The sequence below is a fragment of the Orycteropus afer genome, unplaced genomic scaffold, assembly GCF_000298275.1.
Source record: "Orycteropus afer afer isolate SDZICR_OR568_19922 unplaced genomic scaffold, OryAfe1.0 scaffold00085, whole genome shotgun sequence".
NCBI classification, from domain to species: domain Eukaryota; kingdom Metazoa; phylum Chordata; class Mammalia; order Tubulidentata; family Orycteropodidae; genus Orycteropus; species Orycteropus afer.
The window spans coordinates 4380268-4492723 of record NW_006921672.1 but is presented as its reverse complement, the minus strand read 5'-3'; the positions used below and the strand labels follow the sequence as shown (position 1 = coordinate 4492723).

Here is a 112456-nt window from a genome sequence, read left to right as displayed (position 1 = left end):
CTGAGCCACTATGCTACCAGAGCTCCCAAACATTACATAAGAATAACAGTCAGGTATATTGTTTACAACAAGGGTAGGCACACCTTTTCAGTAAGGTGTCAAAGAGACAGTATTTTAGGTTTTGTGAACCATACCGTTTCCATCACAGCTACTCTGCCATTGTAGCAGGAAAGCAGCCAATACTAACACCTAAATGAAGGCATATGGCTGTTTCAATAAACTTTATTTACAAAAATAGGCAGAGACCAGATTTGGCCTGCAGGCTTAATTACCAATCCCTAGTTTAAGAAATAACGAGTGGACAGAAGAGGAATGAAGGCAGCATATGGCTGTCCAATGACACTGGTCCACTGGAGAAATAATTTGCAAAACAGGATTAAATCTTACCTACATTCTAGGGAAAGGAGCCCTGGTTGTGAAACAGTTACATGCTTGGTTGCTAATCAAAAGCTTGATGGTTCAAATCTACCCAGTGGCTCTGTGGGAGAAAGATGTGGCAATGTGTTCCCATAAAGATCACAGCCTAGGCTCATGTACATCCAAAAACCTCACAGGATTTGGTTTCTTGGTTTGTAGGTATACAGTCATGTTTCATGGGACATCCCAGATAATGGGCCTAATAGCATGTTTAGTCCTTGTGTTCTGCCTCCTGGTTCATTGTGTAGTGCCTAGAGTCTTAAAAGCTTGCAAGTGGTCATCCAAGACACAACATTTGGTCTCTATTCCCTTAGAGTGACAGAGGAAGGAGACTCAGGAATAGAAGAATAAACCAAACCAAACACACTGCCTTAGAGCAGGACCCGACTCATAGTAACCCCTTCTTGGGTTTCCTAGGTAGTATCACTAAGGAAGTAAATTGCCTAACTTTTCATGTGTGGCTAATGGCCTCCATGAACAACTGTCTCCTTTGCCATGAAAGACCAGAAAAACTAGATGATACCTGGCTATACCATTACTGAACATTTTGATCAGAGTCTGTAGAATACAATCAAAAGGGGGAATATGCTGAACAGAATTTCAAATTCTCATGGACTCAACTTCCTAGAGCCATGAAGGTTCAAGGAACCCTTAAACTATTGTTCTGAGATAATCTTTAAACTTTAAACAAAAAATATCCCGAGGTCATCTTAGAACCAAAGAATAATTTAGCTTAAGTAGAAAAAAATGTCACCTTGAGCATTGTGCTTTTCTAAGAACTATCTCTATGGAATCAAATTGATAAGAGCAACTTGAAAGATTAGACAGGAACCTTTGTTGTTGTTGTTGTTGTTGTTATTATATGCCCTCGAGGACCCGACTCATAGTAACCCCCTCCTTGGGTTTCCGAGGCAGTATCATTACGGAAGTAGATCGCCCCCATCTTCCTTCCGAGGAGTGGCTGGTGGATTTGAACCGCCAACCTTCTGGTTAGCCGTCAAGTGCCTTTAGGCACTACACTACCAGGAACCTTAGGGAGCAATTAGTGTGTGTGTGGGGGGGGGTCCTCTGAAAATGAGGGTGAGAATGGCTGCACAACTCCAAGAATGTAATTAATTTCACTAAATGGTACATGTGGAAACTGTTGAATTGGTATAGCTTTCCTAGGTATATTCTCAACGAAAATAAATAAAATAAAGATTAAAGCCTAGAATACCCTCTGGGGCAGTTCTACTCTGTCACAAGGGTTGCTAAGAATTGGAATCTACTCAATGGCACACCACCACATCGTGGGACTATGGAGATAGAGACGCTAAACAAGATAGGCAAGAACTGAACCCAGAATAATTCGTTCACCTCCTAGTTCACCATTTTGTCTGTCATAAATAGTCCTGGAAGAACATAAAACATAGCAGCCTCCAATTGACATAAAACATGGGAGAGAATTTAAGGGGGAAATACAGCACAACATTTATGCTGGATTTCTATTACCCACTAGTGGCTCTTTGCTGTCTTAGAGTTGACCTTCATTTCTCTCCACATTTTCCTCATCCCTAGGCCAGGCTCATAAAAATGAAGCCATTCCTCACTTTATGAAGATAGCCCTTATGGATGATTGGCTGCAAAAAGTAAATCCCACTCTTTACACCATAACCATTTTTACAAGGTCTAATATATCTGTCTTGTCAAGAATACAACAGGGTGTGTGGTGGGGAGATAACTGCCCAGCCCTGAGCGTTACATCACTTTGAGAGATGGGAAACAGAAACAGTGACGACACTCAATTGTTTCTGAAACCCAGTCCCAGTTCACATGCCTTTTTAAACAGTTGGGTTTCAGAGGCCTGTTTAGAAAGCTCATTTTAAAAGATGAGGGAATAAAAGTGTAAGAGGAGGCCCTGAAATTCTGAAACCTGCAGTACTGGTTTCAGACCAATCTGGGTTTGCTCTTTGAAGCCTGAAAAGGCAATGGGCTCTGGCCAACAGTGCTCTCATCTTGGCTAAGGGGAAGGAATAATAACAACAATATAAGCAGCAGCAAATACTTTTATAGCACCTTTGATATGCCAGACACTGTTCTAAGCAATTGAAATCTACTAACTCATTTGATTCTTATGATATAGGCATTATTATTCACAGTTTACAGATGAGGAAACTGAGGCACAGAAGTAACTTCTTCATGGCGAATAGCAAGGAAAAGGCAGAACCCTGGATTTGAAACCCAGGCATTCTGGCTTCCAATGCCAGCTATTTTAGGTTTTATGACTACAAGGGTTTTCCCTCTATCACATAAAAACAAAAACATACTCCCTGCCAATGAGTCGATTCTGACTCATAGCGATCATTGGGTTTTCAAGGCTGTAAATCTTTATGGAAGCAGATTGCCCCATCTTTCTTCCACAGAGAGGTTGGTGGATTCGAACCACCAAGCTCTGAGTTAGCAGCCAAACACCTTAACCACTACAACACCAGAGCTCCTTTTACATACATCTCACTGGCCTACAATTCACTCCTCTTGAGGCCAAGGAATGGAAATAGTCTGAACACAGATGAAGGTTCAAGTTAACATGTTAGAAAGCCTGATGTGCTCCTAAACCAAAGGCCAGGGACACCTCCCTACTGTCTAGCCACCAAAAAGTACATGTTGTTGTTGTTGTTGTTATGTGCCGTCGAGTCAAACCCGACTCATAGCGACCCCTCCTTGGGTTTCCGAGGCAGTATCACTACGGAAGTAGGATTGCCCAACCTTCCTTCCGAGGAGTGGCTGGTGGGTTTGAACCACCAGCCGTCTGGTTAGCAGGCAAGTGTCTTAGCCACTATGCTACCAGAGCTCCCTCCTAAAAAGTACATAGGCTCAAGCTATTCTTTCCTTCTTTTACATTTCCTCCCTAGAAATCTACAGACAATCCCACTATCCACCAGCTGAGTGCCATATTCATGCCTCTGGGATACTAAGCAGTACAAAAATGATCAATCAGCCCAATTCATAAGCAAGAGTCCACCTAATTTGCCCCAAATCTCCTGTCAAGTTAAGCAGCAATCTACCTTCCCATGTTTTTACCAGTATCTCAGGGCACCTAGCCCTGTAAAAGGAGCGGGTCACGTACAGAACCCAGGCACCCACGCTTACACTCTTCCCCCTTCCACAGTACCCACCCATCAGTGTTTATTTACCCTTTTACTATTACAGTAGTTCTACAGCAGACACAAAATAATGGCTCTTGAAATAGGATTGCAAATAGATTTATTTCCTACACAGGCAATTCTCTGTGGATTTCTCCCTAAAAGTGACTAAGGTTCTGGTGCTTGCGGTTCTACTAACTTCCCTGGACTCCAAGGAAGCCCAAACAAAACCAACAGGTTTGTAGTTTTACGGTTTGCTTTACAACTTATGATAGGCATGGGTTTGTCCCGGCATTGTCTTGTTCTACACTGCCGGATTCTACACATACTTTTACTACTTGATCACCATCTTGCTACCAGATTTGACCAAGTTTCTGTGTCCAAGATGTGATGCTAACACCATTTGCAGTGAGGTCCAGAGACACTTGGGGACTTTCCACCTCAGAGACCCTCTAAAAACATTCCTACCTAGAAGGCACTGCAGCAGCTCTACTTTCAGGAGGGGGGGGGATGTGCAACTAAGCTCAATAATCACAAAAATCTCAAGAGACTCTGGTTCAGAGAATGCCATTAGCCATTAGATGGTAGGGACCATGACTTTTGTGCATGTGGTACAGACTCTGAGGCTTTGCAAGTGTGCAGTGATCTTTTCACATCTGGTGTGAATCAAACGCAAGCTTCACTTTCAACTTATTGCCAACCTCCTCATGCAAGTAGGTTTCTTTTCCTTTTCCTAACTGCCTGCATTTGTGGGACTGGTCACAGCTTCGAGTGTGAAAGCAAGGTTAAGCTTGCTCCTCCCTAGTTTCCCCATAGCCACCACATCAAGCTGCTATTAAGACATCATTTCAGTGCTGTTCAGAAAGTGGGGTATTTGCCACAGTATAATGATTGTGGCCCTCACCCCACTGCCACGTTGGCTGGCAATGCCCAGAACAGCCTTGAGAGGGGAGGCAGGGAGCGGGAACAAACTAGGGGTGGATAGCTAGCTGCCCCGGTTCTAGACACACACACACACACACACACACGAGTGGTTGGAATGAGACTGCCATATTAAGCAGGTCAACGATCTGCGCACATACAACTTCTGGGCCACACAGAGAGGAATGTGAGGAATCGGGAGCGGAGTGTTTGCAGGCAGTAAAAGCCGTTAAGATAACTTAGTCCAACGGCTCAGATAAAATCAGCTCCAGGAGGTGGCATAAAGGGAAGCGCAGGTGAAGTGGTGGGGAAAGAAACTACACTGCTGTAGGAAGGGATGCTGGGGCCAAACTCAAGTTGGAGAAGTAACACATGGCTCCACGGGGCGCTCCTTCATGCCCCTCCCCCCTCCCCGTGCAGGCGTCCAGAGCCCACCGGCACCTTGATCCCAGGGCCAGCCTTCCCCGCAGGGCGCCCCCTATCACACCTCACTCCCCTCTCCCTCATACCTCGCTCCCAACCCCTGCAGCTTTCACTCGCCCCCACACTACACCTCTGCCCATTTTTCGGTTACGCCCCCAAAGCCAGACTCACATCAACCAGGTCCTTCCTCACATCTCCTGGCCCCGACAGAGTCTCGGCGCTGCACCCCTTGTGCACGGCTCCTCTCGCTTCCTTCACCCTCGCAGACTTTGCACCCACTTTCTTCTCCTTCACCCCCATCCACTTCTCCCTCACATTTTCCCCACATCTCTCCGCCCTCACCACGCGCCCCCCGCCGCCCCAATGGCTCCTCCCCCGGCACCCGTTCCAGGCCCAGCTCACCTGCACGGCCACCCCCGTCCCGGCGCTGGTGCGGCTGCTGCAGCTGGAAGGGGACCGTGGCCCTGAGCGGCTGCAGCCCAGCCCGGGGGGAGCCGACGGCGGCTGGGGGAGAGCAGCCCCGCCGGAGCCCCCCAGCCCCTCCGCGCACCGGCCCCCAGGCACCTCCGCCTCTGCCGCCCCCTGCGGCCCCAGCCATCGCCCGCCCAACAGCCTGCCGGTCTCGGCCCCTCTGCGAGCCACACACAACCCCCCCGGTCCCTAATGCCGCAGCTTATCTGCCCTACGGGGCGGAGACCGGCCCCCTCAGCTCAGAGTTCTCATTGGCCTACGGAGCCTCCAGAATTCCCTTCTGACCAATCCGCGACTTGCTTTACCTTTTCAAAGGATGATTGGTCAATGGGCCTAGCGATCCAGCCTAAGACTCCACCCCCACCCCACCCCCTGCCTTCTTCCCGACGTTCGAAGGGTCACTGATTGGTCCGTCCGGAAGAGGGCCGGTTTACCGGAACTGCCAATGAGAAGACACAGAAAAGGGGAGCGTCACACCCACCCCAGGTAGTATGCAAATATATGTCACGTAACGTTAGGGTGAGTTGGGGGCGGGGTGATGTTTAGGTTGGAATCTGGCACTGTTTAAATGATTATGGGGGTTGGGGGTAGGAGGTGGGTGTTGAACTTTTAGCAGTTGAGTGCTGGCAGCACAGAGAGGGAAAGATAACTTCAGAAAGCATTATATTGTTTTCACCTAAAAACATTATTTTTGAATCCTCATAGGATTTCACTGCTGCTTGTAACCACCTAAGATTCTAGAAATTAATGCAAAGTTTGCATGTTATTTGCATGCTATTTGCATGACATTCGTGCACTTAATGGCTCCCTTGCTCATGTGACACCTACATTTGTCTTTCTCCACATTTCCAAGTTCCTCCTTGGTGTTGATCCAACCTGAAAAAAACAGCTGCTAGCCTGCGAATTAAACTGGGACCCTGAAAAGGAGCAGGGAATTTCCCTTCAGAGTCGAGGATTCCAAGTCTGTAGCTCAGCAGCGCTGAAGGAACAAAGTGACTGAAGAACTTTCCCAAGTTTGTACAGTGACTCCATTAGCAAATCCTGGTCTTCCTAGTTCAATGCTATCTGACCTATAAGTCTAAATGATACTGAATAATCCCCAAGAAGAATGCATGCAGTTGTGAAAATCACATGCTATCACATATATGAAGGCATTTGAGAAAATAAGACTGCATTTAAGGTGTTATTAGAAATTATTACCCTTGGTATTTATCTACTATTTTGTTCTATATATGGAAAAGGCAAAGACAGTCAACCTTGGGTTGTCTGTGTTAAGGGACCATTCAAATAATTGGATAATTCCCTCCAGATTTATATTTAGCTATGAATTCTATTTTTGATCTTGCTACGGATTTATCTTTCTATTTCTGTTTTTGCCCACTTTAACATTAAAATGAAGGTATTCCCTGAAGACATACTAACAAATCAGAGAAAGGAGATAATCTGGGAGCCTGCTGTAAGGCAAGGAGAAAGCAGATAATGCACATAGTGGAAATTCAAGAGTTGGCTGAATATTGCAATCAGCCTACAAGCACAGAACAAACTGAAGCAGTGGAAGCTCCTAAAGAAAGGTGTTCTTTGCGTGTTTAAAGGATTTAATTCAAGATCTGACATTTAAAATCTCTTTTAATTGAGAAAATGCTGGATTCCCTTTCCATGAAGGGGACGTAACCAAAGGCAGATAGGAATGAACAAAACTGATGAACTGATAAAAATTCAGTCTTTATAAACTTAGTTTATTTGCCTTTCCTCAACTCCAAATAGTTCAAAGTCTTCATATGCTTTTTATTATTATTATTGTTTATTTTTTAATCCTCATGACAATCAGGAAGAGAAAAAGCATGCATTCTTGAGCAGGTAGGGAAGCTGAGGCCCAGAAGAGTGAATTTTTTTGATTCCTAGCTCGATCTCTGTTCATTAGTGGACCATGCTGCCTCATACCTTCATCAATAAAATCAGTAATGGTAGCAATGCTAACATTCACTGAGTTTCTTTCTCCATGCCAGGTACATGTTAAGCACTGTGTGTACCTTATCTTACTTAAAGCTCATGGCCACACTGTGAGGTAGAAATTATCTCCTCTTCATTGAGGGTTCAGAGAAAAGGTTACCCAGGCAGCCTGTCTCCAAAGCCCTAGCTCCTAATCTCTATGCTTGTAATATTTTCTTAAGAACACAAAAAGGTATTTAAACTAGTTAACAACTGACTAGTGCTTTAGAGGGAGCTCTAGTGGCCTAGTGCCTAAGGCATTTGACTGCTAACCAGAAGGCTGGAGGTTCAAACCCACCAGCCACTCTTCGGAAGGAAGGTTATGCAATCAACTTCCGTAGTGATACCACCTTGGAAACCCAAGGAGGGGTCGCTATGAGTCAGATCCAACTCCACAGCAGAGAGAGTGCTTTAGAACTTTCACATACATCATCTAATTCTCACAATAGGAACATAAGGTAGAAAATGCAGATCTCATTGCCCTCATTTTACAGAAGGTTACATCACAAAGGCTATGTGACTTATCCAAGATCATCCAGTTGTTGTTGTTATGTGCCGTCGGGTCCAAGATCATCCAGTTAGTAAATGGAAACCCAGGGCACCCTAGGTTTTTTTACTTTAGTTTCAAGTACTTTCCCAACCAACACTTAACCTCCAGGCCACTGGCCTCCGCTGAGGGTAGAAAGGTAGGTCAGTTGGTCTCCTGGTCTGTTCTTGCCTGAAAACATATACCATTTTAGGACCTATATGTAAATTCTCAGGTAGACTTTGAAGATGATGAATGGCTTTTATTGGTTGAGCCACACAGTATGTGTTAGAGGCAGAAGCCCTGAGATAAGGGATCTTTAAATACTTTGGGCAAGTGGCTTCAATTCTCTACGTCAGAATCACCCCCGCCTCATAGAGTTGTTCTAAAGATAAAGTATTACGGTACAGATGCATTCTTCCCTTGGAAAAAAAAGGTAATGTGGGTGGTCTTAAGCACATGGGGTATAAACCTTGTGCTTCAGAGCCAAGGTACCAGGAATTGAGGGACTGTATGGGGGAGGAAGAGCCCATGGAGATGGCACAGCTGAAGAACTGGATCTTCTGGGCCCAGAGAGTCATGGTCTTTCCTGATAAATAAGTTGCTGTCAAAAGACACTAAAGTTGGCCTTAGTTGGGGGAGTAAGAAGGCAGGCACCCAGGGGAGAAACCAGTCCTCTCCATACCAGGTATCATGCCCAAGCAGCTGTCTCTTATTCCCTTCTCTATCACTGATAGCTTCCCTGGCATAGCCATCACAGGAGGATAAGGACTTCAACTGAAGCTCAACCCCTGTCTGTTTCCTCCAATGAAAGAAGCCATAGCTTTGGGAGAGGTTGTGTTCTGCAAAAAGGAGATCCTTGTTTTTCAAGGTACCTTCCTGTGTTGCAAGAAAACCTCTGTCACTGTCCCCACTGTCATCCTTGTCAATAGCACTGTCATTAATTAATTCATTCATTGATGACAAATTTATTGAAATGATCACTATATGCCAGACACGAGCTAGGTACTAGGCAATGACAATAATATTCAGAGTCTCCAGGGCAGAGATCTGTAGTTCACAACCTAGCAGGCCTTGGGCCCATATTAGAAGTGGAACTGGATTGGATGCTATTCTGATTGAGAGATATGGCCTGGTTCCTGTTTTTATGAACTTCAGATGTGAGGCAAGTACTAGAAAACATCAAAAGTGGAAAGTTACATACATAATGTATATCAATAAACTTTTTATAGAAAAATTATTTGCCTTATGGGGACCCAACAGCAAATGTTCAATCCCCTGCTCCCAGCCAGCTCTTTAGGATGTTCTCAGTTGTCACAAATAAATGAGGACTCAGGAAATGGGAGTTGTTTTCCCTACAGGTGGATGCAAAAGTATGGCCGCTCCCCAAAAACTCTACATAATGCTTGGGGTCTTAATAGCTGTAGGAGTCTGTGAGACTACCAAGGACAAAAGGCTGTGAGGAATTTTGGCCGATTAGAGGGTTGGCAGGGGGGCCTTATGCTGCTGGCTATTGAATCAAGAGAAGACTGGAGTAGAAGAATCCTGATCTAAAGTGAGAAATGCAGAACACAATTTCAAATTCTCATGGAATCCAGACTTTCTGGAGCCATGGAGGCTAGAAGAACCCCTGAAACTACTGCCCTTAAACTATGCTATTGCCCTAAGGTAATCTTTAAGCCTTAAACCAAAAATATCCCCTGAAGTCTTCTTAAAAACCAATAATAGTTGAGTTTAACTACTAAAGAATGCCTGCCTTGAGTATTGTGTTCTTTTAAGATCTATCTTTATGGGATCAAATTGACAATAGCAACTCAAAAGATGAGATGGCAATTTAGGAGGCAGTGAGTCATGTTACTAGGGGAGAAACAACTCAGAAAAGGAGAGTGAGAACTTTTTCTACAACTCAAAGAGTATAATCAATATCACTGACTAGGACATGCAGAAATTGTTGAATTGGGGTATGTTCTGCTGTGTATATTCTCAACAACAGAAATAAAATAAATTATTAAAAAGAGAGAGAAAGGTTATAGCCAAGAGAAGCTTCCCAGGGCATCTTGATCCTACCCTAGGCACCTATTTATGCCACAATAACCAACAAAAATGGGAGTTCCAATTCACCATTTTTGCCCTCTGACAACAGTGAGTTTGGTTTTGGTTTTTTAAATATCATAGCCAGTAGCAACTGCTCAGCATAGAAGAGAAAAATCTTGGTATTATTTGGTACCTGGGGGATTAGCTCTCAACTTCCTGGTAAATGTCTAAGTGCTTGCATCTTTGGCCTCCCACATCCAAAATAAAACAGAAAATAAGATGACACAGACACACGGTGTCTCTTTCCGACCTACCTCCTTTACTCAGCCTCTGTCTGAAATGTCAGGGTCGGCTCCTCAGGGAATGAGATCCTGAAGAAATGGGGTCAGAACTGAAGGAGCAGAGCAGCCTGGGAGGGATTGGGAAGGAGTATTGAGGGAATGAATGAGGTTATGGGAACAGAGTAGGGAGGGGGGTCCTATCCCTTAGCACCTCTTCCAGTTTTGTTTGCGTCCCTCTCCCTATACCCCTTCCCTCTTATTCCCAGGGTAACCAGACGACCTGGATTTTGACCTTCAGTTCTTTCTCTGACACATGTCCCTTGCTGCGGCCCACCACTTTCTGCCTTCTCTCTTAGTTCTCTTGCTTGGGTTCATTCTCTTCCATTCAACCCAATAATATTTAATCCTTAACTCTTTTTTTGCTCTCAGTAGGCTTCAAATTTTCCTGCTAACATGTAGCCTATTTAAATTACCATTCTTCATCCTTAACAATATAGGATATGGTGCAAGTTTAAAATGTGGGATCAGAAACTTTTCAAAATTCTGGAATATCGGACCTAGTGGTACTCCATGAAAAACACTGATTTATTTTAAAAATTGGAAAAGAGCTTAATGACTATATTTGATTCAGCCCTCTCATTATACAATAGAGAAATGGATGCCCAGACAAGAGAAGGTCTTGCCAGAGACCACTCAGCAGGGCAAGGGGCCAAGCCTCCTGCACCATCTGGTCCAGTGTTGCTTCAAAACTTAAATAGTTTCTACGAGAATTTAGATGAAATACTATTCAGCAAAAAAGAAAAACTATTGACACATATACTACAATATGAATGAACCCTAAAAAAAATTATGCTAAGTGAAAAAAGCCAGACACAAAGGACTACATATTATATGATTCCATTTACAGGAAATGTCCTAAAAAGGCAAATTTATAGAGACAGAGAGTAGATTAATGTTTGCCTAAGGCTGGGAATAGGATGGAAGATTGCCTGAAAATAAGCACAAGGGGATTTCTCGGAGTGATGGATTGTGGTGATGGTTGCACAATTCTCTAAATTTACTAAAAATCATAGAATTATACCTTTATAATGGATAGATTCTGTGGCATATAATTTATACTCTGATCAAGCTATTTTAAAAAAAGGGATTTAGATAAATTTATGAATGAGCGATCCATGACGTGTGGAGTGTTAGGTGCTATCAAGTTAGTTCTGACCCATAGTAGGTGACGTTTCACTCTGTTGTGCCCAGTCCTGTACCATCCTCACAATTATTGCTATGCTTGAGCCCAGCATTGTAGCCACTGTGTCCATACATCTCACTGAGGGTCTTTCCCTTTTTTGCTGACCCTCTACTTTACCAGGAGCTCTGGTAGCATAGTGCCTAAGGCATTTGACTGCTAACCAGAAGGCTGGCGGTTCAAACCCAGCAGCCACTCCTCCGAAGGAAGGTTGGACAATCTACTTCCATAGTGATACTGCCTCGGAAACCCAAGGAGGGGTTGCTATGAGTCAGGACCGACTTGACGGCATATAACAACAACTACTACTTTACCAAGCATGATATCCTTCTCCAGGGATTGGTCCCTTCTGACAACATGTCCAAAGGATAAGAGATGAAGTCTGGCCATTGCCACTTCTAAGGAGCATTCTGGCTATACTTCCTCCAGGACAGATTTGTGTGTTCCTCCAGCAGTCCATGGTACATTCAATATTCTTTGCCAACATCACACTTTAAATGCATCAATTCTTCTGCAGTCTCCTTATTCATTTTTGAGCTCTCACATACATAGGAGGCTATTGCAAATACCATGGCTTGGGGCAGGTGCACCTTACTTTTCAAAGTGACATTTTTGCCCTTAAACACTTTGCAGAGGTCTTTTGCAACAGATTTGCCCAATGTAATATGTTGTTTCACTTCCTGACTGCTGCTTCCATGGGCAATGATTGTGGATCCAAGTAAAATGAAATCCTTGACAATTTAAATCTTTTCTCCATTTATCATGATGCTGCTTATTGATCCAGTTGTAGGATTTTAGGTTATATATATATATAGAAACATAATCCATACTGAAGACCAAGTCTTTGGTCTTTATCAGTAAGTGCTGTAAGTCTTCTTCACTTTCAGCAACCCAGGTTGTGTCATCTACATATTGCAGGTTGTTAATGAGTCTTCCTCCAATGTTGAAACTGCATTCTTCTTCATGTAGTCCAGTTTAATGGATTATTTACTCAGCACACAGTTGAATAAATATGGTGAAAGGATACAACCCTTGCATGTACCTTTACTGATCATGCAGTGTCCACTTTTTCTTTTTGAATGACTGCCTCTTGGTCTATGTACCCAAACCAAACTCATTGCTATTGAGTCAATTCTGACTCATAGCGTCCCCCAAATGGGTTTCCAAGGTTATAAATCTTTACAAAATTAGATTGCCTCATCTTCTTCCTGCAGAGTGGCTGGTGGGTTTAAACCACCAATTTTCTGGTTAGCAGTCAAATGGCTTATGCACTGCACCACACCAAAACTCCATGCTCTGTGTACAGGTTCCTCATTAGCACAATTAAATGTTCTGGAATTCTCATTCTTGGCAATGTTATCCATAATTTATGATCCACACAGTTGAATGCCCCTGTATAATCAATAAAACACAGATAAACATCTTCCTGGTATTCTTTGCTTTCAGCCAAGATCCACTGATATCAGTAATGATAAACCCCATTCCATGCCCTCTTTTGAATCCAGCTTGAATTTTTGGCAGTTCCTCATCGATGTACCACTACAACCATTTTTAAATTATCTTCAGCAAAATTTCACTTGCATGTGATATTAATGATACTGTCCAATAACTTCTACATGCTGTTGGATCACCTTTCTTTGGAACACACACAAATATTGATCTCTTCCAGTCAGTTGGTCAGATAACTGTTTTCCAAATTCCTTGGCATAAATGAGTGAGCACCATCAGCACTGCATTTATTTGTTGAAACATCAGTGAGTATTCCATCAATTCCTGGAACCTTGTTTTTCAACAATGCCTTCAGTGCAGCTTGGACTTCTTCCTTCAGTACCATTGATTCTTGACCATATGCTACCTCCTAAAATGGTGAATTTTGACCCAATTCTTTTTGGTGCAGTGACTCTGTGTATTCCATCTTCTTTTGATGCTTCCTGCATCATTCAATATCTTGTCCATAGAATCCTTCAATATCGTAACTCAAGGTTTGAATTTTCTCTTCAGTTCTTTCAGTTTGAGAAATGCTGAGGGTGTTTTTCCTTTTGGTTTTCTAACTGTGTCTTTGCACGGTTCATTATAATACTTTGTCTTCTTGAGCCACCCTTGGAAGGCTTTTGTTCAGCTCTTTTACATCATCATTTCTTCCATTTGCTTTAGCTACCATGATAGTTGGAGCTGTGTGTAAACTTGGCTGGACCACAATTCTATGTGGTTTAAGCAATTGTGATGTGGGTTGTTCCAATGACGGGATCAGATGTATACGTTTTGAGCAGCCAATCCATTGAAAGGGAGTTTCCCTAGGGGTGTGGCCTGCTTCCAGTATATTTATGGAGATCCTGGTAAAAAAAAAAAAAAAAAAAACACTCTTTTATGGATCAGGATTCTGCCTACAACCACCTATGAGCAAACAATCCACTATTTGGCCTGGAGATCTTGGATTCATCATTCGTTGGAGTCAACAGCCAGTATACTGCCTGCCAACCTTGAGCTCCTCTGCCCCTGCAGCTGTGTGAGTTGGGAAAGACCTCCAGCTTGACGTTTGATCCAAGAACTTGGGATTGCCAGCTTCTGTAAGTGTGTGAGCCATTTTCCTAAGATAAATTTCTCGTTCTCTCTATATATAAGCTTTACTGGTTTTGTTTCTCTAGAGAACCCAATCTAACACAGCTACTCTCCTTTCAACAGCAAGTTTCAGAATCTCTTCTGACATCCATTTTGGTCTTTTTTTCCTTTCCTGTCTTTTTAAGGACTTTTTGCTTTCTTCATATATGATATTCTTGATGCCATTCCACAACTCATCTGGGTTTTGGTCATTGGTATTCAAAGCACCAAGTCTATTCTTCAGATGGTCTCTAAATTCAAGTGGGATATACTCAAGGTCATGTTTTGGCTCTTGTGGACTTGTTTTAATTTTCTTCAACTTAAACTTGCGTATGAGCAGTTGATAGCCCTGGATTTGTTCTGACTGAAATTCAGCTTTCCCCTCATCTCTTTGCACAGATGTAGTCACTTTGATTCCTGTATGTTCTATCTGGCAAGATCCACATGTATAGTCACCATTTATGTTGTTGAAAAGAGATATTTGCAATGAATAAGTTGTTGGTCATGCAAAATTCTATCATGCAATCTCCAGTGTCATTTCGGTCACCAAGGCCATATTTTCTAACTACTGATACTTTTTCATTATTTCCAAATTTCATATTCCAATCACCAGTAATTATCAATATATCTTGATTGAATGTTTGGTCAATTTCAGACTGCAGAGTTGGTAAAAATCTTTAATTTCTTCATCTTTGGCTTTAGTGGTTGGTGCATAAATTTGAATAATAGTCATATTAACTGGTCTTCCTTGTAGGCGTAGGTGTATTCCTATTTAGGCATATGACAGCGTTGTACTTCAGGATGGACCTTGAAATGTTTTTTACAATAAATGCGACACCATTCCTATTTGTCATTCTGGTATAGTACATCATATGTCTGTCTGATTCAAAATGGCCAATACCAGTCTATTTCAGTTCACTAATGCCTAGAATATCAATCTTTATGTGTTCCACTTCATTTTTTACAAATTCCAATTTTCTTAGATTCATACTCTGTGTATTACACATTCTGATTATTAATGTATGTTTCTTCTCATTTTGAGTTGTGCCACATCAGCAAATGAAGATCCAGAAAGTTATTCATTAAAGTCAACTCTATTTTGAAGAGGCAGCTCTTCCCCAGTGGTATTTTGAGTGACTTCCAATCTGAGGGGCTCATCTTCCAGCACTATATTAGACAATGCTTCTCTGTTTTTTATAAGATTTCCAGTGGCCAACTTCTTTTTTTCAAAAGTGGACTGCCACATCCTTCTTCCTAATCTGTCTTAGTGTTAAAGCTCCACTGAAACTCCACCATGAGTGACCCTGCTAGTATTTGAAATACCAGTGACATAGCTTCCAGCAACACATAAACCATCATAGTATGACATAGTGTGAGTGGTGGTGATGTGTGGGAGACTCTGCTAATCTTTTAAAGGAATGTTCCAGGAAACAAGTATATCTACCCCCATGACATCCCTAGGGATCACTGTGAGACACACAAGTTTTGGCTGTTAGGACTATGGAATACCCAAGATGGCATTTCTCATTTTTTAAAATGTCCCCCCACACTGAAATATAAGCTTTTTAAGGAGAATGGTGGTGAGGAGCAGGGACAATGTGGTTCAGTGGAGAATTCTTGCCCTCCGCATAGGAGACCCAAGTTGATTCGTCTTACACAACCACCACCCTCTGTCATTGGGGGCTTGTGTGTTGCTATGATGCTGAACAGGTTTCAGTGGAGCTTCCAGATTAAGACAGACTAGGTAGAAAGGCCTGGTGACCTATTCTGCAAAATCAGAAAATAAAAACTCTGTGGATCACAGAGCTCCAATCTCATTGCATATAGGGTTGCCATGAGTCAGACTTGATGGCAGCTAAAAACAACAGGGGGAACAGGTATGTCTTGGTCATCTCTACTTTCTGTAACACCTAGCACTGTAACTGGCGTGCAGATTGTGCTTCACAGACAATAAATCCAAACACACTCTATTTCCACTGCCTGGATCCCACGTAATGCATCATGGGATTTTGGGTACCTTGGGGAACCAGCTGGTTTCCAGAGCAGCACCTTGGTGGGAAAAGTTTGCATCCCTCACACTCATCTTTCCCAGGCCCTCCAGAGCTGAAAGTCCACGGACAACAGACATTAGTTAAGTGCATTCCAATGAGACTGTGTATAAACCACAGGCCTCTTTGTTTCATCCCTACTTTGACTTCTCTCTTCCCCACTGTTGTTCCCACTTAAGGTTTTCAAGTCTGCCTGAAAAATACAGTTGCCCCTGGGGCAAATAAGTAATAATACCCTTAACATTCTCCATCTGATTCCACACCCAATTTTTCTCCTTTCCCCTCATACCAGGCACCAAATCAAGCATCAAGTATCATGAAAATCTAATTCAAACTTATTAAAAGTATGAGAGGGGACAAGTGATTTAAAAGTTGGCTTGCAGTCTGATTTCCTTTAGAACCTGGGCATATGGTCCAGAGCTTATTCTCAGAGCCAAATATGGTCAGTAATCAAAATATTGATAATTTTATAAGAGCTAACTGTAAAATAGCACCCCAGATCCTATTCCATTTTATTACATGTGCCTTAATAAATGAGTTTCTTCCTCTCCCTGCGACTCTGTCTTCTTTCTTCTCTATCATCAGTCCAAGTTCTAATTAGACCTCATTTCCTCCAAACATTCCTTGACTGACCTCATCAGACGTTAATGATTCTGTAAGGACTTAGGTGTCCATTTGTAGCCCATTAGTCTGTACTAGCTTATAGCAAGCTTTACAGTTTTCTCCTCTGTCACATGTTTATCCTTTCTTCCCAATTCTGTAAAACGGGACCCATTTACTCTGGTATTTCTTGTCAGCATTAGTTCAAGCCACTGCATTCCACAATGTTGAGCTGATGTTGAGCAGTTAAGTATTCAACTGTTTCTCCGATTAATATTCCTAACCACTCCTGAGAGTTGAGGCTAAAAGCCCAGCAGACTGAAACTAAGGAAGGTTTCAGGGTTTGTGAAGCCTAATGCTGAAATCATTTTGGGGTTAAAAATTATAAACAGAGGGAGTGGAACAATATGGCAAAGTGAGCAGTCGCTCCCGTTTATCCCTCAGCAAATAACCCACTGGACAACAAAGGAAAACAAACACAGACTGAGATCTCAGAACTCCAGATGGCAGCTGAGGCGTTGGAGAGTCGAGGAGGAGGAGGAGGAGGAGGGCTTTTCCTCTCACACCAGAAGTGTTGGTCGCTTAATTTAATTTTGTGGAGTATGCAGACCTATGCTGCCTGCCTGGAGACTGCATGCCCGTTCCCTTTGTGCCAATGGAAAGAGACCTGGACCAGAAGCTCTGCACAGTTGAATGCCAGAACAGAGCTGTTGTGATCCAGCTACCATAAACGTACTTAAGGGTGAGAACTTTAAAAAACAAGGGCATTCACAGAGCCCACTTGAGCCATAGTGAAACCCTAGGCAAAAAGTCAGTAACACCAACTCTGTCTTCTTTCAAAAAATGTTGATGTTTTGTTCATCATAGATGTTTGCATTAACTTTGTTTTTTAAAAAATATTATATTAGACTATCATCTATCTTGGAAAATATATATAAACACAGGGTATTTAGAAGGAGCCTGTTCAAGTGAGGGACTCTGACTCTCAAGTTTCATTAGCTTCATTGAAAATCTGCTTGTGACTGAAGGAACGAAGCCTGGTTACATCCTATCCAATTCTTCAATCCTTACTGAGTTCGGTGTCTATTCCTGGTTTTTCCTGTGGATTTCCTGTATCCAGCAATCTACTCTACAAGATGGCTCCACCTTAACAAAATGGCCTCAGCAGCCAAATCTAATGAAAAAGGCCTGAGGGCTAGAATGACACTCCTCTCACTTAGTAAAGTGGTGGCACTCAGAATAGTGCTCCTTTCACTTCAGTAGTTTCTCCTACTGTGCATGGTGGAGGGTAAGTACCCACTTCTACAAGCCCCTGATGGCTCAATGCCTCAAGGATTTGTGTTGTACAGCGGAAGGGCCTGGAATGTTCCAGCACATTCCACCAGTGGCCTCTATGACCTCTGCTTCCATACAACTTGGGCAAAAGCCTAGTAGTCTACAAAATAGCTTGTATTCTACTGGGATGGGAAGTAGCTTGGCCTTGCTTCTTCCATGCTACTCTGATAATATCACACATGTTGGCACCTTCCCTGGAAGTCCCACCCAGAAGCTCCATCTAATTCTCTGGCCTCCTGGGTGTTTGCCCAGAATGTCAAGTCAGGGTTTAGATACCAACCCTGTAATTTCTTGGCTCTATACACCCAATTCTGAATTCTTCGCAAAACAAAGCCCTGAACCAGTAGTGGGTCTGTGTTCTTCAGAATGCCCAAGAAGCCTCACTACCTGTGGACACAGTGACATCAGAGTCCCAGGAAGGAAATAATATAACCAGGATGGTACGGGCCACGTGTGTCCATTACAAAGCATAAAATAACACTTCCATTTATTGAGTGTTCACTACAGGCTAAGCAATTTGCACATACATGTAATTTAATCCCTATGATTACCCTATACAATGTTTTTATTGTTGTTATGTGCCCTCGAGTGGGACCCGACTCATAGCAACCCCTCCTTGGGTTTCCGAGGCAGTGTCACTACGGAAGTAGATTGCCCAACCTTCCTTCCGAGGAGTGGCTGGTGGGTTTGAACTGCCAGCCTTCTGGTTAGCAGTCAAATGCCTTAGGCACTATGCTACCAGAGCTCCCACCCTATACAATAATTATCCCCATTTCACAGGCAAGGAAACAGAGGCTCAGAGAGGTTAGGAAACATGTTGAAAGATACATAGCTGGAAGTGACAGGTCCATCTTCTTCTAAAGCCTGTACTCATAACCTAGGGGTTTGGGGTAATAGGTCAGAGGGATCCAGATTTAGAGGCCCACTCCTGACCCAGAGGTTATAGATCAGTTAGGAATACAGGCAAGGCCAGCCATACCCCATGCTCCACTTCCCTGTCACTTTTACTAGCTCTCTAGAACTCTAGAGTAGAGTCTCTACTACAGGGAAGCAGTGCTCAGAAATCATGGAGGTGAGTCTGGCTTCTCCTGGTGTGGGAGTTGAACATTTATTGCAACTTCTCAGCAAAAGCACAACTATTAGGTCTCTGCCTCCAGTGGACTAGCTTAGGCCCAAATCCACACCCTCTCTATAAGCTTCCTACCTTGGGGGAGGAGAGTGATAGGGAAGGTGGGAGATTTCCATGAGGGAGAAACAAGAGGAAAGTTATAGGAGGTAGAAGGGTGGTGCTGCCCTTTAAGAAAGCCTGTAAGAGCTCAGGAGCCAGGACTCTTTTAAGAAACTTCTACAGTGTGCCAGGTAAGTGTGAAGCTCTTTGAGGGGTCAAAAGAGAAGCTGTAAGAGGAGGCCCCAGGGCAGAGTAGGCAGAAGAGAGTGGGAGAGGCGTAAGAATCTATCCAAGACAAAAAGTGGGATTTCATTCTGAAATGACCAAAATCTAAACAGAAAGAGACTTACCCCTTGATTCTGTCTCTCCACCTCTGGGGGTGGGGCAGTCAAACCAGAGGAACTCTTGTTGGACCATGCTCGCCATTGCCAGAAAACCCTGATGGCCTCTCCTGCCCAGCCTGCCACAGCCCTGTGCAAAGAGTGACTGGCCGCTGTGTTGGGTTGATAAATGATGGGCACCCCTGCCTGTTGCCCATTCTCTCTTTCTCCCTGCTTAGTTTGCAGCCTTCGGCCTTGCAGGGAGCCCCAGAGCAGAGGTGAGAGAGCAGAGTCCTCCAGACAGTACTTAATACTCAGTGATTTATAGGTTGCTGGAAGGGAAGGGGTGGGAAGCCAACCAGGGAAAGCCCCTGGGACTAGTTTCCCTGAAGCATTAACACACTAGTGACAAGAGTCCAGGAATCTTTTTTTTTTTTTTTTTTTTTTAATGTTGATCTTGTATTCTGCCACTTTGCTAAAACTTTCGATTAGTTCCAGTAGTTTTCTTGTGTTGAACCCTCCTTGCATACTTGGTATGACTCCCACTTGGTCATGGTGAATTTTTTTTTTTTTTTTTTTTTGAGGGTTTGTGCCTTCAGGCCTGGGGACAAGATGGAAGCCCTTTCCCCTCTCCAGGGCCAGAGATTCTGGTACCTTCTATTGTGAGACCAGTGGAGCTGCTGAGATGAGGTTAATGGAGTTATGTCCAAATTCTCAACCTTTTCTTTAAGCTCCACTCTGCTAATGGATGGAGGAAGTGAAGTTGAACAGCTCAATAGCTGTTTGGGGAGGAATTTTTTTTTTTTTTTTTTAAATGTGCAAGGATTCTTTTGAACCCTCCATGGCTCCAAGAAAAACTATTTTAAATGTCCCTGCTTATGGGTCCAGGGGGTTAAGTGCCAGGGATGCAAGACTAAATGCCAGGGATGTTGGTAGTAGGGATTCTTGGAACCTGGACTAATGGCCTCCCTGCTGCGGGCTCAAGAATACCAAGGCCAGGCACTGGTTGCCCTTAGAGATGCAGCCATTTTTACTTCTGATTGAAGGGCACCACCTTCTGGGATTTTCCCTTCTCTGGTGGGAAACAGAGTGGAATATACACAGGGGACCAACAGGGCATGTGTCTAAGGGTCTGAAGGCTACTGAAAGGGATAACAATGTGAGGTAGGGTTAGATCAATGCTTTATACAGTTGGGAATTCGATTCCTACTTGTAGAAAGAAGATGCACTTTGTGAGAGTGCATGGTAATTGCCCTTCATAAGGATGATCTCAAAAGGTCAAGGAATGGGCCCTGAATAGCCCTAATGTCCCTGAAACAGTTCATTGTGTAGCTATTGTCTGTACATGTAAAGGAACCTTTCTTGACCCTATTCATAGTCATCCTCTTCTTCTTCTTTTGCCTCTGGGGTTTCCCAAGTGAATAACAGCTTACTACCTACCCCAGACCCAAGTCTACCGCCTTTAAGCTTCAACAACAAAATAGTTCAACACACATTTCTTAAGCTTCATTGTGTACCTGGCATCATGCTAGATGCTGCAGATATAGAAACAAATAACAGATGGTTCCTTCTCTGGCGAGTTTATAGTCCAATTTTGTAAAGATTTTCCTTAGAACATTTTGGATTTGTTAAACATAACTGCATCTATTTCTATCTGCTTCATACATCATAGGCATAGGTCATATCCTCAGCCTCCATCTTTCCATAATCTTTTTAATTCTGTCTTCCACTTTTCCCCTGACCAATTTAGAGGATGTTCTCTGGATATTGATATGTCTTCTTTGGAGGCAGAGTTACCAGAATTAGACATTATATTTCATATGTGGAAGCTCTATGAATGTGTGCAAGAGGAACACCATGTTTTCTAACTTCATTTATTACTCACTATTCATTCATTCATACATCTAATAGTCCCTAAGTACAGACATGTACTCTGCTAGGTGCTGAGGATGCAGTGATAAAAAGGATGTTACTCTCATAGAACCTATATTCTGGGATATGTGTTTGGGAAATAAAAGAATCCAAGCAGTCACACAAATAAGCATATAATTACAAACTGATACAAGTTCTCTGCAGAAAAGTATAGGGGACTCTAACTCTAAGTGGGGACCCTGAGCTTAATCCAGGAGGCTCAGGGAAGGCTTCTCTAAGGAAATGACATTTGGCCTGAGATCTGAAGGGTCAGTGGAAGGAGGTAAAGAAGAGAAGGAAGAAAGAACATTCCAGGTAGAGTAGATAGCAAGTGCAAAGGTCCTGTGGTACATGAAACCAGTGCACTTCTGAAAAATTGCAGGAAGGCCAATGAGACTACAACACAAAGAATGAGGCAGACAATTATGTCTGCGGGGGGGAGGGGTGCGGCGGCTAGAAAGTTAGCCAGAGGATAGATCATGCGGGACACTATGGACCAGGTAAGGATTTCAGTCTTTATGGAATGAATGTCTTTACAGAAGAGCTGACAATGGCTCTTTATCCTAGATCACTAATGCTGCTTATACTCATCTTAAAGGAATACAGCAACAATGGGCTGAACTGCCAGGAACTTCCCCAGTGACCTGGCATGGTATGGCTATGTCTGGTTGGTACTGGGGAGGCCCAAAGCTAGTGGACCAGTCACAGCTTCCTGAAAACTCTCAAGTGAAGGATGGCCCCTGCCAGTGTGGACAGTGGGACGGGGTGGAGGGTGGGTGGAGTGCTTTGCCAGAGGTATCAGCTCCACAGTGGCATTTGGAATGGCCCCAAGACTGTGGCTCTTGTTCCTAGATAACTCTATCATGTATACCCCCCATTTAAAAGGTCTGCTTATACTGCCGCCCTTCCTACAGCAGCTGTGCTCTCCACCCAATCTGGAGAAGGTCTGATGGATAAGAACTTTGCCTTTGTCCACAACCTTGGGTCTTGACCTGCTGAGTTCAGGCCTCAGTGCTATTTAGAACTATATATATACATATGTGTGTGTGTGTGTGTATAGTATACACACACGTATATGTATATATATATGTATGTACATATACATGTGTATATGTTTTATATATATGTGTATATATATATATATATATATATACACTCCTCGGAAGGAAGGTTGGGCAATCCTACTTCCATAGTGATACTGCCTCAGAAACCCAAGGAGGGGTCGCTATGAGTCAGGGCTGACTCGATGGCACATAACAACAATATACATATTTATACACACACACGTGTGTGTGTGTGTGTATCCTTGATTGTTTTCCAGAGGTATTAATGGAAGTCATGAGAGAAGAGGGTCAGACTTGGCCTTTCTGAATCCTTCCCTTTTCTTCCAGTCAGTTATATCTTTGCAGAATGTGGTTTGGTGTAGTGACATCTGCTGGCAAGGCTAGGCAGGTAAGGAAGTGACCAGATGCCAGCTCATCCTCATGTAATTTCCAGCCTAGCAAGAAAATTATCCTTAACCACTGTGACTTGGTTGGCATCAGTAACTTCAGTCAGTTAGAGCATGGTGCTAAGAAGTCTAAAGTTGTGGGTTTGGACCATGTATGTGTTGTTGTTGTTGTGTACCGTCGAGTCGGCCCTGACTCATAGCAACCCCTCCTTGGATTGCCGAGGCAGTATCACTACGGAAGCAGATTGCCCAACCTTCCTTCCGAGGAGTGGCTGGTGGGTTTGAACTGCCAGCCTTCTGGTTACCAGTCAAGTGCCTTAGGCACTTTAAACAGAAAAATGTTTCTCTTGGGTGCATCCTTCACCTTGGTCAGGTGATTCACATTGGATACAGTTAGTCACAAGGGAGACTGGGTAAGTATGTGCAAATGACTCAGCGGGACCCATTCCTAGCCCCTGTTCCTGGGAAAGCATCTCACTACAAAGAAAATGACCTACATTTCACAGGCGACAGAATATAGGATCAGTGTTCATCAGAAAGGTTGGTTTGTTTAGGAAACTTGTTTTCTGGGACTCAGTTTCTCCTAGGTCACTAGGAAAATAGTATCTACCTATAGAATTTTCATCTTTCTTCATTTTTTGCCTTAGTGGTTGGTGTGTAAAGTTGAGTAATAGTTGTATTAATTGGTCTTCCTTGTAGGCATGCGGATATTACCCTATCACTGACAGCACTGTACTCCAGGACAGATCTTGAAATGTTCTTTTTGACATGAATGCAATGTCAATTACTCTTCAATTTGTCATTCCCAGCATGGTAGACCATACGATTGCCTGATTCAAAATGGCCGATACTAGTCCATTTCAACTCATCAATGACTAGGACGTGGATCTTAATGTGTTCCATTTCATATCTGATAACTTCCAATTTTCCTAGATTAACACTTCATATATTCCACATTCTGATTGTTAATGAATGTTTGCAGCTGTTTCTTCTCATTTTGAATCATGCCACATCAGCAGATGAAGGTCCCAAATGTCATTAATGTCAATTTTACTCTGAGAAGACAGCTCTTCTCCAGTCATATTTTGTATATCTTCCAACCTGAGGGGCTCATCTTCCAACACCACACATTAGACAAAGTTCCACTGCTCTTATGAAAAATATGCACCAACCATTAGGCTAAAAATGAAGAAATTGAAGATTTTTACCCACTTCTGTGATATGAAATTGATCAAACATTGATAATGCATTGATAATTACTGGTGATTGGAATGCAGAAGTTAGAAACAAAGAAAGACGATCAGGAGTTAGAAAATAGAGCCTTGGTGACAGAAACAACCTCAGAGATCATATGATAGAATTTTGCAAGACCAAGGACCTATTCACTGGAAATACCTTTTTTCCAACAACATAAACGGTGACTACTCACTGGATGAAATACACAGGAATCAAACTGACTACATCTGTGGGAAGAGATGATGGAGAACTTCAATATCATCAGTCAAAACATGGCCAGGGGTGGGCTGTAGAAAAGACTATCAATTGCTCATAATCAAGTTCAAATTGAAACTGAAGAAAGTGAAAACAAGTCCATGAGAGCCAAAGTATGATCTTGAGTATATCCCACCTGAATTTAGAGGCCATCACAAAAATATATTTGACATACTGAACACTAATGATCAAAGACCAGGCAAGTTGTGGGATGACATCAAGGACATCACACATGAAGAAAAAAAAGATCATTAAAAAGACAGGAAAGAGAAGACCAAAATGGGTATCAGAAGGGTTTCTGAAACTTGCTATTGAACATAGGGTAGCTAAATCAAAAGGAAGAAATGATGAAGTAAAAGAGCTGAACAGATTTCAAATGGCAGTTCAAGAAGACAAAGCATTCTAATGAAATGAGTGAAGACCTGGAGTTATAAAACCAAAAGGAAAAACACACTCAGAATTTCTCAAGCTGAAAGAATCAAAGAAAATATTCAAGGCTCAAGTTGCAATATTAAAGGATTCTATAGGCAAAATAATGAACGTTGCAGGAAGAATCAAAAGAAGATGGAAGGAATACATAGAGTCACTGTACCAAAATAATTGGTCAATATTCAATCAATTTAAGAGGTAGCATATGATCAAGAATCAATGGTATTGAAGGAAAAAGTCCAAGGTATGCTTAAAGTGCTGGAGAAAAACAAGTCTCCAAGAGTAGACAGAATACCAATTGAGATGTTTCAACAAAGAGATGCAATGCAGGAAGTACTGATTCATCCTTGCCAGAAATTTGGAAGACAGTTACCTGACCAACAGTTGGAAAAGATCTATATTTATACCCATTCCAAAGGTGATCCAAAAGAATGCAGAAAGTATTGAACAGTATCATTTATGTCACATGCAACTAAAATTTTGCTGAAGGTAATTTTAAAAATGGGTACAGCAGTACACTGACAGGGAACTGTCAGAAGTTCAACCTGGATTCAGAAGAGGACATGGAATGAGGGATACCATTGCTGATGTCAAATGGATTTTGGCTAAAATCAAAGAATACCAGAAAGATGTTTACCCATGTTTCATTGACTACGCATAGGGCATTTGGCCATGTGGACATAACAAATTGTGAATAACATTGTGAAGAAAGGAAATTCCAAAACATTCAATTGTGCTCATATGGAACCTATACACAGACCAAGAGGTAGTCATCCAAATAGAATAAGGAGATACTACATGGTTTAAAATCAGAAAGGTATGTGTCAGGGTTGTATCCTTTTACCATACTTATTCAATGTATGCTGAACAAATAATCCGAGAAGATGGACTATATGAAGACTGGCATCAGGATTGGAGGAAGACTCATTAACAACCTGCAATACACAGATGACACAACCTTGCTTGCTGAAAGCAAAGAAAACTTGAAGCATTTACTCATGAAGATCAAAGACTACAGCTTTCAGTATGAATTACACCTCAACACAAAGAAAACCAAAATCCTCGCAACTGGACCAATAAGCAGTATCATGATAAATGGGGGGAAAAATTGTTGTTGTCAAAGATTTCATGTTACTTGGATCTACAATCAACACTCATGGAAGCAGCACTCAAGAAATGAAATAGCATATTGTATTGGGCAAGTCTGCTGCCAAAGAAAGACCTCTTCAAAGTGTTCAAAAACAAAGATGTCACTTTGAGGACTAGGGTGAGCCTGACCCAAGCCATAGTATTTTCAATTGCCTCATATGCATTTAAAAACTGGATAAAGAATAAGGAAGACTGAAGAATTGATGTATTTGAATTATGGTGTTAGCAAAGAATAATGAATATACTATGGACTGCCAGAATAATGAACAAGTCTGTCTTGGATGAAGTACACCCAGAATGTTCTTTAGAAGTAAGGATGGCAAGACTTCATCTCATGTACTTTGGGCATATTATTGGGAGGGATCAGTCCCTGGATAAAGACATCATGCTTGGTAAAGCAGAGGGTCGGCAAAAAAACAAGACCCTCCCAAGATGCACTGACATAGTGGCTACAACAATGGGCTCAAACATAGGAAATAATGTGAGGACAGCACAGGACTGGGCAGTGTTTTGTCCTGTTGTACATAGGGGCACTATGGTTGGAACTGGCTCATTGGCAAAGATTTATATAAAACATAATCATCTTCATGGTTCCTGTGGTAGGCCATAGTGACTAGGGTTTTTGAAGTGGCCTCTCCACATTTGCTGAGGTAAGAGGCACAAGCTGTGTCCTCACTGTGTTCATCCATGACATCGACAAATTCTGTTCACCATTTCACTTTCATTCTCAATACCATGTATACTTGACAAAACTCACCAGTAGATTTACTTGGGAGGCAGGAGCAAAAGAGTAAGAAGAAAAATACTAGAAATGAAGTACTTAATAACACTGACTCCGCAAGTGGATGTGGCTCAAAGTATCTATCTATTTAGCTTTTTATCTTTCAAATTAAAAGAAAATCATGAAGACTTCAGTAAATGAGTTGAGAGGATTTCAGTAAGAGCAAACAGAACTAGTAAATAAACACATGGAACACTGAAGTGCATCCTCACTAGGTATACATTTGAAGAACAGTTTTCATTTTTACCAAAAATGCAAGATTTGAAAAAAAAAATGGTAACAGTTCTGGGGAGAATATCTGAAAATTGGCACCCTCACGTGCAGCTGGTGACGTGTATTTGTGCAAAATTTTGAGGAAAGAAGTAAAGGGACAAGTAACAACAGCAGAAATAAAAATTCAATAGGAGAGAGCTTGATGCCTCACCTGACATAAAACACCCTCAATAACCCCACAACAGGGGAATGAGAGCACGTATGTCACAGTATTGCAACACAATGTCACACAGTGATTACAATCACAATTATGATGGTGATTATGAAGACTATAGAGAAATACGGAAAAATGTTAAGAATATGTAAAAATATAAAAATGCATGAAAACAATGACTATTTCTACAAACATGTACACATATAAAATGTATGCATATGGAAAAATATTGGAAGATACAAAAAAGATACAAAAAATAAAAATAGCTTTATGGCAGTAGGATGGCTTTGAGTTTCTCAAAAATTTATTTAGTGTTATTACACTGGGTTAATATTTTTCAAAAGGTGGAGGGGGTGAGAATAGGTGAAATTCACACACTTTCTCCTATTGTTATGTGCCGTTGATTTTCAACTCATAGCGACTCCATGTGACTGAGAAAAACTGCTGCCCCAACTGTCAGCTCCAGGAAGAGAAAGACCACATCTGTTTATTCTCAGTGTCTACTCAGCTCCCAGTCCAATTCCTAGCACGTATCAGATGCTCAGTAAATACTTCTTGAATGAATAAATGAAAACACCTGCAGGCTAAAAAGCCTAAACTCATGGTCACTGGATACATTCCATCTTGGGGAATAAAGAGGAATCTGGTTTTACTGGAATCAAGAAATGAAGGCCCATCCATAATGGCAATTCCCTGGTCTTCCTGGTAAGTGAATTTGGGTATGGAGAACCCAGGGCGAGACAGTCTGTTAAAGCAAACTCAATTACCACAGAGGAACATATGTTGCCCTGAGGCCTCTGCTGCCATAACAACATCATGTAACTATAACTACAGCCCTGGAGGGCTCTGGCCCCGTCAAATATAGAAAAGGATGTCTTCATCTTATGATGGCTTTGTACTCAGATTGACTTCCCTGGGGAGCTTGGATCAGGGAAGGGAGTGGGTTAGTGGGGGAAGGGGGAGATGAGGGCAGGGGTGGGAGAAGAACTGGTATTCAGTCAGGATCAGAGTGATTTTCTGAGCAATTTTCAAAATGCAGTTATTTGACTGTTTAGCTTTGGTGGTTATTTATAACCCCAGCTGCAGAGGCGGGGAGCCGTGCCTGAGCCTGCTGGGATCTGTCCAATAACTTCCCCCAGGGTGGGGCTGGGGGTGGGGGGAAGAGTGATATGAGAACATTAACAAATGGCCATCTCTAGCAAGAGTAAGAAAGGAGGGTTCATCAATGGTGGTGCTGACTGCATTTTTAAGGCAGCTGTAAATGACAAAGATTTTCCTTATGAGATTCCCACAAAGGGGTAGAGATTAGGCCCATATTTTACTCACAGGTTACGGGTGAGATGGGGCTTGCCTTAAAAAGGTCAAGGCATGTTTCCCCCACCTTACAGGCCAGGTGTCCACACACAGAAGAAACTGTGGCCACCTAATCTCTCCTGGGCACATCACTGGTTGAAAGAGGCTTAGACGAGGTAAGACAGCTGGTTCTATATAAGTCTTTCTGAACTGAGCCAACACCTGTTAGTGGGGGTCAGGACCATTTCATTCAATGCCTCTGTACTCACTGAGCCCTTTTAAGTACCAGACAGCAAGGGAGAAGCTGGAGATGGTAGTGGCCAACTCCCAACATCCAGGAGCTCTCAGGCCTTTGGAACAAACAATGAACAACTATACTTTGTATTTGAAATAGTCCCTGGGTGGCAAAAATGATTAAGCACTGGGTTACTAATTGAAAGGTTGGTGGTTTGAACCAACCCAGAGGTGCCTTGGAAGATCTGCTTGTGAAAGGCCACAGCCTAAAAACCCAGTGGAGCAGTCTACTCTGAAATACACCTGGCCATCATTTTTGGGACTGACTTGAGAGCAACTGGTTTACAGCTGCCTTTTTACTGACACAGAGTGTTTTTCTTTTATTTTTTAATTTTTATTGTGATTTGGGTGAGTTTACAGAGCAAATTCACTTTCCACACAGCAGTTCACATACACTGTCTCATGACATTGATGGCAATTTCCTACATTTCAACAGCTCCCCTCCCACATCCTCCCCATAGTTACCTCTTCCCTGCGTCCTTCCCTCCATGCACTCCTGCCCCCCAGCTGTCTCTCTGCGCATACACAGCCCTTCTATTCTCCCATGATTGATCTCTCCAAGGAGTGTATTTACCTAATGTAAATGTTCAGCTCATATGCCTGTTTTTTGTTTGGCTGCAAGCCACAGGTATGGGTTCAATTCCAATTCCAGACCTGAAGGGCAGCTAGGGGCCATAGTCTCAGTGGTTCCATCAGGCTCTATCAGACCAGCAAACCTGGTCCCTGCTCCCCACTTTTTTTTTTTTTTTAAATGATTTTGAGTTTTGTTCCACATTGTTCTCCCATTGACAAAGAGTGTTTTAAAGGAAATAGAAGGATGTTTTAGGTAGTGCAACTGGTTAAGTGCTTAGCTGCTAACCGGAAGGTTGGTGGTTCATGTCCATCCAGAGGTCTCTCAGAAGAAAGGCCTGGTGATCTACTTCTGAAAAGTCAGCCATTGAAAACCCTACGGAGCACAGTTCTACCCTGATACATGGAGTTGCCGTTAGTTGGAATCAACTCTGACAACTTTTTTTCTTTTTTTTTTTGAGAGGGGGCAGTTAGTGAGCTTACAATTGTAACTGAGGAGATAAGATACAGATACATATAAGAAAATACACTAGGACATACATAAAAGATGGGCCTACTCCTCATGTCTGGCACCATTCTAACTGGTCTCCCTGCCATTCTGATTAGTCCCCCTCCCAGCTGCCAGATCTCCAAAATGCAAGTCTGATCATGTGACTCCTCTTTAAAGTCCATCAGAGGTCCCCATCACCTCTAGAACAGTCCAGGCTACTTAGCAGGTGTTCAAGGTTCTTCATGAGCTGGTCCCCAAAACCATTCCCACCTCTTCTTTTGGCAACCACCCCAACTTGACTATGCCGAGTCGGTTACCCTCACACCATGCTGTTCCATATATTTGCACCTTTGTACATACTGGTCCCTTTGCCTGGAAAGCTCCCATTTTCCTTGTCCACTGGCAAACTTATTTGTCCTACAAAATCCCACTTGTTTCACCTTTTCCATGAAACATTCCCTAAACCTTCCAGATGAAACATTCACTTCCTCCTTTTGTACCACAATCTTGCTCAGCCTTCTATTTTCCTATTTAATACTCTATGGTGTTTTAGAACCATGGACTCGCTAGTGGTCTTCCCTTTTGGACTCTAACACCCTATAGGGGAAAGATGGTGTTTTGTCCATCTTGTTATGACTCAATGCTTGGTCTATAATGCCTGCATAATTACTCATGTCCACTGAACTGAAGTGAGGTTGAACAGACAAAAACAACCATTGATATCATGTAAATATATATTCGGCTGGCAGTTCAAACCCACCAGCCACTCCTCGGAAGGAAGATTGGGCAATCCTACTTCCATAGTGACACTGCCTCGGAAACCCAAGGAGGGGTCACTATGAGTCAGGGCTGACTCGATGGCACATAACAACAACAACAACAAATATATATTCACATACATTAGGATGTTATAGCTGTGACTAGGGTGACTGTTCTGGATACCTAGTACCGCTCTGACGAGAAATATACCACAAATGGGATGGCCTTAACAAACAGGAGTTTATTCTTGTAATTTGGAGGCTTTAAGTCCAAGTTCAAAGTGCCAGGCTCTAGGGGCTGGGTGAAAGCCCTTCAACCTTGGGTCCAGCTTTGCCTCCTGCTCCCGGCCCACTGGAGCTAGAGGCATTTCTTCACTCAGACAGCTGTTGGCTGCTGAGGCTGAGAAGCTCCAAGATTGACAAGTAAAAAGGCACAGTCCCAATGTTACCAATCCACATGGCAGGCCATTAATTTAAGTCCATTGTAAGTCCCAAGGTCAGCAGAGCATAGCAGGCTGCTGAGCAACAACATGGCTACATGCAGGGTCCAAGCGTGACAAAGGCTAGAGACCATTCCCAAGGCTTCTCCTTATATACAGGAAGCAGACCACATCCCCAAAGGCAGCTACTCAGCTACTTGTGGTAGATCCCACCATGGAGGTGACTGCCAGTCTCATCATGGGGAATAATTACCACCAGCTGTCCAGCCACTCAACCAGGCCCAGTCAAGTTGACACACAAACTGAACTACCACAGTGACTGAAATTATAAGTATCAAAAACAGTAGCCATTTATTGAGCACTTACTCTATGTCAGGAAATGTACTAAGTGCTTTACGACAATTATCTCCTTTATTTCTTACAACCCTGTGTGGCCACTAGTATCCTCATTGCACAGGTGAGGCATAGATCAATTAAAAAACTTGTCCATGAGCAATACAGATAGAAAGTGGCAGAGCTGAAATTTAAATCCAGATCTGACATCAAAGTCCTACACTAGATACTAATAGAACTGATGAATAAAATAAATGGAAGTTAGGTTCCTATTACCTGTTCAGAAAGGGGAGTGGGGAACAGAAGATCTACAGAATTGCATAAGGAAAAGTATAAATACAGCAGTAAGTACGAAATCACGTATCACTACACCCTACTACCTTTGAAAGAATAAATCAGGAAAAACTTTCTGAAAAAATAAATTTTAAAGAGGGTTGAGAGATGCATCCAGGCAGGAAGAAAGACTTTGTGAAGCTACAAAGGCAGGAAGAAGAGTGGAAAGTGCCTGTGTGAAGTCTGGAGGATGAAGATGGGCAGGGGACAACTGGTCAAAGGCTTTGAAACCAACATCAATACCTGCTTTGAATGCTAATTGCACCATGATAAAAAATGAGTAAAAATCTTTACTCAAAGTAAAGATTGTATTCGGTTGAAAAGAAAGAAAAAAAAAAACCAAAACTTTTCTAATATCCTCCCACCACCCCACCACCACCTTCCCCATTCTTAATATATGTGTCTGGTGGCATAGTGCCTAAGGCATTTGACAGCTAACCAGAAGGTTGGTGGTTCAAACACACCAGCCGGTCTGTGGAAGGAAAATGGAGCAATCTACTTCCGTAAAGATTTTCTGCCTTGGAAACCCAACGGGGGTCGTTATGAGTTGGAATCCACTCGATGGCATTAATTTTTGTTTTTTTTGGTCTACTCTCATCCTTTTTTTCCCCTTAGGAACATATTTCTATCCTACTGGCGTTAGTTTTGCATGTTTCTGCCAGAATGTACATTTTTTCAAGGACAAGAACCATGTTTAAATGAAACTGTAAACTCTTCAGTGTCAGCTGCAGTGTTATAGAATCTAGTGTATGAGCTTAAGTGATGTTTACATTTGAAATGCTGGTATTTGTATTATGAGTGGTTAAGTCGGGAGAAGATCTTATTTTAAAATACAAATTCCGAAGAAGTGGATGCTTCACTATCTTTGAGTGGTACAGTCAGAGACCATAAAATTATAACTAGCAAGCATTTATTGGGGTAGAGCATGGTCTAGGCACTTTTTAGAGGGGCTGGTACAAAAGAATGCAGATGTATTCTTAACACAGGAGGTTCTTACCAGACATTCAAAAGTGACCTAAGGAACACACCAGTAAATGCAAAATAACAGAGTAATAGCGTGAAATTGAATGCTTAAGTGCTGAGGGGATACAAATTTGGAAGAAATGCAAGCTATTTTCAAATAAGTTCTTATGTATAGTTCAACCTAAGCAGGTTTTTCAAAAGTATTTATACTAAACACAAATTTAACATACTAAAAGCTGCCAGTGTCAACACCAGCCCACCATACCCCTAAAGAGAATGCTAGCCTAAGGAGCTCTGATAAGCATAGTGTTTAAGGCATGTGACCTGCTAACCAGAAGACTGGTGGTTCAAACCCACCAGCCACTCCTTGGAAGGAAGTTGGGCAATCCTACTTCCGCAGTGATACTGTCTGGGAAACCGAAGGAGGGGCCAACGAGGAGTCGGGGCCGACTGGACGGCACATAACAACAAGGGGTTGTAACTTTAACTCTTAAGAGCTCTCAGTTTAGCACATGAATCTGATGTTTACCCCCTGGTGCTTTGTTCTTAGCTCTGCTCCCAGGGGGAAATCTCCGCCTTTTCTGGCCTCAGGTTGACACTGAGGTCCAGGATTCTAACTTAATGATTGCGCTTGCCCAGATTCCACCCAGTCACTTGTGGCCAAATCTTGGTCCTCTCAAAGCTTTTCCTCCGGAGAGATTAAAGATTTAACACCTGCTTTCCACTTACCAGCTTTTTCACATAGGTCTTTCTCCAGCCTTATATCTTTGACTAATTTCTTCCAAGGCCCTCTCCAAAGCAGTCCCTATTATTATTTAAATACTCATGCATTTTTGAGCCCCAGCTTCTCAAAAATATTTTTTCCTCTCCTACCCTCCCCCAACTTCTAGCTCAGGCAGCTGAGCTAGGTCGCTTGGGCTAAATAGGGTTCGATGCACGGCACCCTCACATTCATGCCGCACTTTTCACCCCTGGCCACCCAGTGCTCTCCAAGCAATACACAGTGGGTGAAGGAGGTGGTCGCTCATCACGGCGCTAAATTAGAATTTCTTTGGAGCTACAGCTTCTGGAGAACGGTTTTGTCTCTTCCAGCAACATCAACAACTAACTTTCTTCCTGTTCGCCAAGGGCAAGGGCAATGTCTCCTCTAGCAGACAGGAAACTTCCTGATGGTGGAGACTACCCTTTCCTTTCTTTTACAAGCCCCCATTTCCACCCCTTTGACACACAGGAAGACTTTTAGAACGTTTCTTATGCAAAATATTCCTTCCCACCTTTGAGTTTATGTGATAAACGGAAACATCCTTTAGCCAATTAGGCAACAAAGGGGTTAAGTTCCAGCAACCTGATGGATTCTGGGGGTTTCCTTCCCTGACTCCATTAAATTAAAACGACTGAGAAGGAAAACTTTGCCCATGATAAAGATGAAAACCGTTAACTTATACTGTTAGGCTTCTGCCCAAACAAGAATGGCTACTCACGCCCACAAAGGCCGCCATTAACCAAACCAAAAATATCGGCCCCCATTTCTACCAGCGATGCCAATTTCTGCCCAACTCCAAAATGGCGCTCAACGGCTTCACCAAAAGGCGCGAACACCACGCCCACCTCCCAGCACCCTCTCTGGCCCCTAACGTCAGGTGACGTGAGCCCCAGCCGGAAGTGAAGGAAAAAGCGCCTCAGCCCGCGGCGCCTGCGCAGAAGACTCTAGACGCTGTAAGGCAGGAGGCACTTGGGATCGTCCGCAGAACTGGGACTGCTACAGAGGCCGCCACGGAGCCCGCCGGAGCTACCGTTCCTACTGCTGCTGCCGCCGCTGCCCGGATCGGAACCATCGGGCCGCAGCCGCCGGCAATGCCACGAAGGAAGGTAAGAGAAACGGGAGAAGAGGGAGGGCGGGTTTCTAAGGCCAGTTGATTGAGCAACGTGACGCAGTTGGCCACGCCCCGCAGTGGTTAGGTTCCAACTTCCTGCTCCCCCAAACTTAGCTCAGCAGCCCTCTCTTCTGTCCATAACCAACTGAAAAATGTGGGCCCGACTCTGGCCTCGGCCTATGCTTGCAACTATTCCCGCCCTCTACTTGGCTGGATTGGAGGCGTTCTTACCGTTAATTGGCCACTGAAACGTCTAGAAGCATATTGATTGGCTGGTGACACCGCCTGTTTGGGCTCAACGGTCACCTCCCCGCGTGCGGGGGCGGTGCCTGGGTCGGGCCCTACCGCGCTACATCTGGCTGTAGAGGACGATCCCTTCTCTCCTCATTGGCTGGGCTTGGCAATCTGTCCCGTGGGGGCGCGGTTTAGCAGGATTTCTATTGGGTGGCATGAATCTCCTCCCTTCCGGGTGGTGATGCTGATAGGTGTAGAGGTGAAGTTTTTAAGGCCTCCTTTTTTTTTCCAAGTGGGCACAACAAAGCTGAGGACAAGGTTGTAGAGAACCAGGGCCGCTCCCAAAGGATCCCAGTTAGGCTTGTTGCGTTTAAGTAGTAATTTTTCGTTATTGGCGTTGCTCGGTAGTGCTTAGAGAATGTCCTTTGTGAAATAAAAAACTTTGTAGAATTAGAAGGAGCTTAAAAGATCATTTAGGAGCTCCTCCTACTTTTTACAGCTGAGCAGACAAAAGCCCACTTTACAGCGGCAGAACCAGAAGTACACAGCACATCTGACTTAACAAAGGTTTATTGACTGCTTGCTGTGTGATGGTTGCTGGTGATTAAAAAATTAGACATGATCCCTGGTCTGGTAGGGAAGACAAGACATCTAAATAACTAAAAGATCTAGTACACTTTCTACTTAGAGATATGTACAATGTGTCGTGGGAAGGAGGTGAGGAGCATTAAGTTGTCTCTGGACGAAAGTGAGGAGTAGATTGCCAGAGAGAAGGGCATAATTCCAGGATCAAGCCAGGAAGAAGTGGTCAGAGATGATCAGAGACTGAAATATCTGGGTAATTGGGCTTACGATTAAGACTCTACTTTCATCCCACTGATTTTCGGTGACTCTTTCCCATGGCTTCAGTTCATTTTGGGGCCAGTTACCCTTGAAATTGTTAGTTGGGTGATATTCTTGTTCATTTCTGTAGGAAATTTTCTCTTCATTAAAAGAGACTGCCAATGGAGTTGATTCCCACTCATAGCGAGGTTGAACCACCAGCCTTCTGGTTAGCAGTCAAATGCCTTAGGCACTGTGCCACCAGAGATTCTTACAGAGGCTTTCAAATAAATATTTATAATGTCTTCTAAAACGACCTAAGTTGGTAGGTGGTATTTATGTTGAAGCTTGCCAAATGCAGAAATATAGCCATATCAATGCCTTGCACTAGGCCCACTGTTTGCTTTTTTCTGCAATTCCCAATTACAAAGAGCAGGATTTTTAGTGACTTATTTGATGACAAAGTCTGTCCTAAACTGTCTTGAGGCTCTTTATGGTTTTTATCTATTTAGTGTGATTGTTTATATATTTTGCTTTAGAAATATTAACATGTGTTGCTCATGGAGTATTGTAGGATCTGTGCAAAAAGATTTTCCTTTCCAACAATCTAAAAAATTATGAATTCCAAAGATAACTGGCTCTAAGGTTTTTGAATAAAGGATCTGAGACTCATAGTTTGAAACTGTGTATTTTTTTTTAGCAAATATGCTTTCCTCTCTGGTTTAATAAGGAGTATAGTGTTAATACTTACCTCATAAAAATTATCCTTATGGCTGGCTAATCAGTCCTGAGTAGGCTAACAATTGATAAATGATTACTAAGTGAAAAGAAGATAAATCATCTCAGTATGTGAATACCTTCTACATTTGTAAGCTACCTTTTTCAGCATTTTGGATATTCATGTGGAGAAACTTCAGGGATAGAATTAGTATATGGTTTTTAAAAAATGTTATAGCTTAGCTGTTCTTGGAAACTTAGAACAAAAGCTACCCTGATGTCAAATGGGGTCCAGTCCCAACATTTTTCTCACTACCTGGGACTTTCTAGAAGTTCATAGTTCTGCCAGCCAGACCATTTTCACTTGGATATTTTTATTTCTAGTTTGTGGTACTGGTCTCCAAAGGGACTTGCTTCAGAATTAGTGATGGTTACAGTGTTACTTTTTTCATTCACTTAATAATGGTATATATTATTTGTAGGATGTTACACATAAATGTCCTAAATAAAGGGAGATTGGCTCTGGGCTGGGATAGGGCCTATAGAATCCTTTCTTAGATTTGAACTTGGTGTTTTCAGCATCATGGTGCATTTTATTTCCAGTGTTAACACAAGCCCTCAGAGTAAATGCTTTGGTGCTAATGTTTGGATTTATGGTGTTACAGAGGAATGCAGGCAGTAGTTCAGATGGAACCGAAGATTCCGATTTTTCTACAGATCTCGAGCACACAGACAGTTCAGAGAGCGATGGCACTTCCCGACGGTCTGCCAGAGTCACCCGCTCCTCAGCCAGGCTGAGCCAGAGTTCTCAAGGTAAAAGGCTTCATTCTTTCTGACTATTCCTCAGAGCTGACTGACTGGGCAGCACATTGTTGTTCTGTTAACTTGGAAACTGATCTTTTGGTTTGGTGCAGATGACAGGATCTGGTGAAATGCAGAGTGAATAACTGCAGAAGTACCAAGTCATATGCAAAAGATGGGGCATAGTGTTCTTAGAAAGTGTCATCGGCCATGCCCTGGGCATCTGAAATAGCTAGAAAATGCATAAGTTCTGCGTGTCTTGAAGAGCCCTGGTGGCACAGTGGTTAAGCACTGGGCTGCTAACCAAGAGGTTGGTGTTTAGAGCCCACCACCTACCTGCTCCATGAGAGAAAGATGTAGTCGGCTTCTATAAAAATTATAGCCCTAGAGTAGGGTTTACTCTGTCTTATAGGGTTGCTTTGAGTTGGAATTGACTCAGTGGCAACTGGTTTGGTTTTTTGGTTGTCTGGTTGTCTTTCTAGTTACTGTACTTCACGAACATGGAGTTGCACAAGTCCTGGGGGGCGCCATTTACAATGTCACTTATGCAAGGTGGCCCTCTCTGAAGTGGAACTTACACTACATTGTGAATGGACACCCCCTACCCCCATCCCTGGAGGTGTGCAAACTGAAAACCTTACTGTATCTAACATTTTTCACCCAAAAGTTGATTTTCAGTTTTCTTTTTTGGAAAATCTACAAGATACGTGTTACATAAGTATATATGTTGTATATACATACATACATGTTATTACACGATGAACAGTCGAGTATTGGTTTTATGCTGAATTAGAGTATGGGAAGAAAAATGAAAGGACACAGCTAATATCGATAAAACTATTTCTTTGTACCAGTAATCTTGCTAGATGCTTTCCATACATTATTTCACTTATTCCTCACAATAACCTTACGAGGAACGTGTTACTGTGATTTTCCCTATTTTACAGATTGGGAAACAGGCTTAGAGAGGTTAACTTGCCCAAGATGCCACAGATTACTGACATGGTGAAGTGGAATTGAATCAAGTTAAGTCTTGATTCCAGAATGTGAACTATTAATCCTAGACTATATAGCATCTCTATGACTGAGCTAGGCTCTTTTGTGTATATTTTATTTAGTAAAGACATTTTTAAGAGTTTGTTGGATTTTGTGAAATATGGGGAGGAGGAGAACCTACATTCTCATAAATGGAATGAATGGGTAGTGAAAAGAGATTTCATTCTTTTTTCTTTAATTATCTTACTATGTTTTAAAATTGGGATCAGATTCCAGCCCTGTTCGGAATTTGCAGTCTTTTGGCACTGAGGAGCCTGCCTATTCTACCAGGAGAGTGACCCGTAGTCAGCAGCAGCCCACCCCAGTGACTCCAAAAAAATACCCTCTTCGGCAGACTCGTTCGTCTGGCTCAGAAACTGAGCAAGTGGTTGATTTTTCAGATAGAGGTGAGTGGGTATGGTGTGATCGGTACACTTTACAGAGGATCTGGTTGGTACCCTTTGAAGGAGGGTTTGGAGTGACTATAGATAGATACCTAATACTGAGCAAGGTTTGAATTCACCTAGGTAAATGTGGTTTGCCTGATTCTGTTATGTCTTATGAGGAGAATGTTGTTGTTGTTGTTGTTATGTGCCGTCGAGTCGGCCCCGACTCATAGCGACCCCTCCTTGGGTTTCCGAGGCAGTATCACTACGGAAGTAGGATTGCCCAACCTTCCTTCCGAGGAGTGGCTGGTGGGTTTGAACCGCCAGCCTTCTGGTTAGCAGTCAAGTGCTTTAGCCACTATGCTACCAGAGCTCCTGAGGAGAATGTAGGACTAGAGTATTCTTGAGGTCCACAGTGGCTAGGCTATTACATTTGCTCAGACTTGTAGTAGGAGGAAGGGCTTGAGGCCCTCTCAACCACAGATACAGAAGATTGGCCTTGGGTTTTCTTTAGCCATGCTTATCAGTGCGTTTATCTCTGAATTTCTGAGCAGTAGTGACCTTCAGTAATGGGGACTTTTAAGCTATCGAGATCCTAATTCACCAGTCCAAATCAGAGGCCTTAATAGAGATTATGGATGGTTGGTTTGTTAGATTGTTTGCTTTCACAGTTTAATTCCCACCCACCCCCAATTTGTTGTTGGTATTTGAAAATGCAGACATTTCACATAACAACCTGAATTACTCTGGGTGAGTTTTTTTAATTTTGTTTTGTTTTTAAAGAAAGGCTAAGATCTAGGAACATTGGATGATTCTTCTCTACGACAGTCATTAACTAGAGCTCAGTAGTTTTTCTCCCTTAGATGGAGAATGAGCTGGCCCTTTGGCCACATTTTCCACCTGCTCTGCCTAACTCCTGTGTTGTTACTCACCCAGCCCCTGTAAACATTTGGCTTTCCAACCCCTGACTTAGAGTTGGGAATTACAATGTTCAATTATTAGATGAAACAGAGTCCAAATCCTATTCCCACTCTCCCATCAAATTTCTTCAGTCATTCAGGTGACAATCATCTTCGTTTATCTTCTATCCTATACATCTCCTCAAAGAGAGTAGGGTGGTGATTTAAAAAATTTACTTCCGTACTGTTTTGTTTGTGCATGATTAGGGGACTAGAGAGAGCACCGGTAAGTGAAATGGACAGTGAAACCTGTAAGAGCCAAAACTCAGTGGCACTGCCTCGTTTTTCTAGGTCTTGAGAGTTTTCCACTTTTGATAGGATCCAATCTTACCACTTGTCTAGCACTCACTTTAGTGGAAAATATTTGAATTTTCTTTCTGTGACAGGTTTCTGCCTTGTATAGGTTCTGGCTTTTGCAGGTTTTACTATATTAGGTAAACCACAAATTTAGTTTTAATCAGAATTTATAGCAGATAAGTAGCTAAAAGTTACTGGTTAAAACAGAAATAGGGTCTGGGAAGCGCATAAGCTCTTCTGAATAATAAACCTTTAAGTAAATGAATCCTGTTCATTTAACAATTGCTTTTGTTTTAGAAACAAAAAATACAGCTGATCATGATGAATCTCCACCTCGAACGCCAACTGGAAATGCACCTTCTTCCGAATCTGACATAGACATCTCCAGCCCCAACGTGTCTCATGATGAGAGCATTGCCAAGGACATGTCTCTGAAAGACTCAGGCAGTGATCTCTCTCATCGCCCCAAGCGCCGGCGCTTCCATGAAAGCTACAATTTCAATATGAAGTGTCCTACACCGGGCTGTAACTCTCTAGGTTAGTGTGCCTCAGCTCAATGACTCCCTGTGTTCTCTGGTTCTCTCTCTCTTTCAACTTGGGATCATCTAGAAGTATTTTGTGTTTCTTTTTGATTTAGCTTCTTTCTTTTTATTTTTTAAACAAATTCATGATTTTACTTATTTTCAATATGTTTACAATCTTGAAGATACAGCATCACACAGATTCTGCGCCCAACGGCCTTAGCAGGAAGGTTGCTTCGGAATTTGCCATGAACCATGCCACTATTTCCATGAGCACAAGTTACCTTTCCCCAGATTACTCTGATTTTGTTAGATTTGCCTCCAGAAGTCACTGTGTTGTTCTTTGCTTTGTACACGTGAGCACATCTCTTGTCTGAATGGAATTCAGCTTTGTCTCAGACGTAAACATGTTCAGTTTAAGAAAAGCTGTGTGCATCCTCTGGTTCAGGAGACTCCATTTATAGCCAGCAAAATAGGCCTTGGACCACTGCCTTCCAGACATATTTGTCAGTTTAAAAGTCTTGTTCCCAGCAGGCCTCCACAGGCTCCAGGATAGCAGAAAGAACACATCTACCTTCTTAGACTCTTCAGTGGTCACATGCTCAGAGTAACAATGAGTTGCCCACTTAAAAAAAAGCCATTCGCTTCTTGGGATGTTGTCCATAATAATCACTCTTTGCTGAGCGGATTGTAAGGAATTAGCTACGATGAACTATTTGATTTACTGAGAGGTTTTCCTAGTGAAAAATTCTTCCTGTGCCCAGCAAGAACAACAGAAGATCATTTATCTCCAAATACTTCATTTTGTGACAACTAGTGCAAGCCAGTAAAGCATAGCTGAGTCCAGAATTGTGGTTGCATGGCCTTAGCTATTAAGAGAAACGAAAAACCAGATTTCTTACCAAGGGGCTGTGAAACTACAGTGTCACTGAATTTCACATGTAGCAGTTGTTGAAGTGGTGTATGTTCTGTACATATTCTCAACAACAAAAATAAAACAAAAAATAAAAGTTATGAAACTGATAGGGTACAGATGAGACTCTGGCCTTTCCTAACTTAATTAGTTTGACGTCTTGTTGCTTTGTATACTTAGTAAGTATAAACAAATATAATCTCAGATTAGTGAGAATTACTGAATTGTCTAGGAATTTTTGTAATGGTTTGAAACGTTTGTGCTTCTTAGGTGAGCTTAGGTGGCACGTGCTGGACTTACAGCTTGTGTCTAGAGTTGGGAAAGAAAGGGCCTTTCACTGCTGGGTCTACTTTGCAAATTCAGCCTTTGAATATGGCCATCAAGCCCAGAGATGGGTAGAACAGAGTAAGTTGCTGCTTTGCAGATGAATAAATAGTATGTTTTCCTTAGCATATTACTTGCTTAGATCCTCTCCTGGTCTTAGCACCAGTTTCTCAGATGATTTCAATCTATTAAAATATAAATATAGAACAAAAGTTCCCCAGAACTGAGAAAAATGTGAAACAAAATTTAGTCAAAGACTAGGCTTACTGGTCTGATAGAGACTGGTGAAACTTCTGGGACTATGGCCTCTAGTCACCCTTTGGGCCTGGAATTGAACTCACTCCTGTGGCTTCCAGCCAAGCAGTAGATAGGCATATAAGGTGAACATTTACACCAGGTAGGTATGCTGCTTAGAACAGTTAATCATGGGAGATCAGAAGGGCAGTATTTGCTCAGAAGGCAAGAATGCATTGGAAAAAGGACACAGGGAGAAAGTAACCACAGGGAGGAAAGGAGAAGAGAGCTGTTACGTTATGGGGACTGCAATCAATATCATGAAACAAAATGTGTATGAACTGTTGTCTAGAAAATGAATTTGGTCTATAAACTTTAACACAAAATTTAAAATAAAAAAAGTTCCCTAGAACTCCATACCAGTCATCACTCAAAGAAAAAATACGATTTCAGACCTAAATTAGTTTCCTTGGAATAAGTGATGAAAAACTAAGAATAGACAGTATCGTATAGTAGTACAGGAGATAGCTAATATACTTTAAGATGATAAGGTGATAGACTTGCCGTACAGCAGAGGAAGGAACTGCTGGTACAGTCTCTACATGTCGACAGTTGTTACTTTTATATACTGTACTTAGTTAGCTCTTCAGCAGATATTTAATGAATGTTTGCCCTGTGCCAGGTAGTATTTACCTTTTGGAGATGCTGCTATAAACATGTCAAACTCCCTGCCCTCCTGAAGCTTATAGTTCAGCTGAGGAAGGAGAAACATGGATAAATCAATATATATGCATTAACAGATTGCTTAAGCATATCAGAGAAAGCTGTCATGAAAAAATAAGTCCTAAAGTAAGGAAATATTTATATATTGTCATACCATTAGTGGTAGAACATCTGTCTTATGGTGAGTTAGAGTGGAGGAAGAAGAAAGAACAGACACAGCTGATAATGATAGAGCACTTTCTCTGTACTCCTTTAAGCACTGTGCTACACATACACGTCAACCGGAGATACATGCTACGAAGAGGAATAAAATGGAGTGCTGAGAGGGTAGAATATTGCTGCTTTTAAGGGAAGGCCACTGTGATGATGGTGACATTTGAGCAGAGACCCAAGAGACATGAGAGAGTGATTTGAATGTCTAGGGGGGTCAGCATCATGGATAGAAAGACAAGTGCACAAGGTCTAGGGCGGAATGAATAAGAAATTTGGGGAATAATGGGGGACCAGTGTACCTGGGCAATGACCAGAGTGAAAAGGAAGAGGGAGGTCAGAGTGGGTGCCTGTTCGTGTATCATTTATGCCCAGAACTTAGATCCTTGATTGGGGAGACCGTAGGGGAAATAGAAATCTGTTGGAAAGCTTACATTGAGTTTTGGTTTTAATGTATTGGCAGTGTTTGGAAAGTATGAACATGAGCTTCTAAATCTGTTCTTGATCCTGTTCTACTTTTTATCTTAAGCAAAGCAATATCATTAATTTTTAAAAAAAATTAATATAAAAGTAATATGTGCTTATGGAAAATACACTTGAATAATTTACTTGGAAGTTGTGGATACATCGTATCTTGCAAAGTAAAACTTACTATAGCAGTGACACTTTACATTTTGTACATGGTGTTTGATCACTGAAGGTAGTTTTTTGTGTCTGAGATAAATTGTACAGACTGCTAAAATTACATTTTTAATCAGTCTTAAAGAAATGGCAGCCTTCATGTCCATATTAATTTTTTTCTCTTGTACTTTTTAGCTTACTCTATAAATCATGTTGTATAAATTTTTAAATGCCAGTGTCCCCTTTACCCAAAATTAAATGTCTTCTTTCCGTGAAAGAAAGGTGTAGGTTTTGTAGATTTGCAATTCAGCTTAACTATCCTTTTATCTCATGAGCTTTGTCTCACTGTCACTCTCAATGTTAGAAGTTTTATAACCTCTTGGTTGAAGAGAGATGTAAAAAACAAATGTTCACTTCCATGTATGCTTTCAAAAAACTCCATGAAAAGTAGAAAAATGAAGACATACTCCTTTAGATAAAATGAACTATATTGCTATTCTTAGGATTCCCTGGGTGGTGCAAAGATTAAGTGCTCAACTACTAGGCAAAAGGTAGGTGGTTCAAAACCACCTAGGAGATGCCTCAGAAGACAGACATCGTGATGTGCTTCTGAAAGGTCATAGCCTTGCAGAGCTCATGTAGCACAGTTCTGTTCTGATACATGTTACCATGAATTGCAATCAACTCTACAGCAACTAACAACAGCATTATTATTCCTGATTATTTCCCATCTTAAGGTTTGTGCTTATTACCTGTTTAAAAGTTTCATAATACAGGTTTACTGGTCTGATAGAGCTGGTGAGCCCCTTGACACTGTGGCCCCTAGTTAGCCTTCAGGTCAGGAATTGAACTCACTCCTGTGGCTTCCAGCCAAACAATAGACAGGCCTATAGGGTGAACATTTATATCAGGTAGATACGCTCCTTAGAGTGATCCATCATGGGAGAACTGAAAAACCAAACCCACTGCCACTGAGTCAATTCCAATTCATAGCGACCCCCTTTGGGTTTCTGAGGTGGTAAATCTTTATGGAAGTAGATTGCCCAGTCTTCCCTCTGTGGAGTGGCTGGTAGATTTGAACCACCAACCTTCCAGTTAAAAGTCAAATGCCTTAGGCAGTACACCACCTGAGCTCCTTCATGGGAGAACAGAGGGCAATATTTGCACAGGGAGATAGCTCAGGGGGTAGGAATGCATAGGAAAGAAGGGCACGGGGAAGAGGTAACTACAGAGAGGAAGCGGGAAGAGAGCTGTTACATTGGGGGGAAGTGGCAGTCAGTGTCATGAAACAAAATGTATATGAACTGGCTGTATGGAAAATGAATTTGCTTTGTAAACTTTCATCTAAATCACAGTAGAAATTTAAAAAAATAATAATAAAGAAAGGTTAGATAATAAAAGAAGCCTAAATCAAGTTCTCTTTCCAAATAAGAGAATATATTTAATCTGGTTCAAAGTTATAAAAATAATGTTTACTTTCGTGGTAGAAAAAGCCATTTCTTTCAGAAATCTCTTTTGATCCTTGAAAGGCTTTAACTTCAGATTGGATAACATAACATAGTAGGAAGAAAAGTACACCTGTTTTAATATATGACTTGATTAATAATTTAGCACAACAGAATATAATTCCAGTAAAATAAAAAATTCCTGCTTATAATTTTGTACCTTATTTCTAAATGTACAGCTTTATAACATTTTGGAATTTGAGAAGTGAGTCTTTAATACAGAGGGGACATAATCATTACTGTACATACACAAGCCTGCTGCAAGACTGCTAGGTCCATCCTGTGGAAGTAAAGAGTATAGTGTACATGTTCCAACCCTAGTAACAGCACTTAGCTTTAGTGTGTTCAGTCTGTGATCAGATACATATTTGATTAAGCTGAGAGCAAAAAAACCAAATTTGTTGTAGAGAAACATACCACTTTATAAACTATTTCTTCTTCTATTTTGAGATTAATTTTTTTCTTCTTTTAACAGGACACCTTACAGGAAAACATGAAAGACATTTCTCCATCTCAGGATGCCCGCTCTATCATAACCTCTCAGCTGATGAATGCAAGGTAACTGTAGTCCTCTCACTTATTCTACAAGTACTTATTGAGTGCTTACCTGAACTTTGCTGAACACTGGGGATTTAGTGATGAACAAGGACTTTCCTCTTACATTCTAGTGGAAGAAACAAAATAAAACACAATTGTGCTTTAAAAAAAAAAAAAAAATTAAAGAATTATTATATGTAATGGGTACCTTTGAAAGAAATTTTTTTAAATGAGATTATCTGTAGAACATTCAGAACATCACCCTCTAGTCCACTGATACTTTCCATTGAAATTTTACTTCGAAAATTGTCAGGGACCCCTTCCACTAAGGAGTAATTTGAATGTATGTGATTTCAGTATTTATACACTGAGCTCTATTCTTTTTTTTTTTTTTTTGGATTTGGGTGAAGATTTACAGAGCAAATTCACTTTCCATACAGCAGTTCACATATACTTTGTCTCATGTCATTGACCACAGTTTACCACAATGCAACATGCGCTCTATTTTTGTAAATCTAAGAAGTCATTTTGCTATTTACAGATTTTTCTTAATTCTTTTCCTGTTTCTCTGCCCATTTCTGCTAAGTACTTTTATTTTCAACCATACCTACTCTTGGCTGATTCTTCTTTGAAATTTCTGAGGAATATTGCTCTTAAATTGCCTTTGGGTTTTTGGGATACAGTATTTAGGAGTAGAGCCTACGACCATGTAGGTTCCTGTTTGGCTTGCTGCCACTCTCAAAAGACAGAACCAAAGAACAAATGATGAAGATGCAGGAGTTAAAAATTAATTTTAAATAGATGGCTCAGGTAATTTTGGGGCAGGCTATCCAAGCTGGTTATAACAAAGCATTATTGTTTTTATTTTGGTAAAGAGGCCAGAGTCACTGGTTTATAATTGTCATATAGGCCAGTTCCATTCTGAGGAAAACTAGATTCTCTAGCTAACATTAAGGAGCCCTGGTGGTACAGTGTTTAAGTGCTTGGGTGCTGACCAAAAGGTCATCTTTTCAAACCCATGAGCAGCTCCATGGTAGAAAAGACCTGGCAATCTGTTCCCATAAAGATTATAGTTTAGGAAACCCTATGGGGCAGTTCTACTGTGTCATATATTATTGTTGTTATGTGCTGTGGAGTCGGACTCGACTCATAGCGACCCCTCCTTGGGTTTCCGAGGCAGTATCACTACGAAAGTAGATTGCCCAACCTTCCTTCCGAGGAGTGGCTGGTGGGTTTGAACCACCAACCTTCTGGTTAGCAGTCAAGTGCCTTAGGCACTATGCTACCTGAGCTCCCAACTGTAAAGGGTTGCTATAAGTCAAAATCCACACGACGGCACAGAACAGTACAGCTAATGTTAATTCTCCCTGATTCAGGAATTTATCATTTTATTTACAACTAGACCACTGAAGGAAAAGCTTCTTTATTGTGTTTAGTTTTCCAACAGATTAGTATACTATAAGTGCCTATATGAGTTTTAAGATCAAGGACCTTTTCTCTTACTTTCCTTCATTCGATATTCTTTGTATAATCAAGGTAGTATCTTCGGTTCTGTTCTTCCTGTTATATCTACCAGATATAACATTTTGAGACCAGGTCAGAGCAGGAACAGCTGGCAGCCTCTGCATCACAAGCTTGTACTTGCATTACCTGCCTCTTCCTTGGAAAATTACTGATCTTTGCTTTTGGAAGTTGTTCTCTGGCACTTTAAATATAAAGATCTGATACTGTAGATGGCTTTACATAAAAATCTTCCTCGGGTATAACTTCTAAAATCATGTCTTCTAGCTATACGAGCATCTTACCTTGCACAATTTATTAAAAGAAAAACAAATGAAGAATTTCCATTTCAGAAGAAAATTCCAAAAAAAGGAAAGCATTTTGTATCCTGAATTTTTCTTCTCTTTCCCCTCTCTCTTTACAAGGGGGACCAGGCTCAGTATAATCCATCTTTCCGTATACTTGGAGGATAAGGAGAATTGCTGAAAGATGATACGTTTTTATTAAATTGAGAATCCCAAATGGAAAGATTAGACAAATTCTTCATGTTTATAAAAATGTCTATAGAGCTTTAAAAATACCTGCATATATATGATTACTCTGAATTACTCAGTAAATCTTTGAGATTGGTGATACTACTATTTTTATTCAGTCATACATTCTGTGGCTACATGTGTGAAATACTGTTAATAGTGATCTGACGATTCAGTGAATGAGATGAAAAGACTGCCTTCAAGGAGCTTACGTTGGGAGAGGCAAGCTTATAAAAATATAGTACATAAGAATTTCATGTAGTAGTGAATGCTGTGAGGAGCAAAAAGAGTAGATACAGAGTGTGACTTTTTGGAAGGAGTGTAGCACTGCTTCTCCTAGGGTGGCCAAGGAAGACCTTCCTGAGGAGTGGGCATTTGATCTGGGACATACGTGGATGATGGCAAATGGCAGTTGTGTAAGTATCTAGGAGAAGAGAGATCTAATAGAAGGAATAGCAAGTACAAAGGCCCGGAGTGATCCTGAAGGACTTGCAGGTTTGGTTTTTCTTTTTCTTTCTGATGGCAAGGGGAAGCACTTGGAAGGCTCTATCAGAGGCATGATCAAATTTCATAAATACTTTTAAAAAATCACTGCTTGCTAGTGTTTGGAGAATGGATGATCAGGGCAAGAACTGACATGAGGTAGACTAGTTGGAAGGTTGCTCAGAAGTTCAGGCTTAGATGGTGGTTTGGACTAGGAGTCCAGTGGAGCTTTAAGAATTAGTTAGATTCAGTATGTATTTTGTGGGAGGAGCAGGTTACTAGACTGACTGGTTTGATGTGAAGTATGAGGTGGAGAGAAGAATCAGGGTTGACATTCAAGTGTTTGCCTCGATTAATGGAGGTTTGTGGTGAAGAAGATTTGTAGGAGAGCATCAGTTTCTTGACCACACAGAGTTTTGATGGAGACGTTGGATAGGCAAATGGATATATGAGTCTTTACTTCCCAGGTGACCAAATTGAAATTACTGAAGAGCTAATGTGGTTTGTCTAAGGTCTACAGAATTAGGTATCCATGTAGACTTGAACCCAGGTTTTCTAACCTTTTCTTTGCACTTCCCCACTCTGTTCCTGTACTTCCTTACGCTGTTCTTAATCCAATATACAGTGGAAAGAGTCCAGGCTCAGAGTTAACAGACTTAATTAAAATCTTAGCTTTACCACCCTTTGGCTGTAATCATTTCACATCTCTGATTCTCAGGTAATGGTTGAGAAAACAGAGAATGTAAAACTTGCCTTATATTTTTAATTAGAGATTGAGATAATAAATGTGAAAACCCTTTGAAAGTAAAAGTACAACATAAATTCAAGGGACTGTTGTATTCTTATGCTTTAAATAAATGTAGTCTTAGAAGCAGGTGCGTTTATTGACGTTGTTGATGGTTGCAGGTGAGAGCACAGAGCCGGGATAAGCAGATAGAAGAAAGGATGCTGTCCCACAGGCAAGATGACAACAACAGGCATGCAACCAGGCACCAGGTACGGGCCTTGTTAAAGCTCTGGCCGTTCAGTTTGAGATCTGTGTCTTGGATCTCCTTTGCCCCATATCTGTCTTTAGGCATATCCACGCCTGTTGTTTCCTATGACATCTAAATAAGTGATCTTGCAGTCATAAACTCAGAATCCTATTGGCTTTTCAAATAGTAAATTTTCATAAAATGAACAGTTTTCTACTTCGTAAGTGAAGGGATTTTGCTACCAGTAATAATAATTAATCCTGATAGCGTGAAAAGAGTGTACGTGCAGCTCCATTTCCTCATTTTGCATCCATCTTTTAACCCAGACCCTCTGCTGTGTTGGCGTGTTTCCAAGCTACCAATGACTTCTTAGCATTTGTCACTTGTTGACTATGCATTTCTTTACTCCTTTAAATCTTTCCTTGGTTTCCAGAATGTTGCATCGTCTTCCTCTTCCCTATGTTCCTCTGAACATTCATTGCCGCTTTGGGTACACTTAATTCCTTATTTCTCCCTAAATGCATTTCGTCTTTACTCTTGCTGTTTTTCTACTTATCAGAATTCTTTATACCAAAAAGAAGAGATTTTATTTATCCTTATCAAGGCATTGTTCAGCTACCACTGAAGAATTTCTTCCTCTTGTATTCCCATTGTTACTTGTTCAAAAGGTTGGTTTAGCCCTTGTCACATATTATACAGAGCTCATCATATGTGTGTTTTTGTGGTTAGATTATGGGTGGGTAGTAGAGGAAAAAAGGTCATAAAGGTAGAAGTGTGGGCTTTGAAGCCAAACAGATTAGGATTTGAATATAATGATTTGGTTTCACCAGCTGTGTGGTTTGGGGCAGGTCAGCTAACGTCTGTAAAATTTATTTCCTTGTTAATAAAATGGGGTTAATAAGATCTACCTGACAGAGTAGTTAAGGGAGTCAGCTGAATTATGTATATAAACTACTTATCCCCAGTGCTTGGCAAGTAATAAGCATTCCATAAGTAGCAAGTTACTTATTTATTTTGTTTGGCGGGGGGTGGGATGGGGTGGTGGGGTGGTGGTTGTTCTAATACGTTTTTTCTATTTTCATTTTTGTCTCACTGCTAATCAAATGAGTACTTGGAAAACAGCATTCAATGAGTGATTGATTATTGAATTGAAATGATCTTTATTTTATTCTTGTTGATTTGGTGGTCTGGGTAATGAGGGAACCCAATTTAGAATTTCTCAATTTCCACAGTATTCGCAAGGTGGCTCTAACACATCTGATGTTGACTGTAGTTTTTCTCCTTGTTGGAGGCTACTCAGCTTGAGTTGTATTTTCATTTTTCTTCAACTTCTCCCCCTCCTCATTTTGTGTGTATACATGCTTTAATTTTGAAGTTTGACCTCATATTCAGTTTTCTAGCTTTTTCTTTTTAGGCACCAACTGAGAGGCAGCTACGATACAAGGAAAAGGTGGCTGAACTCAGGAAGAAAAGAAATTCTGGGCTGAGCAAAGAACAGAAAGAGAAATACATGGTGAGTAAAAGTAAAATATTCAATTAACGTGAACTCACACTCTGGTAAGTACAAGGACTCTTCTGTGGCAACTAGAGCTTAAATGACAGCGAACAGTAATCTTCCAAAACTTAGATGTTGAGAGTGGAAACAGGAAATCTTTGAAAAATAAAATAAAATATGATTAATTTGGATTAGGAAACATAATTAGACACCTTGGTTGTTTGTAAACTTCACTATAATTTTAAAGGGCTAAATGTACCCAATAGAACAAATAACCATGACAGTGGACATCCCTGCATAAAGTAACATACTCAAGCCAAACAGTAGTTTGTTTAATGGAAAAACAGAATTCACACATGATATTGTTAAGTGCCGTTGAGTCAGCTCCGACTTACAGCAAACCTGTGTACAACAGAGCAAAACACTGCCTTGTCCTGCACCACCGTCAAATCCTTGCTGCGCCCATCCTGGCAGCCACTGTGTCATTCCACCTTGTTGAAGTCTTCCCCTTTTTTGTTGACCTTCCACTTTACCAGGCTTGATACCCTCCTCCAGGGAATGGCCCTTCTGACAATTTGACCAAAGTAGATAAGATGAAGTTTGGCCATTTGGCCTCCAGGGAGCATTCCAGCCGCACTTCTTCCAGGACAGATTTGTTTGTTCTTCTGGCAGTCCATGGTATTTTCAGTATTCTTCACCAACACCACAATTCAAAAGCATCAACTCTTCTTCAGTCTTCATTATTCATTGTCCAGCTTGCCTGCATATGAGGCAGTTGAAAATATCATGGCTTGGGTTAGGTGCATCTTAGTCTTCAAAGTGATATTTTTGCTCATCAGCACTTGAAAGAGGTCTTTTGCAGCAGATTTTCCCAGTGCAATACAACATCTGATTTCTTGCCTGGTGTCCATGAATGTGGATCTAAGTAAAATGAAATCTTTCAAACTTCAGTCTTCTCCATTTATCATAATGTTGCTTATTGATTCAGTCGTGACAATTTTCGTTATTGTTATGTTGAGGTGTAATCCGTACTGCAGACTGTATTCTTTAATCTTCATCAGTAAGTGCTTCAAGTCATCTTCACTTTCAGCAAGCAAGGTTGTGTCATCTGTGTATCTCAGGTTGTTAATGAGTCTTCCTCCAATCCTGATGCTGCGTTCTTCCTATAATCCAGCTTTCTCAGATTGTTTGTTTAGCATACAGATTGAATAAGTATGGTGAGAGGATACAACCCTGACATAAACCCTTCCTGATTTTAAACCATGCAGTACCTCCTTGTTCTGTTTAAATGACAGCCTCCCGGTCTATGTACGGGTTCCTCATGAGCACAAATTAAGTGTTCTGGAATTCCTATTCTTTGCACTGTTACCCATAATTTGTTATGATCCACACAGTCGAATGCCTTTGCATAGTCAGTAAAACACAGGTAAACATCTTTCTGGTATTTGCTTTTAGCTAAAATCCATCTGCCATCAGCAATGATATCCCTCATTCCACATCCTCTTCTAAATCCAGCTTGCATTTTTGGAAGTTCCCTGCAACCATTTTTCACTTCTCTTCAAAAATTTACTTGCATGTGATATTGATGGTGTTGTTAGTTGTTGTTGTTAGGTGCCATCGAGTCATTTCCGACTCATAGTGACCCCATGCACAGCAGAATGAAACACTGCCTGATCCTGTGCCAGCTCTACAATCCCTGCTATACTTGAGCCCATCATCGCAGCCACCATGTCAATCCATCTCGTTGAAGGCCTCCCTCTCTTTTGTTGACCCTCCACCCTACCAAGCATGACATCCTTCTCCAAGGAATGGTCCCTTCTGACCATTAGGGAGGCAAACTTGTCTGTCACTTTGTCCTACCATGGTGACGTGTTGATGTGAGTTTTAAGACTGAGCCACTGGTGTTTCAAACCCAGCGGGATATACATGGTGCACAGGTATCAGCCCAGCTTACACTGAGACAGACTAGGAAGAAGGAGGAGGCCGTCCACTTCTCAAATAATTGGCCAGGGAAAACCTTATGAATAGCAAAGAAACACTGTTTGATACATTACCACGTAACTTTATGAATAGTCCAGTTAGGTTAGAATTTAGGCTCTCAAAATAGGACTGGGAAAGAGCTGCATCATCAGAGTAAACCCAGCCTTAGTCCTATGGATAAGAAAAGCTTTCAAGACCTCCATTTGCTGATGTGGCACCACTCAAATCGAAGGGAAACAGCTGCAGACATCCATTAATCATCGGAACATGGAATGTACGAAGTATGAATCTCGGAAAATTGGAAGTTGTCAACAATGAAATGAAACGCATAAAGATTGATATCCTCGGCATTAGTGAGCGGAAATGGACTGGTTTTGGCCATTTTGAATGGGAATGACAGTTTGAAGAGGAATGGCATAACATTCATCATCAAAAAGGATGTTTCAGGATCTGTCCTGAAGTACAGTGCTGTCAGTGATAGGATAATATCCATACGCCTACAAGGAAGACCCGTTAATACGACTATTACTCAGATTTATGTATCGACCACCAAAGCCAAAGATGAGGAAATTGAAGAATTTTATCAGCTTCTGCAGTCTGAAATTGACTGAACGTGCAATTAGGATGTGTTAATTATCACTGGTGACTGGAATGCAAAAGTTTGAAACGAAGAATCACCGGTAGTTGGAAAATTTGGCCTTGGTGACAGAAATAATGCTGACACTCGCATGGTACAATTTTGCAAGACCAACGACTTGTTCATTGCAAACACCTTTTATCAACAACACAAATGGCAGCTGTACACATGGACTTCACCAGATGGAACACACAGGAATCAGATTGACTACATCTGTGGCAAGAGGTGGTGGAAAAGCTCAATATCTTCAGCCAAAACCAGGCCAGGAGCTGATTGTGAAACAGACCATCAACTGCTCATATGCAAGTTCAACTTGAAGTTGAAGTCAATTAAAATAAGTCCAAGAGAGCCAAAATAAGATCTTGAATATATCCCTCCTGAAATTAGAGACCATCTAAAGAATAGATTTGATGCATTGAACACCAATGACCGAAAACCAGAAGAATTGTGAGAGAATATCAAGAACATTATCCATGAAGAATGCAAAAAAATACATATATATTGATGGTATTGTTCAATAATTTCCATATTCTGTTGAATCACCTTTCTTTGGAATGGGCACAAATAGAGATCACTTCTAGTCAGTTTACCAGGTACCTGTCTTCCAGATTTCTTGGCATAGACTGTTGCCTCTAGCACTGCATTTGGTTTTGAAACATATCAATGGTTATTCTATCAATTCCTGGGGCCTTGTTTTTTGCCAGTTCCTTCAGTGCAATTTGGACTTCTTCCTTCAATACCATTGGTTCTTGATCATATGCCACCTGTTGAAATAATTGAACATTTACTAGTTCTTTTTTGTACAGTGACTCTGTATATTCCTTTTATCTTTTTTGATGCTTCATGTATCATTCAGTATTTTGCCCATAGGATCCTTCAGTATTGCAACTCGAGGCTTGCCTTTTTCTTCAGTTCTTTCAGCATGAGAAATGCCAAGCATATTCTTTTCTTTTGGTTTTCTAACTCCAGGTCTTTGCACATTTCAATATAAAATTTTGCTATGGCTTTTTGAGCTGTCCTTTGAAATCTTCTGTTCAGTTTTTTGATTGTAGCATTTTTTCCATTTGCTTTAACTCTGCATTCTAAAGTAAGTTTCAGGGTCTCTTCTGACATCCATTTTTGGCCTTTTCTTCCTTTCCTGTCTTTTTAATGACCTTTTGCTTTCTTCATGTATGATCTTGATCATCCCACAACTCATATGGTCTTTGGTCACTGGTGTTCACTGTGTCAAATCTGTTCTTCAGGTGGTCTCTAAATTCAGGTGGGATATGCTCAAGGTCATATTTTGGTTCTTGTGGACTTCTTTTAATTTTCTTCAGCTTCAACTTGGACTTGCACATGAGCAATTGATGGTCTGTTCCACAGTCAGCTCCTGACCTTGTTTTGGCTAAAGATACTGAGCTTCTCCATTGCCTCTTCCACAGATGTAGTTGAAATGATTCCTGTGTATGCCATCTGGCGAGGTCCATGTGTTTATATTGTTGAAAAAAGGTATTCACAATGAATAAGTCATTGGTCTCGCAAAATTCTATCATGCGATCTCTGGCATGATTTCTACCAGCAAGGCCATGTTTTCCAACTACTGATGATTCTTTGTTTTCAACTTTTGCATTCCAGTCTCCAGTAGTAATCAATACATCCTAATTGCATTTTTGATCGATTTCAGACTGCAGAAGTTGGTAAGAATCTTCAATTTCTTCATCTTTCGCTTTAATGGTTGGTGTGTAAATTTGAATGATATTTAAACTGGTCTTCTTGTAGGTGTATGGATATTATCCTATCACTGACAGCATTGCACTTCAGGATAGATCTTGGGACATTCTTTGTGACAATGAATGTGATGCCATTTCTCTTTAATTTGTCATTCCTGGCAGAGTAGACCATATGATTGTCTGACTCAAAGTGGCCAAAACCACTCCATTTCAGCTCACGAATGCCTAAGATACTGATCTTTATGCATTCCATTTCATTTTTGACAACTTCCAATTTTTCTAGATTCATACTTTGTACCGTCTATGTCCTGATTATTAATGGATGTTTGCAGCTGTTTTTTCCCAATTTGCGTTGTGCCCCATCAGCAAATGGAGGTCCCAGAAGCTTTACTCTGTCCACATCACTAAGGTCAACTCTACTTGGAGGAGGCAGGTCTTCCCCAGTTAATATTTTGATTGCCTTGGAACCTGAGGAGCTCATCTTCTGGCACTATATCAGACAATGTTTCAGGGCTATTCATAAAGTTTTCCAATAATAGATGGTGTTTCAATGTTATTCATAAGGTTTTCACTGACCAAATGTTTCAGAAGTGGATGGCCCTATCCTTCTTCCCAGTCTGTCTTAGTATGGAAGCTTTGCTGAAACCTGTCCATCATGGGTGACCTTACAGGCAATTGAAATACCAATAGCATATCCTCCAGTCTCATAACAACATGCAAGCCACCACCATATGACAAACTGACAGGTGACTGGTTATCATACATGATACAAGCTATTAATTAGGTGATATTCTAGAATAGATTCTTTCTGTAGTATTTTAATATTTTCTGGTTATAAAGGCAAGGTATGTTTGTAATTGGGAAATATAGAACAATTTTTAAAAGTACACAAAAGAAAACATTCATCCTACTACCTAAAGATAACCACAGGTAGCATTTTGGCATATATTCTTCTAGCTTTTTATATGTACATAAATACCTTATTTACATGATCTTAATACAACTGTGGATTCTGTCTTTGCCTAAATCCTTAAAAAAAAAAAAACTTGCATAAAATTCAATTTTTTAGCTAGAGATAAAATTTATTATAAACATATTAATACATGGTTATTATTGAAAATAGTAAAATCACCCTCCAGATATAAATCAGAGTTAAACATTTTGAGATATAGTCTCCCAGTCTTTTCTGATGTGTTTCCTCCACATGTCCCATAGAATTAGAATACTCGTTTATTAAGTCATTAGAATGAATTAGTAAATGTGGTTTGTGAATAGACAGAGCGTGGCTTCCCTAAGATGAAAATGTGTCAATCTATGTATTTTTTGACAGTCATTAATGTCTTGCAAATCATAACCTTATGGATAAATAGAGATAAGCCAGTGTGAGGTGGATGTTGGGATTGTGGGATGAATTTGTAGTTAAAGCACCTACACCAGGTGGTGTTGGGTTTGATTGTTATGGCATTGTAAATGGACTGCAGGCAGTAGTAGTGGGCTGTAGTGTACCAGATTGTGTGGTTTTTCCTGTTCTGTCTGATGTTTTTGTCCACAAGTTGGGTAGAATGTCATAATACAATATTCATATCATTGATTGAATTCTTGTGTGATAGGCACTGACTGGTTTTGTGCGAAGTATGCTGTTTCCCTTTGTAACAACTCTGCATGATGGGTGCCGTTTCACCTTTTTGTAGATGAGAAAACTGAGCATTAGCTAACTTGCCAAAAATCTTAGTTAAAAAGACTGTCTGAAGTAAAAGCCTTTAAAATTTTTATGTTACAAATATCTCCATTTCCCGTGATAGGGGTAGGTTATTTGGATCCACCCTTCCTGGTTTAAACAATGGAAAATACTGCATCAGATTTTTTAAAAAGCTTTTTCTTTTTTGACCTTTATGAAGCTGTTGTTGTTGTCATGTGCCTTCGAGTCGAACCTGACTCACAGCAACCCCTCCTTGGGTTTCCGAGGCAGCATCACTACGGAAGTAGATCGCCCCATCTTCCCACCAAGGAGTGGCTGGTGGGTTTGAACCGACAGCCTTCTGGTTAGCAGTCAAGTGCCTTAGGCACTACGCTACCAGATCTCCCTTACGAAGCTAGAAGGAATAACATACTTAGAACCTAAATTTTAGATGTCAGAGTCCAAATTTTAAAAGATACGCATTAATGAGTTCTGGTGGCACAGTGCCTGAGGTGTTTGACTGCTAACCAGAAGTTTGGCGGTTCAAACCCACCAGCTGCTTCAAGGAGGGAAGATGAGGCAATCTGCTTCCTTAAAGATTTACCACCCTGAAAACCCATTAGGGGTCACTTGAGTGGAGTTGACCTGATAACAATGAGTTTTTAAGTATACATCAGTTGGGACCCAGATTAAGTAGAAGACATTTTAACTGGAGTAAAAGTACTGGTGAATAGTTTCTTCATATGCTAATACGTGTGTGAAATCTACGTTGTTCTTTCTGGAATGAGCCATCCACTTCATTTAACAACCATTATCTTCCATTCTGTAGATGGGAGGCGGAGTCTAAAACAGAGTGGGAAGGGCTAGAATCACAGGTTTAAAAGGGACGTTTTCCCTGTGGAAGTTCTTTCCTGAGAAAAAGGGTACTTGGAATAGCTGTTATGGTAAGGTTTGAAATGTATTTAAAACTAGGTTATTTTTATGCTTCCAGTTTTATATGACCCTTTCCTCGTCTTGTTTAATATTTAGCGAAACAGTTTTTAAAGAGGCTCTACCTTGTTTTTCTTGTGCACTTGGACTAGAGATTTAAAGTGGGATCGTTATACCTTTGGCAGACAGTGTGATGATGGCTGCAGTAATTCAAGTGAAAGAATCAAGCCTAGGCCAGCTGTCCCTCCCTACCTGGAAATTTTTCTTTAGCTCTAAAACCAGACTCTAAGGCTTAGAGGTTCTGCATTTTTTAAATCAAAGACTCCTTCCAGAGCTCAGGATTATAAGAATTTGGAGTACTTCTGTGTTTGTTATGCTTAATTTGTACCGACATGCATGTTTTCAGATAAAGAAATGGAGACAGAGTTCTGATCGTTGGGGTGCCCATTTAAAGATAGAAGACTGGAACTCCTCAGAGGGTTATGGGAGCATTTCTGCTCAGGTTTGCTAGCGTAGGTGGTCGGTGTCTCTGGCGTTAACCTAATGAAGAGTATGTCTTGTGTTGAATCCCTAATGCATGTTATAGGGCCTGGCGTGTAGTAGGCACTAAAGAAATAGTTTGATTGTGCTCGGCCCTCTAGTTGGCATGGATTGAAATGAAATAGATTAAGTTCTTAGAAGTGGAGAGTATGACACTTGTTATTTCCTAGGAACACAGACAGACCTATGGGAACACTCGGGAACCTCTCTTGGAAAACCTGACCAGCGAGTATGACTTGGATCTATTCCGAAGAGCGCAAGCCCGGGCTTCAGAGGATTTGGTAAGTACTAAAATCTTCCTGCTGAGGACCACTTGTGAAAAGCACTTCTAATTGTACCTTGCTGCTTGAATGTCCCCTTCCCCCAGCATCCATTTTAGGGCTGTCCTTGCCTTTCGTATTTAAAGCTAGTCACTCTCCTCCTCTCCTTATTCCCTCCCCTCCATTCCAGCTCCTGGAAGGACCTGTTTGGTTGGAGGTGGTGAGACTGAATAACACAGTAGGTGCTCCTTTGTTTCAGTTGGGTGATTTGCAATTCTGAGAGCCTCTAGAATGGGGGATACCCATCTCTGCTGTCCTCTTTACCCAAACAGGAACTCGCCGTTTTCCATATTTCCTCACAACTCTTCGACACATTTATCATAAAAGAAGAAAAGTAACAATAAAGAGGAATAGTGGGAAAGGCTCTTACTAGGTATTTTAGAATTACTCTTTGATGTAGCTAAACATTTATGTGTAAAGGTAGTTTTCTCTTTTGATTCTTATTTATGATGAGTTTGTGCTTAGTTTTAATGCCTTGAGCAGAATTTTTTAACAGGTTTCCTTTGTGATTTGAATTTACTTCTAATTTAACAGATTAAATGTGTTCACTTGTAAAGTAGATCTCGTCTTCCGTTTTTTTACTGTTTATCAGATACTTCATTAAATTCTTCAAATATATTTGAAAACTTGCAGGAGAAAGAGTTTAACTGAGTTTACCCTTTGGCTTCCCACGCAGCGATAGACCGCTGCTGCTGGTTTTCTCCATCCCTCTCTGGAACAGCATGTCCAAGGCTAGCCTTTCACAACCCCACCTGCTTACGATTAAAAATGATTGCTGTAGCCAGCTCCTAGCCACTGAGGAGAGATGGATAGCCAAAAATATTTTCTACTTAGGGTTTAGATTCCAGAATTAAGTCATGACATGCATTTCATGTGTCTCCTTGTCTGTGTGTGTGTGTGTGTGTGTGTCTGTGTGTTCCTTAAAGGACCTAAGTGGGAGAGTGACCATTGTGGATATATGTTATACAGATAAAAAGCTTCTGCAAATTAAAAAAATTGCCATTTTAGAAAATCTTGTTTAGTTTTAGAATGTTTCATAAGGATGGCAAGTTTGTACTCATGGTGGGTTACTTTTATAATTCAGTCTAGTTGAGGCTGATAAAAAGGAGGTTTTACCAAGGACTTTGTTCCATGTTAGAGATGAGAAGGGCCCAGAATGTGATAGGAAGCAGAGAAGCCGCCCTGTGTTGAGGGAGTTGCTCTGGGCAATGTAGATAGTAAGTTTTCTGTAAGCCTGCATGGTTATCCATGGCCATGGAGCCCATTTTAGTGCAAGTTTCTTACGGGTAGATGCCAAATCTGATGTTTTCATTGCCCACCGTGTCACTTGAAAGAGCTTAGTGCAGACTTCAAAACAAAGATGATAAATCCTAACTCTTCTTTAACTTTTGATTTCTTTTTGGCAATAGGAGAAGTTAAGGCTTCAAGGCCAAATCACAGAGGGGGGCAATATGATTAAAACAATTGCTTTTGGCCGCTATGAGCTTGACACTTGGTACCATTCTCCCTATCCTGAGGAGTATGCACGCCTGGGGCGTCTCTACATGTGTGAATTCTGTTTAAAATATATGAAGAGCCAAACAATCCTCCGCAGACACATGGTAAGCTGTCTTTGTTCCTCTGCGATGATCATGGTATGGTGATAAGCTCAAGGATCTTTGTTTGCTATAGAGCTGACATCTGTGCAGGCAACTCTCAGTGGTCCACGAAGTCATGGGAAATTGAAAGCCATACTTCATTCAGGTAGGGGATAGACAGCCTGTCATATGGCTGGTGCTGGGTGGCACCCAAAGTGGCCAGTGGCCTGTAGCCCTTTAACCACATTCTATCATGTATAATAACCTTTTTAAAAATTTTTCCTTAGATTCTTTTGGATATGAACTTATCTCTGCCCACAGTTTTTATGTAAATCAAACTGGATGAAAAAGATGATGTTTGACAGGACAGGGACAGCATGGTTTATCCCTAGCAGCTAGCCTGGGCAATACATGTCCAATGAATGTGTGTTGAATGAATACTCATTTAAGGGAGATCAGTCAGTGACAAATTATGAAATTAACAAAATGGGTCTTATAATACCTTCAGCACCAGTGACTTGCATTCTCTTTCCCCTCAAGTTTTTTAGTGTTTTTTGATTTTTGAACATGCTTCCTATTAAAATAGGATTGACAAATGTATTTACTAGATGTTTTGTGGCTTTAAGCCATTTTTCTTTCCCTTGTCTTAAAAGACTGGGCAATCTACTTCCGTAGAGATACCCCTCGGAAACCCAAGAAGGGGTTGCTGCGAGTCAGATTCGACTCGATGGCGGTGAGTTTGGTCTTGTCTTTAAAGAGAATTTCTGCCATGGAGGAGATATGGAGAAAGAGTAAGGGGGATGCTGAACATCTACCACGCAGATTTCCTATGATTCCTGACATTAGAGTCGTCTTCTCAGTTTGGTGATAAGTGCCTTTTTGTGTTCCCAACTCTGGAGTACACTGGTTATAGCTTTGTGGCCCAGGCTTCAGCACAGTTGTGGAGGGGAGATGATGGGTCAGGACTGATGGAGACACAGGAGCATGGGGGTTTGGTGTTAGGAAGAACTGGACACTGACACAGTCTGTAGACTGGATAAACTAACCCTGGTTTTGCTGTGTAAAAGTAAGACTGATACTTTTATTGATGTGAACTGTTTACCATTTATGTTTTTTTCTTTTTGTTTGTTTAATTAGTGACACTAACCAATGAGACAACGAAAAAGTCAAAGAAATAATAGTGGGGTGGGGGTAGGGAATTGTGAGTATTGAGTATCTACTGTATTTATACTGGTTATAAAATAGAATATGAAGAACTGCAAATCTATGTGAAATCCTTGCTTCTCGTGGTTTCCATTGCTTCAGACATAGTCACTGAAATGGAGTTTCTTTGGCTTGCCTTCTGCTTCTGAACAAATAAATACTTGTTGCATTGCTTTGCTTATTGTTGGAAAAAGCCTACATGAGTCAAGGAGTGGAGATAGGAACAAACTATGGGTAGAACCTTTTTTGAAACAATTCTGGTTAATTAATATTTGGATTTACAAATTAGAGCATGAGTCTCCAGTTGACAATTGCAGTGACATTTCTTTCATAGAAAGTGTCCTATATGCTTGTACATTTTAAGTGATATTTTAGAATATATATGTATAAAAGCTTTCAAGAATTCACCTATTTACAGTAATGTTGGCTGCCTTAAAACTGTCAGCAATTGAGGTTGAGAAAAAGGGGTACTTTATGCCCCCTTGTGGCCAAGTGCCCCCAGCGTCCTTCTGTTCCGTTCATTCAGGCTGGCATCTTTTTTTTTTTTGAAAACCACGAAGTACTTATTCCTGTTTCTTTATATAACAAAGACAACACTTTTTTGAGGGGGTAGGGAAGCCATTTTTATCATTAGGAGTCTATTTTCTAATCTGAAAAAAAGACCATAATGGTTAGGTGACAGTGAAAACTTACTGGTAAAGGTGAGAGTAAAGTAATTAGCAAGTCTAAGCTGCTGGAAATAAGCTACTTAAGAATTTCCTGTTGGCATGGTGTGTTTTATAATAAGCAAGGGTGTTTTATTGATCTGGCTTTTATGTAGTGGATGACTTTAATCCCCTGGGCTGAAACAGTGCCTGAACAGAATCCAGAAAATTTGTTCCAAATGGCTGTAAGAAGGTCATGAGTATACTGTAATAACATCAGAGGCTTTATTCGTTTTACCAGAAAAATACCTGTTGGCTTTGCTGTATGTTCTCAAGCATGGCCAGTTGTCCCTAGACTCAGCTAACCAAATTTCACCTGTTGGGCAGCAGTCTTTTTGGGAGGATTTGTTTCCCTGACGTGAATTTCCTTCTCTTGCAGGCTAAGTGTGTGTGGAAACACCCACCCGGTGATGAAATATATCGCAAAGGCTCAATTTCCGTGTTTGAAGTGGATGGCAAGAAAAACAAGGTAAAGAAAGAACAGTGTGACTTAAGAAAGCAGAATTGTAATACTGTACATTCATAGGCCTCAGGAGGGTGTTTTGTCTGCATCACACCACGTAAAGAAGACAACTCTGTGTTAGCCAAAATACACAATTTCTGTTTCGTTGATAGTAATGGTATGATCTTTACTTTTAGGCCTTTACCTGATAAGTTTAGAAATCACTGACCCACACATGAACTCTTTCCTCTGTTTCTAGATCTATTGCCAAAACCTGTGCCTGTTGGCCAAGCTTTTTCTGGACCACAAGACATTATATTATGATGTGGAGCCCTTCCTGTTCTATGTTATGACAGAAGCAGACAACACTGGCTGTCACCTGATTGGATATTTTTCCAAGGTCAGCAGGATCTGGAGATTAAGCAGCTAATGGCCAGAGCAGAATGATTGATGCTGGCATGTGGAGGTTGATAAATCACTGACAGGAAGAGGTGGTACCCTGGGCAGTGATGACCGACCGCTGGGGGACAAAAAGCAAACCCATGTATTAAAGATTGTTTAATGAAAATGTGCAATTCTTTATTAAAAGCTTCTGGTTATTCGTTTTGGACTTGTGGGCTGGCCCTGCCTGTTAATTACTGAGCAGTCCCCTGCCTACTAACTGGCAAGCCCACATCCTGTAGTCAAGCCAACTTTCCTGGTTTTAACCTCTTTGTTATTAGCTTAAAACTGGGTATATATTCCTTTTGCTTGGTTCCTCAGCTGGGCTCCTTCCAGCATAGTCCTTTGAGACTCAGGTTATGTTTTGCCTGTGATTATCTTTTTTATTATTGTTATTTTTACTTTAAATGTAACAACTTTATGGATATATAATTCATATACTATTATAATTCACCCATTAAACTAAACTATACAATGCAATGTTTTTAGTATCTTCCCAGAATTATAAAACTATTAACAGAGTCACTTTTAGAACATGTTCATTAAACTGTAAGGAAGTTCCATGCCCATTAGCAGCCACTCCTCATTTCCCCCAGCCTCTCCTAGCCTGGACAACCATTAATTTACTTTCTATCTATAAATTTGCCTATTCTGGATATTTCCTATACAGGGAGTCATACAGTATGTCATCTTTCATGATTTTGTTTGGCTTTGATCCCCTTCCAGAATGGATGGTGGAAGAGCTTTCTTTCCAGCGTCTCCACAGGACTTCCTGTTTGGGTTCCCTCCTGTCTGCTCTAGCAGGCAGCCACCTTTTGAAGAGGGCTGCTTCAGACTTAACTCAGCAGTCTTAACTTTCTTGCCTTCTCCATGACTGTTAAGAACCCAGAGTCAGCCCCCTTAAAATGATTTTGGGAAGTCTTGGGATTAATGGCTTTGGCCATCAGAAAGGGTGTAGACATAACAGCTGTGAAGCTTGACAGCCACTCCCCAGGATTGGTCAGCCAGTTATTTTGTAAGCAGTCTTGTTTTATATCTGTGAAAGTGCTGATACTAATGACCTGCGTATCTGTTTGCTCTTGATTTTAGGAAAAGAATTCATTCCTTAACTACAACGTATCCTGTATCCTTACCATGCCTCAGTACATGAGACAGGGCTATGGCAAGATGCTTATTGATTTCAGTAAGTAAAACTGCTGAATCCCTTCACAAGGCAGGGACCATGTGCAGATTGTCTTTTGTCCTATGCTCTCTACCATCCCTGGACTATAGTGTAAGTACACTGATGATTAAGTTATTGACAAGTATCATCAATCTGCCTGATACACATTGAACACAGATGAATATGGGATCCTGAGTTCTTAGCTAATTAAGAGTTACCACCCACTGCCATAGACTCAATTTTGACTTACAGTGACACTGTAGGACAGGAGAGAAACCATAGGGTTTCCAAGGTTGTAAATCTTTATGGAAGCAGACTGCCACATCTTTCTTCTACAGACTGGCTCATGTGTTTGAACTCCAATCTTTCCGTTAGCAGCCAAGCCTGTTTCACCAGGGCTCCTTTATCTCCTTAGGAGACACAAAGGATGATAAAGTAAGTGTTTAGGATTATCCTCGTTTGAGGCTTTAAACAGAGCACATACCTGTAAAGCTTAAAATCTGTTGTTAGAGGTTAAGGACTTTGATAAGGACTTTTGTAGAGGCAACCCATATACCTTGTATAGGCTTTGAGTAATCTATATCCTAGGCATTAGTGAGCTAAAATGGACTGGTTTTGGCCATTTTGAATCAGACAAGCATATGATCTACTATGCCAGAAATGACAGATTGAAGACAAATGATGTGGCATTCATCATTACAGAGAGTGTTTCAAGATCTATGCTGAAGTACAATGCTGTCTGTGATAGGATACCATCCATATGCCTATAAAGAAGACCAGTTAATACTGCTATAACTCAAATTTATGCACCAACCACCAAAGCCAAAAACAAGGAAATTAAAGATTTTTACCAACTTCTGCAGTCTGAAATTGACCAAACATGCAATCAAGATGTGTTGATTGTCACTGGTGATTGGAATGCAAAAGTTGGGAACAAAGAAGACTCGTCGGTAGTTGGAAAATATGGCCTTGGTGTTGATAGAAAAAACATTGTAGATCGCATGATAGAATTTTGCAAGACCAATGACTTACTCATTACAAATAAGTTTTTTTCAACAACACAAACAACGACTATACATGAAAACTTTGCCAGATGGAGTGAACAGGAATCAGATTGACTACATCTGTGGAAAGAGGTGATGGGGAAGCTCAATATCTTCAGCCAGAACAAGGCCAGGAGCTGACTATGGAACAGACCATTAGTTGCTCATACACAAGTTCAAGTTGAAACTGAAGACAATTAAAACAAATCTGCAAGAGCCAAAATATGACCTTGATTATATTCCTTCTGAATTTAGAGGCCATCTAAGGAATAGATTTGATCGTTGAACAACCATGACCAAAAACCAGAGGAATTGTGGGATGATGTCAAGAACATCATGAAGAAAGCAAAAGGGCATTAAAAAGACAGGAAAGGGAGAAAACTCCAAAATGGATGTCAGAAGTTCTGAAACTTGCCCTTTAACAGAGAGTAGCTAAAGTAAATGGAAGAAATGACAAGGTAAAAGAGCTGAACAGAAGATTTCAAAGAGCAGCTTGAGAAAACAAAGTCAGTTATAATGAAACATGCAAAGACCTAGAGTTAGAAAACCAAAAGGGAAGAACACGTTCGGCATTTCTCAAGCAGAAAGAACTGAAGAAGAAAATTCAAACCTTGAGTTGCAGTATTGAAAGATTCTAAGGACAAAATATTGAATGATGCAGGAAATATCAAAAGAAGATGGAAAGAATACACAGAGTCACTGTACCAAAAAGAATTGGTCAGTGTTCATCCGTTTCAGGAGGTGGCATATGATCAAGAACCAGTGGTACTGAAGGAAGAAGTTGAAGCTGCACTGAAGGAATTGGCAAAGAATAAGGCTCCAGGAATTGATGGAATACCCATCGAGATGTTTCAACAAACAGATGCCGTCATGCTGGAGGCACTCACTCGGCTGTATTAGGAGATTTGGAAGACAGCTACCTGGCCAACTGACTGGAAGAGATCCATATTTGTACCCATTCCAAAGAAAGGTGATCCCACAGAATGTGGAAATGATCGAACAATATCATTAATACCACGTGCAAGTAAAATCTTACTGAAGGTAATTTAAAAACGGTTGCAGCAGTGTATTGACAGAGGATTTCCAGAAATGCAAGCTGGATTCAGAAGAGGATGTGGAATGAGAGACATCATTGCTGATGTCAGATGTATCTTGACTGAAAGCAGAGAATACCAGAAAGATGTTTGTGTTTTATTAACTATGCAAAAGCATTTGTGTGGATCATAACAAATCATAGATAACGTTGAGAAGAATGGGAATTCCAGAACACTTGATTATGCTCATCATAGGAGGCTGTCGTTGGAACAGAACAAGAGGATACCGCATGGTTTAAAATCAGGAAGGGTTGTATCCTTTCACCATACTTATTCAATCTGTATGCTGAACAGATAATCTGAGAAGCTGGACTATATGAAGAAGAATGTGGCATCGGGATTGGAGGAAGAGTCATTAACAACCTGCAATACACAGATGACACAAGACACAAGTTTGCTTGCTGAAAGTGGGGATGACTTGAAGCACTTACTGATGAAGATTAAAGAATAAAGTCTGCAGTACAGATTACACCTTGACATACAGAAAATTAAAATCCTCACAACTGGATCAATAAGCAGCGTCACAATAAATGAAGAAAAGATTGAAGTTGTTAAAGTTTTCATATTACTTGGTTCCACAATCAACACCAATAGAAGCAGCAGTCAAGACATCAGACAATATATTGCACTGGGCAGATCTGTTACAAAAGACCTCTTTCAAGTGTTGAAGAGCAAAGATGTCTCCTTGAAGATCAAGGTGCGCCTAACCCAACCCATGGTATTTTCAGTCGCCTCATATGCATGTGAGAGGTGGACAGTGAACAAGGAAGATTGAAGAATAGTTGATGCTTTTGAGTTGTGGTGTTGGTGAAGAATACTGAAAGTACCATGGAGTGCCAAAAAACTAACAGATCTGTCCTGGAAGAAGTGCAGCTGGAATGCTCCTTGGAAGCAAGAATGGCCAGACTTTGTCTCACCTGCTTTGGTCATTTTGTCAGAAGGAATCATTCCTTGGAGAAGGATATCACACTTGGTAAGGTGGAGGGTCTTAAAAAACAGAAGGCCCTCAACAAGATGCACTGACACAGTGGCTACACTGATGGGCTCAGGTAGAGCAAGGATTGTGAGGCTGGCACGGGACGGGCAGTGTTTCGTTCTCTTGTACAGAGGGTCGCTATGAGTCAGAGACAACTTGATGGCACCTAACAACAACCACAAAAGACAGGGCCCCTCTCTGCCCCCCCCAAAAAAATTCCTTAATATAAAATATACTATTGAGATTTCCCTGGATTTATCATTTTGTTTTTATATTTTTTGCAATTTTTAAATCACATCTAGGTAGGGTCAGAACACTTGGTTGATGTGGTTTATTATTTTAATCTGAAAACTTTCTTCTTTTCCTTGTTATTTATTTATTGAAGAAAGCAGATTGCACTGACATGGTTAGGTTCCAGAAACTAGATCATTAGATGAAAATGGAGGGTGGCCACATCCAGTCACAAAATGGGAGATGAGTACATCCTTACATAACTGCAAAACCACTGCGAGTCATGGCCCAGCCAAGCTGACATAGAACATTAACCATCAAAATCAGTGTTACTTGCACCTTAGCATTCATTACTATTGAGTATACATCATTAATGCATAAAATAGATAGTAGATTTTTTACTATAGTAAATGCAAAATGTCAGATAACAAGGTAGTCAATAATTAAGGAGTAGGTATAGTTGTCGAGGTCCTGCTTGCCAGAGTATGCAGTTTGCTGGCTATATCCCCTTTTTTTTTTTTTAATAAATTGAATGTTACATGTTTAGATTTTAAATCTAGAAGCTTCATCTCATCAGATTTGTTTACCCCCCCGCCCGTGTACACACATACTTTGTAGGTGGTACTGAAATAATCTATTGTTCAAAGATTTGAAAAATATAAAAATTTACATAATGAAAGGGCTTTGACCCTGTCCCTTCTACCTTGTTTTCAGTACACACCTACAGATAATATCACTGTTACTAAAGTTTCTAGTGAAGCCTTCAGAGTTAATCCCTGTTATAAGTAAATGCAAATACACATTCTTCCCGTTCTGTTTATACAAAGGCAACACACTGTACTAAATAGCCACACAGGGTTCCGTTGAATGGCTGAGCTGTAATTGATTCTGCAAAGTCGACGGTACTTTTTAAAACTTCTTCTATGGTGGTGTATTAGTCTTTGCCAGGAGGATAAAATACAGTATTTCAAGAAAAAGTCTGTATTTGTTTCTTGGCAGGTTATTTGCTTTCCAAAGTGGAAGAAAAAGTTGGCTCCCCCGAGCGCCCCCTCTCAGATCTGGGACTCATAAGCTACCGCAGCTACTGGAAAGAGGTGCTGCTTCGTTACCTGCATAATTTTCAAGGCAAAGAGATTTCTATCAAAGGTTCGTTTCTGACTCTTTAGAATGTTTGTTATCCAAAATGTTTAAATATCACTAGATATTCTAACTTCCGCTTAACTCCCTGAACACATTGGAGTGTAGCCATTTGGGGTCCATGTGGGTTTCCTCAAAGGGAAAAAAGGTCTCCATAAGAGGGTCTGTGCTTGGGCTAGGTTTGCTCAGTAGCTCTTCTGTTTCAGAAATTAGCCAGGAGACAGCTGTGAATCCTGTGGACATTGTCAGTACTCTGCAAGCCCTTCAGATGCTCAAGTATTGGAAAGGAAAACACCTCGTTTTAAAGAGACAGGTGAGGTTCTTACCAGCTCCTTGCTCCTTGCTGGGTATCCCCTGAGGCTTAGCACAGCAAAACGAGCCTGAAGACCCAAAAAACTAACATTCCTCGTAAAGGAGTTTGAGTGATTGAGTCTCGTGGCTTGAGCTGGCAGTGATGCCTGTGCTGCGTTTGTCTTCCTGTCCTTATCAGGAGCTTTTGGTAAGCTCCAGTCTCAGATTTGGGTGACACCAGCAGTTCCAGTTAAGCAGCTTGATTTGCACAGCAGCTCTGTCCTTTGATGATTTTCTTAGACTGGAGAAACTTGCCCACCTGTGGAGGGGAATCGTCACAAACCCATGGCTGTCGAAGTGGTTTAAAATTCCTTTAACATTTTTTTACACATATTAAACCTTTGTGGAGATTGCTTCTCAGCCAACAGTCGTTTTGGCATCTATATATTAAGACATTTTAGTGTAATATATAATTTTCCCCTTGTTCCTCCCACAGGACCTGATTGATGAGTGGATAGCCAAAGAGGCCAAAAGGTCCAACTCCAATAAAACCATGGATCCAAGCTGTTTAAAATGGACCCCTCCCAAGGGCACTTAAAGTGACCTGACGCTTCGAGCCAGCGAACCCCAGCAGTAGGAATCCGTACCCTAGGGATCTGTCTGTCATTTCTGTTGCTCTTGTGATTGGCAAGTTCAGTATCCTTTGGGAAGGCCATCCCCCTCAGGACTGTCCTGGCTCCGACCTTCGTGTACACTGCAGACGCTGGTTCTGAGGAACTGTTGTTTCGGCCTCAGTGAGGTTGCCTGGATGGGATCTGTATTAGACTTGAGTGCAGATCCTTCATAGCACTGACCCAAGGAGTTCTGTTATGGTACTGTACCTGTCCAGTCACTGGTTCTCTCCTCAAATCCTCTAGCCCCACGAGGTTGTGTTGTGTCTTCTAAACTGTTTGTAATCGTGCTTCTTGCCTCCTGGTCACCAGACTTCTGAATATGGTTACCACCACCTGGACCTTTCCAGTTACTCCTTACATGTGTTTGGTGGAGGGGCAGGGAAGAGGTAGCATTTCTGAGTGTGTGTGTACTGGGAGGGGTCCATTCACTTTGGATTCATCTTGCTTTAGTTTTTCCTCCCCTCCAGATTGATTGAAATACCAATTTTTGATCAGTGTCAGGCTGACCAGCACCAAATGCTTTTGAATTGAAGAGTTTCCCAGGAATTAGTCTTGGTAACATAACAGCACGTAATCATCTGAATGAGGCAGAGGGAAGAGTTAAGAAGTGATGGTGCTGTGTTTTTATTTGAGTCCACCTGCAGGCCGTGGAATGGATACTTCTGTCTTTTTGACTCACCAGAAAGTACCCAATAGTAAATGCTACTTTCTCTCTTTATTCCTTGTCCCTTTTTATTTCCACGGATGCCAAAATAATTCTGTCTTTGATGTTACATGTTACCTGGTTGATTAATTATGCTGCAGAAATCTTTTTACCAGTACCAGTCGGATACATCTCTACTATACTTCCATATATGTTGCATTAATTTTGTCCACACGTCCTCGGAGAGGTAGGAAGTCATTGAAAATCATGTCCATATCTTAGCCCATGGCTCAGCAAGGCAGAACGGCTACCCCTGCCAAGGTTTGCTTCTTTACAGTGGTGCCTCACCCTCCCTCCCTCAAGGACTGAATGCTCTCTCCCTCCAAGAACTACTCCATTTCCTTTTTGGGATTTGCCACCATCCCCCTATTCTCTGGTCTCCTACTATTTTTGGTGGTGTTCAAGTGAAGGAAGAGATGTTCCCTCTAATTTCTCTCCAGCCTGTTATAACCTGCTATCTTGGGGCAGCTTTTGATGTATGACATGTCACCCTTCCCAACTTGGTCTCCAGCAACACTGCTGTCTTCATGTGGAGCCCTCACCACAATCTGGTCATTTGTGCCTTTTTCTTGTCATCTCTGTACACTACTTATACTCACTGTGGGTTTTGGGGGAGGGGGGCACTAATTTTAAGCATGTTCAGTGGCAGCTCCCCTCCAATTTCAGTGTCACTCTTAAATTTATCCAAAAGCAACTTCACTAGGGGTTTTCTTAAGGGGTAAAGACCTTTTACAGAAGCTAAACCCTTCCCCACACGTGGTAGAATGTGCTGTTCTATATCTACTTCTCAATAAAGCATGTTCTCTGCTCAAGCCTGCTTCTTCCAGGGCCTTTGATTTCCATAGCAAAGTAATGCAGCTGACTTGCTACTAATAGTAAATGCACTTTGGATTTATTTTTTCCTAGCAGAGAACTGGCTGTTGAGGGATGTGGTTTGTGGCTATGGAAATGTTTTTCTCTGGGATGCAGGCTATCTATAGAGGGAGTGCTTACTTTTAACTTGCCTAGTCGATGGGATAAATTAGATCTGCCTCAGTGTGGTTCCAGCGAATTAGGTATACAGAGCAGTGACAAATCAATAAGTTTATTGCACTGAGTTTCAGGAGGAAAGGAACCAGCAGGAAGTTAGGAGAAGTGAGGTCCAGTTGGTACTTGTGGGAGGTGGGAAGAAGTATATCCTCTTCATCTCCAAGCTCATTTGCCTCTGAGCATGCACCTCTAATCACTGACTCCTAGCTTGAGATGATTATATTTCTGAAAGTAGCTGCATTTTCCTGTAGGATTTACCCAGTGCAGAGAAAGGTAGGAGTGGGCAGGGGTGTTGGGTGGATTTGTTGGCATGGTTTAGTTCCATATGGCCAGTGTGAGAAGCTCCCCAGAGGACCTTCCTTTGTGTGTCATTTATTGGGGGGTGGAGATGGGTAGAGAGAACCTGAAGGTTACAAAACTATCAACTCACTCGTTCTGAAAACCAGAAATGTTCCTCTATATAGTTATATCAAAGGGATATTTGGCTCTCTCCCTCGCTTAAAAAAAAAAATCAGGTAATGTGGGCCATAAGAATGGAATGCTGAGATGGGAAGGCACTTGAAGTTTTGTGCAGTCCTGATCCCATGCCTTCGCTGATTACTGCCCCTTTCCTCACCCAGAAATAAATGGGAGATTTTTCTACTTTAAACTCCTCACAAGCATGCGAACAGTGTTCTCTTCCCTTGACAACTTTAAGTAGCGTAGTGCCTAAGGCACTTGACTGCTAACCAGAAGGCTGGTGGTTCAAACCCACCAGCCACTCCAAGGAAGGAAGATGGGGCAATCTACTTCTGTAGTGATACTGCCTCGGCAACCCAAGGAGGGGTCACTATGAGTCGGGTCTGACTCAACAGGACATAACAACAATAACATCTATTCCCTGTGACTCCCTTTATCTGTATAAAAGTAGCCAACTGCTTGGGCTCCTTACTTTGGAGGCCAGCCTGGAGTTTATTCCTGGATCTAACTCCTGAAACCCACTGAATGGAAGCATCCACTCTATTTCTGGAGGAAGAGAAAAGGTCTGACATGTGCCAGTTGCTTTTCTGTGCTCGGCACTGTGCTAGGTGCCTTGACATACTCCTTTGGCCCTCATGTTAGCCCTGTAAAGTTGATGGTCACAGGGTTTTGCATACGGGAACCTGGAGCCCCAGCAAGGTGATGCAGTAAGGAGTGAAGCCAGAAATCTCGTTCTGGTTCATACAACTTGAGAATTTAATACTCTTCCCTCTACCATTTGCTTCCTTGGCTTTTTCAATTCCTTTATGATTTATGCATCCTCTAATTTCCCTTGTTTCAGCCACAGACAGCCCTGCTTCCATTGCAAGGACAATATTGAAACCAGTGAAAACTTAAGGATCAAATAATTGATTTTAGTTCATTCTGGAAGCATTAAATTGGTGGCCAGAGGGCTGAACCAAGGAGTAAAAGATGGACCTCATTCTGGCCCTGCTTCCTATTTAATGAATTTAATTCCTGCATAGGAATGAACTGTTTGGCAAGTGCTATCCCTTCCCTACATGTGATTTCATTCAGTCCTCACAACATTAAGTACTATGCCTCATTGCCAGATGAGACGATTTGATGTATTCCTGAAGTCTTGCTGCAGCACTGCAGAAACTGGATGAGAGCCCTGGGTCTCTGATTCAAATCGCACTCTCAACAATGCTGTCATGAAGTGGTAGAGCCCCTGTCTAGTAATTTGATGCTTCTGCTCATTTTCTGTGGTCTGCTGGTAACCAAAATGTTGGTGATTTGAACCCACCCAGCAGCTATGTGGAAGACAACACCTGGCCATCTGCTTCTGCAAAGATTATAGCTAAGAAAACCAGTAGAGCATTTGTCTGACACATGCGGTTACCATGAGTTGGGCTCAATGGCGGCTTCTTGGAGAAGCCAGATACTGCAATATACTACATTCTTGGGGGCAGTGGTGGTTCAGTAGTCAGTTTTCACCTTCCCTATGGGAGACCAGGATTCAGTTTCTGCCCAATGAACCTCATGAACAACGACCACCCTCTTGTCGGTGGAGGCTTGCATGATCCTATGATGCTGAGAACGTTTCAGCAGAGCTTCCACATGGACTTGGAAGAAAGCCTGGTAATCTTTCTGAAAAGCAGTGGTGGAAACTTGGAGGATCACAATGGTCCAATCTGCAGTCAATCATGATGGCACAGGAGTGGGCAGCATTTCACTCTTGTACATGGGGTCGCCATGAGTTGGACAGACTCGATGTCAGCTAACAACATACCCTTTATAGAGCAACATACTTGCTGGTCCTCAGTTTTGGTTTGTCTTAGTTCTGGGGTAGACTGCATGGCATGCCTGGCCTTCCTTGTGGCTAGGCTTAGGTATGAATGGTGTTGAAGAGTTGTCCTTGGTAAGCCAGTTGCTTAAGATCAAGGTTGGAGCTACGTAGGAACTAAAGCCACTGAGCAAAAATAGCCTATAGGTTGCTTACAGTACACTTTCTGGAACATGAAACAAATGAAAAGCAGTTTGAATATATATTTTTAGTAACTTCAAGGGTAGTGATACATACCTGCCATTACTCCTTTTAAGTAATCAGTGAGTCAAATGACATTAAAGAATCACTGTTTCTTACTGGCTTTAGGATCAAGTAGCATAGTACTCAGCAAGCGCTGCTTTTCTGACTGCTTGAGATTGAGCAAAGCCTTGATCCTTTTTTCTAATGCTCATATGCAAGTAGGCACAGAAATTCATTCAGGAGATTGCGCCATTGAAGTCTGAACCTCCACATGGGGTTAAGAAACTGGTTTGAGAAGAAGCCCCTAGGAGAAGATGAATCTTCCTTCCTGCCCTCTTACCCAAGGCCAGTTCATTGTGTGAGTTTAGGCTGATAGTAACGGGTCCCATTCAGTGAAGTGAGGACAACTGAAGGAAAAGTCCTGTCTTAGTAGCTCTCTGTTTCCTTTCCAATGGCCTCACAGGTGCACCTATGTGCAAAATGCTGTGTGGAGTAATGCATAATTGTATAAGAAAATAGGAAAATCGCTTTACTAAATAGTAGTATGTTTTACGTGCTGGAAATTCTAGAAATCCTTTGCTGGTCACTGGGATCGTGGAATTCCAGAACTGGACATCAACTGGGTTTGTCCGAGCACTTGCTGCCACAGACTTGTATGGCTGACTCTTCCAGACTGTTTTGTGCTGTCGGGGGCAGTGTAATTGCCCACTTCCTTTGTGGTATCTGACAAAATAACAATGAATGCCACTGAGAAGGAAACAAAGGAGTGCCTGGTGGTGAAAATGCCCTTTGTATTAAGACAAGAGTTTGTCTCTTTCCTCTTGTGCAATACCTAGGCTTTTAGATGCAAGTCATGCTTGCCACCATTTTGGGATGTGGGGGATGGTTGGTTTGTCCCCAAGAGTGGAGAAAATAACCTAGCTGTTGCACAACTTTGGCTCCATTTCTTCCAAATGTTCCATGTGAGATACAAACACGTGTAGCCTTGACAAGTTGTGTTCATTCCAAGAAGCCAGTCTTGTTCTTAACTGGGTAGTTGTTTCTGGAAGCAGCGTACCTTATATTTACTTTTTTCCAAAGTTATCAGAAACCTATACTCTTGTAAATACAGAGCTATGGTAGATTATCTCCAAAGATGGCCGCCGACAATTCCACCCATCCCCACGTAGATGTGCCTCTCCTTCCAATAAGAGGTCTGCTTTCTCTCTTGCATATGGGAATGGCCTTGTGACTTGCTTTGACAGAAGTGGTCATCTGACAGCTTCCAGTTTTGCTCTTCTGGATACTAGCTGCCATGGAAAGCTTGAGCTGAACTACTGAGTGAGTGGACCATGTGTAGGAGAAACGAGGTGCCCCAGCCAACAACACCAAAAACCTGGACTTGAGAGTCAGGCTGTCGTGAAGGTTTCGAGCCCAGCCAATCTCCCACCCGAGGGTGGCCTCGAGAGTGACCCCTGCTGACACACGTTGAGGCTGGAGAACCATCCAGCTGAATCCAGCCAACCCAGGGAGATGTGAAAAATAACCTTTAAGCCTTTGTTTTGGGACACATGATAGTGGACAAGTAAAACAATGAGACTTTCAAAACTAAAGGGGGTAGGATTCAGTTTAGCCCAGTAGAAGAGCCATATCTTGTGCAAATCCCGGGGACACTTCAAGTCAAATTCTATGTAAATGGCATCCTCAGAGTCAGTTTAGCCCCTTTTTGGTCACTGAACATATTTCACCTGTCAAGACTTCTGAGGTCTCTGCTTGGCTTGGTAATTCTTAGCCTCCTGTTTAGAAAAGTGGATCAGGAAGAAGGGAAGAACATTCTTTTACTATCAAGACATTGCTTATCACTTCCCTGCTCAAGAACCCATGTGGCTTCCCACTGCTCTTTGGATTAAGACCCTATTTATCCAGGCTTTTAAGACTTTGCATAAGCTGTCAAGTCTACGTTAACAGTCATCATTCTACATACAACCTCAGTGTGTACCTGGATTTGTTTATTACCCCCTTTCCTACTTTAACTGGGAAAAGCCTCCACTTAGTTCCTGAAGTGTGTTCTATTAAACATACAATGGGCAAAAAGGGTGCTGTGGTCATAAGTTTGAAATGGGGGGAGAAAAGCAGTTGCCATCAAGTTGATCCTGACTCATGGCAACCCGTGTGTTGGAGTGGAACTGTGCTCTGTAGGGTTTTCAGTCCTGAGTTTTCTGAAGTAGATCACTAGGCCTTTGTTCCAACGTGCCTCTGGACAGACCCACCGCCAGGGGCTCTAAGTTTGGAAAACAGTGAGTTGACCACCAGGGAAAAGAGAGTGAAATATGGGCAGTCCCTGACTTCTGACAGAGTTCTATTCCCATAACTCTGTCGTAAGTTGGTCCTGACACAAGTTGAATACCTCATCTTTTTTGTTGTTTCTTTTCATTTTAAAACAAATTGTTTTCAATAGTAAATCATAAATTGAACATCAGCAAGTGAACATCTGAGAATAACATTCACAAACTACATGTTGCAACATTGTATGTACTTCAAATTATTAGCAGTAAGATGTATTAAAAAAAAAAAAAAGACGGTCATAAGTATGGTTTGTCATAACTTGACTATGTCCTGAGTCAGATACTACCTATATTGATATGTTTCTTGACTTCAGAACTTCTGAAAGCCACAAGTAAGTTAATGGGCATTGGCGTTTTCCAAGAGGGGGATACACTATGTAGCATTTCCTAAAATAATTTGATCTGGGATTTTTTTTTTTTAAGGAACCTCAGGGAATTGGTATTCTGGTGAGCATACTTTTGGAAATATTTCTTTCCTGCCTATTCAAATAGGTCCAGCCTTCCTCATGAAGTTTTCCTGATAATTCCACCCAAGACTTGTCTGTAGGATTGTGGTATAGACCATGTAATGTGAAGATTGAGTGGTTTTGGAGTCAAGGCACCTTCATTCAAATCCTGGCTCTGCCATTTGCTGTATACTTGAAGCAAGTGGCTTTTCCTCAGTTGCAGAGTGGGATAACAATTGTGAAGGTGAAATGTCTTGCAGAATACTTGACATACTCATTTATTCAATAAACAAATATTCACTGAGTACCATTACTGGATATTCAGTTGTATATAAAAGACTTGGAACTTCCCATCTCCTGGAGGAGAGAGAGGGGAAACGTATGTAATTACTGATGTGATCAGTGCTATGAAGGAAAAGGACAAGATGTTGTGAAAGAATAATAAGAGGGAACTAGTTAAGCTTGAGGATCAAGCAAGCCCTGTCTGCGGAAGGGCCTTTTTCCTGGGACCTAAAAGATGAGAAAGAATTAGGGGAACCAGGGTTATGTTCCAGATGAGAGAGAGAGCTTGTGTGCAGCCCCCAAGGCAGGTGAGTACTTGGTGTGTGTAGAACCCTGAGAGTAAGCCCAGTGGCTGGGGTGAGGTGATTGAGAGAGACTAGAGAGCATAGGGCATTAGAGGCCACAGGATGCCATTTTAAGTGAAGAAACTGGTCGGGGATGGGCATTATCCATTTTCCCATTTTCAAAGGTCATGCTCTGGGGAAGAACGGCTATGGTGAGTGGGTGGGTAGGCAGCAGGAAGACGGACAGCAAGGGGGTCAGTTGGGCTACTGTCTTCAGGCAACGGGTGAAGGTAGCTTCTATTAATGGTAGCCATGAAGATGCCAAGAAGCAGATGAGCTTGAGATTTTGGAAACTGAATCAACAACTAGGGATGAGTTAGATGTGGGGAGTGAGGAATGGAGGGTAACTCCCAGGTTTCTAGCTTGAACAGCTGGGTGGGTACATGGAGGTGCAGTGTGTAGAGGAGCAGAAGATGTGAGAATGCCTCTGAAGCAGATCAAGAGTTCATTGTGTGGGAGTGTTGAGTTTGAGAACTTTAGGATGTGTGCTCAGTAGATGGTAGCTGTTAATGGACTTCAGTGTTTTCAGTTTGGCTCCCTTATGGCTCCCTAGAGACAGAAATTCCCTGCAGGCAGGAAATAAATGTATGTCCTTCGCCAAAACAGTCTCCAAGGACCTCTTATGTGCCAGCAGTATTGTTAGCAGGAGTGGTACAAAGAGCTGCAGTCCCTATTCTTGAGAAACTTTGTCTTTTGGGGATGATAAACCACGACTTTTAATTAATTTAAACATTACAATACACAGTAAATGATGTAATGTAATGCAAGGCACTCGGGACCTTGGAGGAGGGAGTGAATGGGTGGCTCCTGGTGTGGGAAACCTTCACAGAGAAATTGACTTCTGAGTAAGAATTCACCAGAAAGGAAAGAATGGCATGTTCAGAAACCAGAAGCTTGAGTGACATGGTGGTTTTGAAAACGATATGGCTGGAGAGCAGTGTGTGGGCTTTGCACAGAATGAGTAAATTTTGGCTGTCCTATAAAGACATTTTGGTCTTCAAAGACGAATCCCAATCTCGTACTTCTTTTGTACCCCTAGTCCCATCTGAGTTCCTAGCACAGAGAAGATACTACCTAAATATTTGGTGAATTTAGCTTTTTCTAAAATGTCCCAAATAAACGCCAGAATAAAATCCTCAACTCTCTTTGCTGCTCCTTTGAGTTGGGTTTGTCTCAGTGAACTACCTCTTGGGACCACAGCAATGGGTGAAGTGGGGTGGGGGAGGCACTAGGGATACCTGGTAGGTTAGGAATGGATGGAATAAGTACACTGAATAGGAAATTTTGTAGTAGTGCCAAACTCTGAAGAGGAGGCTTGTGCCACCCACCCCCTACTTTTTTGTCCTATACTGGACATGGTGGAATGAATGGGAGGTTTACTCTCTTCAGGGAACTTGAGGCTCATGGTGAATAGTTTTGGGACAGAGACTATTCCACTACAGGACAAACTGAAGAAATCTTACTGGTTATGCTGGTGGCCATTTGGCCTCCTCTCCTTAGTGGCTTCATGGCTATCACTAAAGCCTTCCCAGGCAGCCAGTTGAAGCTCCTACCCACTCCACCATGCCTGTCTTCCCCTCCGTTTAAACATAGCTGAGGCACACCTCTCCTCTAGTCTCCTTGAAGAATCATAGACCAGAGACAACTTCTAACTGAATCTCTTCTTTTAGGAGAAAGGGACACAATGTTAAGTAACCTGATGAGCAGATCATTGAAAAGACAGGAGAGGAAGAACAGACCAAAAGGGATGTCAGAAGAGACTCTGAAACTTGCCCTTGAGTGGAGAGTAGCTAAAGCAAATAGAAGAAATGACAAGATAAAAGAGCTGAACAAAAGATTTCAAAGAGCAGCTCAAAAAGACAAAGCCAATGATTATAATGCAATATGCAAAGACCTAAAGTTAGAAAACCAAAAGGGAAGAACACGTTCAGCATTTCTCAAGCAGAAAGAACTGAAGAAGAAAATTCAAGCCTTGAGTTGCAATATTGAAAGATTCTATGGTCAAAATATTGAATGATGCAGGAAACATCAAAAGAAGATGGAATTAATACACAGAATCACTGTACCAAAAAGAATTGGTTGATGTTCATCCATTTTAGGAGGTGGCATATGATCAAGAACCAATGGTACTGAAGGAAGAGGTTGAAGCTGCACTGAAGGAACTGGGGAAGAACAAGCCTCCAGGAATTGAAGGAATACCCATTGAGATGTTTCAACAAAGGGATGCCACACTGGAGGCACTCACTATGCCAAGAGATTTGGAAGACAGCTACCTGGCCAACTGACTGGAAGAGATTCATATTTGTACCCATTCTAAAGAAAGGTGATCCAACAGAATGTGGAAATTATCAAACAATATCATTAATATCACATGCAAGTAAAATCTTACTGAAGATAATTAAAAAATGGTTGCAGCAGAATATTGACAGAGAACTTCCAGAAATGCAAGCTGGATTCAGAAGAGGACATCGAATGAGAGACATCATTGCTGATGTCAGATGGATCTTGGCTGAAAGCAAAGAATATCCGAAAGGTGTTTGTTTACTTATGTTTTATTGACTATGCAAAAGCATTCGATTGTGTGGATCATAACAAATTATGGATAACATTGAGAAGAATGGGAATTCCAGAACACTTAATTGTGCTCATGAGGAACCTGTACATAAACCAGGAGGTTGTCATTCAAAGAGAACAAGGGGATACTGCATGGTTTAAAATCAAGAAAGGAGTGGTCAGGGTTGTATCCTTCCACCATACTTATTCAATTTGTATGCTGAACAAATAATCTGAGAAGCTGGACTATATGAAGAAGAACGTCATCAGGATTGGAGGAAGAATCATTAACAACCTGTGATATGCAGATGACACAATTTTGCTTGCTGAAAGTGAGGCTGACTTGAAGCACTTACTGATGAAGATTAAAGACTACAGTCTGCAGTATGGATTGCACCTCAATACAAAGAAAATAAAAATCCTCACAACTAGACCTATAAGCAGCAGCATGATAAATGGAGAAAAGATGGAAGTTGTCAAGGACTTCATATTACTTGGTTCTACAGTCTACACCAATGGAAGCAGCAGGTGCTGAAGAGCAAAGATGTCTCCTTGAAGACTAAGGTGCACCTAACCCCAAGCCATGGTATTTTCAATTGTCTCTTATGCATGTGAGGGCTGGACAATGAATAAGGAAGACCGAAGAAGAGTTGATGCTTTTGAGTTGTGGTGTTTGTGAAGAATACTTAAAGTACCATGGACTGCTAAAAGAACTAACAAATTTGTCCTGGAAGAAGTGCAGCTGGAATGCTCCATGGAAGCAAAAATAGTCAGACTTTGTCTCACCTATATTTTGGTCATGTTATAGGAAGGAACCATTCCCTGGAGAAGGCTACCATGCTTGGTAAAGTGGAGGGTCAACGAAAAAGGGGAAGGCCTTTAACAAGATGGATGGATACAGTGGCTGCAACAATGGGCTCAGGTGTAGCAAGGTTTGTGAGGCCAGTGTAGGACCATGCAGCATTTCGTTCTGTTGTGCATAAGGTCATTATGAGTCAGTGATGACTCGATGGTGCTAAGGACTTGGATTCACATTCTAGGATTTCACTCTGTCTAGAGTCCTGTGTGTCCTGTCTGCCCATAAACCACTGGGACAGGACAATAGTCACCCCATCAGACAGAGGGCTCTTGAGGATGTGACTAGTTTCATTCCTCTGGAGCTCTTCCCAATGCTCAGGAGTGAGTAGTGCTCAATGGGTGGCTGACTGCCTGTGACCTAAAAGTAAAGCAGTTAATTGAAGAACCACCATACACAAGAGAATGGATCAATGACCTGGGCCTCAGTTCTGCTCCAAGTCAGAAGATACATGGACTTGAATCCTTGAGATCATGACTGTGGGTGGCGGGAGGGTATCTTCTTTTAGAATGGAGCTTCATAACATCCTAAAGAGAAAAATGACCCCTTGCCTTCAAATCCACTTCACTCCAAGATGCCTGTGCTACCCTCCCAGGGTCTCCTTCCCATTTCTCATCTAGCTGTCATCCTCTCATGTGCATCAAGTCTGTTTTCTCACCCTCATGTAGGGGACTGGGTCTCTTTGGTATTTCTCTTTCCAATTCCAGAAAACACACATCAGATAGGTCACTGGACAGGATGCAGAGTCCAAGCCATTACGACCTTGTGCCCTGAGCCAGAGAAGAAGCCACTCACTGTTCATTCATTTATTGAGCCCCTGCTATGTGCTGGGCACAGGGGAGTCAGGAATGTGTGAGCCTCATCCCCACTAGACAGATGAGAGCTCAACGCTGGGGGAAGCACGGTCACTCCAGCTTGTAAGGGTGATGACAGTTCATTTACACACAACTGGTACTTGAGTGTTCTGAAGGAAAAGCCAGTGAGTTCAGTGCAGGCCTGGTGTGAAATGCCAGGATAGAGAACAGGAGACACACGAAGAAGAGAGTTGGCCCTGCTGGCTGGTCAGCTGAGCATCCAGGTAGGAAAAGGGGAGTCATCGTCCTCTAGAAAGCGTGTGGTTGGGCTCTCACTCTGGACCTTGGTCCTCCTCTGGGTCCGGGGAGAGCTCTGTAATGGACATATGGTTAGGGGAGTATGTCTCTCCTCCACCATAGAAGCCTTCCCCAGGCACTCCACTTGAAGCCCTGCCTTTCCCTCAGGTCTCTCCTGTCTGTAAATGTCCAGGGCAACAATATTACAGGTTCATTGGTCCTATCTTCCATTACTTAATTGTAAATGTCCCCAGACCATAGGAGCCAGCAACTCACGCAACACTCAGTTCCCATCTCTAAAGGAAGGGCAGTAGTAACAGTATTCAGGAATTCCCAGGCCTTCCTGGGACCCTGGAAAGTACCCTGGACTAGGAAACAGGGGGCACAGTTTTCAGTCCTGGTTCTATTACTAGTTCACGGTGTGCCTTTGGTCAAGTTGCTTTCCATTTCCGAGCAATAACTTATAAGGTTCCTGCCTACACTACACCTGGAGGGGCATTCATTTCTATTTGCTATTGGGATGACGCCCATGACTCTTTGCATGGAACGGCTCAAATGTTTTGTGAAAAAAAATTCAAGGGATTATACAGGAGTTTCCCATCTTTGTTCCCAAGAGGCAGTGTTGTAATGAGCAAGTGCTTCATCAGGGAAGCTGGGGGTGGGGTGAGGTGGGGTGGGGGTGGTCCAGAAGTCTGCCACTCTGGGAGAAAGACTAGGCATCTGAGAAAGCAGACTGGAACTCAGCTTGTCGATTGAGGGCCGGGAGCACCCACTGCCCTTCCTCTGGTATCAGGTCATTCAAGCAGCTGTTATTTTCCCCAGTTATTTACTTTCATGCCTGGCTCCTTGGAACCATTTCAGTGTGTGCCTCTACCAGAAGGTGTTAGCTGATATTTGCACAAGGTGTTACCCCTCCCAGGGTAATTTGCACTTATTTGCAACTGTTGAAGGCAGAAAATCTCCTAAAACCAAAGGTGTGACTCTCTAATGATCAATGATTAGAGCTACTAGGACAATAAGAGAATGCTCCAGCGTTTGGCAAACTAAGAATCATTCTTTGTAGGTTCAGTTGGCCCCCTGGGGATAGAGTGTGCCTGGGCTTTTTTGGGGTGAGGAGGGTACAGCCTCAGAGCTGTGGCTGTTTCATGGCTGCATCATTAAGAGGAACATTTCCCTACAACTCAACAGCCCTTTCCTGTGGAGCCCCCACCTAATAGCTTGTGGGGACCCTGTTCTTTCTGGCTAGCTGCCTAACCCCCATCTTAGAAACTGGCCCCAAAATGACTGGCCACTTTCCTGTGATGCACATGTCACCCACTAGAGACTCTGACCTACCTCCAGTAGATGGTCCTTTCTTGCCCAGGAGACCCTGGACTGCTTGTTCTTGCTCATACCCTGTTGACAGAGGAGAGAGCTTATAGCATAGAGGCTATCTTGGGAAGTTGGGACTTTGTAAATGAGGTCATTTCTCAGTCATCTTGGGAGTTGATGAAAAACCATCATTTGATTTGTTCATTCCTTCACTGATTCCTTCATTAATCCCTCCCATCCTCTCTTTTATCCTCCCTCCCTCCCTTCTACAAACAGCTCTTGGGTGCCTGTAATAGGCAAAAACTACGCTGGAGGTTAGGGGATACAGAGCCAATGGCATACCTGGTGCCTGCCCATGTGGAATTTCTGGTCTGGGGACACCAGCTACATGCCCAAGCAGGGAAGTGCAGTACAGTGTGCTGTGGATTTGGCAGGTAGTCTTGGAAGGAGAGCCATGGGAGATGGGGCTGGGGAACACGGTGAGTCATGTTAAGGGTTGGACTCGATCCTGAGAGCTGAAGAGGGTGGTAGGTAAAGACTGGTTTCTTTTCTTTTCTTTTTGCTTTCCCCTTTCACTGAAGGTTTTATGCAAGAGGGTGACTGCTCAGATTTGCAATTTTAAGATCCCTATGGGTGCAGTGTGGGGAATGGATGGAAGGATTGAGCATTCTTCTTTGGTTGTGGTTGGTTTGCTTTCCCAACCCCAGACTTTAGACCCAAGGTAACTGAACATTTGGCAGACCTAGATACATCCCTGTCTTCTTATCCCTGCACCCACTCCCTAAGTGTCATAGACAACCCAACTAAGGGATCCACCACAAGAATTAGTCCAGGAAGCCAGTGTGTAGCCAAACCATGCTGGCCTGCCATCTACAACCTGGTAAACCCCTGGCCAGAGCCTCTGTCTAACCTCCCTGACCTATTAGTGGCCAGGAAATCACTCCACACCCCCCCCCAAAGGATGCTGAAGGGAAAGTCTGGACAACACACACCTGCTCTTCTCACTGGTTGGACTGACGATGTTCCTGGGAAGAGAGGAAGCCGGAATGACGACAGTACTGCTTTACTGGGCGCTCAGTGAGATGGAAAGGTCTCGTGGCTTTTTGGGGTTTGGTGCCTGTGGTGGGTCTTAAGTGGGACTCCAGTCACTTCCCATTATCCTTGTGTGACTGACCCACTCAGCTGCTCCTTATAGGAAGCAGTGTGGAGTAGAGGGAAGCGGGCACAGAGTTTTGGAGTCAGAGGCACCTGGTCTGGACATCCTGGGGAAAAGTACTTCCCTATCTGACTCTCAGTTTCTCCATTGATGATAACCAAGCCCATGAAATCCATTGCTGCCGAGTCAATTCTGACTCCTGGCAACCCTATAGGACAGAGTAGAACTGCCTCATAGGGTTTCCAAGGCTGTAAATCTTTCCAGAAGCGACTGCCACAGCGTTCTCCCTTGGAGCAGGCTGGTGGGTTTGAACTGCGGACTTTTCGGTTAGCAGCTGAGTACTTAACCACTGTGCCACCAAGGCTCCTCATTGGTTATAAGGGGGATATTATTGTGAGGATTTAATCATGTGTGAGCATAGTAGGTACTTAAGAAATATTTCACTTATACCCCATTCCCTGCTCCTCACGGTTGTTAGATTTGAAAGAGACCTTTGAAATGGCCCGGTCCAAAGCTCATTTTACAGAGGAGGAACCGAAGGCCAAAAGTGTTTGGTCACAAGATGGTTTTCTCTATTTTCATATGCATATTGTTTTATTAAAAAAGGTCTTGAATACATGCCCACTATAATTCTAGTAATATAGACGTTTATACAGTGAAAATTAAAATCCCAGAATTAAAGTCACTCTTCACTCTCTCTCCCTCACATCTACTTCCTCTCCCTCTGTGGCCTCAACTCAGGCTCCTTTGCATCTTCTACACAATAATGTACATAAAAATAATAATAAACAGCTGACATTTCATCTTCAATTTTCCTGGCGCTATGCTAAGCAACCATTGTTGACAATTTGGTATTTATCCTTCTAGAAGTTTTTGTATACATTTGTCTATATGTGTGTGTAAGGATACAGCTTTTTTTAAACAAGTAGGCTCTTATCACCCGTATCCTGTCACTTGCTTTTTCCACTGAACCGTATAGCTTGGAGATCTTCCCATGTCTTCCCACAATTCTGCTTCATTTTTTCAAAATGGCCACAAAGATTAGAGATGGACCTAATTACTTGGAGCATTCCCCTATTGATATTTCTTTCTGTGATCCTCAAATTCTTGCTCTGGCAAACCAGCTGGCAGTGAATCCTCTGCTTCTGGCATCTCAGGGCTCATGTATGAATGGCATTTCCTGTAGACTCCCTGAAGTGAGACTGCTGGTTAAAAGGTATGCACATGCCAACTCTGATGGATACCACCAAGGCGGTTTCCAAATAGACAGGATACAAAAGTGCCACTTTCTTTATGGCCTCACCAAGACTGTGCATTCCAAACCAAAACCCAAACCAAATCCATTGCCATCTAATAGATTCCAACTCATAATGACCTTATAGGACAGAGTAGAACTGTGGCAAAAGGTTTTCAAGGCTTTAAATCTTTACAGAAGCAAATTGCCTAATCTTTCTGCCACAGAGCAGCTGGTGGGTTTGAACCACCAATGTTTTGGTTAGCAGCCCAATGCTTTAACCACTGTACCATAGGAGCTCCTCACACTGTGCATTAATCCACTTTTAAAAAATGTTGACAATAAGAAATAGCTATTTTCTCTCCTTGTTGTTTTCTCCTTGTTGCCCAAGGCATGACTCCTGGGCTGAGAGTGCCCTCAGGAAACACAGCTTTATTTTAATAATAGTTTGGGTCATGCAGTAATGACTAGAAAGCTTGGCCCATGGCTTAGCTCACCTTTAGACTCTGACCTCTAGCTTCACCTCTATTCTCCACAATCATCTATACATCTGAGGCAAGGGAACCACCCCTTAGCATTTGCCCTCACCCTAAGGGTGATCTAGGAGCTCTGGTAGCATAGTGCCTAAGGCACTTGACTGCTCACCAGAAGGCTGGCGGTTCAAACCCACCAGCCACTCCTCGGAAGGAAGGTTGGGCAATCCTACTTCCGTAGTGATACTGCCTCGGAAACCCAAGGAGGGGTCGCTATGAGTCGGGGCCGACTTGACGGCAAACAACAACAACAAGGGTGATCTTACTTCCCATGTGCTAGGGACAGACCCAGTTTACACCTGTTACCTGGTATACTTTTTAATTCTCTCCAAAGTTCCTGGTTTGGATGATGTGGTGGTTAAGTTTGTGTGCCAGCTTGGCTGGGCCTGGTTGAGTGGCTGGGCAGCTGGTGGCAGTTATTCCCCATGATGAGACTGGCAATCAACTCCATGGTGGGATCTAGCACAAGCAGCTGAGTAGATGCTTGAGGGATGCGGTCTGCTTCCCATACATAAGAAGCAGCTTTGGGAATTGTTCTGGTTACCTAGTGCTGCTCTGACAAGAATATACCACAAATGGGATGGCCTTAACAAACAGGAGTTTATTCTTATAATTTGGAGGCTTTAAGTCCAAGTTCAAAGTGCCAGGCTCTAGGGGTTAGGTGAAAGCCCCTCAACCTTGGGGTCCAGCTATGCCTCCTGCTCCCAGCCCACTGGAACTAGAGGCATTTCTTCACTCAGACAGCTGCTAGCTGCTGAGGCTGACAAACCCAAGGTTGACAAGTAAAAAAGCACAGTCCTGATGTTACCAAACCACATGGCAGGCCACTTAAGTCCATTGTAAGTCTCAAGGTCGGCAGAGCACGGCAGGCTGCTGAACAACTACACGGATACATGCAGGGTCCAAGCATGCCATAAGCTAGAGACCATGCTCCAAGGCTTCTACTTATATATAGGAAGCAGACCACATTCCCTAAGGCAACTAACTACTCAGCTGCTCCCAGTAGATTCCACCATGGAGTTGATTACCAATCTCATCATGGGGAATACTACATCCAGCTGCCCAGCCACTCAACCAGGCCCAGCCACGTTGACACACAAACTGAACTACCACAGGAATGGTCTCTAGCTTATGGCATGCTTGAACCCTGCATGTAGCTGTGTTGTTGTTCAGCAGCCTGCCATGCTCTTCCTGACCTTGGGACTTTCAAGGGACTTGAATTAATGGCTTGTTATGTGGTCTGGTAACATCAGGACTGTGCCTTTTTACTTGTCAATCTTGGGCTTGTTAGCCTCAGCAGCCAGCAGCTGTCTGAGTGAAGAGATGCCCCTAGTTCCAGTGGGCTGGGAGCAGGAAGCAGAGCTGAAGCCCAAGGTTGAGGGGCTTTCACCTAGCCCCTAGAACCTGGCACTTTGAACTCAGACTTAAAGCCTCCAAACGGTAAGAGAATAAAGTCCTGTTTGTTCAAGCATCCCATTTGTGGTATATTCTTGTCAGAGCGGCACTAGGTAAGCAGAATAGATGATAATGCATAGAGAAACTCTACCTCCATTCCACTGGGTGCACACTCCCTGCTGGATTGGAGTAACTGACCCTGGGGTTCTGGGTTTGAACCTAGGGTCTCTGCTTGGTGTTTTGGAGACTCATGCAGGACCATTCCTTGCTAGGTTTTGCTCGTCTTTGTCACTTACCTCTCATCCGCTTCCCCATCAACCCGAAGAACTGACTCGCTTTGCCCCTCTTCACCTCCTGAAACTGGAGCTGAATGCTGGCCACAATACCTTCCTGGAGAAGCAGAGTTAGAGTTAGACCTGGGGAGATGTAGCAAGGAGACAGGGAGGGCAGCCTGAGAAATCATCACCTCCATAACCACCGCTCACAGTCTGAGAACAGCTGCCCAGAGCTGGTGCTGGCCTCTTTGCATCTTTTAGGTAATAATGTACATAATAATAACAATAATGAATAGCTGACATTTCACCTACTAAGTTCCTGGCGCTGCACTAAGCACTTTAATGTATTAACTCATTTAATCCTTGTCAAAACCCTGCTAGGTAAGTATCACTGGTATCACCATTTTATAGATAAAAACACCGAGGCACAGAGATATTAAGTAATTTGTCCAAGTTCACCCAACTGGGAAGTGAAAAGTGGAGCCAGAAATTGCACCCTGGTCAGCTGGCTCAGAAGCCAGGCTCTCATAATCTCATTTAATCTTCATAACCATGATTTATCTCTATATTACATAACCATGATTTATCTCTCTCTATATATATATATTCCTCAAGGGAGCTCTGGTAGCATAGTGCCTAAGGCACTTGACTGCTAACCGGAAGGCTGGCAGTTCAAACCCACCAGCCACTCCTCGGAAGGAAGATGGAGCCATCTACTAATCTACTACCATAGTGATACTGCCTCAGAAACCCAAGGAGGGGTCGCTATGAGTTGGGTCTGGCTCGACAGCACATAACAACAACACAATATATATTTCTCATCTATATTACAGATAGGGAAACTGAGGCTTGAGGAGATTAAGCGACTTGTTCAAGGTCACACAGGAAGTGTTAGAGCCAGGATTCAATTCAGGACATCTGACTCTATAGTCTGCATTCTGCTTTGTCTTGGGAAATGTTTCCAGCATAAAACAGTGAGTGGGCAGCCGATGATCTCAAGGTGGGCAAGACAGGGTAGCTTATCCCCAATTCCACAGGCATGCTCCTATTTTCTAGATCTACCCTTCCCTAAAGCTGGGCCTCCCATAGGAATATGATATATAGTCTGAAGGTGAAAGTTAGACAAAGAAATGGCTGAACTAATGGGAGAGAAATCCTGGACCAAGGACTCAGTGTTTAAGTTCTAGTGCCTCCACTAGACTTTGAGACCTTAGCCAAAGGCCTCTCCCTCCTTAGCCTCAACTTGAATTTTGAAGGGGTGCCTGCTCAGATCTGCCGAAATGGAGAGATGCTGCTAATTGAGAAAGTGAGTTGAGAGAGTGACAATAGCTGGCATCCATTAGACTGTCCTTGCGTCTCTGACTTGCCAGTATCTGGCACAGAGCCTGGTGTACACAAGAGCTCAGCAGTGTGGGTGTGTTGTTGTTAGATGCCATCAAGTCAGCTCTGACTCATAGCCACCCCATGTACAACAGAATGAAACACTGCCCAGTCCTGTGCCAGCCTCACAATCCTTGCTATACCTGAGCCCATCGTTGCAGCCACAGTGTCAATCTATCTCATTGAGGGCCTTCCCCATTTTTGTTGACCCTCCACTTTACCAAGCGTGATATCCTTCTCCAGGGAATGGTCCCTTCTGACAACATGACCAAAGTAGGTGAGATGAAGTGTGGCCATTCTTGCTTGCAAGGAGCATTCTGGCTGCACTTCTTCTAGGACAGATTTGTTAGTTCTTTTAGCAGTCCATGGTACTTTCAGTCCCTTCCTCTGACAGTCTGGGGATAAGGCAGGGGATGGTGTCTCCTTTTCCAGGAAAATGGAAGACAGACAAACAGAACTCCCAGGAGCCTGGGAGCAGGGGTTGGATCAGGGCCTTTTTTCCATCCCCAATTTCCATAGGGGCAGTGCTGGAGACGTTGGGACCAGCGGGGTCCTTCAGGCTGTGGAAACCCATTTTACATCTCACACTTGCCTGGAACCAATTTTTAGGATCAGGAATGGATTGTTTTCTAAGCCTTAAACCAATTCAACCACTTCTGTCTGTCTCTTCCCTAGGACATCAGTGGCTGGGACAGCTGTCTCCGGCTGGAGCCTCCCAGCCTGGCCGGGAACCAGAAAATGCTCTTTGGAGATTTAGATTCATTTTTGAAAAGCTCATGAAAACCACTTTGCCTTCATAAAAGACAATCTTCAAGTGCAGGCTGGAGAGAATGGATGTTTATGAATCAAATAGGACTTACCCTTCTCCCACCCACTGCCCTTCTGAGGGGTCATTAGGAGGCATCTGTTCCCTTTGCTCAGGAAGGACTCTTGTCCCCACCTAAGCATGCCACCTTCATTTAATTTAGAGCCCCGCTCCACTGCTGACTGCAGGCACTAGGAAGGTGATCAGATCAGCCCTGAAGGTGCCTCCATTCCTTCTACCACCTCCCCTGTCAAGCAACCCAGTGTTTCTAAGTTCTTCCTGAGCTCTAACCCAGTTTCTTTACCTGCATTCCAAGCCCAGCATCTTGGGAAGAAGAGGGATATTAGAGGAGAGTAAAAAGAGAGTAAGGATTAGACCCAACTTCAGGGTGAGGTACATGTGGATGGGAAATCCAGCAGCACCAGTGGAAGTTCACGAAGATGTGGTAAGGGTGGCTGTGTAGAGAGCTGCCCCTCACACAGCTCAGCTTCTCGGTCCCTGGGCTGGGCACCTTCAGGTTTGGCATTGACATCATAAAGCATGTCAAAGCTTGAACAAAACATGGGCATCATCTAATTTCACCCCCCCCCCATTTTAACGGTGAGGGTGACCAACCCAAGAGCCCATGAAGTCAGTGGAGAAGCTGAGGCTTGAACCCAGGCCCCCCAGTCCTATTGTCTTCTCAACCATGTACTTTCATGTTCAAACAAACCAAGAAGGAAACTCACCACCAATGGCTGTCCACTCAATGATTCTTCCAGTGGCCCCATTTCTAAGGACCAGAGTTTCCAGGGACCTCACCATGGCCTGGGACTGCAAGTAGGGCTTCCTCTGCCACGGCTGGCCCGTGTCCTCACCATCCCAGGAGGGTTGAGGAGTCAGGCTCAGCATTGTCCCATCTGTCCTTCCGCTGGAAGCCTTCCCTGAGCAAACTGTTCCCTGAACCCCGGTCTCTTATTCACTATGCAGGGGCAAGTTACCCAATAAACAACTTATGGCTTCCTTATGGTTACTTACTAATCTGTAGTGAATAATTTCATATGGTGAAAAACATGTGAAACTGTTCACTACAAATTAGTAAGTAAGTCCATGCTTACCTTGCTTACTGGGTACTCTGTCCCTGTCAGGGACTGTAAACTTGAAAAGAGGCTTTGATTATGTAGGAAGGTGCTGTGGGGTTGGGAGAGAGACAGATGCCAGGCATGCCCAGAACTAGAATCTTTGATGTGGTGAAAAAATGTGAACATTTTCACTACAGATTAGTAAAGAAGCACAAATAAGCCTGTGCTTCCCTTGCTTAATGGGTAGCCCTACACTACACCTGTGCTTGACTCTGGTCTGTGACCCTCTGTCCCCTTTCAGGCTGGCAGTTCCCTGAGGCCAGGTTTTTTGTCTCTCCCATCCACTTGGGGGGCAGATGCAAAGTCTCCAGCTTTCAGATCTCTCTTAGTGGCAACACTGGGCTTAATCAGTTTAGTAGAAGAGATGGGCAATCAAATCAGTACTTGCTCAATATCGGGAAATAAAATGATGATTCCCTTGAAAGGAGATTTTGGAAACCTTCTCTGATGCACAGATACAAGCCTTAGACAAGGTCTGTAGTTGTGATGTTGAAGCTGTGCAATCTGGACAAGTTAACTACTTGACCTCTCTGTGTCTTTGTTTCCTCACCTGCAAAATGGGGATAGTAACAGCATCTACCTCATAAGGCTGATAAGAGGATTAAATGAGTTAATATTTATAAAGCATCTGGAATAGTGCCAGGCATAGAGCATGTGCTAAATAAGTCTTTGTTGAATAAACACACACACACATGCACATGCACATACAGACTGTTGCTCTGGTGTGCAAATTTGGAGGTCTGCTTATCCGCAGAGTCATACATCTTGCCTTGCCTCATACAACCTGCTGTCTTGCAGCCATGGTAGAAATCTTCCACCCCGCTCCACATGGGTCACCCTTGGTCTGGTCAGAGCCTCTCCCCCACTCCAGGGTCACAGTTACCCAGGGCCCTACTTCAGCGCCGAGTGTCAGCTCCTCTCCGCTGTCCCCTGCCATAGTGCACACAGATAGTCCCATCAGGAGAATCAGAGTGAGGCAGAGCAGCATGGTGGACCCTGCTCTGGCCTGGGTCCCTCAGGGAGCCCCTCTCAGCCTGAAGACGCTGCCTCCAGCAGGCCCCAGTCCACAGATCGGCTCCTTTGGTGTATGGGGAGGAAGCTCCACCTGTTCTCTTGTCCTTCCAACTCTCCTGCTCCCTTCCTTCAGCTTATCTGATCCCCCTGGGCCCATTTCTGTGCTAGAAAGGCCAATGATGTTGGGGTGCTGCCTCAGAAGGAGGGACCAGACCTCTCCTATCACCACCCTCAACACTTGATCCCTGGGCTTAGCGTCTGATGCAACACCTGCTTCACATTTGGCTGAGTTCCCTCCCAGGTGCACAAAGGGGCAGTGTGTGGGGCCTGGAGACTGAGTGGCTGGAGACCCTAGGGGTTCTTTCCATCTTGGAATGGTATTTTGCTCCCCTGTACAGAAGCCTTCAAAAACTTAGCCAATATTTATACCACTTGCCTCCCTCCACCCCAAATACTCTGCCTCCATCCCTGACAATTACTTTCACAGGCTCTGAGCTCCCCCTCAACGCTGAGGCCCAAACCTCGATTCAAAAGACCCTTCTCATGGAGCCCTTCTCTTGTCACTGGGCCCTTTCCTCTCACTAGACTGTCCCTCACAAAGTTCTGAACCCCTCTTTCCCTTCTCCATCAAATAGCCTAGTATGTGCATAGAAGCATAAGTCCTTCCCTAAGACAAATAACGCAGTGCTTAAAAAAAATTTAAAATGAGGCTCCTTACACAAATAAATGGAGACATGCCAGAAAAAATGGCCTCCTGCCTCAAGTATTACCAACTCTAAACTATCTTCCCAATGCTGTTAAAGTGATCTAAGGCTCTAACTTGATCTGTCTCTCTCTGCTTCCAACCTTCTAATGTCCTCTCATTGCCCTTGGGGTAAAGTTTAAGCTCCCTACCATAGCATCTCAGTCTAGTTCCTCTCCGTTCATCCATCCATCCATCCATCCATCCATCCACCCACCCACCCATCCATCCATCTATCCATTCATCTACCTAACAACCCATCCATCCATCCACCAGTCTATCTGACCACCCACCCATCCATCAGTCTAGAACAAGGGAGAGAGACCTGCATTCTAATCCTACCTTCACCATTAAATAGCTGTGTGACCTTAAGCACATTACTTAACCCCTCTCAGCCTCAACTGTAAAACAGAACTAATAATAAGCACTTATTTCCAATGTGGTTTGAGAACAAAATGAGGTAATGCATGTAGGACACTTAGCCTAGTGTGTGATGGTAAATATTTAATACCTGTTAACTATTATTATTACTATTATTGACACTGGGTGAGACACCGGGCCACAGAAGATGAATCAGACTGTCTTTGTCATACCACATCTTAGAGTCCAGATGAAGAGACTTCTGGTTGGCAGGTACATTATATTTAGTGCGGTACATGATGGCGGAGAGGTGGGAGCCGACAGCTGTAGCGGTGAAGGGAGGAGTGCCCTGCTTCCCAGGCTTCCTGCAGCCCACTGTTCCCTGAGCTCTGACCTGGCCGTGCTGCACCACTTGCTCCCAGAATACTCTGAGCCTTCCTACCTCCATGCTTTTGCTTCTGCCTGGAGTGTCTTTTCTTCCTTTGCCACCTGGTGAACGCCTACTGATCCTTAAAGGGCCAGCTTCTTGTTCACTTCCATATTAGAGTTTTTCTGTCTGTGCTCCTGATTTTGGCAAAAACTAATTGGCTTCTTTTCTGGGTTTTCTCAGTATCTTCTGTTTACACCTTTGTGGCTCTGTAAGGGCTACTTTGAGAGGCTGTGCAGATGGTAGCCTATCCAAGGGTAGCTACCAAGGGGGAAAGTGGAGGTGAAGTCCAGCCCTGACTGTTCCCCAGCCACACAGCCTGGCATGGGACTGTGCACCCCTGAACGGGCACCTTGCTTCAGTTCTCCCAATGGGGCTGAATTCATTATGCAACGAGCTCTCTGAGAGTGGGGAGATGATATATGTGGGCTCAGAACATTAAAAAACAAAAGTCAAAACCAGTTGTTGTCAAGTCAGTTCCAACTCATGGTGACCCCATACGTTTCAGAGCAGAACCGTGCTTCATAGCATTTTCAATGGCTGTGAGCTTTCAGAAGCAGACCTCTGGGAGCTCTTTCTCACATCTGGTTGGTCACCTTCGAGATGATTCCAACCCATAGGGACCCCATGTGTTACAGAGAAATAACTGCTCCACTGGATTTCCTTGGCTGTAATCTTAATGGAAGCAGATTATTAGTCCTTTCTTTCTCAGTGTTGCTGGGGGTGGATTCAAACCACCTACCTTTAACTTTGTAGTCTAGTGCAAACTGACCTTTTTTTTTCCCCTCACATATCCACTCATTACCATCAAGTCAATTTTGACTCACAGTGACCCTGTAAGACAGTAGAACCGCCCCATAGGGTTTCCAAGGCTGTAATCTTTATGGAGGAGCTCTGGTGGTGCAGAGCCTAAGGCATTTGACTGCTAACCAGAAGTCAGAGGTTCAAACCCACCAGCTGCTCCATGGAAGGAAGATGGGCAATCTACTTCTGTAAAGATTTACCACCTTGGAAACCAATGGGGGTCACTATGAGTTGGAATTGACCCAATGGCAGTGTGGGTTTTTTTTTTTTTTTTTTTGGTTTTAATCTTTATGGATGCAGTTTCCCTCATCTTACTCCCAGGGAATAGCAGGTGGGTTCAAACCTCTGACCTTTTGGTTAGCAGCTGAGCACTTAAATGTGTAGTAGCTCTGGGTCCAGGCCAGTGAAGGCAGAGATGAGGGCAAGTGGGGAGTGATTGAGAAGACCCCCTTATCTCACTTCCTGGAATGTCTTTGGAAGGTCCAAAATGTGGGTAGTCCAAAGTGCTAACATGCTTGGCTGCTAACCAAAATGTAGGAGGTTTGGGTACCCAGAGGCACCTTGGAAGAAAGGTCTGGCAATCTTTGTCCAAAACATCAGCCCCTGGAAACACTGTGTAGCACAGCTCTACTCTGACACACATGGGGCTGCCACGAATCAGGGACGACAGGACTTAACTAATTCCGTTAAACCTGGATGACTTCAGAATTCCTGTCTTTGCTGAAATTCCCATGCTAGGTCTTAGGCTAATTCTGAAGCAGTCAGCCCTGATGTGCAAGCTGTCTCAATACCCAGGATGGTAGTCACTCAGCCTCCCACTCTCCCAAAGGCAGGCCGCTCACTCCCTCACAATCCATTTTGGGCTTTCCACTGTTGCGAAAAATGTCCTCTTTACAGCGAACACAGTTTTGCCTTTCATCCATTTCATTTTACGTGGAAATTGAGGCAGGGGGGCCTTGCTCCAGGTTACACTGCAAATTAGTGGTCTACTAGTATCCTGGACCCGCAGTCAGCCTCTCCCACCTCCCATTAGGTCCTCGGCCTACAGGGGGCGCCTCACCAGGCTGCAAGCTGAGCAGCTGTGGGCCCGGGAACTCCATTCCTACTCTGCGCATCCAAACAGGTGACCGTAGGACCTTAGGGGTCTCTCTGAGCCTAATTTCTTCCTCTGCAAGTTGGAACCTCCCCTCATTGGGCTGTTGTAAAGATTTCTTGAATTTCTGCCCGTCAGGCGCTCAGCACAGCGCCTGGGACATCGTACGGGCTCAATTAATCCTAACTTTATTGTGAGTATTAGACCTCTGGAAGCCTGGAACTCGGCGCTAATCTCCTGGGGCAGGATGTGGTGGCTGCACAGCGGGGCCAAGGCGGCGGGGGACATGGGACAGTGCCAAGGAGGCGGCTGGAAGAAGGGAGAGAAAGCCCCAAAGGCCCGGATGGTCGAGAGGGAGGCAGGGCACCGGGAGGAAACCGCGACTATTTGCAGCGTCGCCCTCGGGTTGCGGTCGCGCTGGCGTTCACAGCCTTGGCAGCCAGAGCCCGCCGCCCCGCCCAGTGCCCTCGGCCACCCCGGCACGGCCCTAGCCGGCGCGCCCCGCTTCGTTTCGTTCTCGCGGCCCTGGCGGTGGGTGGGTTGGGGCGCCACTTCCAGGGGAAGAACAAGGCCGGGGGTACCCGGCAGGGCGCGACCCTCGTCTGGCAGGAGGCGGCTGTGGGATCGCTGGGTGGGCTGCGACTCCTGGGTGGGCTGGGCTTAGGGCCGGGCGCGGCCTCGGGGTGGTCTAGGGGCAGACGAGGTACGTCGAGGCGGAGCGCCACCCCTGGCTAAACTGGGGAATGTCGCGGCTGGCGCGACCCCCGCGTTAAGCGGGGCTGGTGGCGAGCGGGACTGTGGTTGAGCCGCGAGACTGGGGGCAGTGCGACCCCCCGAGGTGGGCTGTGGGCTGGCCAGGCACGTCGAGGCGGTAGCGGGGCAGCGGTCTGGCCGCCGGGCGCGTCGTGGCCATCGCGAGGCTTCCCGGGCGCCGGGTGGACGCGCAGGGCTGCGGTTTGGCTGAGAAAGCAAAGCTGGGAAGAGAAAGGACGCAGGAGGGAGGGATTACAAAAAGAAAAAATAAAAGCTGGGAGAGAACAGAAATGAGGGAAACACGAGACGAGGGCGGGAAACACGAGACGAGGGCGGGATACGGGCAGGAAGCTGACGTTTCCTGAGCGACTGCTGTCTCCAAAGTAGGTAGGATTATTGGTCCCATTTTACAGGCCAGTTTTGGGAGGTAGAGGACCTCGGATAAGGCGGTCCAGCTAGTGAGTGGTAGGGTCCGGATTTGAACCTCTGTCTGTTTCCCACTCGCGTGTTCTTTCACCTTGACTGAGGAATGCAAACGAAAGACAGAGGGAAATGATGAGGGCGAGAGGGAGGAGAGGATCTGGGAGGAGAGGCAGGAGGGAGCGGGCCAGTGAGGGTCTCTGCTGCCTCGTTGGGGGGACGGCAACAGCCGGCAGCCTGAAGATATAGGTGCCCCCACCCCCCACGACACTACAGGGGCCTGGCTTGTCTTTCCCGCGCCCTCTCAGCGCCCCCATGTGGAAGCTTCGGACAGCCAGAATCTCCCCACCTAGAATGTCCAGCTGGCCAGATCCAGGCCGGGCAAGAGCAGGACTTTGAGGGCCTGTCCCCTGCGCAGAGGCACAGAAGGTGGAGGAGGGGGTGGACTCCCAGAGGGGTAGCCTCCTGCGAGGAGGGCCCGCCGGCAGCATGTTCCTTCCAACTGGGAGTAGAGGTGGATGAAGGTGGCTGATTGGGACAATGCTGTGATGGCTGAAGATCACTGAAAACGGCAACTTGGCTCAATCTTGGAGGTTAGATTTACGCATTCACTCGTTTATTCTGGATTTACTGAGTACCTGCACAGTGTGACAGTAGCTTGAGAACAGAGATGTAAGAAACAGAAGAGACAAACGTTAAAATTTCAAAATGCCATCGCTGGAGCATCTGGGGGAGAAACGAAGACTCCTGGGCCCCCTTTACCTAGATTTATAAAGCCAATACACTTCAGACACTTGTGCTAAAGAAAGTGTATGTTGGGTTTGGTACAAATGGAGCAAACAGTGTTCCCAGGGGCTGCGTAGGGAGATCTCTGCCCACAGTCATGGTGGACAGTTTGACTTCTGCCTGCCTTGCCCTTGGCATTCATAGCCCCTCACTCAAGCTCCAAGCATCCCTGTTGTGACAGGACAGAATTGCCCATAATGTTTCCCAGAGCTATAATTTTTGTGGGAACAGATCGCCACATCTTTTTCCCATGGAGCCTCTGGGTGGGAGGTGAGACCACCAACCTTTCTTAGCAGCTGAGCACTTAACCATTGTACCACCAGACCCCCTGCCCCAGTATCTCTAGAAGGCCCTAAAAGTATCACCCAATTTCAGAAGGCAGTTCTCACTGCCTGCTGATCAGAGTCCAGAGAATGATTCAAAAAAGTCTCTGACTTTACCTTTAGTGTCAGGCACCTCTTTCACCATCAAGGGTCCCAGTGATCTCTCACCTGTCTGCCTTCTCCCTCATCTATCCTACAGGGCCCTAGCATACACGCAGCCACATCTTTTTGCGAGTAGGTTCTATAAGAAAACGCAGATGTGCACAGTGTGTGTGGGAATATTTGTCCACACAATGATTTATTTAGATCAAGAGTGGAGGATAAGTGGAACCACAGCACAGTGGTTAAGAATAAGGCTCTGAGTTTGAATTCTGACCCCACTATTTACTAGCTGTGTGACCTCAGGCAAGTTATTTAACTTTTTGGAACTTCACTTACCCCATCTATAAGACAGGGATAATAGTATACTCCCTTCACAGGGCTGGTGAAATATTTATATGAGATAATGCATAGAAGTACTTCTCACAGGGTAGGTACTTAATAAAGGTATTAGGTATTATTAGTATTACTAATATAGGAGCTCTGGTAGTGTAGTGTCTAAGGCATTTGACTGCAAACCAGAAGGCTGGTGGTTTAAACCCATCAGCCACTCCTCAGAAGGAAGACTGGGCAATCTATTTCCATAGCAATACCACCTTGCAAACCCTAGGAGGGGTTGCTATGAGTCAGGACGACTAGATGGCAGTGAGTTTTTTTTCTTTTTTGTAAAATAATATGATTAAACAATAACATTCATCCATATTTCATAGGAAAGCCCAGTATTAAGGAAAGTTATTGAAGGCGTTCTGTGATATTTTGCCATCAGATTTAAAGTTTCTTTCGGATGGGAACTAGGTCTCCATCAGACTAGGAGTGCCTGGGGCCACAGGTCAGGTCTCTTCCTTAGATGAGGGTCAACCTACTGAACCTTAAAGGGGATGTTCAGAAGCTCCAGACTGAAGGCCAAGGGAGTGAAGCTCTGCTTGTTGGAGGAGGTGGGTCCTAGTCTTGCCCTTTCCTCAAATGTGGTGTTGAGGAGGTCTCTCTCCCAAGTGCCTGCTTCTCCTGGAGCCTGTGTGCAGCGAGGTTCCCAGAGTCTGACCCGATTAGAAGAAGAGAAGCCATGATTCAAATTGGCCTTTTCTTACTGGATCTTGGTTAGTGAATGTGAGAGAAAAGTGAGCAGCTAATTGAAAACATAATTATAATGCACTGTCCTTTGTATACCAAATCGAGCCTCTAGACCCTTTTGTCTGTGTGTCAGGGAGGACTCCACAGCCAGCTACACGAAGACAGCACCACGGATTGGTGGTAGCTTGGCTGGCTGGGACTTGACACAAAGGAAACATGGACCTGCTCTTTCAGGATCAAACCCTGTCCTGTTCTTCTGACCGTTGTCTGGGGAACCTCATCTGGCGGAGCTGGGGGTGCAGCTATGGAGGGTGAGAAACTACCCAGGCCCTCCTGTACCCTCCCTGGAGCTCTTTGTGGTCTGGAGAGCAAGAGCCAGTCTGGAGGTGGGAGGGAAGAACTCCAGACTCCTTCTGGCCTGTTGCTGGCCTGCCTGGCTTGATGTGAGCACGCAAGCAGGGTGCAGAGATGGCTGTGGAAAGTGAGTTAATGATCCTCTGAGCCCATAGGGGAGGTGTGATCCCGGAGAGAGAGCCCTGGTCCGAAGCTGGGGAAGAAATAGGATCAGCAGGCATCTTGAACGGTGGATGTCAGTTTGCCAAGCAGTAATAAGGAAGGGTGTCCCGGGCAGTGGGAACAGCAGAAACAAAGGCACAGAGGCTTGAACAAGAACAGCTCTCAGAACTGGGATCCCTCATCCTGTAGTTCTGCCTACCTTGCATATAGAGAACAATTAACAAGTTTTTGAGGCATACTTGTTCTATGCCTAGCACTTTATGAGGAACTTAAAGAAATCTCTTTTAGGGGATTATACTAGCTTCATGTCTTTTTTTTTTTTTTTTTTTTTTTTCAGTCTTTAACAAATTTATTTTCTCACAGTTTAGGAGGCTAGAAGTCCAAATTCAGAAAGCACAGGAAACAGGACCTTCTCAGTTCCAAAGGGTGGGGCTATGGTCTCCTGGATCTCAAAGGCTGGGGCCACAGCCTACTGGATTTCTGGATTTCAAAGGATTGGATCTTTGCCAACCCAGTTCTGGAGTGTGAGGATGCCATTCAGTTGATAGAGGTGGAGTCACTGCCCAAAGCTGAGGGAGTGGGGCTGCCGTGGTCAAGGAACAAAAGAACTGGGCCTGCTGGGGTCAAGAGGGTGGGATCACCACTCAAATGCACTGAGATGGGGCTGTCCAAAGCCAGGGGAGCATAGCTGTCCTCCCAATGGGCCTGGAAGGTGGAGCTGAAGCCCAGAGTCAAGGGGTTTCCACACAGAATCCAGAGAGCATGGCCAACACCTAGAGTCTGGAGGGCAGGGACATTACCCAGATGGTCCAAAGAACAGATTATTTTCTGCTGTGGTAGTTGGTTAGATCCATCGGTCATAGGCTTAGTCTCTTTAATAATAGTTTGTGAACATTCTAGGACATGTGTCCTTAGTAAGTACAAGAAAATTTTCCAAATCTTTAATTTCTGTTTTCATTTTGAACAGTTCTTTTTTTAAAAAATTGTGATTTGGGTGAAAATTTACAGAGCAAAATGACTTTCCATACAGCAGTTCACACACACATTGTCTCATGACATTGACTACAGTTTACCACAATGCAACAGCTCCCCTCCCACTTCCTCCCCATAGTTACCTCTTCCCTGTGTCCTTCCCTCCATGCACTCCTGCCCCCTGAACTGTCTCCCTGTGCATAAGCAGCCCATCTTTCTCCCATGATTGTTCTCTCCAAGGAGTGTATCTATCTGGTGTAAATGTTCAAGTCATATGCCTGTCTTTTGTTTGGCTGGAAGCCACAGGTGTAGGTTCAATCCCAGACCTGAAGGGCAGCTAGGGGTCATAGTCTCAGTGGTTCCACCAGGCTCTATCAGACCAGCAAACTTGGTCTCCCCCCTCCTTTTTTTGCACAGTTCATTTTTAAGTGCATCTCTTTCCTCTTGCATTTTACTATAAGCAGCAGGGAGAAACCATGTGGCCCCTTTCAGACCTTTCTCTTCCCTTGTAGGTATAGTTCATTTGTATCATGATTATTTCATACAGTAGAATACTATACACTTTATCAATTTACAATTATTAGATATTTAGTTGTTTCTGGTATGAGACTAATACCAACAACTAAGGTCCTTGTTCATGTCACCTGCTGCACCTGCTAACATTCCTTTTTTCTAAACATTTTGTAGTGATTTGAGTGAAAGTTTACAGAGCAGATTGGTTTCCATTCGACTGTTCATAGTTTTGTTTTGTGACATTGGATGCAATCCCTACAGTGTAACAGCACTTCCCACTTCCTCCCTGTGGTTACCATTTCCACTTCAAGCTTCACATCTTGGTAATTCCTGTCCAATGGCCCACAGATTCTTATTCTTCTTCCTCTTTCCTCAGCCCTCTCCACTTCTTCCTGTTTCCCCCTTGGCTCTCGGTGCTTCTGGGTAAGACCCTTCTTCTCTCTGTGACTCATCTGTTGACTGGAAGGATCTTAGATGCTAAGGGTCTAAATAAGGTGGATTGGAATTATCATTGGAGTGTGTGTGTATGGAGAGGGGTGAGTGAGGATGAGGTGGGGGAAGAGGAAAGTCTGAGCTCCAGCTTGAGGGTTATATAAGCCACCAGTAGACAGGACTGCCCTGTACAGCTGTGCAGGTTGAGTACTGCACAAGAGTTCCTGGCAGATGTGGAAGGTGAAGGCTGAAATCCCTTCACCAAACCAAGTTTTGGGGCTGGGCTGTACAACCTGGGGAAGAGCCACCTCTTCTTTAGCAGAGGCCCTGAAGCCTGCCTGGAGGCACAAATGATGAAATAGAAGAGCAGGAACCCAAAGGGGATGATAGAATAGACATCTTGGGGCTCATCCTTAGAGCGCCTAACTGAATTAGGACTGTGTCAGGCATGGGGCAATCAGAGGAAAATAAGACACAGCCCTACATCTGCTGGGGGAGAGAGGGCAAAGAACCCAGGAGATAATGCACAATGGCTTCATTGTTTTAGTCATGGTGACCGTGGTTATTGAGTGTCGAATCAGAGGCTAGTGTATGCCAAGTACAAGTGTGCATATGGGGCTCCTGAAGTGGACTCTTTGACAGCAGGGTCTTTCTGGTCCATCCAGATCATGGGTCTTCAGTGTTATAACAGAGTTTTGTATGAAACATGGCGGAGGCATTGTTATCGCATGCTGTGGAGTCAATTCTGATTCTGCCCCATAGGGTTTCCTAGGCTAGTCTTTATGGGAGCAATCACCAGGCCTTTCTCCTGGATTGGAACTGCCAACCTTTTAGTTAGTAGCAGAGCACTTAACCGCTGCACCACCAGTGCTCCTGGTGAAGGCATAGAGGGTGAATTTTGCTGAGAGGATCAGGAAAAGTTCTCAGTGGAGACCTTGAATAGTGGATGTCAGTTTGCCAAGCGGTGATGGAGAAGGGTGTCCTAGGCAGTGGGAACAGCGGAAACTAAGGCACCAAGGCTACCGAGACAACAGTCTCAGAGGAATGTTGAGTTCAGTGAGAGCCTGTGCGGGCTGCCTGGAACTGGGGAGCTGAGAGATGAGGCCACACCCCCGTGAGACTTTGAACGCCATCCTGGGAAGTTTAGAGTTTAGCCAGAAGATGTTGGAGAGTCCCTGAAGGTTTCAGACGAAGGGAGTCATGTGGGATTTTACGCTTTTTCCTTTCATGGGCTCCCAAACCCTCTTCCCCTCAAAGAGGTGATAAGGGGGAGGTACTGAAAGTGGGGAGGAGCTGGAGCTAGAAGTCTTTTTAGGAGGATAGTATAATAGTTCAGAGGAGGCATGGACAGCGCTGGGGGCTGGAGAGAAGAGAGATGGGGGTCACTGACATTGCAGAAGGTGTCAATAGGTCTGGGAATTGCAGGGTGGGGGTGCAATGATAGTAAAGGGTGTGGGGTGCAGGCTCTGGAGAGAGAGGGACTGGATACTGTCAATTTGGACAAGTTTGAAATACCTGTGATTGTCAATAGGTGATGTGAAGAGGTACTCAGTGCTCGGGGGACAAGGCCATGGGGCTCTGAGGGGACCAGTGAACAGGGTGGTGAGCTGAGGGAGGCCGAGAGAACCCAGGGAACTTGTTAGAGAATGAAAGGGCTGCAGCTGGAGACCTGGGGAGCAGTGTAAGAGGCAGCTGAAGGACAGGGGATAGAATGAGAAAGAGAAACCAGAAGGATGGGTGCATTGGGCCAGGGGAGGGGGCAGAGGTCAAAGGAGGAGATGCCTTAAAGAGATACACATGGATATGAACAGATATGTTTACATCTGTGCCTAGAAAAAGGAGCAGAGGGATACACATAGCAGGTGAGTGAGGGTTATTTCCAAAGTCAGCAGTAAGTGAAGAGGACTTCCATCATGGACTTGGTATTCCTCTATATTATTTGAATACTTTACAATGAGAGTGCATTCATGTATTATATGTTGCTGTTGTTGTTATGTGCCGTCGAGTCATACCTGACTCATAGCAACCCCTCCTTGGGTTTCCGAGGCAGTATCACTACGGAAGTAGGATTGCCCAACCTTCCTTCCGAGGAGTGGCTGGTGGGTTTGAACCGCCAGTTGTCTGGTTAGCAGGCAAGTGTCTTAGCCACTATGCTACCGGAGCTCCCATGTATTATATATGCAGTTACAAATTAAAAACAGATAAGAAGTAATCAAAATGTCCATTGACATGACATTTGTGTCAATGGAATACTACACAGCAGTGACAATGAATGAATTAAAGTACATGTATCACATGAATTCACCACCTGTCTATCATTTTTATCATACTTTGGTGACCTGTGTGTGGCTGTGATGCTGGAAGCTATGCCACCCATATTTCAAATACCAGCAGGGTCACTCATGGTGGACAGGTTCCAGTGGGGCTTCCAGACCAAGACACACTAGGAAGAAAGGCCTGGAGATCTCCTGAAAAATACCTATGAAAACCCAATGGATGCCACTCACTCACTTTGGACACATCACCAGGAGGGTCTGATCACTGGAGAAGGACATCACATTTGGTAAAGTGGAGGGCCAGCAAAGATGAGGGAACCCCTCAGTGAGATGGATTGGCACAGTGACTGCAACAATGGACCCAAACATACCAGCCACAAGACCATGAAATATTTCTTTATACATGAGGTCACCATGAGTTGGAACTGCCTCAACAGCAACTAACAACAACATGAATAAGACTCATAAAACATTAAGTGTAAAAAGCAAGTTGCAGCAGGATACCTACTATGCAATATGATACCATCTCTAGCATTGAAGAATCACACGTCCGGATTGCATAGGGATGCATGCACATGTAGCAAAAATATATAAAAATTCATGGAATAATTGATAATCCAGGAGAAGGTTTATCTACGGAGAAGGAAGAACAAGGGGGCTAGCATTCAGGAGAGCTTTAGTTTTCTCTATAATCATTTCTTTCTTAAGCTGAGGAGTGAGTATTCAGATTTCATTGACTATTTACACATTTTTTCCCACTATGAGTTGGTTTTGCTGTTACTATGATTAATTTATTCGATGGCAAACAACAACAACAACATGATTAATTTATCAAATCTCTCTCTTTTTTTCTGCCATTTTAACATTTTTACATGTATAATTTAATGACATTAGCTATGTTCTTCATGTTGTACAGCCATCACCACTATCCATTTCTAAATTTCTCCTCCATCCTGAACAGAAACTCAGTGCCCCCAAGCAGTGACTACCATTCCCCTACCCGCCTGCCTCTGCTGTTGTTGTTGCTGAGTGTGCTTTGACTCACGGCATGTGTGCAGAGTACAACTGCTCCATATGGTTGTCAAGGCTGTGCCCTCTCAGATTCAGATCCTCTAGGCCTGTCTTCTGAGGCACCTCTGGCTGTTTGAACTGCCAACCTTCTGTCTAATAGTCTAGCGATTAACTATCTGCACTACCCAGGTATCCACTAATGGAATGTGCTCTCTCTACTTTTGCCTAGTCTAGGTATCTCATATACTTGGGATCATACAAACAATTTTTGTCATTTTGTGACTGCCTTATTTCACTAGCATAGTTAAGGTGTTTTTAAAGAAAAGCCTGGAAGAGACAAGAAAAATCATGGAGGAGAAGGTTTTAAGAAAGAGAGAAGGTTCCACAGTATCAAATGAGACAGAAATTCCCACAGTGTGGAAAGGGGCCAGGAGGCAGAAGCTGGGGTGTACTGGGGTAGGAAGGTGCCCACTGGTGTATTGGGCCCATGGGCAGAGAGTGTGCTTTGTTTTCCTGCTAAGTGTCCCAGCAAGAGGGCCCAGAAATCCCAGTGTCACTCAGCAGTCCATCCGGGGCTTTCCCCCAGCACCGCCTCTGGGAATCATGAGTGAGCATGGAGGTTCTTTGATGTTGCTGATGAGGAGGTATGAAGCCATACTCATCTCCAACCAAGAGTAAATGGGGCTGCCACCCTGGGAGAGACTCACTGGAGGACACGAAGTGGTGACCTGGGAGAGGCCCCCATCAGTCAGTGCTGCTAGAAACATAGCTTGGCCCTGAGGCAGGGGGATGACCATGCTGACCTTGGTAGGAGTCAGTGAGTCTCCGACCCCCAGGGGCAGGTGGGCGAGGACAGTGTTGAGGCTTGAAGCTTTGAGGAGGCAAAAGCCAACCTTGGTGCCCAGGCAGGGCGAGTGGGTGATGCCTGGGCTTGGCCAACTGTGGGCTGAAAGATGCAGTGCCAAGCTGGGCGAGGGGCTGCCAGGGCCAGAGATCAGAGGAGTGGATGGGGGAGGGCTGGGCACTGTCAGGGCTTGAATCAGAGGCCGCCAGGGGCAGGATGGCAGTGGGGTGGAGTGAGGGGGCTCAGTGAAGCTGAGGAGGGAGGAGGTGGCCGGGAGGAAGTGGGCATTGCCAAGGGACCAGTGGGAAAGAGCCAGTGCCAGCCTGGGGCTGGGTGGGGAGAAGGGGGTGGGGATGACATCTCGTTCATGAGAAAAACAGATGCATTTGTTGATGAGTTGCAAAACCCTGGAGTTTCAGGGGTCAGAGAGTCCTCGAGGGTCGTCTTTTCTCATCCGCTCTTTTTTTCAGATGGGGACGCTGATGCCCAGAGTGGAGGTTGACCTTCCAAAGCCACTCAGTAAACCCAGTGGCAGGACCTGGACTGGGCTGTGTGTATGTGCCTCCCACCCGTGTCCAGATCTGTACCAGCACCTTCAAGGTGGAGGGTAGGGAGCTGGGGGATGAGGCAGACCAAGAGCTAGGGGCTCCAGTCTTGACCACAGGAAGCCAGCCGTCCTGTGGGGGAGATGAGGCCCAAACACATCCAGACCCAGCCAGCAAGGGAAGGCCATGTGCACCACGGGGGTGAGTGCTGGGCATCAGTAGAGTGGACCTCCCAGGAGCTGGGGACAGGGATCCCAGGGGAGCTATAGCTTTGCCAGAGCTCCAAACAGTGAGGTGGCATTTAAATCTGTTAAGAGTTTATGTTCAGTGGAAATCAAATGTCCTACAGTATTACAAAAGACTTTGAAAGATAAAAGTACAGGTGTCTGTAGCTGACTTTGTTTATGATGTCGGAGTGGGGCTCCATGTGGGTCTTCTGAGCAGCAGATGGAGTCAGAGCTGAAGGCCTTCTCTTGCTCTCTTCAGCTGTAGAAATGCTGAAGGCCTACACGAATTGCAGGCTAAGGTCAAAGGTCAAGTGGGACATGTCCCTGGAGAACATGGATCTACCTCCTCGTTCTACAGTGGAGCTGACTGAGGCCCAGGGGAGGTTACATAATCTCCAACAGGACAATCTTTGCAAAGTTGTACTTATTTTCAAGATGTGTTTGAGGTCTTGCATGTGACTGTAGGAGGGTGTTGCCTGGATGAGGATGCCCTAGAGGGTGCTGAATGGTCCTGGCTGCTCAGGGAGTGGACCTGGCTAGGTAGGGACAGAGGGGTGGGGATCTGCCCTAGTGTCCTCTGGACAGAGGAGGAGCCAGCAGTGGCCTCAACCCCTGGGCCCTCCCCTCCCCTCCCCCTTTTTGGCTTGGACGGCTTGATTTCTTTAGAAAGGCGGCCTACTGTCGGGGGTGGGGGGGAAGGGTGGGGTGGCAGGCAGTTCCCGGGGGCTGCGGCATGGGATCCATTTAGCCTCTGCAGTCATCTGACCCCCATGACTCAGGCCTAGCCCTGCCCATGGAGGGCACTGGGCCAGTCTGAGCTCATCACCACTGCCCAGAGCAGAATGGTAAACAACGTCACCCCCCCACCTCAAGAGAGGAAGCCAGGACAGGGAGAGGTGGGGGCCCAAGTCATCTGCATGACACAGGTACACGTCATGAGTGCCCACGGGGTGTGTGCTAGGCTTCTGCGAATGCACAACATGTTCAGGAGAGTTTCATGCTTCACAGACATGTGGGGGTGCCTGTGACCAACCTTTTCAAAGGGCCAAGCTGGCCAGAGCTCACAGGGACAATGTCATCCCATCCTTGGTGTCTGGGGCCCAACAGTCTGAGGTACACAAAGCCTGGTCTGAGGACCAGGGTCCTCATGGAGCAAGACCAAGTTTAACCTTCTGGATGCCAGCAGCCAAATTCTCAGACCTCATAGATGTGCTTTGGAGTCCCTTATGGACTTTGGGAGCTGCTGAGATGCAGCAGGAAAATATTCTTGGGATATTGCTTCTGACCTGCCCTAGGCCCACAGAACTTCTGACAGGGCCCAGCCTTCTCCAGAATCCCCCCCTCTTGCTGTGGGCCTCTGGCCCCTTATTCTGCCCTTCCATATCACTCTCTCTCCTTCTGTCCTTCTGTTACCCTCACGACTTCCTTTCTGGGCCGTCTGTCTTCCTTCCTTCTCTCCTTCCATCTTTCTCTCCTCTCAACTCAGGTAGCTGTCGTTGCTACTTATGGCCACCAGATGGCACTAGTGTACCATGTGTCCTCCTCCCATACTATCCTCTTCCCCATATCCCACCCCAGGGTGATTAACCATCTTTAACCCTTCACTATAAAAACACCCCTCCCAATGCCTTCCTGGGACTTTAAACCTGGAAGAAAACAGAAGTTGTAAAATACCAACAGGACAAGGGTGGGGGCTGGGCGCTCCCAGCTTGTGGCTGAGGTGGCTCTAATCTCTTAGTCAGGGCAACACCTCACAAAGTGTGCTCACATGCATGATAGATTCACTGCTCACAACTCAGTGGGGACCTGGCTGTCATCCCCGCTTTACTCATGTGGAGAAGGAAACCTAGGGAAGTGAAGTCACTTGCTCAAGGTGGGACACATGTGGTACTCTGTGACAGAACCCAAACCCCAGCTCTGTCAGTTTCCAAGCCCTTGGGGTCTATAGGGAAAGGATGGCAGGAAGGAGAGTGTGTGGGGTCCCCAGAGCAGTCATGGGGCATTTGAGCACTTTCTTCTGTGCTAAGTCTATACCACTGTCTATTGGTTTCATCTGACCCTACCTCAAAACACTCCTTTGCCCAGGAGAGTGCCCAGAATTTCCTTGCCCCCCTGAGTCTTCTTAGAATTTAGGCATCTTTACCTTAACACGTTTCTTGTTTTCCTTTTGGTCTCTCTACATGTAGCCTCGTGCTCTGTCTCTTCTAATGGGGCTGAAATGTAGAAGAGGCCACCCCTGTTCTCTGGGAGCCTCCAAGCTGATGGGAAAACACAACTCTGCCCCAGGAGCCAATTGAATGGGGGAGAGGGAGGCATGGCCTTCTGGGATCCCCCACTTGGACTGGTGTTGAGCCTAAGCTAGGTGAAAGTATTCAAGGCAGGCTTCCTGGAGGAGGCAGGGTACAGGACCAGGGGAAGGTAGGCTGAGTGAGGGCAGTACCCTCCTGGTGGTTATCAGGTCACGGGTTGCTCAGTTGCTCATGTATGGAAGTAGAGGGCATGGGGCTGCCATAGCCCAGGAGTCAGGGGTGGGGACCACAGTGGCCTAACTTGGTCTAAGCTCCCCTACTTTCCCCTCATCCTCCCCCCTCCCCCCCCCACCCCATCCCACTTGGAGGCTGGCTGTGGGCTGGGGCCAGAAGGGCCAGGGTGGGGTCCCTTCCCCAGAGCCTGAGCAGGATCCTGTGCAGGCTGTGGCAGTGCCCAGGAGCCAGAGAGGAGCCACCGCCCCCCCACCCCCTTGGGCCCCTCTGTAATTAGGGCTATTTTTAGGCCCCTCTTCCTTCCTATTTCAGGCCTCTGGACTCTGCACGGAGAGTGGGCTGTCCTGGGGCCGCAGGCTGGAGCCGCTAAACTGGGCCTCGGCGTGGGAGCTACAGCCACAGCACAGACCACAGCCCGGGGCGGAGTCCTGGAGGGGGAGGGGTGCCCAGGACGTGGCCAGGTCTAGGGCAGGACCAGTGGGGCGTGTCTTGGCCCATCTGACCCCTCCCTTGGCCCATTGAGGAGCTGCCCGTGACCCCAGCCCTGTTAGTTGAGGCAGTCAGTCCTGGGCCTGCACCTCTGTGTGTCCAAGACTATACAACCTCAAGGACAGTGTCAGCCCCAGGAGGGAGGGTGCCTGGCATGTTCATAATCATGACCGTGGGCCAGGTGCCATGCAGCACCTGCGTTAACTTATTTGCTGCTTATAACCCTATGTGGGCAGTGCTGCTTTATGCCTCTTTTACAGTTGGGGAGACTGAGGTTCAGAAGTAGTCTGTTTTTCATAGGCCAAACTTAGTCTCACATGGCCTGCTTTCACAGAGTATCCTATCTTTTTGGAGGGGACTGGGGAGGAGGAGGGAGATCTGGTAGCGTAGTGCCTAAGGCATTTGACTGCTAACCAGAGCCATGGTTTCTCCTCCATTTGTTTGCAGGCTCCACTCAGGGGTCCCACTGGTCTGCCCAGCATGACTCCTAGGCAGCCGCCTGCTGACAACCTGCCTGTCCAGTGTCCGACAGTCCCCAGCCTGTCCTACAGGCGGAAGGGTGGGTCTCACCCAGCTGGTTCCAGTTAGGCACAAGAAAGTCGGTGAGGGGTATATTTAGCCCTGGTTTCTGGAGGAGCCAGAGGTCTTTTATCCTCGGAGGCACTGGCCACAGTGGAACTCAGCTTGCCAACGCTGGGCTCATGGCATGGGGCAGACAGGCTCCAGGGCAAGGAGTAGGGTCACGGGGAGGAGAAGGGGCACATGTGGCCTGCTCTGGGGCACATCTCTGGGGCAGGAGGCAAAAGTGGCCATGCCAGCCAGGGCAATAGTGGCTGAACCGCCAGGCTCAGCATGTATGCCAACCTTCTCCTATCCAGGCCCAGCCTCAGTCTAGCACTCCCTGTCCACGTCCTGGGACTCCTTCTCTGGGGCTCAGCACTGGCCAGGAAGCTGGGCACCTGTTCATAGTTGAGAGGGTGGACGGGGAGGTGGGCAGAGTTGAAGGAGTAAGAAGGGGGTGGTGGTGGTCTTTCTGTTCTTTCTAAGGAGACTGGCATGTTTGGGCATTCAGGTGTGGAGAAGGTGAGAGGGTTGGGGACACTCTGAGAGGCAATGACATGCTACATGTGTGTTTGGATCCATGTGAGAGTGCACATATTTTTGACTCAACACCATGGGCTTCTGGGTCCTGTGCAGTCAATGAGTGCTTGTGTGTCGGGGCCTGTGGGCTGGGACCCTGTGGGGCATGGGTCATTGTGCGTGTGTGAGATGGCCCACGTGTGACTGTGGCATTGCCCCTTTGTGGGTGATTAGGATAGTCTGTGGCTGCATCCTGTTTCTGGGTGCTGCCTGTGAGTATGATGATAGATGAGTTACTACAGCTGTTTTAAACTGTTCAGCTGTGATTTTGTGGAGTTGTGTAATTATCCCCTGGATGTTGGGCTCTATGTGTGAGACTGTGAGTAAATACCCGTGTGAATGCGGACTTCTCTGGGCTCTGGTTTGATGTGTGTGTGTGCGAGGACTGCAATCCTGGGTGTGATGGGGTACGTGAAAACACAGCTTCCTGCTGCAAACAAAGGTCTGCTTCCTGTTGAGGTTCATGCCCCATTGCCCTTCCAGGGACCCCCACCCCAAAGCCACAGGCCCTGTGGGCCTGAGGGAGGGAACCCTAGAAGTCTAAGTGCCTGTCTCTCCCCTAATCCTCTCTCCCCACTCCTCCGACCATCCCCACAGACGGCAGGCTTCTACCTGCCCTGGGGCGGGAGGCAGGGGAGAAAAAGCAGAGCCTGCCCGCCTGCCCGCCGCCCCTCTGTCGTCTCTGTGCTCAGACAAAGAGCTCACCCTGGTCTCTGTGGGCGTCTGGGAGACGCTGAGGGGATTAGCTGCCCGAGCCGCCCTCTCCCCACCTCGTGCCAGCCCACCCGGCTGGCACCAACCCCTCTGAGCCCAGGGGCGGTATCCTCACCACAGCCTCTCCAGCCCGGGAGGGAGTGTGTGTGTGTCCTGCCCTAGCATTGTGGTGGGAGCCCACACAACCCACTGACGCGTGGGTCCTGGGGCACACACCTCCACAGCTGGGCTGAGCTGGGCCTCCCCTTGGCTTCCTATCTCCAGCATGCCAGCGTGTGCTTGGCTGGCCCACATCCTTGTTGGTACCCACATGACTCTGACCTCTCATTCTCTGTCCTTGCACTCCCTTCCCATTCTCTCTCCTGTGCTCCTGAGAGAGGTAGAGCAAGGGGCTGTCCTCAGGGAAGGCTCAGCTAGTCCAGAGCTGTCAGTTTCAGCATGGTCAGGAAGGACTGTGCCGATAGAGGAGACTTGGGAGTGACACTGGGTCTGAGTCATTCATTGTGTTTCTGAGGAACTGCATGTGGCTTCTCCTTCATCAGGGATGGTGACTAGTATGGTCAGTGACTTCAAGGCCTTAATTCATCTAATAGTTTCTTTGTATTGTGCAAAACCAGAAATGATGCTTAAAGTCCTTTCACGTTTGCTCTTATAGATTTTCACAACCAAAAGGACAGGTATCGCTACTATTTCCCTTCCAAGGTGTTAAACTGAGGCTCTGAGAGGTTAAGGTATTTACCCGAAGTCACAGCTGATGAGCAGTAGAGTCAAGAGTGGAACCCAGGGCTTTGCTCTTATGTGTCAAGAGAGACCCTTTGGACAATTCCTGTAGCCAAGACTCTGCCTCCACAGCACCCTGTCCCATACACCCCTGAAGAGACTACTCTCTTGGGAAACTCTGGAATGGAGGTGGGTCAGTGGGAGCAGGGTAAGGTGGCCTGGCTCCTCCCCGAGTCACGTGTCTGCTTATGCCACACCCCATCCTTATGTAATCAGGGCCCCATTCCACGGACAGTTCTTACAATCTAGCCCATGCTTTTGGGGGTACTTTATGGAAACTTCCTTCTTCCTGCCAAGTGGATTGGGATCTACTTTGTTTTTAAAGACTTCTCCATAATTTTCTTTTCTATCGAAATGTTATTCTATAGCAGGCCAGCCTGCTGTGGGTTAAGGCCTGTCTCCTTTGGTCTGGTCTTCAGTGGAGGTGGCGAGGCACTGGCCCTATCCCTTCATGGGAGTATGCAAAGAAGGAAGCTGGGATTTCTCAATGACTGTTTAAATAATAGCTACTGTTTCTCAATGACTGGAAGAGGCCATGGAGGTTAGGGATCTGGCTCAGTGTCTTGAATATAAGAAGTGATCAATGGATATAGATGGCCATATAGTGGTGTGTAGGTGGATAAATATACAGAAGTGAGTGAATGCTCAAGTGAGTGGGTGGGTAGATGTATGTGTGAGCTGGTGGGTGGGTAGGTGGATGGGTGAAAGAGTAGGTAGGGTGTGTGGGTGGATGAGTGAGTGGTATTTGGCTGGATGGGTGAATATTTAGGTAAATGGATATATGGGGGAATGGTTGAATAGATGAATTGTTGGCTAGATGGATGAGTTGAAGGTAGGAAGAAAGGCAGGAATAAAGGATGCAAGGATAAATGGGTGGGAGAGTAGATACATGAGTGCATGAGAGAATTTAAGGTGCAGAGTTTTGGGAGCTTAGAGAAGCCTTTAAAAGCCTTTAGAAGACAGGCTATACATATGGAATGAGTTTTTCACAACTACCTTGGTTTTGGTCAGCTGTCAATCATCTGGATCTAAGGAGAGAAATCATGTTATGGAAATCATGTTATGGAAAAATCTATAAGATACTGGCTGGTTCCAGATGATTGGGACCTTCTAAAGATTAAATTTTTATGTGTTTCCAAAGACTTCTCCAAAAGAGTCTAAAGAGAACCTACAGATTGGGAAAAAATATTTGGTAATAACATATCTGACAAGGGACTTATC

At 43.9% G+C, this 112456-nt stretch overlaps 3 protein-coding genes across 3 annotated transcripts in view; 1 reads left to right on the top strand and 2 right to left on the bottom strand.

Moving 5' to 3' along the window:
• FAM117A (family with sequence similarity 117 member A) overlaps nucleotides 1-5481 on the bottom strand; it is a 54923-nt gene extending 49442 nt beyond the window's left edge. The window contains exon 1 of the mRNA XM_007941933.2: nucleotides 5286-5481. Within this exon, the coding sequence (XP_007940124.1) occupies nucleotides 5286-5481 (196 nt within the window). The remainder of the gene's footprint in view (nucleotides 1-5285) is intronic.
• Nucleotides 5482-34459: 28978 nt separating this feature from the next.
• KAT7 (lysine acetyltransferase 7) lies at nucleotides 34460-68999 on the top strand. Its single transcript, XM_007941928.2, has 15 exons — nucleotides 34460-34474; nucleotides 36918-37065; nucleotides 38319-38495; nucleotides 40028-40267; nucleotides 45257-45339; nucleotides 48741-48830; nucleotides 50223-50321; nucleotides 57951-58061; nucleotides 59510-59701; nucleotides 61964-62053; nucleotides 62286-62426; nucleotides 63557-63650; nucleotides 67973-68119; nucleotides 68317-68423; nucleotides 68898-68999. The coding sequence occupies exons 1-15, from the start codon at nucleotides 34460-34462 to the stop codon at nucleotides 68997-68999; spliced, it is 1836 nt and encodes a 611-aa protein (XP_007940119.1).
• Nucleotides 69000-81226: 12227 nt separating this feature from the next.
• TAC4 (tachykinin precursor 4) lies at nucleotides 81227-91389 on the bottom strand. The gene is made up of 5 exons (XM_042781098.1): nucleotides 91268-91389; nucleotides 90928-90931; nucleotides 87117-87210; nucleotides 82527-82586; nucleotides 81227-81267 (listed from the first exon to the last, which is right to left on the bottom strand). Exons 1-5 carry the CDS (start codon nucleotides 91387-91389, stop codon nucleotides 81227-81229), a joined length of 321 nt encoding a protein of 106 aa, XP_042637032.1.
• Nucleotides 91390-112456: the final 21067 nt, after the last annotated feature.

Excerpts from the sequence above, each read along its gene's own strand:
- TAC4 (XM_042781098.1), bottom strand. The coding sequence starts at position 91,389 with ATGCTGCTCTGCCTCACTCTGATTCTCCTGATGGGACTATCTGTGTGC. Across the intron at positions 82,587-87,116 it reads GATGGGGAAGCGGATGAGAG|GGTATGAGCAAGAACAAGCA; the intron begins GTAAGTGACAAA and ends CTCTGTCAACAG. Across the intron at positions 81,268-82,526 it reads GAAAGGACCATCTACTGGAG|AGCTCTCCCCGGACCCAGAG; the intron begins GTAGGTCAGAGT and ends TGTCCATTACAG.
- KAT7 (XM_007941928.2), top strand. Across the intron at positions 37,066-38,318 it reads GCTGAGCCAGAGTTCTCAAG|ATTCCAGCCCTGTTCGGAAT; the intron begins GTAAAAGGCTTC and ends AATTGGGATCAG. Across the intron at positions 63,651-67,972 it reads CAAGATGCTTATTGATTTCA|GTTATTTGCTTTCCAAAGTG; the intron begins GTAAGTAAAACT and ends GTTTCTTGGCAG.